The sequence below is a fragment of the Fundulus heteroclitus genome, chromosome 19 (assembly GCF_011125445.2).
Source record: "Fundulus heteroclitus isolate FHET01 chromosome 19, MU-UCD_Fhet_4.1, whole genome shotgun sequence".
In the NCBI taxonomy this organism is placed as follows: domain Eukaryota; kingdom Metazoa; phylum Chordata; class Actinopteri; order Cyprinodontiformes; family Fundulidae; genus Fundulus; species Fundulus heteroclitus.
This window is the reverse complement of record NC_046379.1, coordinates 2,219,574-2,356,146: the sequence shown is the minus strand read 5'-3', so window position 1 is coordinate 2,356,146 and position 136,573 is coordinate 2,219,574. Positions and strand designations below refer to the sequence as shown.

Below are 136,573 nucleotides of genomic sequence, written 5' to 3'. Positions count from 1 at the left end.
AGGCATTGAGTCCCCTGCTCAGGGACTACAGAGGGAAACTAATTAAATCTATCTAAATCTGGTGTAAAACATTTCATATTAAGATTTGTTTGTCCTGTCTGTTAAATAAACTATTAAACCAAACTGGAAGGGGAACCATCTTGACTCCACTGCATCTTTGATCACATTGAAAATAGTGTTGGTGTGTGAGCAGAGACATGGCGGCGCAGTTTTCTGTCAGGAGTGTCTATTTTTTATTTATCAAATGTGCCTCGGAGCAGATTTGAACCCACAACTCGCTCGGCCATGACCGGGTTCTTGGTTTTAACGCGCGGTTCCGGTGTCACCAAACACCATTTCCACACAACATCACCGCTTCTAACATTTGCGCATGTTTTATGAAGAGGAACAACAGCATGACGTAAGAAGGGCGTCACACATGATTCATGTGCAGAAACTCCAACACCAGGTTCAGGGTCAGGGTTTTATTTTTTATATATATATATGCAGATCTTGGTGCCTGCATCAGCTGGAAATGGAGCAGGTTTGTAAACAACAACACTAATAATGTAATAAATTAACACGGTGATTGATTACGTCACAGATCCCAACCTGAGTTGCAGTCAGTTTTTGTGTATTTGGTTTCTAAGCAGTGAAAAAAAAATTATGACAGTGTAGGAAATACAAATCACTGCACAATTTAAAAGTGTTAAAGTGTTTTTTCCCGCAAAGAATTAACAGGACATGACAACATCCATAATAAACGCAAAATAATGACTACACTATGATTAATCTGTCTGCTTTTGAATAAATTAGGTAGTTTGTACACAGACTGACTTTATTAACAGGCGCTTCTCCTCTGCATTGTCAAACAGCTCCATCTAGTGGTCAGAGATAGATACTGACATGATAGTTGGAAAGTATGTTTTTTCTTAAATATGCTTAAATTCTTCCTTTAAGATTTTTTTATTGAATGCAGTTTTTTTTAAAACATCTTTGTTTACAATAATTTAGCTATGGTTGTTTTGAAGAAGCGGTATCTGCGCTCAGCTGAAGTGACCAGCAGAGGGCAGCACATACCTACCAGACAGGAAGCAGCTGCTCCACCATAGCCGCAATGTTGTACTTTTTTCTTCTGTCATAAAAAAATGTCTGAACGTTTTGAGCATTTAAAGCTGAAGCTAAAGTTGTTGTTGGTTTTTTATACAAATAAATTACAACACTTTTCCAGGTAGACGTGAATAGATTCTTATTTCCATCTTCAGTACCTGAGGTCAACAAAGTAATACACAAAGGCAATAAATTAAACGAGAGATAAAATGATGATTCAAATGAGAAGATCACAAAACACGTGAGATATGTAGATTTAAAAACAATATAATATAGAAAACAAACAAATTAAATTGTAAACGCTTCTTGCAAACAGTTCTGCTGATTTAAAATCCATTTCCAGCTTATAAAGATCACATTATTCATGAATGTTTTTTCTTATTTCTCCCTGCTACTTCCGTCAAGCACATTCAGACAACCCTGCGACAGATCCTCAGCTTGATTCAGGTCTGGACTTTGACTAGGCCACTCTAACCTATGAATCTGCTTTGCTCTAAACCAGCTTATAATAAATCTAGCTGCATGTTCAGGGTGGTTCTCCAGATGGAAGGTGAACCTCCACCTCAGACTTCTGCAGCCTCTAGCAGGTTTTCTTCCAGGATTAATTTGCATTTATCTCTATCCATCGACCCATCAACCCTGACCAGCTTCCCTTGTCCTGCTAAAGAAAAGCATCCCCACAGCATGATGCTGCCACTACCATGTTTTTCTGAGGTTCCTTGGTCTCCATGATGCTCGTTGTTCTCAAAGGTTCTCTAAAGAACCTCTAAAGGCCAGAAGCAGAACAGTTGCAGTTATTCCTTTATGTGAATTCCTTTTAAAGGATTACATTTGTGCTCGTTTAATATTTTCAGAAAACCCCCAAACCATTTATATCTGGTGTGTCTGAATGACTCAGCTGTTTTATTCTGAGGAGATTAAATATTTACCAAGTAGGAGCATCAGAAACGTTGTTGAGGCTGCCTGTCAGATTTCATCCACCTTCAAGGAAAGGCTTCAAGTTTTTTTAAATAAAAATAAACTTATCGGAGAACATAAAACTTAAATGTGTGGAACGCTGCACTGGCAGCAAAAAACATTTTATTAACTAAAGAGGATGTGAGATAAAACAGCTTTATTATGTAGCCCTGTGCCGTTATTGTTCTGTGTAATTATGTGAAGGATCTCTCGAGGCTTCTTGCTGAACAGACTGGATCACGACACCGCTCTCCTGAAAGCCTCACCGTGCACTTTATATCCCGCAGCTCTTCCACAGCCACCATTAATTATTCATAGGTGCACATATAGAGGAAGAGCGTGGCATCGGGCCTGGATTCATCGTATTCATGTCTCTCTGTTGTTCTGAGCCACTTTTCCTTCTCAAAGGTTTCTAATTAAACCGTCCCTGACGAGGAGAGACTGAGCTCGTTAAGCTGAGGTCAGAATGGCAACCCAGGTCCTTTCTCACAGAGAAGAACCTCAGGGGGTCCGAAAGTCTTCCCTGATCTATTTAAAGAATATAAAAGCGTGAGACGGGTTAGTTCATTCATCCTGACGACAGTTTAGCCAATCTGTGATCATCTTTGCATTCAGTCCTGCTTTCCCTCTTCCAGAACTCCTCCTTATCAAAGTGTCCACAAACAAAGCTGGACGGCATAAAGCTGATGCTACACTGAAAAAACGGATCTAAAAATAACTAAAATGTTCTTAAAATTTGTGTTTCTGTCCTAGATTTGAGCAGGTAAATAATATTATGTGCCAATGGAATGAGCATTTTGACCCCTAAAATAAGATAATTAGATATACTGCACTTGAAATAAGATGATGGAGATGAGTTGTTCCTATTTTAAGTGCAAAATTCTTATTCCATTGGCAGATAATCTTATTTAACTGCTCAAATCAAGGACAGATACACTCATTTTAAGAAAATGTTACTTATTTTTAGTTCAGGTTTTGCAGTGCACAAGCTCCTTATTCAGTGTTTTGCTCCTCTGGGGACAAACGTCTCGTCTGTTTATGGACAGAAAAGGAAGCATCCTTGTGTTTCAGGGTCAGGCTGGAAGGACCTTCTGGAAATAGAACCGGTCCTCAGAGAGAGACGGACTGTTTATTTACCGCCGCGGTCCTCTGTGTGCGAAGCTCATGTTCTTGTTCTTGTCCCCTCCTCTCCTCTGTTCTCCTTTGGGTCAGCAGCGCCTGCAGACACAGATGGCTCGCTCAGTTAGCAGAGAGCAAGGCGACCTCATGGTTCTGCTGGCCAGGGAGATCTTGGTTCTGGAGGACCCAGACCTGCTCCTCCTAACAAAAACAATATAAGGTGTGAAGCAAAGGAACGTCAAATGTTACACTTAAAACCCTATTTCCTTCACCAAGAGTCTGTCATAGCTGCTGCAGCTGGTGACGAATGTTCTGACCCACAGGCAGGTAATCACCACAGAAATAAGAAAGATGAAGTTCTTGGTTGTTTGAGAAAGGTACCGGAGCAGGTATCTGTGCTGGTCTAAGAACATCCACCGGTCTGTGAGGAACTTAGATCAGAAAATGTATAAAGTTCTGTCTCACAATGTCCAGAATGCTGTCTGCAATGCAAAAAGGGAACCAAAAGTAAGTAAAAATGTATTGAAATTAGTGTATTTTTCCTTGATTTAAGCAGGTAAATAAAACTATTTGCCAATGGGATAAGATTTTTGGCACTAAAAATAGGAACAATTAATATCCATTATCTTATTTCAGGTGCAAGGTATCTAACTATGTTATTTTAGGGGTAAATATACAAATTCCATTGGCAAATAGAGTTATTTAACCGCTCAAATCAAGGTAAAATACACTAATTTCAAGAAAATGTTACTTACTTTTAGTTCTTTTTTGCAGTGTGGAAAGTGGTGAGTGGTTGATTACAGCACATCTCTCACATTCAGTGCATCCAATAAACATTTTCAGCACGCGGATTTAAATCAGCTTGATAAATCATCTAATTGGTAACATGAGGGAGAGACGTATTCAGAACATCAATGACGCTAATAACATGACATTTACACCAGATGATGGTAACAACCCACATAATGTACAAACACAAACACATCAACCTAAACAAGTCCGTAAATGAGGTTGTGTGAACACAAGTGGGAAGACACGGGGAACAAGTATTAAACACAGGAAGAAAAAAGCTGCAATTTGGCAGGAAACTATGCTCCACATGGTTGTTTGTGTTTTGGTTTTGTTTAGATAATTTCCTCATTGTTTATTATGCTCTAAAGGTCTTGCCAGAAACAGTTGTTATTTTTGCTATCAGGGGCCTGTTTCAGAAAGGAGGTTAAGTGAAAACTCTGAGTATGTTAACCCTGAAATGAGGGAAACTCTGGGTTTTCTGTTTCAGAAAGGGAGGTAAGCTAAACCTGAGAAAGCAGAGTAAGTCAAGCCCGTTTCTGAAAGAGAGGTAACTTATACTCAGAGTCAGTTACCATGGCAATTTACTCTGTGAACCTAACCTGGTCGGGAGCAGGTTTTCTTCAGAAAACCCAGAGTTTATTTTGGTCTCCTCTACTTTTTTAAAGAGGAAGTGGTGTTTAAACACCTCATTGATTCTTTGGGGACATATTCATTGTGCACATTTCAGTCACGCAGAGTGCATCAAAGGGAATGAAATGACATGACCTTTTATGAATGATCCTGCTGACGAAGAGGTTGTATTACTTCGTAGGGAGTTACATTTACGTCGGGAAAGGATTTTGAGGCCCAGAGTGGATTTTTTGTCATATCCCTATCCTATCACAGCAATTTATATCGTGTTTTTCATTTGCTAAAAAGAAAAAAAGAAAACAAAAAAAAGATTTTAAAATAGTTTCAATACTTCCTAGAATTCACCTGTGACCATACACTCACCTCTAGCTTTAGTTTCAGAATGTGGATTTAAAGATCTGCCTTTTGGATCTGGCGGTCCAAGTATACAAGTTCTTTGCTGTTTTTTTCTATCTTTTTAATAAGAAGAAGTCTATATAACTCCTTAACTAGCAACTGAAAATACATTAGATTAGAGTTACATCATGAATGTAGTCTAAAATTCAGAATGAAACTGTGGCATTTACTGTAAATCACTGAACTGTGTCCATCTGTGCACCAAAAGTTGATGGACATTCCTCCTGCTGTTCTTCCACACTCTAAGGGGTAGAGATATCCAAGTTTATAGATATAAACTTGGATTCTATAGGATACTCCACATATAAATGTGAATGTGTAGATTGTTTGATGTGTAGACATATAATATTAAAATTACCTCTGTAGGCCTGTCTGTGGCAGCAGAAACGGTTTCTTCATCCCCATCATCCTGTGAAGATGAGCATTTCATAGAGTACACTTTATAATACTATTTGTCATAATTGATGGTGTATGGAGTAGGCTACTGACAACTGTATGGGGTACTGTTGGGACAGGAGGTTCCAAGAGGCAGGTATTACCATCCGAATCTGTTGGGACCAACAAAAAACCCAACCCAAAGTAATATAAATGGAAATATCACATTTAGTCTATATAAAAAATACAACACTGTAGGTAGACCTCTTACACTTGACTGGCCATCTCTTCTGCATTTGTCAGGAGTGGTGGTGCAGGTCCTCCTCCTGTTTTATGAGCCTCTGCCTTCTTTCTGTTGGCTGAGTTGAAGTCAAATGAGAATGAACATTTAGACCTATGTCAAAAATGCTGCTGCACTGCTAGACACTGAATGCCATTTAGTCATTTAATATGTCAAATGTTTGTAAAGCCAGGTAGCTACTCTACTCCTATGATGTGCTCAAGGCTTACCTGCTTGAAGTATGTTTTTATATTTCATTTTCAGCTGCTGCCATGTTCTTTTGATGCCTGCAGGATTGCACCTATCCATGAAAATTAAATTAGGTTTAATAAAATACTGTTCTTCCAGTTTCACCTCTGATATTATAACAGCTGGGTAAGTTACTTTAAAATAGTTCTTAATTACTAACTACAAATTTTATCTTCAACAAGTCTAATTAGATTAATGTAATAATTACTGTAACTAGAAAGTATTGGTCTACTTACTAATTTGTTTTACTTACTTATTAATTACTTTATAAAACCCAAATCAACCTCAACCACTTGAACAATACAAGGAGAGACAAGAAACTGCACTTCTAACGCTTTCAAATAAACAATATTGAATTGCATGAATTAATCTTAAATTGACCAAAGTGTGTAACTAGAAGGAGGAAGTTAAATTAAAAATATACCTTTTAAAATTTGATATCAAATCCACTATTGTTTTATAGTCTTTAATTTAATTACAGTATTTAGATGACTTAGTAACTTAATTCATTACACCCAACACTGTATAAAAGTAATTAAAATGTAAACTTACGCATTGACTCGAGCAGCTATTTTCACCCAAGCTAACTCTCTCTCCTTTGCCACTGCAGCCGTGTTTTTTTTTTTTTAATACGTGTTCAAATTCTGCATATGCTTGCATAAGCACATCCAGTTCTGCTGGTGAGAAATATGCATACCTTTTTTTGTCTGACGCTGTTGCCATGGTGACTTGTAATATCTGCGCTCCATTGATAATGGCTTTTTATAGTTGTGGTGCACGCACTTAACTCAGAGTCAGTGAACTCAGAGTTGATTGAACTAACTCATTTCAGCTGTTCTGAAACCCAAAACTCAAAGTTTCCCATCTCAGGCTAAGTCAACTCAGAGTTCAAGTTTTAACTCAAAGTTGGTTGAACCTCCTTATTGAAACAGGCCCCAGGGTTTTGCCATATTCATATCTTTGTGTTTACTTTCTTCAGGTCTTTTTCCCTTGGTCTGTAGTTTCTTTGTGTCTTAGTTCAGCTCCATTTGTGTCTTTTAGTCTCTCTTCCTAAGTCCCCCTGCTTTCCTTCGGCCTAAGCTACTCCACATCATCCCCCCTGATTAACACACCTGCATTCAACGTCATTCTCCACTCCTCCCTCAGCATATAAGCTTGGTGGTTGTCATTGTTTTTTTGTCATCATACTAACCATTCCATTGTCTGTGCGTCAGGTCCTGTTGTTCCTGTTTGTGTAGGCTTTCTGTTTCATTTTTTAATGAAACGAAACAGTCTGCATTCTTTGGTCCTGCTCAAAACTGACAAAACAGGACAGAAAGCAGCCGAACTCTGTCAGTGTTTGGAAAGCAATCCTGTACCCTGTCAGAGGAAGTTAATATCGGCGGGTTAATCCTAACTGAAGGTCATGGTGTAAACTTGAGGTATCTCATGATTAGTCTCTCTTAAACCTTGTCAACTTTACTGTTGCCTAACTTAATGATGGGTTTGGCTGCATATATCGAATACATTCCTGAATGTTCCCTTGAGCAAGAGCCACGATTCAAAAATGAAAAGAGCATTGCCGGTAGCATCACCCAGGTGCTCAACCAGATTTCTGACAGAGGAGTTAAAAGAGAAATCGGAGGAGCTGTCTAAAAGTCATGGGGGACCCGAAACACCCAGAACCAGCTGTTTCTGATAAAACAAACAAATGCACTCATCTGCGATGGTCTCTGTGCATACTTACTGCACAAGACTCCACTGCTGAAGAAAAAACAAGTTAAAGTTTGTTGCAGAACATTTAGACAATTCAAATAATTGCTTGAAGAAAAAAAATTGACATTAGAGTCAATATCCAACCAGGAAGAAGTTGTCTTTCTCAGTGTGAAACAGCCAATCAGACGTCAGGGTCTCCCTGATCATCAGTTTGATGGGTGAAAGTGACAGTTTACATGATTTCATGATGAGTCCGCCATCAAATAAATAAATACAGAGTGAAATAATGTTATGTACATTCAAATGAATTTATGTAGCAAAAGACATATTTAAATTTTAATAGCACATTTAAACATGTAATTTTATATTTCATGATTTAATGGTAAGTGTAATTGTTTAATGATCTATCAAGTTAAGAAATTGTACATTTAATTATTTAATGGAACATTTAATTGTAAAAAATAATTAATTTAATTTAACTTTTTATTATTTCATGGCACATTTATTTATTTCATGCTACATTTAATGATAAATTTAATTATTCAATGAGGAATTTAATGGTGCATTTATTTGTTTCATTTTACATTTCCTTATTTCATGGTAAATGTATTTATTTCATTGTATATTTATTTAATATTGTCTCCATTAACCCTTCCTAAAATGGAACTATTTAGTGGTCATTGCATCCATCAGGTTTGAGAAAGGTTCCTTATTGTAATCCAAAAGCACTGTGCCAAAGGTCAAGTTTGGAGGCAAGAGCAGTATAGCGTTCTTCATCATAGCAACTAAACGCCCTCATTAAAAATAAATTTGAAAAAAAGGTTAAATGTAATAAATGCATTGAGCGATGAATACTCACTGAAAATCTGTGGGGAGAACTGAAGATCAGAGGAGGAACAAAGAATCTTAAATATATGAAGCCTGGGGCCAAAATCACAGTTTCCTCATACAGAGGATGTCTAGAAGTTGCTGAAGACAGCTTATAACTGCCTTATTCCCTGGTTTATTCCACTTTATCACACACAACTTAACTCATGGAATTTATATTATTATTTTATTTTACAGTGTCTGTGGATAACTGGAGTTATTAGCAACATCTGGAGCGAATTTTGTGTCAACAGACTGATAAAACATTGACGTGTTCAGTATTTATTTTCCCTACTGTACATTAAAAAATCTATTATGTTTGGAAATAAAAGGTTGTTTTTTTAATATGAATAGCAAAATATTGAAATAAATGTAACATTATAACTTTGGAAACTTCGTGTAAAGCTAATGTAGCTCGATGCAACTCCGGTAAACCTGAGACCAAGATTTATTCAGCTTATTCAGAAACATCCTTCTTTATTCTTTAGAAACCTTTTAGTTAAACATCTGCAGTGTGCAAAATCAGTGTTAGCCTTGTTAGTCTTGAAATAGACCTTAGTTTCATCAAATATAAATAGAACCCTTGATTATAAGTATAACATATAAATAAATCTAAAATTAAAGGTTGATAGACGTACATTCAGCACATAAAACAGGAGAGTTATGAACAAACCAAACCAACACTCTGCTGAGGAACATGCGTCCATCTGGGCATCTAGAAACCAGGAGATCAGATCTGTAGCCACCATCTGACATCAGCAGGAGAAACACAAGCTTCCTCAGCTCTTTGTTTCATTTTCTGCCCAGCGTGGGGCGGTTGCTTCCTTTCTCCTCACCTACTGTCTGACTCTGGGAGTCCTTCAAATAGATTCAATTTCCAACACTCCCATCCTCCTCTAAGCATAACAAAGACATTGAAAAGGGAGAAATGTTGCCAAGAAAGAAGGTCATACAACAAGATAAATTCACACAATCCTGAGCGGAGGAAAGATTAGCAACTAAATAACAGCTAAAAATATATTTCGCTTGCGTTTTTCATCCTCCAGAACTTAACATTGGATGCAGGAACACCTGAGGGTAACACTCAGTTCCAGATGATTTAATCCTCGTCACAACAGATGAGTTTAGCAGTAAAGCATGAACCACTGCAGCGTGCAGACTGCATCCAGTCGTCACCGGAGAGGAGGAGTGGGAGCGTCCTGGCAGGGATCCAAGGTGCTGTTTAAGGAGAGCTGGAATCCTTTATATTCCTGGAATCGTACTCAGTTTTTATCTGGAGATTTATTTGGTTGATTCTGTTAGTTTCTTTTTGTATCTTGTTTCTGTTAGATTTCTGTTTCCTCCCTGTCTCTCTCAGCTCTCTGCCTTCAGTGCTCTCACCTGTGTCCCGTAATGATTTGATTGGCTCCACCTCCCTCTCCTCCCCAGTATTTAAGCGTTCTGGTTTTCTTTTCACATCGCTGCTTTCTCCTGTTTGCGACCTCAAGGTTGTTTTCCCTGCTTGTGCTCCAGGCTGTAAGCTGAGATATTTTCCATTAAAATATCTACTTCACCTCAACCACCGTCAGCATTTGGGTTCTTCTTCAACCGCCCATGACAATACTTTGCTTTTCATGCAAACATTTGGCTTATTATTCTTCACAAATTAGCTCAACTTGCGTCTATACAGTTAAATGCTCACGTTTTATTTCTTGGATCCAGGTAGACTTTGACCAGGCAATCCTAACTCACAAATTTGATCTGAACCTTTCCATCATATCACTTTAGCTTCGATGTTTAGGTTATTTTGTGTCACATTCTGGGTTTTTATTTTTTATTTTTTTTTTGTTTATGTTTTAAATAATTCCTTCTCTATTTATGGTCATCTAACGTGTTGCCATATTGGTTTAATAATTATATCAGGGTCCCTGCGTGTTCCAGTTTATGTTTAGTCTATTCCCATTGGTGTGTTTCCTTGTGTTAATTAGTCTCTCTTCCTCAGCTTTCCTGTGCTCCTTCTGCTCCAGCTGCTTCACGTGATTTCCTGATTTTCTGACCTTCTCATGATCATAACAGAAGGACCCAGTGTTCAACCAGACAAACAGAAAGTATGATAAAAAAGGTTTATTTACAGACAAGTAGTGTGCTGACCCACGCATTACAAGAATAGCAAAAAAAAAATACCATAGGAAAAAAGAATCCTTTCCATGTTATTTTTAAAATGCTTTTAAGACAAAGTCATTTTCTCCCTGCTTTCTGTTTTCCTATCAGAATAAAATATCTTTATTCAGTGACACCTTTGAAATGGACTGTCTTATATTAGCTGTAGAGGGAAGATGATGAGGCTGATTTGCAAAGCAAGCATTAAAACTTCTGCATGTCTCATATTTCCCATAACATGATTTAATATGAAATAGTAATTCTGTGGAAAGCTTGGGGACATGTAGCAAAGGCTGCTCTGGAATTAAATAAATAAAATCTAAAGTTTAATGGGAACATTTGACAGTAAAACCGCTAAGCAGAGAAGTGATTAATCACCGAGAATCTAATTTCAGTCTATTAGATTAATTGTGTTGCTGATTTGATCAAATAAAAACAAAAATGTAACAGCCAAATTGTAATTCATGGTAAAGGTCAAACACGAAGCTCTGTATTTGTCTCGTTATATCTCCATTCAGTCAGAAAGATGGATGGACTGCATGCGTTTCTGCAGCCGCTGACTTTCATGGACTGGACTCTTTCCACTGTTTTAGTATTCCCACAAAGTCCCTGAACACACTTTCGTTTTTTTCTGCTTTATTGCTGAGTCCCGCTGCTCGCTGAGACTCTTTATTCTCTGCTGCATCTGCAGCTTCTTTACACGAGGATCCGGAAAAGAATCAGTTAACTGCAGCTTGAAGAGACGAATGAAAAGTCCCCTGGGGAGCACCGCTGTCGCTAGCTGTTCGCTGAGGCCTCTTGAAATACCTCAGACCCCCCCCTCATCTGTTAAGGCATCCGAAGAAATTCAGTGCGGTCTGGGAATGTTCATCATGACGGCAGCAGCTCACCTTGGGAACCAAACAGGCAGCTTTGGATTCCTGGGGATGCAGAGTTGCCTCCGCCGTTAACGGGCTGCTGAACGGACCTAACAAGCTCAGGTTTAAGAGGCAAAATTTTGCAAAACTAACCCAGAGGTGATTAAACAAAGGGACAAAAATAGCCCCACTAAAAAAGTACTTTATCTCACTTTACAACAACAAACATTTCTGTAGTGCATAACTGTGGAAGGAAAGGATTTCACCATTTCCCAGATCCAGATCAATTTCTGGAAAGTGTGGCATGCATTTGTATTCAACCTCTTTACTCTAATACTCTTAAATAAAATCCACCAGGCCACAGAGTCGAACTATTAGACAATCTATTGACAGGACAGCCGTAGTGTACTTTCCACTAATTTGGCATCTTAGGAGACAAGAAGAAAGCCAAAAGAAGTCATGTTTGCAGTTTGGAAGAAGATGCTCTGCTCTCATGAGACCAAGATCAACCAACAGGATGGTTCAACTGAAAGCATAACACAATTAGGATGGCCTAGTCAAAGTCTAGATTTGAATTTTACTGAGAATCTAAAGTAAGAAGTGTTTTAAAACCACTTAGCATTTCTCTTCCGCTTCACAATTATATTATTTTATGTTGGCAATTCCATAAAATCCTAAGTAAACACATTTAAATTAAATTTTATTTACATAACGATAATTCATGATACATCAAGGCTCTTTCCAAAGTCAGACTCCATCAGATCCTCCTGGTTGGTCAGAAAGTTTCCTCTCTAAGGAAACCCAGCAGGTTGCATCAAGTCTCTCCAAGCAGCATTCACTCCTCCTGAAAGAGCGTAGAGCCACAGTGGACAGTCGTCTGCATTGTTGATGGCTTTGCAGCAATCCCTCATACTGAGCATGCATGAAGCGACAGTGGAGAGGAAAACTCCCCTTTAACAGGGAGGAGAACCTCCAGCAGAACCAGCAGAACCAGAACCAGGCTCAGTGTGAACGCTCATCTGCCTCCACCCACTGGGGCTTAGAGAAGACAGAGCAGAGACACAGAAAGCACAGAAGCTCACATTGACCCAGGAGTACTTTCTATGTTAGAGAAGACAGAGCAGAGACACAGAAAGCACAGAAGCTCACATTGACCCAGGAGTACTTTCTATGTTAGAGAAGACAGAGCAGAGACACAGAAAGCTCAGAAGCTCACATTGACCCAGGAGTACTTTCTATGTTAGAGAAGACAGAGCAGAGACACAGAAAGCACAGAAGCTCACATTGACCCAGGAGTACTTTCTATGGTAGATGGTAATAGTGAATGATCTGCCTCCCCTGATGATGTCACAGCTAACAGAACACCAGACCAGGTGTACCTTCTATGAAGAGAAAAATGACAGAGAACAAAAGGTTAAAATCTGAAATAACAACAAAAAATGGAGAGCAGTAGGAGAACTCAGCAGAGAGAAATAGACCCTGATGTCCTCCAGCAGCCTAAGCCTATAGCAGCATAACTATAGAGGTAGCTCAGGGTAACATGAGCCACTCTAACTATAAGCTTTGTCAGAAAGGAAAGTTTTAAGATTAGTCTTAAAAGTAGACAAGGTGTCTGCCTCACGGACCAAAACTGGGAGTTGGCTCCACAGGAGAGGAGCCTGATAGCTAAAGGATCTGCCTCCCATTCTACTTTTAGAGACTCTAGGAACCACCAGCAGACCTGCAGTCTGAGAGCGAAGTGCTCTGTTAGGAACATACGGGGTAATCAGAGCTCTGATATATGATGTAAAGTAGTAAAGTTTTAGGAGTGTGAATAGTTTTGCAGAAATATTTGTAAAAATATAAAGAAAGTGCAGCTCACTGAACTTTTAAGCTACAAAAAAAGATGCTTGAAGAGAAATGATAGAAGAATATAAATATAGAGGAAGACAAGAGCAGCTCTGGTTTGTAGGAGTTAGAGAAACCGATATAGGGGGCGCTCAAGAGTCTGATGTTCACACAAGGGCCAATTTTACTACTTTCAACTGGTCCCAGTGCAGGAAAAGGAATGAGAGGAAAGTAATGGACTTTAAGAGCATTAAACGTTGGGAAATGACACACTTTTTCAAGTTTTGTTTCACAGCAAACAGTGAGCTCATTGTGTTCAGAGAAGAGTAATACATTGAATTTAATTTGGATAATAAAGATATGTTCTCAACACAGTTTGGGGATCAGTATGTTTGGAAAGGAAACACATGAATTCTGTGGATAATTTCTGTTCATTTCTGTTTGTCAGCTAATATCCTATTTATGTGGCAGTGCTCTGGGAAATACACAAAGAACAGCAACACAAGCAGCCTCCATCGCTAATAAAGAAAGATTTTTGCTGCAGAATGTAACACAAAGACTGCTCTCCATAAGAGACACGATGGATGGGGCTGCTCAAGTGGGAACGTGGAAATAATTTTTAGCATCTCAGGTTAAAGCAGCCGTGGAGGAGCGTCAGGGTGGGACAAAGCGACATGCAACCTGTCGGGATTTAATGAAGTAGAGCAACAGCGCCGGACATGCTCGGGTTCACACAGAACCAATCCCAGGATGGCTCATAATTACTCTAAAAGCCGCTCGAGTCCAGCAGCAGCTCATCGTTCACATAATTAAAAATGGGACGCTTTTGCTTTACAGAACATTTTATTCTTGGCTGTCCTTCAAAAGTGTCAGATTGATGCCAGTGCATAGTCTTTTAGGATTACCAAAAACTATTTTTATTTCCTAAAAACCAGAATAAAGAAGTGCTGACTTGGCGAGTCACTGCTTCCCGATTCCATTTCTTGTGAACAAACTACATTTGTCAGCTTCTGCAGGTTAAAGGTTCATATAAACAGCCTGAGCCGCTGAGACGTTTTTACAACCAGAGTTCCTTTAGACCAGAGGTGTCCAAACTTTTCATCACGTGGGCCAAAATCATCAAGGCAGAAGTACTAAAGGGCCAAAAAAGAATTTTTGAAACAGAAACAATTTCCCAAAACAGGTACTGCAAATTGCTTTTTGTCTGCTCCACAAAATATGAGTGTGCGGTATTTTAATTAAACAAATGAATCAGATTTCCTGTTGAAATTTTAAAAGACAGTCATCTAGTTTAATTCTTTTGGACTCTATTGAAAAAAAATTTTAACAACATTCTTGGCTGTTCTTAGCAAGAAGAAGAAGAAAGTTTCCTTGAAAACAGTTGTTTTATTTTACCCAATTTTTAAAAATGAATTTAAAGCAGGTTTTAGTGCGCCAACATTTGCATTTGAGTAAAAGTTATTGGATAAATGTGGTCCTAATTGCTATGAAACTAAAGGGAATGTACAAATTGCAGACATTAGAAAACAAATGCTTAGTGTTGTACCTGACATTTTTGACAAGTATAGATTTCAACTTGTCTTTAATAATTTAGCCTTAATTAAAAATGAAAAGTCTCGATCTGCATCAACCACCTGTACTGGTTGTGGGCTAAATGATCCTGAAATTGCAGTCGGGGGGGCCACAAAAAATCTGTCCAGGGGCCACAAATTGCCCCCGGGCCACACTTTGGACACCCCTGCTTTAGACGGTAGAGGGCAGCTTTGGTCCTGGACCCTCTATGGCCGGATGTCTGCTGCAGCCTTCACCTTATCTGGACTTCTACTAAATGAAAACATCACTAGTCATCTGCTGCTGTGAGATATTAATCACATAACACTTTGATAGAACCTCAGTGCTCCAGAAAATCTTGAACTATTAGACAAATGCAACGATCAAAATACTACTGCTACAAAAATACGTATTGTTCTTTTCAGAAGCTTCACAGCATGCTATTTGTCAGCATAAAATGGGAAAATGTATAGGGAAATATTAGTAACTGTTACTTCTAACTGCCACTTTGATTTTGATTTTTTTTTCTTTAATGACAGTAGGACTCTAAAGTCTCAAGTGTTTAGGGGTAGGAGTTTATAAGTTCTCACTTCTTCCTACCCCATTTTGAGCATGATATGTTAACTGAAACAAAAAAAATCTGTATTTTCTCTTCTTTCTTATGCACTTCTTGTTACTGTGCACTATTTTACTTTTATATTTGTATCATGTTTGAATAAATTTAAAATTTCAAATTTCAATTTCAAATTTCTATGATCCTTGGTGTTTGGTTTTTAGTTTTCATTTGTGTTCATGTTTTGATCACTTTCTTTTTGTTCAAAAGGTTTTATTTCTCTGTGTTCATTGTTGTTAGAAAGTGTTGCAAAATGAGACCACTCCTTTAGGTTTAGTTTCTTACTCCTTGTGTTTTGTTTTATGCATTTTAAGTTAATTCTCTTAGATCAGGTGTTTTTTTTTTTTTTTAGTTAGTTTGGTTCCCTCTCAGTTAATTAGTCTCTTTTCCTCCCAGTTAGCTCTCTGCCTCAGCACAGATACCACTTTCCCCTGATTCGCTCGCTTGGATACAAAGTCATTCTCCACTCTTCCCTCAGTAAACAAGTTTACTGGTTTTCATTGCTGGTTCCTCTCATTGCTCTGCTACATGCTTCCTGTCCTGTTTTTATTGTACAACACCTGTAGGTCTTCTATTTTAATTATTTAACCTTTGCTGTGTGCATCCCAAGTTCCTCTCTACATGTTGGTCCTAATCACAACGTAGCACACATGACATTTTACAAAACCAAGTCTATGGCAATTATGTCATTTACCTTTGTTTTATGGTTGGTGCAGGTTTATAACAACCATAAAAATGTTGTTAGTGCAAATCTGTACCAGAACCTCTCCATTACAGGTGAGCTTGTTCTTGGTCCTGGTGCTGGAAGCTGCAGGGAATACAATTAAGAAAAAGCAAGGAAACTGTTGTATGTGCAAAAATAGTTTTGATCTGCAAACATTTACTAGGGTACACAGCAGTGAGGCTATGAGTGGCATTGCATGTAAAATAATTTAAAGTTTATCTGATAACTGACCAGGAGGCAGTTAACTGAGGTTAGTGCATGATAAACCCAAAAAAGAGTCAGTTGTGGTAGTCAGTGTGTGATGGTACCACAATGTGTACTTTTGGGTTTGAGAGCAGATGGAGGCGATAAATATTTAGAAGAGATGCTAATAATATGAAATTCATACAGAGAAACTGGATTTGGAACAATGGGGAGAATATTTGTTTCATACCAAGAAACGGTTTGAGAACCATGGTTGTAGTTCTTGAAGAGAATCAGAGAGTAAAGTAGAGTGGAGCTGGGTTTGGTGGAAAGGCAGAACTGGGTCTCATCTAAATAGCGGCGAAAAATTACAGAAGAATGGATGGAAAATTGGAACAAGAGGAAGGAGATAAAAGTATAAAAAAGAGACCTTAGAGCAGAACCTTGAGGAACACCAGAAGACACGGCAGGTGAGATAGACTTTGAGGATTTCAGTTTAATTCAGAAAGGTTAACGGTCCTGGTGCTGGGTCCCAGGTATTAAATGTTCACTTATATACAGAAAGGCTATAATTTATTTATTTATTTTCTTTTACTTTCTTTTTAAGGTATCACATTACACATGTCAGCTTAAATAATAATACATATGATTTAGCAATGGTATCAAGGTGTTACTCGATTGTATCTGTTGCTTTATGTCTGTTGGTTGTGCTGTTCTTTTTGTGTCTCTTTCCAGGTGATGGAGCAGACAGAGGAAGTTTTATCATTCTCTTCCTTTTATCTCTTCTTTCTTTCACCTCTTCTCTTTCTTTCTTTTTCTCTTCTTGTTCTTCCTTTACTCTCCTACCTTCCCATTGTAGTGTCCATATAATTTGAAATTCTCCCTGCAGGAATCACAATAAAGCTATTTACATGCACAAATCAAGCGCAGCACTATCGCGAAAGCTGTTTGCTCCACTTGTGAAAGCAAAATCTGTCGAGCTCTATCTGGCATTAAGACATCAATTCTTATTGCCACATTGCTAGACAGGACACTGGAAAAAAAAAAAAAAAAAAAAAGAAAGGTTAACGGACTTAATTAGCAGTGAGCCCCAGAATTAAACTCTGTGTAAGTCCTCTTGTAATCTGGGGCCGTCTCTCCGCCCTCCTCCTAAACTATTGTTCGCTCTCTTTAGGTCGCCCCGTTCCCGTGAGGAATCTCAATATTCTCAGCTACTGCTCCGGCTCATTATGCGCCGCTTGCCAGCTTCCTGTCTACAACCAGCCGCCTCATTTGGGTGACAAGCTATTGTTTAAACTTGTCTTACAGCAGTGAAGAGTCTGTAATATACAAGAGGAGTTTCTCACACCACACCATCTAATTAGGGCCTGGCTTGGCTTAAAATGTGTCCTTTCAACAAACTGCAAATTATTTTAAACAAAAACGTCATTTGCTCCGCTTATTCGAAGCATTATGAGCTGAAAGCTGAAGGATTTTCCCACCTGTTACACAACTATGATGTCATGCCTTTTAGGAAAAAGCGACTCCCACTCACACGTCAGCGCCGTTTGTTGCATTGACATGTTCCTGCAGACACTAAAATGGCAATGCAGTAAAACTGTGTTGGACGTTTGAGGCTTATTTTTGCAGGGAACGGCTGTGCCGACACGCCCTGCCTTCCCCAGCTGCAGTATCTTCTCTGTTTGGGCCATTGTTCCGTCTGCAGCTGTGCACTTCGGTGTTGTTTAACAAATCAGTTCTGATTTTCCAGGAAACTGACAAATTCCCAAACAGACCAGCGATTAAGGTGGAGGTTTTCGGTTTCACTAAATCATTTGGGGATGTTAAAACGCGGCAGCCGTGACCAAAGCCCTTCCAAACAACCGCATGCCTGTCCTGCTGCAGGAGGCCACATGTAGCTTGCATGCAAACAAAGTGTATATTGAGGATGGCCTGTGCAGCTGAATGAGGCTTCTGTTCTGTTCAATGAGGCAGCTGACAGCTTTGGCTTTTTTTTTTAAAGCAACCTGCAACAAACTTGCATGGTTGTAAGATACTAGAAATGAGGGTTGTGCTTTTTTTTCACAGTCCCCTGGAATATTTTGCCATTTTGTTTGCAATTTTCCAAATATTTAACTTCTGAATGATGCAGCTACAGAATTTGCAGGATGAAATGTAACAAACTTTTGATCCTAAATCCACAATCAGGGTTGGAGTTCGTTGCTGAATTCAATAACGAAGCTTCTCTGTCTGCACTGAAATAGGAAATTGAGGATCTGTTGGTTCTACTTGAGCATCTTTAGTTATTTTAACACTATTGTTTCATGTTTTACAGAGAACATAATAATATTGTGTAGATGCTGTGACTGTAGACAAAAAACACTTGAATTTATTGCCTCTATCTAAGCATATTGTGTTGATTTAACACTATTATTTCCAGATGTGGGTAGGAACTAGTTATATTTACTCAGTTACAGTTACTTTAGTAACTTTTTGAACACAATGTACTTCTAGGAATAGCTTTACTTCACTGTACTTATACTTTTACTTGGGTAAATATCATGAAAAAGTATTGCTACTCTTACTTGAGTAAAATGTCTGTCTACTATGTCCACTGAGTAACTTCACTGAATAAAGAACCAACTTGTTTCAACTAAAAATGCACCAGAGACACATTTACAGTTTATATTGAGGTAAGACTTGTTTTGTTTGTACCAAAGTTTTGTTGTTTTAATGCTATTTTCCATCTAAAGACCATTTACAGGTCAACCAACCATACAGCAAACACTATATATTGTTATTGCAAAGTTAAGTACTTTGCACTGTCCTAACTTACTGTATCTACATTAACTGCTTGGATTCATAAGTTTTATGTTTAGAAATTCTTCTGCCTGAATTTGGTACTTTGTAATTACTGTTGTTTGTAAATGTTATATCTTAGTCGTTAAATTACCAGAATTTGCACATCATTTAATATTTTTGCCTGACCAATTACATACTTTTAAAATATTAAATCACTTGTTATAGATATTTACTCAGTACTTGAGTAACCTTTAACTATTTTACGCTTACATGAATAATTTCTTCGTTGGCTACATTTTACTTTGACTTAAATAAAAATATATTGAAGTAGTGCTGCTCTTGCTTGACTAAAGCTTCTGGCTGCTCTACCCTCCTCTGATTGTTTCAGGTACTTAGAGAAAGTAAGAATACTGTGTAGATACTACATAATAAGTTAATGCAATACCAGAAATTGATTTTCCTGAAATAATCTGGTACCCTGGTTGCACAGAACGCACTGTTGGTTCACGTGAATTGTCGGCCTGTTGCACACAAGCGTATTCTCCTCACCCGTCTGCTATCCGCTAAACTTAACACCACAATATGTAAACCTAAAGAAGTCAGGGGAATTCATGAGAAATAAATGTCACACAACAGCCGTAATTCAGATTCTAAATCCAAAGGTGACTTTTCCAGTACACTGATCAGATAGCTGACGGTACGGAGACACCTTTAGTAATCCACAGGTTGCAGGATTAAAACCGGTGAGGTTTCCTATTACTTAAAACACGCCCCACAGTTTTAATTGATTATACAGTTTTGAAGGGGAGTGACTGAGTTGTGTTGGAGTAAAGTGACCCAATTAACATTGAATTAACACATTATAAACTGCTGCAAAGGCAAAAGGTTTGTATGCAAGAAAAGTCCACAGTTGAATTAAGTGGATTCAAAGCATTTTCTCTTTCCAGTGTGGATGGCTGATGCCCACAGAGAGGCTGTTTATTCATTTTCCTGAGGTAGTGGAAGCCTACCAGCCTGTCAGGGTCAGCCTGGCTCTTCATTTAGCAGCTTGCCAGGAGACTCTGCAGAGCTGAAAGAATGTGTGAACGCTGCCCAGTTTCTCATTTCAAGGGTTGCCCAGGGCTGAGCATCGACTGCTGCCGCCGATGCACGACTTGTTCCCCCTTTTGCTGTTCTGCTCGGGTTCATTTGAGCGTGGAGACATCAGAAGATTTTACATTTAAACAATGTTAAAAGGTATGAAGAAGAGTTTTATTTCTCAAAATAGGAAGGGATAGAAAATAGGAAGTTTATGTTGTGATTTTGCTGTTTTTTTCCCTAATAATCTGTTTAAAAAAACGTATAAATACAAATATATCCAATTACAGTTTATCTACATATTCAGTGACGCCCCATTTGAGCGTTTGTATTCATCACTAATGTGCTTCTGTAATTATTCTTACTTTGTCAACTCTCCCCTGGTTACCCTAAATAAAATAATAAGCAATAAACAGTAAAGTTTACAGAGAGTTCCGGCTGCTGTATTACACTGAAACACTGGACCACCTTCACAAACCTTCCTGCTTCACCCTTCTCCACCTTAGAAACGAAGCGGCCACCGACTGTGAAGTCAGCGTGCTGCCTTTAGGTGCTGTAGGAAAAGTCTAAATCCTGGCTTACCAGACACGAAGTGATGAACTGAGGGAAATAGATGCTTTGTAAAAAAAATGTGTTGTTGTGTTTTAGTTAGCAGAGTTTTCTTAGCGTCGTAGAACAACAATGATCCATGTATTTCAAAGCCTCCCTTGACTTCTGTTGAGGTGGATATACAGCTTTTATCTATAAAGCGATTCTCAGGTGGGCCTTTGGTTTCTCCCTGTGGGCAGGTGCACAATTCAGTCCAGCTTGCTGGTACTGATTTATTTATTTATTTTTTAACAAATTTGTTTTTTAATAAATTGCTTTTTTTTTTTTTTTTTTTTAGGTTGGCATCCTCTAAATTCATGTTGATGTTAAATGTGCTCCACCGTGGACAACGACACTGGCAGCATCTTCCAGTTTGTCCCTCTGGGTTCCCGGGCTATTCTTGAACATCCTGCTTAATTGATCCAGTTTTGAGTCAAATGGTTGAAACTTTTGACACAACTGGAGAACACTGGCTCATGGTTGTATGGGGCAATAAGCTAAATTTGGTATGGGACCCTTCTTCCCATTAAACGTCAGCACCACTGGCAGCGTTCCAACGTCGATCTGGTGAATTCTGGGAGAAGGGGGCCAAATTTAACTGGCTGAGCCTAAAAAACAAACAGGGATAAGTTATTTATAAGAGTTCTAACATTAAGAAAAGGTTGAACTTGTAGCATTAGATTGTAACTCTGTCTAAACAATATTCAAAGTATTAAGATTATTGTCAGAAACTGTCAAATCAGATTTAATAGTATTCTCATTCTCAATTAAAAAACTTTTTTTTTTTTAATCTGTAGTCTGTGTTAAAATTCAAGCATTTATGGGAGATAGTTTTGGGGCCCTAAGCAGCGGCTTACCATAGTTTGCTTATTTCTTGGGCCGGGTCTGCAGCTGGATCAGCAGGACAATGATTCCTAACAAACACGAATTCAAACTGGTTTTTGAAAAGTTAAAGCTTCTGGAATGGCCCCAAGTTCAGTCCTTTTGGAAAACTGTGAACAATGCTTGTTTTTTCTTTTAGCTGTAAGCAGAAAATTCATCATAACTAACAGAAATAAAGAGGTGAAAACATCAATCTATGTGTAATTAATATGTATGATGTGGTTCACTTTTATAAAAGAGTTTCTGAAATGAACCAATTTGAACTCTGTCTAGATTTATGACTTGTTCATCCTTTTGTTGCTGTACTTTCAGTACAACCTGAAAACAGAAGCCGAAATGCATCCCTACAAAATGATGAGCTCATTTCTATCTATCGTTAATAACTTACATCTCACTCTTATAACTGACGTCTCTGCCACATTTATTAATTTATTAATTATTCATGCACAGTTGCATATTTACCCTCGTTTGTTTCTGTTAATAACTTTCTCTACTCTTCACTTTCTCACCTACAACTTGTCTATAACTGTCCATGCCAATATAGATGCTAACTCTTCAGCGCCTCTTATCTTGCTTTGTTGTTATTCTAATTTTTTTGTTGTTTAATCTTATTAGTTAATTCATTTTATGTATTTATTTAATTACTTGTCTTGCTTTATTAATACTTTCTTCTGTTTTTCTGGTTCTGGCATCAATACAATCTTGTTTTAATGCTGACAACAATTAATGCTTTAATGTGCAATGACAAACTTCTGGTCTTAAATAAACCTTAACTTTTTGCAGGGAAGAGCCTCACCATTTGGCTCCAAAGAAATCATAAGAATAGTATTTTTATGACATTTTTGATGGGGTAAATTACACACACAACAATATGCGAGGTAAGTTCACTATTATGTGGTTTATTGCATTACATTTGATCATTTAATAATGTTAAAATGTGGATTTTGCTATATGGTAATGCTGTACCATTAAGATTACAATTGTACTGCTAGCCCAGCATGTTGATGGCATCCACTGACTAGAGTTTGCTATAATAAAGCATTTTGTGAGTCCTTTCCAGATTGCATATGAATATATTTGAAACTCTTTTCTTCCATTTACTGAAAGAATGCAACATTGTTTTCTAGTTTCTTACAGAAGAAAACCAAACAAGCCCTTCCTGTAGATAGTACTAAGCACTGATCACTGGCCTGCAGCCATGGCAAAAAGGAGCAAATACAGAAATGTTTTATGGGTGTTATCAGAGTGCAATGCACAAAGTGTGAGACCTACCTGTGCCTCACACCTGAGAGAAACTGCTTCATCAGTTTACGTGAGCAGTAAGGCAAAGACAGCAGCATAAATCAAACGAAAACAAATATTCAAATGAAAAATTACACTGAAACGTTGAAGAATATATTTTTTTAGTTGTTTTTAATTATTGGATGATTTGCATTGTTAACTATTAATGCTACTGGGATCTTTTTAGACTATAACCTGAGTTGGAAAATAAATGTTTTTACATTAATAAACTGAACTCTCTTGTTTTCATTAATTTCATACAGTGTTGCCAAAAGGCAACTTCACCAAACAATAACTAAAAAATATATATATTTTTAAATTTCTCTTGATTACGTTTACTCGGTCTATGTAATATCTTAAAAAAAACATCCCAAGCATTTCTTCCCCCAACTGGCATCGTTATGCATACAGTAGAGGGTTAAATATTTTTTCTTTTATGTATACGTTTTATTTAAAAAAATATATACCAGGTTTTGTTTAATGTTAATTAGCGTGACGTTGAAACAAACTAAAGAAAGCGTTTAATTTTGTTGTTTTAAACGATATTTCTCAACTAATATTCGGCATTACTATGTAACGATAATTTACGGACCGTACATGAAAGCATCATTTTCCATGGATTCTGATTGGCTCTCCGTGTCCAGCTCCTGCTTCCCATTGGCTGCTGCGGCTTCGCCCGGGGTCCTCCTCTACCTTTTGTGAGCGGGTTGCGCTCCCGTTGAATCGCCTGCTCGTTGTTTCCCGGAGTCCGGCGGAAGAAGAAGTTGTCCCCCCGCTCCGTGGCGCCTCCAGCTCCGAGTCCAGCTATCTACCGTCGTGTCGGTGGATTTTCTTTTCCCCCAGCGAGCCCCGGGGATGAGCCGGTGAACCGGACGGGGAAGGAGTCGCCTGCTGCTCGGCTCCGGGTTGCGTTGGGAACAAACAGCCGAGAGGGAGGGGAGGAAGGACGTAAATAAGCCCGGAGATGGTTCACTTTCCGCGGGCACCTTCGGCGACTTTACTGCGGCTTTAACATCCGGCTGAAAACGGACGAGGAGAGACTGGAAGACGGGTTTGATTAAAGCGCTTCTCGGAGACCAGCCATGCCGGACCAGATCACGGTTTCGGAGTTTGTCGCAGAGACGAATGAGGATTATAAATCTCCCACCGCGTCCTACTTCACCACCAGGATGTCCCACTGCAGGAACACGGTGGCTGCCCTGGAGGAGGTGAGTGCTTCTGGCTCCGTGGAGCCCTTAAAAACATTGAGTCCACCGGAGTGGGCAGGGAGAACATTCAAATTTTATTTATACAGCCATCTGTCATCTCAAGGCTCTTTTCAAAGTCAAATTGGTGAGAAAGTTTCCTCTCTAAGGAAACCCAGCAGGTTGCATCAAGTCTCTCCAAGCAGCATTCACTCCTCCTGAAAGAGCGTAGAGCCACAGTGGACAGTCGTCTGCATTGTTGATGGCTTTGCAGCAATCCCTCATACTGAGCATGCATGAAGCGACAGTGGAGAGGAAAACTCCCCTTTAACAGGGAGGAGAACCTCCAGCAGAACCAGAACCAGGCTCAGTGTGAACGCTCATCTGCCTCCACCCACTGGGGCTTAGAGAAGACAGAGCAGAGACACAGAAAGCACAGAAGCTCACATTGACCCAGGAGTACTTTCTATGGTAGAGAAGACAGAGCAGAGACACAGAAAGCACAGAAGCTCACATTGACCCAGGAGTACTTTCTATGTTAGAGAAGACAGAGAAGAGACACAGAAAGCACAGAAGCTCACATTGACCCAGGAGTACTTTCTATGTTAGATGGTAATAGAGGATGATCTGCCTCCCCTGATGATGTCACAGCTAACAGAACACCAGACCAGGTGTACCTTCTATGAAGAGAAGAATGACAGAGAACAAAAAGATAAAAGTTGAAATAACAACAAACAATGCAAATTGGAGAGCAGTAGGAGAACTCAGCAGAGTGAGAGACATAGACCCTGATGTCCTCCAGCAGCCTAAGCCTATAGCAGCATAACTATAGAGGTAGCTCAGGGTAACATGAGCCACTCTGACTAGAAGCTTTGACACAAAGGAAAGTTTTAACATTAGTCTTAAAAGTAGACGGGGTGTCTGCCTCACGGACCAAAACTGGGAGTTGGTTACACAGGAGAGGAGCCTGATAGCTAAAGGATCTGCCTCCCATTCTACTTTTAGAGACTCTAGGAACCACCAGCAGACCTGCAGTCTGAGAGCGAAATTGCTCTGTTAGGAAGTGAAGCAGGCCACATGTCCGTGGTTACTCTGGAGGAGCAGTAAAGATCACTAGCTCAGGTGGGAGAATAGGTTTGTGCTCTACACAAATCTGGCATCTGCGGAAAGGCGTGGGAAGAAAAAATAAACTAAAATAAGTCTTCTTGTCAAACGTGGAAGAAGGTTCTCTGGTCAGACTGAACCTGCACGGCAACACCCAGAGACATTATGGCTAATTCAGGTGTTAGGATGGCCTAGTCAAAGCCCGGAGACGAATTCAGCTGAGAATCTGTGGCATGACTTGGACATGGGTGATTGCATATTGCTCTCCATCCAGTCTGTGTGAGTCTGAGCTGCACCGGCAGCAGAGACCTGCAGCTGTAACCACGGCAGGTTCTACGGAGTAGGAACCCAGAGGAGCCGGGTCCAAATGCACTACGCACCGTTCAGATCGCTGTCACACGAGATATCCGTAAAAAAGGCGCTGGAAGAATACATGAGTAGTTCTGCAAAGGATCTACGTACTAGTGCATAAAAATCCATACAAAGATTAATATTGATGTTTTTAAAAACGATATTCTGGCTTTCAATGTCTGTGCACCTCCCAACCCCTAGGGGGCGTTATCACAGCCATTACTGTTAACAGCGAGGAAGTGAGACGAATTTGCGGAACGGCCGACAGGATTTTAGAAGCACCTTCGTCCCTAAAATCAGACGTTTGGGCACATTTTTGATTTCTGTGATACATTTAATGCATTGAACCAAATGCTGTTAGTATATCAGTGTTCAATAAATTTAACATAAATATAATATTTGGCTGTTTTTTTTGTTGATTGAATGACTCTGAGCATTAATTTGACTGTAATAAATATCGATAATGGAGTCAAATCGATAATCGTATGGAGTCGTTCAGATCACTGTCCCACCTGGCAGTTACGCAATGCCTTGCCATAAAAAAGGCGCTGGAAGAATACATGAGTAGTTCTGCAAAGGATCTACGTACTAGTGCATAAAAATCCATACAAAGATTAATATCGATGTTTTTAAAAACGATTTAATATCCATATTCTGGCTTTCAATATCTGTGCACCTCCCAGCCCCTAGGGGGCGGTATTACAGCGCACCATTACTGTTAACAGCGAGGAAGTGAGATGAATTTGCAGAACGGCCGACAGGATTTTAGAAACGCCTTCGTCCCTAAAATCAGACGTTTGGGCACATTTTTGGTTCCTGTGATACGTTTAATGCATTGAACCAAATGCTGTTAGTATATCAGTGTTCAATAAATTTAACATAAATATAATATTTTGCTGTTTTTTTTTTTTTTTTTTTGTTTTTTTTGTTGATTGAATGACTGTGAGCATTAATTTGACAGTAATAAATATCGATATTGGAGTCAAATCGATAATCGTATGGAGTCGGCTGCTCCTGGATGACAGCCGGCCCTACGGACCGTGATGAATGCGTAACTTTCTGTTCAGACGGGACAGAAACTGGGAGGCGAGCCGGGAGCGTTCCTCCTCCTGGATGTGGAGACATGCAGCTGAATTCACAGCAGATTAATCATCAGACTTCTTATTCCTGCAGAGACGGCGAGAGGAAGAGCCGCCCTTGCTCCACTTTTACAGCCTCCACTCTGTCCCTCCTCTAAACTGGCAGGTCGTCAGGAGGAAGGACACTTCCGCTTTTGTTCCCCCCGTCAACCCCCCCTCCCCACAGTTTCCCTGCTCTGTGTCGTACAGCAGAGCCTCGCCCTGCTGCACGGTAAAAATAGATTTCTCCCAGATGAGCGGCTCAGAGAGAGATGTGTGTTAGTGGATGTTGGGGACGGTGCGCCGTTCAGTCCCTGGTTTCATTAATTAGGACTGAACAGTCCACAAAACGAGGCCGTTGAGGACAGTTTTATTATTTTTTCAGTAGATTTGTCGCCTGGAAGTGAGAGAAATGAATCCACATCTGCACAGCATCCCCCCCTCTGTCTGCCAGGCTGACAGGTTTCCACCTGCTCCCCATGGCAGGTGTCACCGTGCGGGCGTCCCTTGTGCTGCCTGCTTTAAAATATTCCTTTTTCTCGCCAGAGGAAAGCGTTTTGTCCCTGGAACAGAGCATGCGGGAGTAGGGCAGAACGATTTTGGAAAATAATCTAATTGCGATTTTTTTTCTTAATATTGCGATTTAATGCGATTTTTTCCCCCAATTTAATTTATCATGTGTTTTTAAACATATACAAACAACAAATCATTTTGTTTCCTCGCTGTGCAGATTAGTTGCTAAAAGACCCACAGCATCTAAACTCAGAGCAGAAATGATTGCGTTCTGCCTACAATATATTTCAATCAAAATTGCAATTTTGACTTTTCTCTGCATTAACCACAAGCAACAAAAATGGCCTCTAAATAAAGATTTTTGTAAACAAGGACTATTTTAAATATGAACTTTTAATGTTTCTATTAATCAGAATATTATTCAAGAGAACAGCTTTTAATTTAATTGGACATCAATCCTTGTTGAACATAAAGTGCAACCAACAAGCAAGTCTATGTATTAAACTGATTGACCTGTACTTAATAATATGTATGATTATATAAACTCTAAAACAAGTAATAAAATTAGATTATCTCACTGCTGCAACTGTCTTCCCTTCCATGTGGAGGCAAACCCACTTTAAACATTTTACTGACCTAAAGGACGTGTTTAATTCCCTAATTGTTACATAGCCAAAAATTGCAGACCTCTGCGATTTGAAAATTGTGTTTTTTTTAAATCACGATTATATTGAAAATGCGATTAATTGTTCAGCCCTATGCGGGCAGCGCGGACATCTCTGAACAGCAGGCCAGCAGTAATTGCCGGCTTGTGTGGCTGAATTGTCGGGTTGGGAATCTAATTCTGCAGCTTTTGTTTTCAAGCGTCGCCGCGGTTGAGGCTGCAGAGCATGCTGGGAGAGAGGTGCAGCGGCGGCTTGTTGTTTCAGGCTCAGGGAGCACAAGGCTCTATTGTTGGGACGGCAAACTTTGCTCTGTTGGACTAATTAAGCGGCGCAGCGGACGGCGACACTTTCCGCTGATTGTCTGCGGTGCCGAGGCTCAGTTAATCCCAAACAGAGGTTGAAGATGAATCTCCTCTTGTCTTTTCACTCATGCGTGACTCTAAACTCAGCCCAGAAATAGAGAGTTTCCTCCATTGTGCCGATTCTGAGGGGAATCGGTCTCGCCTTCACCTGAGGAAGCTGCAGGAACGCCGCAGACTCTTTCAGGAACCGCCTTTTTACACTAGAACACAAGGAACCCACGTATGATGTAGAGCTGCACCGGGCAGCAAGTCAGTACGGCTGTGTGAAATATCCCGATGGCAAAGGAGTGTTTGGGTGCAATATTTGGTGGGTTTTAGTATTTTATCTGTCATGCAGAACATAACTACATAACACAGCTATAATATATTTAGGGTAGCGACGCAGCGATGTGAAAGTTCGGGCCATAATTGTCATTTTACCGATGGTAAAATGACTGTTTTGGTCGATTTTTACCAATATTAAATGCATTTTTCTACCCTTTTGACATTGTGGAAAAAAAAAAAAAAAACACATCTCTGCTTCAGATCACTGTCACATGACCAACCCCCTCCCACCCTGAAGCAGAAATGGCATCAGCATGTTTACAAATAAAATCCTAACATCGACCGATACCGATGCTATAATGCCGATATATCGTGGATCAAGTTGACTTCCTGAATGTGAACAACAGTACTCCTAGAGCTCATGATGCTAAAGAAAGAAAAGTGTCCATAATAATTAGGGATAATTATTATCAATGTCGTTATCGCCGTTTTTCTGCAAGAGTCTTGCAATGAGATATTTTTCTGAAATCATGGAGCTCTGGTATAATCAGTGGTGGGCACAGACCAAAAAGTTAAAATATTAGCTTTGCTACTGTTAAACTGGTGATAAATAAGGACATTTGAGGAAGCTAATGCTAGCCGCTAACCAGCTCTGCCACAAGTCTTCAGATAAAAGATGCTGCGTTGACACACAGCACATGGCGAACATGCATGTTTGAGGGGATTGCTGTTTTAGTTCAGGATAAATGACTTTAAATTAAAATTTTATACAGCAGTTGAAGCATTTGAGAAGAATATTCTGTCCTTCTGTACCCAGACTGCTGCATTTTAGAAAAACAGAGCAACCAGCTCTATTACCTCCACCTTGTAAACAGCAGGGTTTCCCCCACCGTATTATAAGCCTGGCAGGCTAAGCGTCATTTATTTATTTTAAATGCCTCAATGTTTGAGAGCAACATAAAACAGTCAGTAAAGTTCCTGTCTGGGAGAACACCTACTGATCTAGATAAGCTAACATGCTAGCTGTTATTAGCTCGGCACACACATCCATGTTGCGCCCCCCCACCCCTTCGAGCTGCATATGATGCAATACTTCTGCTTCCTCGCTCAGAAAACACCCCGATTCCCCCCCCCCCCCCACCCGCATTCACCTCCCATAACCCATCATGACAGCTACTGCCAGGATCACCCCATTTTCTGGGAGAGACCCTGAAACGGTGTAAATGAAAGTCACTGATGATATGCAGGCCTGGCAACACTGCTGGAAGCCTGGAACACAACGCTGAGTCTTTCTGGAGGTCCTTTTCCCCTCTATCAACAGACTCTAACAAACATGTAATAAATCATGACATTTTGGGTTACTTGTTGTTGTGACATCAATAAAATCAATATCGTTATATGTGGTGTGCACTATTTATGAATGAACAAGGAATAAATAAAAATCTCTTATGTTTTCCTACCCTGGACATACTGGTTAAATGGCCAAAGGGCAGGCAGTAAGCCGGTCGGTGTTCTGTAGGGACGGGTCTGAGTCCAGTCTCCTTCCGCCTCACGCCGTGCCGGTAACCAACCCAGAAAGCTCTGTTTGCTGTTAAATTAAAGGGTTAGGTTGACACACTAAAGGCCCATTCATACCTCACGTAAAAGACGGATACGTGTCAATCAATCAATCAATCAATCAATCAATTTTATTAGTTTATTATTAGTGTGAAGTGTTTCATACGTTCTAACCGTCGATTTCGTCCGTATTTTGACACGAAAATTGGGAGCTTACGATTACGGACGAAACGGATCAATACGGAGCAATACTACCGGAAACGGTGGGGGCGCTATTGAGTTTGTAGTACAAAATGTCAACAAAATCACGAAGAAGGTTGTAATTCTGGGCTTTAAACAATGCCGGGATTCGAGGAACGACTTGCGGAGCTTGTCCGCAACTACCCACACATATGATGTGTCGTGTCCGGGGCACAGGGACAAACAAGAAGTTTACTTACGGAGCAAATACAACAAAATCACGTCTTGGACCGTCGCCATGTTTGATCAATGACCAATCATTGGCGCCCAGCACTGCCACCTAGAGGACATATTGGTTATTGCGCACCTCAACGGACGGAGGTATGAAGGAGTCAACGGATAGAACGTACGGACAGAAATACGGACGTGTAGGCCAAACGTAGGGTATGAATGGGCCTTAAGGCACTGCTTAGAGAAGAAAACCAGTGTATACCGGATGTTTTCATTCAGTTTCAGCTCTCCAGTCATTCTTGGTAGTTCTTTATCAAACTTCTCTGCCTTGCAGATCTTCTCCAGGCCTTTCAGATTGGTAGGATATCCGTCATCTCTTACTGAGATTTAGTTCTGTACAGTGATGCTGAAAAATGTAACTTCTCTTCATCTTCATTTTTCTTTTCTTTTTTTTCCCATTATTTCCAAATCCAGCTTGACAGAAACTCCATTTCCTTCTGAACAAATGTAACCCCAGAGCATGATGCTGCCACCACCGTGTTTCACTGTTAGTGGCGCACAGTGTTGTCATGATGCCGCTAAACCTTTTGGGATTGTGTCCAAAAGTTCAAGAGTAGTTTTGTCGGACTGTAGCTCGTTCTTCACGAGGTTTTTGGAGACGTTAGCCAGGCCTGGATGCTTTAATTAGACGTAGAGGTCTGTGTTCATTTTGTACCACGATGTCATTGAGACTCTGAAACTGTTGAGTTCAACCTGGAAGAGACGCACAAATCCACAAACTGGTCTGCCCGGTCCAGAATATCGGACATGAACCCCTTTTAGGTAGATCGTGTCACTAAGTGGAGCTCCCACGTCCACAGGAAGGTCTGCTTGGTGTCCAGATCTGCTTTGATCATTAAGCTGAAGGATAAAAGATTAGCAGAGGTGGGAAGGATAAACGTGGTCAGTATTACCTTTATCCTTATTGTCTTAAACACTTTAAATATCTGGTTAACTTCGTGCACCTCTGATGCCTTTTTGATCAAACGTTCCAGCGCTCTGTTTCCTGCTGCGTTTGCAACCCCGCTGAGGTATCACCAGGGATGTGTGTTGAGACACGTTCACCGTTTGTCTGCAGGAACCTGCCGACGCTCAGGGTTTAATTAGTGGCAGAGGGCGGTGTGATTGTTTGGTCGCAAATCTGCCGTTCCAGATGGTTTGTTTGGGACAAATCTGCTCCCTAATCCGGGTGCCAAGGCGAGCCGAGCCAGAACCTGAGAGGAGGAAAGTTTCTGGGTTCCACGAGTAAACAATGTCACCAGTGATGGTCAGAAGTTTACATACACTCATCTGGGGCTCATATGAATATATTATGAAACGTGCATTAATCGTGATAAGCTCCATTACCATGGATGGATGGATGGATGGATGGATGCTGCAAAGAAAAGTGACCAAAGTCCGTCCAGAACTGGTCCCAGAACAAGAGTCACTAATAGGGCTGGGCGATAAATCGATTTAATCGATTAATTCATATTTACAATTCTTTAAGATTTCATTTTTGGAAAATCTGGATTTTATTTTGCCAATACACTCATTGGGTTTCCATGAAGAGAACAGCATGTGATGCTGAATATATGTTTAGGCAAATATATTGTCAAAATATTGTTAAGTTGAAACTTTTTTTTACCATAATACGAGGTACATTTACTTATTTACTTTTTTTAACTTAGTTTGAAGTTCAAAAGTGTAGTGAAGCCTGTTCTTAGCTCAATGTGTAATACCACTAGCAGCAAATGTTTTGTTATATTTTCATTGTTTATAATGGCATGGCTGCCATCTTGTTTTACATGTTTCACAGCTTGTTTTTAGTTGCACTTTGATTTCAGGTCAACTCCCTGACGAAATGCTTGACATAAAAAGCAAGGTTTTAAAATAATTTCTTTAATTTCTTTTTATGAAACAAAAAGGAGGAAAAAAATCGATTAATCGGATTTGGTATGATAAAATCGGAGATTTATTTTTTAATCCATATCGCCCAGCCCTAGTCACTAAGTGACATTTATTCACAGATCAGTGTTTGTATGTTTGAGCCAGTCTGTATGATTTGGACTCAAATCTACTCACGGTGATGCATTCAGAGGCTCTACTCCTCTACCAGGAGTCGTCGCAGCTTTAATGGGCTGTGCAGTTTTTTCCTCCTCTAAAACCTAATTGCCTCGCTTAATTAGGCTGGTAGTTTCAAAGCGCCTGCTATCTGGAGGCCATTCAGACACTTTGTGTGGACGTGTGTGCCAAAACCACAGCCGTGAAAACCAGTTTATCCAGTAAGAGGATATTGAGCTTTGTGTCAGGACCCCCCCCCACAAAGTGTTTTTTTTTTTCTGCTTGTGGAAAACACTTGAACCGACTTTCTTCTGCCCACGCTCAGAAACTGGAGCTTCTGGATTGTGTTTCTACCTTCAGACCTTTTTCAAAGCTTGCAGTTGTAACGCATGTTTGTGTTTTCTTTTTTTTTTTTAAACTTGTTACAACTTGTCGCCGAGGTCATCAGAGGCAGTTAGTAGGCTTTGTTTTCAGAAACACACAAAATTTGCCTTCAGATAATAGAAAGATCACATGACAGTAGCTATGTTTACACGGACAAAAGCAATTAGAGTAACCGGCCGATCGGAGTAAAAAAGGCGCCATGTAAACACGGGAACCGGATTAAGCTCAATCGGAATGAAATTGTAATCCGAATGAGAGAGGTGGTTTATGATGATTGATAATCTGGTCAACAAGCATATAAATAAGCGCTTATCAGGCTTAAGTTATTCTGAATGTGGCAATCTGACCTGTGCGCATGTTAGCCCGACGTAAACCTGATGCATTTCCGATTTGGTGAGAGGCGCTCCTGATAAAACCTTTCTCTTTTCTTTTTGAAAAAATAATAAAGCTCAAAATTGTTTCTTATTCAGTAACGTTTCAACCGTAATTAGAACATCGTGCAAGTCCAGCCTGGGCGCTCAAACAAACAAACTTGTATAAAACTATTTTTTTGGTTTATCAAAAACGGAAGTACTTCTTCTTCTGTTCTGAATAAAGCCAGATGCATATAAACACACATGGCCAGATTAATTGATTGTGCGCCCAATGCGATTATTTAATCTGAATACATTTTAATCCAATCGTGACATTTTGTACATGTAAGTACATAGCCAATGTCTTGATCTAAGTTTTTACTTATTTTGAAAGAGCTTAGGCTGAACTTCTTCAAGGAAACTAGTTTTAGTAATCAGAGGCTTTCTCCCTGTAGCCTGAGATGACGTTACCCCCCCCCCCCCCCCCCCCCCTCCAAACACAAGGCATGTCTGGTCAAATAGCCAGTAAAACATCAGTCATGTTTGCATGTAAATAAACAACTGTGTCATCAGCGTAAAGATGGAGAGAAATATTACTTTTTGTCGACTCTTAGATGAATTGACAGCAAATTTTCCTCCAAAAACCTGTTCTGTTATAACACTAACCCTTTGCATAACACAAAAATGAGACTTGTTTTAGTAATAAAATCCTCCTCCTGCCTTACAACTATAAATGATCTATTATCTCTGTATTTACACGTGTGAAGGTTTGCAGCATGTCAGGTGGACGCTGAACTGAATCCGCCACAAAGCCGAATTTGGGAGCTTGTGTGAAGTGGGGGGGGGGGGCAGGACTCTCAGATTATTCCTGGATGTCGGTTTGAAGCCGTACACATGGCTGCTGCCTAATCTGCCTCAGGATTTCCTGTAGGGGCAGCAGCAATGGCTTATGGGAATTTGGAGATTTCTGGATGTCTGTGTGAAACATAGGAGGAGGGCAACACATTAATCCTCATCGCTGTTCATCCTCTCATCTCAAACTAGTAAATGTTAAAGCACCCTGCTACAACTTTAATCTGTTCTGTAGACACAAAAGAAATCTGACTTTAATTTCCATACAACCAGTACAACACAGGCCTGACTTTGCATAACCTGTTTTGTTTTCCTTTATAATTGCGTCTATTATTTAAAGTGCAACGATTTGTGCCTGGACGTGTTGACATTGAGGCCAAATGTGCTCCTGTAACGATCTCCCAGGTGTCGGTGTGTGATGACACCGCAGTGCAGGTCCTGCCTTTGGTCCTTCCCCCCGTGACCGGGTCAGGAAGAGCAGCTGCTCGGCGTGGAGCAGGTGGCCTGGAGGAAAAGTTTTTACAAGCATTCAGACAGTAGGATTAACAGTGCAGAGACAATCCTCATCTATTAGCTTCAGAGACGCAGTGAGGGATCAACGGGCGCATGGCCTTAATGTGCTGTTTGGCCCAAGTGAGCAACTTAAACCCTACAGCCACCGTCTAAAGGAGCTTAATGCCTCCTATAATTGAAGTAGGATTAATGACAGGATCTGGTCTTCCTGCATATTCGCTCTGGATTCACCGTCCTGTTAACCTGACTCCGCCAGATGGATTTGCTCCGCATATCCATCTGGAAACCTTCCGTTGAAGTAATTTTGGGAAGGGGCGAAAATACTGGTTAGCTGATTGGCCTATGTTGGTGATAGACGGGCCAAATAAACCAATCAGATCAACGAAGCGTATGACGTGCTAACAGCGACAAGAGGAGCCAATTGATAGATCAAACTCTTGCCGAAACCTGTCGGGAGAAGAGCAAAAACATCTTTTCCTCTGAGAAAAGTCTCCAGAGCAGTGTTTTGCTCTTCTTTTAGTGAAGAAATACTCTGTAATTCCGATAAAACTTGCTCTATAGCCACGCTAACGCTAGTTTCATCGGCTGAAGCCGCCATGTTCTTTAGACTGAACTGTCGCGCTTCCCGTTGCGTCACACCTCAACCCGCCTCAAAGCCAACGCTGATTGGACGTTCGTTTGGTGAACGGCTCCAAATTTTCTTTAACGGAGAGTAGCCAGACTGATCTGCGAGTGAAACCTTGAAAGCTCACGAGATCAGGATGGTCTCACGAGGCTACCGTCCTGTGGCTCTGCCGGGCTGATTACCTGGAGGACAGGTTGTTGGACTGTTGATGTCACATTTGCTAACAAAGCACATTTATAAAAACAAGAGTTGAAGTGCTTCACAGTTGCACCAAAAACCATGAAGTAGCAAATAATAAACTGTCATAAAAATAAGTAAAACAATGAAAAGTTAGGATTTCTAAAGGCTAATTAGCATCTGAACAGAGCAGGCATGTAGACGCAGGGTTTTCCTCTTAGAGCCTCCGCAGCAAATACTCGATCATCTCAATGTTTTAACTTTGATCTCATAAAGTCTTTAAGGAAGCGGCTGGTTGACTGTAGAGCATTTAAGCGGTTTTGCCCAGTTGGGCTTTCTTTGAACTCTTTGGGCAGGTTACTAAAATTTGGGCTCCTTTTCACAACTTTTGGTGTATTTTTAGGAAGCATTCATTGGAAAATTCTGTTAAAATAATTGGCATTATGTGGCATTGAAGTAAAACGCTTGTACATTGTAATGGCCTTTTCTTTTAGTTCATTATTTTTGAAATTTCTAGAATCTTTTGCACTTGACATCACCAATGATGGATAATGATTGGTTAATCCAGGGTCAGTATGAATTGCCATTGGACGATGTTAATTATAAACGCTCTTAATGGGGTTAAGACTTCAAATGGTCAACTTATAAATGTTTCATGGCTATGTAAGAGAGAAATGATCTACTATGTGAAAGAGAAATGTTACATTTACACAGGCAAAATAAACTTTTGTGAGCTTTTATCTATCTTATGGTACTATTCTTTCATTGAGCCAATGAAGTGACTCAGACAGGTCTGCTGCACACAGACACTGAAGACAAGTCTGCAAAAGACTGAAGCACTTTATAAACGCTATACTTTTTACAATCTCTTGTTCTTTACATAATAGGCTATATAGGCTTTTTTTTTAAAGCATTTTGTATAATGCATGTTACCTGTTAATTGTTTTTCCAATTCCACACATGTCATACATTTTGAACACCACAATGAATTGAATTAATAATAATTCTGTGCACCAACAGTTTTTCACATTTTGTTCATATTTCTTCTTATTCAGCTGAACAAACATCTTTAAACCACTAAAAATTGTACTGTAAATGAGAATATACCAGTGTACACGGTAGTAATTTATTGATATGTCCTCCTTTTTGGTGTTATGCAGATGGTCACCCTATAACGGAGAAATACGGTGATATTTTCTCTAGTTTATCGGAATAAATCAAAGCAAGAGATTTCGTACGTTTTGAGTTTTAGCAAGAGGGCTCAAGGTATTCTCCCGTTTGAATAAATGTTTGAATGGGCGATGTTTTATCACAGACCCACGAGCCTTATTAATACCAGGCTTCCTTATGGTTCTGGTTCTATGGATCATGGTCGAGTTCTAATCGATTTAAAGCCTCAGTTGTTGGTTTTTTTCCATCCTTCCACTATCAGGATGCTATTTTTTAATATTGTTGATGCTAGTTTGCTCAGTTCTCAGCTTCTGTTGGTTTTATTGTATGTTTCTGCAGTCCTTGTCAGGCTGGGTCCGTTTTGTCGTCTACCACGACCCGGCCGAGGGAAAAGGCCTCCTTGCCTACCCAGAGGTTAGAGGTTGAGCGGGGGAGCCATTGGGGGGGGGGGTGAAGATCTAAAGCTGATCTCGTCTGTCATTGTACCACCGGTCAAGATCATTTGAGTCGGCTGGTGTTGAAGGCTATTGTGTCCTGAAGGGTCAGGCCTCTTCATTAATGGACTCCTGCTCTGGATCTGCAGTCTGCGCCGCCCCGTGCAGCCCGGGCTGGGCGGGCGGGGCGGGCGGGGCGGGATGGGTCCTCACAGCTGTGTTGTCCGGCTGTCACTCTCACTCAGGGAAGGTACCGCGACTAGTCCGTGTGTCGGAGGAACTCCTGAGAGCCTCTCAGGGGGATTCAGACTCAAAAAAGGTCAGTTTGATGATGCTTGGGTTTGGCAGGTGTAACGACGCGCCCGGCTCACCAGACGAGACGCATGATGCATGAGGACGGGTCCACAGAACAAGGCCAGAGCAGATTTTAGCCGTAAATCAGATTTCTGTGACATGGAATGAAATCCAGCGTATAATTCAGGATATTTAAGGGTTAGTGAGTTTGGTCCAATGACTCCAGACGTTCTCCAACATAGCTAAGTGACTTCAACCTTCACTCTCCTGCTCAGAGCCAAAGTCACATCCTGTTGGCTGCTGCTGCTGCTCAGCCGACACATTCGACCGACCGAAGTGAGCGTCCTGAACGCAGCGGTGCAAAAACATCGGTCACCAAGTATCAGAAGCGAAGCCTTTGTTCTATAAAGCCGGAGAACAACTAACAACTGCATTAGATGTGTCTGCACAGGAGTAACCGCAGAGAACTGGACATGAGTTTCAATAAGTCCAGGAACGTCTCCACATGTGCAAATATCCTGATGCACGTTCACCGTTTTCAGCTTTTTTAGATGTTTTCAGCTCTGGATACAGCTACATAGTATCCTCAGTCAGAGGTTTGTACAGACTGACCTCTACGGGAGATCTTTCCTGTTCCTTAAGCCGTCAGCATCTAGAACATCTCTGATGAAACCTGCAAAATACCAGCTTAGACATTTAATGTCCATCTATCTATCTATCCGTCCATCTAGGGCTGGACGATAAAGATAAAAAAGCATATCGATTAAATAAAAATCATATTTATCGATATCAATAATTATCAACAAAGTCAACACATGTATTTTACGTACAGCCCCAGCCATTTTATGCTGTTGCTTAGCAACCTATTTTTAGGTACAGAACACACAAACACTGAATTCAAACTCAAACCTTTATTCAACCAACTTTGTACCAAAACTGCAAGATTTTTAAAAAAGAACGTGTGCTCTCTGAACTCTCTGAAGGGGGTGGAGCTTGGTTCCTGGGTCTGCGTTGTGATTGGTTGGGAGGATGTAATGACTGTAGTATTAACCTACATGATTGGCTAGAATGCATAAGGAAGGAAAACTGTTATTCTATTGAACTTTTTAGTGACCCTTTTTTCTATCGTCGATATACGTCTATCGATCAATATATATTATTGAATTATCGTCCAGCCCTAGTCCATCCGTCCGTCTATTTATTGTGTAGAAACCCAGCTGACGAAATTTGGTTCTGTACGCACACAAAATGACAAATAAAGCTATCTATGTCTATGTCTGACCAATGTGGGAGCAGATGTGGTTCTACAGCAGTGTTCTGATCATTATTACTAAGTTCAGTGGAAGATAATCTAAATGTTCTGTAAACTTTAAAATACCCATCGGTTTTAGTGTGAAGCTATAATCGGCAGCAGACACTTTTATTTCTGTTAGTTAAATTTAAAAGGTGTTAATAGCTGTGCTGCTTTATTCTTAGCTAACTTCATCTCGCTATGACGCCGTCCTCATATTGTCAGCTCCGATTGGGCAATACCTTTTTAATAATGACAAGGACAGACGGCAGCCGGTATCCGTGGGTTTTTTATTAATTTTTTATTAATTTTTTTAACAAAAGCTTTTTTACATTCACCGTTACTTCTATAAATAGCGTGGTGCTGTGTGACGTCTTCTGTTATCTGCACATGTGGGTCGCTTTGCCTTTTTTGAACCGTTCAGACCGTTTAAAAGTGATATGAACAGTCGCCTTAAAAAAAGAATAATATTTCAGTCTGTTACTGCAAAGCTTTTTTATTTTACTTTCTGTATTTTTCTGTTTAATTTAAGGGTTAGAAACTAGAAGCTTCAGGTTTGTTTTGTAAAACTATTTAATCAACAGGTAAACTCGAGGTTGAGCATGTTCTGCAGATTTCTAATTATACTGAAGTTGAATGATTTTGAAGCGTTTGCAGCTTAGAGCCTTAGCTGTGAATGCGTACAAAAAACAGTTATTTAACTTTTATATCTTCCTTGAGTTTATTTGATCAACTAAGCTGTATAAACGTCTCGATGCTGAGGTTACTGCAGAGGGATCAGCTTTTTATCTGAACGCATAGACTGGGCTGTATGATTAACACTGATCAGTGGTCAAAAGTTTACATACACACTCAATATCTGCACCGATCCTGCTTAGTTTGGCTTTCTAAGGGTTAATTTGAACATTTTTCAAGGTGCAAAGACAACGCAGCTTAAAACTACAATGATTTTTAAAGTTGAGAATCAGAGGCTCAGACTTGAGATCATGGTGGATTTTCACAGATCCACAAAGGATCGCAGTTATACATAAAGTCTCACATATATACATACAACCTGCCTGCTATTGGTATAAATGTTCCAGAATAAGTGACAGAAGAGCCACACAGCTATTTAAGCCATCAAGAAGCTTCTGACTGAATTTAAATATGTGGGTTTCCTGCCACAGAGCTTTGAGATATAGTCTGTTCCTGTCTTACGGGGTTACGGTTCCGGGTATTAGAGAAGCTTAATGTTCAAAACCAGGTTGAATGTGTGTTTTAAGGGCATCGTTTGAACTGGCAGTGAAACAAACCCATGCAATCATACTGCCACCACCATGCTCCACAGTTGGTGCTGTTCTTTAGCTTTAAACATACTTCCTGTCATCGTGGCCAAGCAGCTCAATTTTTGTCTCGTCTAACCATCAAATGTTTCTCCACAAGTGGTTTGTCGAGCTTTAAGGCTAAGGTTTCTCTTTCTTCATTGGTACCCCTTCATTACGTGTGGATATAAAACTGGCTTCACACTGACAGTGAATCTTCAATCTTATGATGTATCTGTACTTTGGTTTTTCTTGACCCCCTTGACTGGAGGTGGACCAAGCAATCATCTGTTGACCAGAATCAGCCAATTTGACACTTGATTGGCTAGTTGGAAACACGGTGAACGCACCATGCCAAGTGACTTCAGGTCACGATGACAACAACACTCTTCAGTGTGGAAGTTGTTATTGCAGGAAGAAGCTAGTCAGTGTTTGAAATTCTTTGCTTGTCACTCTGGGGGGAAAATTAGGTTTTCCTTGACTTACAGCTGGAATAGTTTCAATTAAATTTTATTTATATAGCACCAATTCATGAAACATATCATCTTCAAGGCTCTTTCCAAAGTCAGATTCCATCAGATCCTCCAGGTTGGTGACAAAAGTTTCCTCTCTAAGGAAACCCAGCAGGTTGCATCAAGTCTCTCCAAGCAGCATTCACTCCTCCTGAAAGAGCGTAGAGCCACAGTGGACAGTCGTCTGCATTGTTGATGGCTTTGCAGCAATCCCTCATACTCAGCATGCATGAAGCGACAGTGGAGAGGAAAACTCCCCTTTAACAGGGAGGAGAACCTCCAGCAGAACCAGAACCAGGCTCAGTGTGAACGCTCATCTGCCTCCACCCACTGGGGCTTAGAGAAGACAGAGCAGAGACACAGAAAGCACAGAAGCTCACATTGACCCAGGAGTACTTTCTATGTTAGAGAAGACAGAGCAGAGACACAGGAAGCTCAGAAGCTCACATTGACCCAGGAGTACTTTCTATGTTAGAGAAGACAGAGCAGAGACACAGAAAGCACAGAAGCTCACATTGACCCAGGATTACTTTCTATGTTAGATGGTAATAGAGGATGATCTGCCTCCCCTGATGATGTCACAGCTAACAGAACGCCAGACCAGGTGTACCTTCTATGAAGAGAAAAATGACAGAGAACAAAAAGTTGAAATAACAACAAACGGTAAAAAACGGTAACATGAGCCACTCTGACTAGAAGCTTTGTCACAAAGGAAAGTTTTAAGATTAGCCGTAAAAGTAGACGGGGTGTCTGCCTCACAGACCAAAACTGGGAGTTGGTTCCATCTTCTTTCATTGGAGCTCAACTTGGAGCAGAAATAAAAATGAAATGCAGCCCTGCTTTCATTAATGAGCTGACATTAGCTGTCTTCATCATGAGTATCAGAGGATTCCTGCAGCAAAAACCAAACACACAAAGCGGTGTTTTACATCGTTATTAGATTTAAACATTAACAGAGTAAAATGTGTTCCTTTAACACTGAATCTGAAACGCCTAGAGCAGACTCTCCCATGTCCCACTGTGGCGGAGTTCATATTCATCCTCATGATACAAATTTAGGTCTAGATGGGCTTTTGGATGTTTTCCATTAAGGAAGAATGTGCAGAGAAAAACGAGTCTCCATCAAAGAAGCCTTTTCTGCTCGTTGCTAAAGGCTCTGATGTTCTCTGCATGGCAGGTTTGATCTTTAGACGCTTCGTCTTGGTTTGTGAAGGATCTTGATTCATGTCAGTTGAAGCTTTTTTTTTTACTTCCCAGTGGAGATCAGAGAGGTTTGTAAGAAATGCAGACCTTTTTGTTGTTCCTCTGAAGTTTGGCTTCAATCACACGAACATGTGGCCACCTTTGTTCAGCTCATTTTGTCTTCACTGAACTCCTCTGTCATTTATTTTTACATTTTTTTAGCCGGCAGAGCTGTTGCTCAAACACAAACGTTGTTTTCTACTCAGAGAGCAGGTCTCCTTCAGCCCTTATTCAGCAGCGCCGCGGCTAAAAAGAAGCGACCTCTTTCCAGGACCTGTGGAGGACAGAAAGCAGTTTTCTCACCATGTGGCGCTGCAGCTGGGAAGCAAATCTCTGGCCCACTCTCTCACCTTGTAAACTTTTAATAGACCTCAGCAGTAAACATGCAGGTTGGTTTCCTCTGACGCTTGGTGTTGTCGCCCTGTGGGACTCCTGGCAGCTGCTAGCCAACACTTTGGTCCTGCTGAGAGCCTCAGAGGCGCCTTAGCTGCCTCGCAGGTGGAGAACATGTTCCTCGCTGCTTCCAGAAGAGTCTGCTTCCACTCAGGAGAAGGCAAGGCAAGGCAAGGCAAATTTATTTATATAGCACAATTCAGTACAGAGACAATGCAAAGTGCTTTACATGATTAAAATATAGGAATAAAAGCAAGTAGGGATAGAATGTAGAAACAAAAAAGAACATTGAAAACAGTAAAACAGTTTAACTAGAACATTCAAAGGCAATTTCAAACAAATGTGTTTTTAATCTTGATTTAAAGGAACTCAGGCTTTCAGCACTTTTACGGTTTTCTGGGAGTTTGTTCCAGATCAGTGGAGCATAGGAACTAAATGCTGCTTCTCCATGTCTGGTTCTGGTTCTGGTTCTGGTTCTGCAGAGCAGGCTGGAGCCAGAAGACCTGAGTGGTCTGGAGGGTTGATGCCCTGATAACAAGTCTGTGATGGATTTAGGTGCTAATTCAGGGATTTATAGACTAACAGAAGGATTTTAAAGTCTGTTCTCTGAGATCCAGGGAGCCATGGAAGGACTTCAGAACCGGGTCCATGTTCTCTACGTTCTTAGTCTTAGTGGAAGGACTTCAGAACCGGGTCCATGTTCTCTACGTTCTTAGTCTTAGTGGAAGGACTTCAGAACCGGGTCCATGTTCTCTACGTTCTTAGTCTTAGTGGAAGGACTTCAGAACCGGGTCCATGTTCTCTACGTTCTTAGTCTTAGTGAGGACTTCAGAACCGGGTCCATGTTCTCTACTTTCTTAGTCTTAGTGGAAGGACTTCAGAACCGGGTCCATGTTCTCTACATTCTTAGTCTTAGTGAGGACTTCAGAACCGGGTCCATGTTCTCTACATTCTTAGTCTTAGTGAGGACTTCAGAACCGGGTCCATGTTCTCTACATTCTTAGTCTTAGTGAGGACTTCAGAACCGGGTCCATGTTCTCTACGTTCTTAGTCTTAGTGGAAGGACTTCAGAACCGGGTCCATGTTCTCTATGTTCTTAGTCTTAGTGGAAGGACTTCAGAACCGGGTCCATGTTCTCTACTTTCTTAGTCTTAGTGGAAGGACTTCAGAACCGGGTCCATGTTCTCTACGTTCTTAGTCTTAGTGAGGACTTCAGAACCGGGTCCATGTTCTCTACGTTCTTATTCTTAGTGAGGACTTCAGAACCGGGTCCATGTTCTCTACGTTCTTAGTCTTAGTGGAAGGACTTCAGAACCGGGTCCATGTTCTCTACGTTCTTAGTCTTAGTGAGGACTTCAGAACCGGGTCCATGTTCTCTACGTTCTTAGTCTTAGTGGAAGGACTTCAGAACCGGGTCCATGTTCTCTACGTTCTTAGTCTTAGTGAGGACTTCAGAACCGGGTCCATGTTCTCTACGTTCTTAGTCTTAGTGAGGACTTCAGAACCGGGTCCATGTTCTCTACGTTCTTAGTCTTAGTGAGGACTTCAGAACCGGGTCCATGTTCTCTACGTTCTTAGTCTTAGTGAGGACTTCAGAACCGGGTCCATGTTCTCTACGTTCTTAGTCTTAGTGAGGACTTCAGAACCGGGTCTATGTTCTCTACGTTCTTAGTCTTAGTGAGGACTTCAGAACCGGGTCCATGTTCTCTACGTTCTTAGTCTTAGTGGAAGGACTTCAGAACCGGGTCCATGTTCTCTACGTTCTTAGTCTTAGTGAGGACTTCAGAACCGGGTCCATGTTCTCTACGTTCTTAGTCTTAGTGAGGACTTCAGAACCGGGTCTATGTTCTCTACGTTCTTAGTCTTAGTGAGGACTTCAGAACCGGGTCCATGTTCTCTACGTTCTTAGTCTTAGTGGAAGGACTTCAGAACCGGGTCCATGTTCTCTACGTTCTTAGTCTTAGTGAGGACTTTAGAACCGGGTCCATGTTCTCTACGTTCTTAGTATTAGTGAGGACGCGGGCAGCAGGTTCTGGATCAGCTGCAGCGTTCTGATCCACTTTTTAGGCAGACCTGTGAAAACACCGTTGCAGTGATCAGTTCTACTAAAGATAAACATGGATTAGTTTCTCCAGATCCTTCTGAGTCATCAGTCCTTTAATCCTAGAAATGTTCCTCAGGTGGTAGAAAGCCGACCTTGTAATTGTCTTTAGATGCTTTTGAAGGTTCAGGTTCAGAAGTGGCCGTAGTTTGGGGAGCTTCTCGATTCGGGGGCTTTACTGGTGTGCGTGCTGTCCCGCGCTGACTGCTATCAGCCGGCTCTTTTCCAGCTGGCTGCTGGAGGAAAGCTGCAAGCTCGGCCCCCGCCGGACCACTTCTGTCCAAATATTGACTTTTCACACTCGGCACGGAGACAAGTTGTGAATGAAGCTGTTGAGAGTGCACACTCGGATACGTTTGTCAGCACTCGATGTGTAAAAAGCCTAAAATAAACGCAGGTTTAGTGGCTGCCGCATAATAATGGCCGCCTTTGTTTTATAGCATTCTTAATAAGTGCTGAGGAAAAAATGTCAGGAAGCCTACAGAATGACGGGCGGCACCGTTGTTGGCACCTCTAATGATCCCTTTGGATAAATGAAGCCTTCTTGATGTTTGCTTGACTTTCTGGAAGCTGGTCAGAGTTTCTACTCCTGCTTCCTGTGGTAGAAATACAACGCTCAGCTGGACCAGGACCTAAGCAAGAAACTCTGCATGCCACGGCAGCAAAAGGCCTTTTCTGTCCTAACACCGCCGACTAAAACGTGCAGCAGGGTCGCCATTTGTTGCAGTTCAGATACAAACAGTTATTTCCTTACAATTAACCAAATAAATGTGCTTAAACTAAAGGTAAATGTGCATTTTGGAGAGAATTTTAGTGCCCTAATTGGGCTCCTTATCGGCAGCTATCTCTGCTCGGGTTCCTTATGAACGTTTGCTTTCGGTTTGACGTTTGTAGGGTGAAATATTTGACATATTTTCGGTGAGTCGCAGGACAAGGTGCTGAGAAAGGGGAATTTCGTTTAAGCTGACAGCTGCTGACGGCTCCAAACCGCGTCGTTGGTGAAAAACATCCCAATGTAATTCATTTTCCGTCCTGATGTTCTGTCTGGTGCTGGCAGGTGTTTTTTTATCTTATTTATTTTTATTTAATTCAGCAAACTCACAGAAATATAATCTCAGGTCACCTCAGAAAACATTTTATTGGCAGTTGTCAGTAATCAGACCATAAAAGCAGATAACAGTCCAGTTTACAATCCCAACGGGTAAAAGGTTTACCATCTGAGGAAGCTGGGCATGCATGTGGCCACAGTGGAAAGGAACAACTTCCCTTTAACAGGAAGAACCAGAACCACTCCATGTGTCGTCTGCAGCATCTGGCAGGATTCCAGATGTCTTACTAGATTTATTCTCAGTTTTATTCAGGCTGAATCTAATTAAATCTGATCAGAAAACGTCAGTAACTCATGTCGTAACTTTTAAATCCTCATCAGCTTTTGGGCTGCTGGAGATATCTTACAGCTTAAACACGGTTAAACCTTTGCTCGATAAAATCTTTGGCAGGAAAAAAGCCGATTTAGAAATGGCCCAACAGGTTTTCCTATACTTTAACTCTAAGGATTATCACGTCCTGCAGGATTTACACCAGCAACAGGCAAAGCAGTGAAGCATGGTGGTGGCAGCATCATGCTGGGGGGATGCCCTCCGTTAGCGTCAGAGTAAAAGGGGGAGGAACATAAATGCACACCGCACTGTTCAGGTTTGGAGTAAAACATGCCTTCTTTTTCATTCATTTTACAATAAAGTCACATAAAAGCTGTTTGGCTGGACAAAATAGAACTAAACAAAGCACATCCATAAAATAAAAATCATATTGATTGATATCAATAATTATCAACAAATTCAAAACATGTATTTTAAGTGCAGCCCTGAACATTTTTATGCTGTTGCTTAATTATCTATTTTTAGATACAGACATGAACACTTACTCAACCCTTTATTCAACCAACTTTTTACCAAAACTTGCAGTTTTGGTAAAAATAAACAAGAACGCGTGCTCTCAGAACTCTATGAAGGGGGCGGGGCTTGGTTCCTGGGTCTGCGTTGTGATTGGTTGGGAGGATGTAATATTAACCTACATGGTAGAATGCAAAAGGAAAGAAAACTTTTATTATATTGAACTTTTTATTGACCTTTTTTTCTATCGTCGATATACATCTATTGATCGATATATATTATTGAATTATTGTCCGTCTGTCCATCCATCCATCCATCCATCCATCCATCAATCCGTCCGTCTATTTATTGTGTAGAAACCCAGCTGACCCAATGTGGGAACAGATGTGGTTTTCCAGCAGTATTCTGATCATTATTACTAAGTTCAGTGGAAGATAATATAAATGTTCGGTAAACTTTAAAATACCGAAGGTACTGAAGGGGGCGGCGCTTGGTTCCTGGGTCTGCGTTGTGATTGGTTGGGAGGATGTAATGATGTAATATTAACCTACGTGATAGAATGCTAAAGGAAGGAAAACTTTTATTCTATTGAACATTTTATTGACCCCTGTTCTCTATCATCGATATAAATTGTTAGTGAATTATCATCCAGTCCTAGTCTGACTGCGCAACAGAGGTAAAACCTGCATGGAATAACGTCTCCTTCCTGTCTGTTTCCTCTCATGACAGTCGCTGGGGGGGGGCTTACGCGGTGATCCAAGGTTGTTTCAGATGGGATGACCCCAGCAGAGCCAGGAGTGGGCCTGATGGTGGCAGGGATGCTGCAGCAGACGGGGGTCGTTGCCTGGGATGTGTTCAGCGTGTTAGAAACGGACCTGTGGGTTTTATAGACGCCATGATGCCTCTGGCAGGGCAGACATGCTGTCATCAGCAGAACAATGGGGCTGGACCTCCATCCTGTCTGTCAGTCCGGGCGACGTGCAATCACCCAGGAATGTCTTCGTTCTTCCTCGTCTCTGTAGAAACAGGCTGAAACTGTGAGGATAAAACAGCGCTCTGCTCGCCGTCCCGTTTTCTTCACACAACCTTCTTCTGGAAGCTATTCGCTTTTTAGCTCATGTTGTTCTGGGTTGTTAAAATGGCCACTTTGCCCTTTTTATTCTCATTATTTTCAAAATACTAGCTGATGAGATAAAGATAGAGGGAGACTTTAGATTGAAGGGTTCGTCCAGAGAAGCAGCGAACAGAGCTGATCTCTGATGTCTCTTCAAGGAACATAAATACCATCCGTCGGTCCTTTCCATCAGCAGATACGCCACATTCAGCTGCAGGAATTATAAACTTTAAGAAGACGAATCACTGGAGCGTTGAAAACAGTTTTCAGGATCCCTGCAAAACGCTCGTAAACATCAGTAAGCAGCTTTGTCAGCAGACCTTCAGACCTCTTGTGAAATGGAAATATTTTGAAAATCGGATCTAAAAGATTTATTACATGTAGTTTGAGTTTATAAATATCAAAATTATGTTTTCTTAATTGTACGTAATTTACAGAAAATGCCTTTTTTGTTATTTAATGAATCTCATAATTGTTTGTTTTCTATTTTGCTAACTTTTTATAGTCACATATATTTTTAATAGGGCTGGGCGATATGGCTTAAAAATAAAATTTCAGATTTTATTGCACCAAATTCGATTAATTAATTTTTTTCCCTCCTTTTCGTTTCTCAAAAAGAAGTTAAATAAGTTATTTTAAAAGCTTTCTTTTATGTCAAGCATTTCGTCTGGGAGTTAAACCTGAATTCAAAGTGCAACTAAATCAAAGCTGTGAAACAAAATGGCCGCCCTGCCGTAGTAAACCATGAAAATAAACTAAAGGCTTCATTTAACTTGTTTAACTTCAAACTAACGTACATTTTCTTTACGGTAAATTGATCTTAGTATCTGGTAAATGTCTTTATAAGGGTGGCCATCGCTTATGGAGGCTGCTGCAAGCGTTTACACATTAACTGAGTCCTAATGGCGACTCTGCTTCTTTTTTTTTTAAAAGTCTTCATCTTTACTCTGTCTTGACTCATTTCATTTTATTTTAAGAAGCAGTTAAAAACCCACTTATTCCAACTGATTTTTAACCAGTTTTTAACTAGTTTTATACCATCATGTTGCATTTATGCTTTTTTTTTTTTTTGGATTGTTCATCTAGCTAATCGCTAATTTGATACATTAAACTCAGTCCCTAATGGTGACTCTGTTTTTTTTATTTAAATAAGATAAAGGAGCCACTTTACTGTAACTCTGATACCAGAAAACTCTCCAAGTTCAAAGTTGTCCAGTGTTTCAGGCAGGATTGAAATTTGGTGTTAATCTCTCTTGTTAATCGTATGAATTATGCATTTAGTGAGTAGAGAAAAAAAAAACAGATAATACAGTATTTAACGTGCCGATCATGGACTGGAGGTGTTGAAGGGGAAACCGTGCATCTCTGCAGGGATCCTGACCTCCCTCCTAGCGCGTCGCTCCGTGTCGGACTCGCCGTGATCCCGGCACATCGTGAACGAGCGGATCTCCACGGCAACGACCTCCGTGACCCCGCAGAGTCCTGGCCGTGTGTGTAATCCCACCGATGAAGCTCGATAATTTAGCTCACTCCTCCTCCTCCTCCTCCTCCTCCTCCTCCTCCTCCTCCTCAGGCTGGAACAGAAATGCTGACGATGGCTGAAATGTTGCATTAGGTGGAGCAGCTCCTCGCTCAGAGGCAGCCCACGTCTCTTTGTCCCCCCCCCCTGTAGCAAGGATGCACAGCAGGGGAAATTCCCTCCTCCTCCAAACGGGGTTTTGTCCTGAAAAGAGCATTGTGCTGATAAAACGTCAGCGGCTATGCAGCGGCTGGCTGCAGAGCTCTTCACAGCTGAAAGGTGCAGCGGTGATGGATGGAGAGGCCGGCCCTGATTTAGGGGAGTGTTTGCTGTGTTCAGCTGGTTTATTACCCTGCTTATCCACTTCAGACCACTCTGCCGGGATTAAAGCGTCTGCTGAAGCCCCAGACTGTGTGAGAACTCGTGTTAGAGCGAGGGAAGCCTCGGTTGACGGAGGCCGCCCCAAAAAGGCTAATTTAAAGGAATCAGGCGTGTTGAATCAGGGGGACGCATCAAGGTGTCCCCCTGATTCAACACCCCTGATTCCCATCTGTGGTTCAGCAGCAGCCGGCCTGCAGAGTGAGGGGACATGTGAATCAGACGCGTCTAAAACCTGCAGGACACGGACCCCCGGGGGCCACAGCTGGACTGAATGTGATTCACAGACTGGTTAGTTAGACTGGGAAGGAATCTAACTACCAACCTGCCAGTCAGGAGGACACACGGACAGTTCAGTGGTTTGTGACCAAGTTCATAATCAATAATAATAATTATATTATTATATTATTAAGAGAAATTTAGCGTTTTAGCATTTGTTTCTTTTCTATACTCTTTGAAGTAGAAATGGTTTTGTGTTTTACATGTTTTCTTTTTCTTCTGTGTAAAGCACTTTGAGTTGATATAATGTTTTTTGAATACTGTAAAATGTAGTTACAGCAAATATGGATAACTGAGACAAGATGGATGTAAATACTGTAAAAAAGATGAAGTAACAGAACTGATGTACAATTATTGTAAGATAAAGGGTAGATAGATTTGCTAGTGTTATGTCTATGAATTTTAAAGTTATTCTTGAATGAAATAAATAAATAAATAAATAATAAGGACAACAAAAGCTTAATAGAACAGATAGAAACATAGTAATGGGAAAAGCGGCTAATTAGGAAGCTCCGCCCCTTTTAAAGAGTTCAGAGAGGACACATTCTTTTTTTTTTTTTTTTGTGGTTTTGGTAAGAAGTAATTTGAATCAAGTTTGAATTCAGTGTTTGTGTGTTCTGTATCTAAAAATAAGTTGCTAAGCAACATCATAAAATGGTCAGGGCTGCATTAAAATATATGTTTTGAATTTGTTGATAATTATCGATATCGATCAAAATTATTTAAATTTTATCGACATGCCTTTTTTCTATATCATCCAGCCCTAATACGACCTGAAAGCAGAGGAACATAAAGTCTCCAGCCAAATTATGAAAGACACGACTTATTTGGAGCAAACATTTATTCACCATGTGGCAGCTAGCTCTCTGAAATTTACTCGCCAAAGGGAAAATTTAGTCGCATTTGGCGTCTGGCGAGTGTTAAATTCTTCAACTTTAATATTTTTCTTCAGTATATTAACAAGTTTTCAGCCTAAAATCTCTCGCTGCCTCTCAGGGTGTAAATTTGAAGTTCTCTTTCTGGTGTCTCCAATGTTCCCTGAGGCTGAAAGCTGGTTTTCTGGAGCAGATGCAGCTCATGGGGCCGGGCTGTGAGCTGAGAAGATGCTCTCAGCATGAAGTCACCTCCGTGGTTGAGTTGTCTGGCAGAAGTGAAGCTTTAGTTTCCACCAGCCGTACCTGCTGCAGCTAAACGGCGGCTGTCTGAAATAACGAGAAATAACGAGGCGTCTGCTGCGGATGAGTCATTTACCAGGAGCCGAAGGAAGTAAAACCGCAGCTTCGTAAATCTCGCTTTTACTCAGTGTCTCTGATTAAAAAGCAGCAGCTTGTCTTTATTCTGTCAGAAACTGTGAGCTGAAGAATTTTATTGAAAGATGTAGACTCTGTTTGAGTTTGACAGGAGCAGATTATAAAACTTCCTGACTTGTGAACAAAGTACACGAGAGCCGAGTGATGTTTAAGTAACAAATCTGTTGGAGCCAAGATTTGATTTTAACACATTTGTCTTTCAGCGCAGCTATAATTTCAGTTACTGCTGTCCAATAAAGTTTCAAAGTGTGGCTTTAACTTAAAAGCAGGGAATGTAAAATCATCTGGGCTTCTGTCTCTCTAGAGCATACTTATAGTTGTATCTGATATATTGGGTTAGTTTAGACAAGAAATTATTTTATTTTCCCACAGTGGGGACGATAAAGGGCGTGACGGTCTGTTCCGTTATAATTATTTGTAATGGAAAAACAAGCTAATCTGATCTAAAGATGATTCTAATCCAACAGAGGATGAGCTTTTATCAGAAACAAGAGTAAATATGGGAAAAATTTTCCATAATGTGACATACTCTGGTAAAGAGGAAATATTGAAGTTAAACAGTGGAAAAACGGGGGCTGGATGATAATTCAATAACAATATATATCGATAGATGCGTGGTGCGATCTATAAAAAGTTCAATAAAAGAACAGTTTTTTTAAGACTCACAGTTTGGGTAAAAAGTCGGTTGAATAAAGGGTTGTGTTGAATTCAGTGTTCTTTATTTAGAAAAAGGGCATCAAGCACCAGGATAAAACGGCCAGGGCTGCTTAGAATATGTCTTTTGAATTTTTTGACAATTATCTATATCAATCAATATTTATATTTTATCTAAATGCTTTTTTTCTATGGTTATCTGCACCACACCATGTGACTTCATGCTGGTTTATAATTGGTTACATAAAGATTCTCCACGTGGCCGTAGCCAATCGGTGCCAATTGAATTTGCAACGCAAAGTCAACAGTAAGGACTTTTCTATTAAACTGACTGTAAAGTTGCAATAATTAACGAACTTCACGAGAGTTTAATGTCACGTTGTTAACATTCAGTTCCCTGCTTGTAAAACCTGTTTCCTGGACTCATTTTCCAAGAATGTGTTTAATGTTCGATGAATATATCAGTTCTGATTAGTTTGTGGATATTTTCTTGCAAATGGACAAATACTAATATCCTTGTATCATATTCAACTTTTTCTTTTACAAAACTGAGTTTTTGAACCATTGAGGTACATTATATAAAATAATGAAAGTAATGCCTTTATGCACTTTTTTGTTAATTGAGTATAGATCTCTTGCTCGGTGCATTTTTCTTTGGTTTCAGCTATTTGAAATACAAACGTAACTTCATTGTTCAAAGGAAACAATGACTTAATATATTAGTAAAAGGCATCAAATGTAAATTTTGTTTATTCCACTAAAATAGGCATGGTCTGTTTCCTTGTTTGCTGCTTTTATTATTTATTTATTATTCCTTTTACTTTAACTGGCCTTTACTACAGCTAAAGACAGGAAATTCAGGTTTAATGTATTGCCAGAAAACGCAATAAAGACAACAAGAGTGGGAGTGAAAGTGATTTACCAGGTTTGGGATTGGGACGGGACACACATTTTTTCCGTGGGAGTGGGAAGGGACAGGAGTGAAAATCCACTCCCGTGTCACCATCTACTCCACGCACCATCTGGGGAATCATGCTGTTTAGATCAGAGCAGGATCATTTGTTAGGGTGGCCTAGTCAAAGTCCAAAGCTAAATCAATTTCATGCTCTCCATCCAGTCTGATAATGTCCAAAGAAGAGTTGTGTAATAATGTCTGCAGACGTGCAGAAGGCGTTTCTACAGAAAACCACAGGCCACACTTTTCAGATCTTTACTCGTTTAGGAATCCATGCATTGTGGTCCGTCTTCAGCTTTCCTCTGCTGATGTTCTGCTGATGTTCTGCTGATGTTCTGCTGATGCTCTGCTGATGTTCTGCTGATGTTCTGCTGATCCCTGTAACCCCCGCTGGTTCCTGCCTGCACCCCTGAGTCTCCCTGTGCTTTGTGTCTCCGTCCAGGCTCTGGATGTGGATCGCAGTGTCCTCTACAAGATGAAGAAGTCGGTGAAGGCCATCTACGCGTCTGGTCTGGGTGAGTCGGCGATTTTCATTTCCTTATCTCCTCGTTTCGGAGTTTAGACACCAGACTGACGTGTTTTCAGGTTTTTTCAAAAGCCAAAAAAAAAGAAAAGTCCCGAAACGTTTCCCTAAATGAATAAAGTAGATGTGTCAGCTTAGACGTGACTCCTTCTGGTTGAAGCAGCTTCTCTGATGGGTTCTGACGCCGAGTCTGGACCCGGACCCCTGGGTGTTTGGGCTGCGGTGTTTTCACTGTCCTTTGTTCTGGTTGCCCGACAGAACCCTGCGGAGGGAGAGACGGCGAACAATGTGCTGAGCGGGTTCTTTCTGCCAGGACAGAGCGCGCTCTGTTCAGGCCGCAGGGACAGCTGTCTGATTCAGACCCTGAAAGGAGCAGCTGGACGGGGGGGGTTGCCCCGTGTGGGTGCTGAAGCATGATGTTCTCACTCTGCCGTGCCTTTAAGCAGGAGTTTACGCCGGTTTGTTGTGAGCCAGAAAATCCAGCGTTTATCTGTGTTGACGGTAGAAACTGCCCACATGAACCAAGGTCACCTTCTGGTAGGTTTATAAAGACGAATAAGTAGTGGCGGCTGGCCCATAGGGGGCGCTGCCCTCCATAGATGTAGAGGGGAAAAGTCAAAATATATATAGATTTTAAAAGTATTATTAATGTCAGTTTTTACTTAATAGTACGTGGCTACATGTAATAAGAATTATTAAACACCTCTACTGATTGACTCCATCATTTATCAGTGCATTTCCACCAACAGAATGTATAATTTCTCTTCTTCTACACTTGTGGGGCTGTGACTCAAGGAGCCCCACAAGTGTAGCGAAATAACCAATCGTATGCTGTTGCTAGGGAAGATTTATGAATATTTGGCCAATCAGCATCGCCAAAATGAAGTAGCGCATACTTTTAGTTAATTTTTGGAATGTAAACAATGCCTACGACTTGTTGTGCTGCCGGTTGCACACAGAGGCATTCCAAATCGTCGGATGTACGTTTCTGTCGTTTACCGAAGGACGAAAAAGAAGAAAGAAATGGATAATTTAAATGAAAATAAAAAATAAAAAGGATGCAGGCAGACACTCCCAATCGACTGGGGCAGCCATCATACCACGACAGAATTTGCAGTCTACACTTCATCTCCGGTAAATACAACTTAATTTAGCACTGGTCATTGTTCTACTTAAATCATTATATAAATAAAAAATTAGGATATATATTTAAGTCAGGATGTAAACGTTCGTTTCGTAATAATATACGTACATGTACAATGTATGCAAACTAGGCATGAGTCTGTGAAAAGGATTAATAAGACAAAACCACCAAAATAATTCTTTGTGAACAATGTTTTTTTTATTAATTAAATGCTTATTGTGGAATCGAACTAATTTTCCGACTTTTAATTTATGTACTGCATGTACTGGATTAGGCAGGGAAATCTATTGTCCAGCCCCACCAAGATTTATTTTTCACCAGCCGCCACTGGGAATAAGATCGTTTTCTGGTGCCGTCAGTGGGATTCACTCACTAAACATGACATTGGGCTATCCTGGCTGAATATCGCAGTAATGAGTGCTGAGGTGGAAGCCGCCCTTAGTAAAAGCTGTGATCCTCTCAGAGCTGCTACATCAGGCAGATTACGACGGAGCCTTCAAAATAATCGCAAATTAAAAAAAAACACAATTTCCAAATCGCAGAGGTCTGCAATTTTTGGCTATGTAACAATTAGGGAATTAGACGCGTCCATTAGGTGTCAGTAAAATGTTTGAAGTGGTTTTGCCTCCAAATGGAAGGGAAGACAGTTGCAGCAGTGAGATAATCTAACTTTATTACTTGTTTTAGAGTTTATATAATCATACATAGCATTAAGTACAGGTCAATCAGTTTAATACATAGACTTGTTTGTTGGTTGCACTTTATGTTCAACAAGGATTGATGTCCATATCAACTAAAAGCTGTTCTCTTGAATAATATTCTGATTAATAGAAACATTAAAAGTTCTTGTTTTAAATAGTCCTTGTTTACAAGCATCTTCATCTAGAGGCCAATTGAACAAAAAAATTGTTGCTTTTGGTTAATGCAGAAAAAAGTCAAAATTGCAATTTTGGTTGAAATATATTTTCAACCAAACGCAGAACGTAATCATTTCTGCTCCGAGTTTAGAGGCTGTTGGTCTTTTAGTAACTAATCTGCACGGAGAGGAAACAAATTGATTTGTTGTTTTGTATATGTTTAAAAAGACATGATAAATTAAACTGGGGGGGGGGGGGATCACATTAAATCGCAATATTAAGATAAAAAATCGCAGATAGATTATTTTCCAAAATCGTTCAGCCCAAGCTTGAATCGGGGCGAGGGATCCCCAGACGGTACATTTCTGCGTCCATCATCAGGTTTTTTTGGTCCATCGCTCTCAGCAGGTGTAAGAAATTTCAAATGACTGCGTCCAACCCCTGCAGCGTCTTTCTTTTAAATTTTTACTATACTACTTTATACTACTTTATAGGAAACAAGATGAAACACAGGTTTATGAGCAGGTTTAACCAGCATGATTAAGTTTAAATGCCGTTTTCAGACTGACGCTGGGTGTTTATCGCCTGGTTCTGATCCAGCAGCAGGAGAGATTTCCTCCCTGATGTATTGCTGCTGTAAACAAGGGATCGATGACGTTCCCCCACACACACGTTCCCACTCTCTGGCCCGTACAAATGGTTCAGAAAGGTTGAAGTTTCACGCAAACACAAGTTCCCATTTTGTTAATCCAACCCTGATCTAATAAAGCCATCTGCAGACATCCTGTTTGGAGAGCAAAGCTGCCCTGGACATGTGAGCAACCAGCTTCAACGTGTGGTTTGCCTGAAATGCAGCAAAGAAAACAAAAATCAGCCCAAAAAAATATTTTAAAAATAACTAAATCACGGTTCCTTTAAACAGGAACAACAACTGCGACTGTCCTTTCTCGCTTTCTGTCCGTCTTCACGTCTCCAGCATACGATTAAAATCATTTCAAGCTGTTTGCTTTTTAAAGGCTGTGCAGCTTTTTGTTTTTTTGTTTTTAATACAAATATTCTCAGAAATCTGTCCACAGGTCAAACATAGATGTGGGGGAAAAACAGCATTTTCTTACACGGCGTGGGAGAAAAGGGAGGAGCTGCATAAATCTGCTTTTAGCTGTTAATCAGATTTATCTGGCAGATGATGCACAGATATGAGCCTGGTGTCAGTTTCCAGTGAAGGGTGTGAAAATTTCAGCTATGGGAAAAATTAAGTCCTCCCCCTGATCACTGAAGCTGACTCTTACTGCATCAATCTGTCATTTTACTGTTTGTAAAATAGTTTTTGTTGCTGTTTAGATGTTTAGAAGATGAGATCTCAGTGAGAATACCTGGAAAAAATAAAGATTGAATAAAAACAGAAACCTAGAAACACGGCTTCTGTTAAGAACCCAACCCAGAAATACATCCAGGTCTACGTCTGGACTTTGACTAGGCCACTTTGATGCCTGAATTCTTCTCTTTTTCAGCCACACTGTTGCAGGTTATTTGTGACGCTTTAGATCTTCAAACTTGGAGGGATCTGGTGTGCAGAATTTACCGGAACAAACAAGATCAGGAGCTAAAAGACTGTAAGGTTTAAAAGCATATTTAAGAGTAATGTGATATGCTTTTAAACCTTACAGTCTTTTAGCTCCTGATCTAGTTATTATTATTTAAGAATAATGTGATTACATATTATGAATGTAATCAATAGCAGTAAGATATTGGGTGCATTAAATTTTTTTCAAAATGTTATTGTAGAATAACTTATTTCCTAAAATCATATTTTTTATGTATTATAAAATGTAACCATCTTTTCTTTTTTTTTCTTTTTTTCTTTTTTTCTTTTGTTGTTTTTTTCTTTTCCTTTTTTTTCCTTCTATCTTTTTTCTTTTGTAGTCCAATGTGAATTGGTTTTGGAGGGCGGGCATTATAAGCTTATTGCTCCTGTCAATACACCCTTTTTCAGACTGTTTTTTTAAATGTATGTTTACAAGGACATATACTGTCATTTATTGCATGCTTGTGTGTCTGAAATAAAGTAAATAAAGTAAAATAATAAATAAATTTACGGTCCACTCAGTGGTGAAAGTGGCTGCAAACAAAAGGCCTGAATCATCACCCCCCCCTGCTGTATTAGCAGACAGCCAATAATGCTGCTTTTATAGATATCCTCACTGCCCATACTTGATAAAGATGAATGAAGCGTGCAGATAATGTCTGAAATGTGGGACAGCTGTGCAGAATCTGACAGATAGAAACTGTCTAAGTTCAGTCTCTGCCTGCTGTATGTGTGCAAAAACTGTGAAAGCATCAGGTTTGTGTTGCATGGCGACTAGGCGGGTAAAAAAAAAGCCCCAGGTGAGGCACCACTGGGAGCCTGAATGTTCAGCACACGGTTGTCAAATCTAAAAACCTGTCAGCAATGAGGAGGGATGCTAGAAAAACAATCTGCAGAGTCAGCAATAAGAGTTTCTGCACCAGCAGCCTCTCAGAGACGCGCAGGAAAACCGGCAGCTGCAGAGATTTATGTGCACGGGTTGTTTTTAAGAGCCGAGCGTCGTTCTCCTCTCGCTTCACCTTCATGCGCTGCTTTGTGAAATCCCGATAGAATGCATTCAGGTTTGCAGCTGCAGCAGAAAAGACTCTTATGATTACGTTCCTGCTGCGGACATTTACTGTAAATGTGTTTGAGTGAACGTAGGGCTGGGCGATAAATCGATTTAATCGATTAATTCGAATTTACAATAATTTAAGATTTCATTTTTGGAAAATCTGGATTTTATTTTGCCAATACACTCATTGGGTTTCCATGAAGAGAACAGCATGTGATGCTGAATATATGTTAAGGCAAATTATTGTCAAAATATTGTTAAGTGGAAACTTTTTTTTTACCATAATACGAGGTACTTCATTTACTTATTTACTTTTTTTTTTTACTTAGTTTGAAGTTCACAAGTGCAGTGAAGCCTGTTCTTAGCTCAATGTGTAAAACCACTAGCAGCAAATGTTTTGTTATATTTTCATTGTTTATAATGGCACGGCTGCCATCTTGTTTTACATGTTTCACAGCTTGTTTTTAGTTGCACTTTGAATTAAGGTCAACTCCCTGATGAAATGCTTGACATAAAAAGCAAGGTTTTAAAATAATTTCTTTAATTTCTTTTTATGAAACAAAAAGGAGGGGAAAAAAATCGATTAATCAGATTTGGTATGATAAAATCCGAGATTTATTTTTTAATCCATATTGCCCAGCCCTAAGTGAACGTCAACGTATCAAATTACATGAAATGATCAAACAAACAAGACAACTGCTCACAGAAATACTATTTTTTTCTTCTTAAAAGCTTCATGTGCAAATTAAATGTGCTCCTTTTCTCAGATGCTCACATCTGGACTAATTTCTCATCATGCTGACCGGACCTCTAAATTCTAGCAACGTTTAATTTGAAGTCATGATGATAAAAATAAGCTTTTTTTTTTAGCTTTTCTTTCTCATGTCCTGTAATTCTCTCTGTTTTCCTCCTCTCCAACGTGGCGTCCGGTGTTGTTTCTGCCCCTCTGTGCATTAATCTGAGCTCACACATTGTTCTGTGTGCGTCAGCGGACCGGGCCTCGCAGAGCCGGGCCGGAGGAGGAAGCAGAAGCCGGCCTGCGGTCCCACGATTAAACCCCGCGTGCAAATGTGGAGTTAAGGATCTGCAAAGCAAACTTTTGGGGACGTTGGATAATCCTCTGCAGATGCCTCAAAGCTCTGCTCTGTTTATCTTTGCAGACGGATGAGATGCAACCTGCGCGTCGGTAAAAGCTGCGCGTTGGCCCAGCGGTGCAGTTCTGTACAGCTCAGAGGGATATTTACTTCTTTAAATAACTTTAATGTCTATAACTCAACCAGGCTCAGAAAGCTTTCGTCTGGGTTACACACCCAGGCTGTAATCAGGGGGGATTTCTGTTAATTCTTTAGGATATTTATTTGTTTATCCATAAGTTGAATAGAAACTCAAACAGAAATTACCTTTTTCGAGACAAATAAACCTTCTTCCAAGCAATTTCTATCCATAAAGCTGGTTAAAGACCCTGAAATCCATCAGAGCTGTTAAAGTCTCAGGTTTCCAGGTTGTTTTGAGCTCCATCTCTCTGACTGAGCAGTGACTGTACAATGATTGTGGATTGTTCTAACTAACTTAAGGAAGTAAAGTAATTAATCGTCATGATTTAGTGGCGTAAAAATGAAGTCCAGCAGAGCTGAAGGCGTTTTTATATAAACAGAACAATTCAACAGCTTCAATATAAACTGCATTATTATGGAGACGATGAGAACCCGGCCCTTAACACAAACTGAATTATATTTATATGTAGAGTTTTTACTCGTTTTTAACTCTGTACAGAAATTTGATTAACAGTAGTTGTTTTAAAGCTCTTTAGAAATATAATTTGATTGATTGATTGATTGATTGATTGATTGATTGATTGATTGAGCTGCTTCTGCCTAAAGTAGCAATAACCAGCAGGTGAAAGTGTCCTAGTTAAAGGTATATTTCCTTCTCGATTATAACTCTACATTAATGTTATTAACGACCTATGCATTGCTGCATTCTTTGAGGAAGTGATGTCCGGTTGTGGTCTGACGTCCGTTACGTGTTCAGAAGCCGTAGCAGAGGCGTGCCTGCCTAGATTTAATCAGCTAACACCACGTAGCATCTGTTAATTAGAGGAGCCACCGGCCCAGGTGTGTTTTATTAGGGTTCAGTGTGATAAACTAACGTTGAGTGTAGATCAGCAGCAAACATCGATTTTAACTCTTGCTACAAATTATTATTTGAGCTTAGGTCGTTACTTTGACTAGGCCATTCTAACTCACTTCAAAAACGGAAGTAGAAATAAGTAAAATGTTCTTTAAAATTTGTGTATGTGTCCTTGAATTGAGCAGGTAAATAAAATGATTTGCCAATGGAATAAGATTTTGCACTTAAAATAGGAAGAACTCATCTCCATCAACTTATTTCAAGTGCAGGATGTCTAATTATCTTATTTTAGGGGTAAAGATACTCATTCCATTGGCAGATAATCTTATTCACCTGCTCAAATCAAGGACAAATACACTAACTTTAAGAACATTTTACTTATTTTTAGATCCGTTTTTGCAGTGCTCATAAGCCTGCTCCGATCTAAACCATCTACTTTCCTCTACAGCAGCCGGTCTGCACTGCAGAAAGTCACATTTTCTTGAATTGAGTGTGTTTGTCCTCGATTTAAGCCGGTAAATAAGATTATCTGCCAGTGGAATAAGATTTTTGCACTTAAAATAGGAGCAACTCATCTCCATCATCTTATTTTTGGGGTAAAAATACTCATTCCACTGGCAGATAATCTCATTTACCAGCTCAAATCAAGAACAAATGCACTCATTTCAAGAACATTCTACCTCCTTTAAGTTCCTTTTTTAAGTGCAGGCCGACTGCTGCACTGCAAAAAGGGAACTAAAAGTAGGTAAAATCCTCTTGAAATGAATGTATTTTTCTTTGATTTGAGCTGGTAAATTATTCTTTCTGCCAATGGAATAAGATTTTTTTACTTAAAATAAAAACAATTCATCTCTATCATCTTATTTCAAGTGCAGGATATCTAATTATCCTATTTTAGTAGTAGAAATTCTCAATCCGTTGGCAAATGGTCTTATTTAGCTGCTCAAATCAAGGAAAAATATACTAATTTTAAGAAAATTTTACCTCCTTTTAGTTCCTTTTTGCAGTGCATGCCGGCTGCTGTAGAGGAAACTTATTGTCTGACGCCTGCAGGGAGCGACTGGGGGGGGGGGGGGATTCCTGCCTTTTCCTCTCATGTTAATAACACGATGGATGTCTCTGAGGCCGTGACCTGAGCCACATGTATGAACCTGTTGCTCTGATCTCTGTGTCTGGGTTTGTTTGATGACTTTAAACCTGGGAAAAGTCATTTAACCTCATCCCTCCTTTAAAATATACTTGTTGTTACTCCCACAGCAGCCCACGGTTTGTGTTATTGCTGTTGTCGTAGCAGCAATCCCCCGTGGTGTCCCTCCACTTTATCCACCGTCCCAGAGGCACCAGCCGGCATCAACAGCCCGGTCCGACCGGGGCGACCCGCCTCGGCCTCGCCTCCGTGCTCCAGCTGATTTAGGCTCAGCGAACGTGAAGGTGTATCGGGTCAAGCCAGATTAGAAGAGATAAAACATAAACGGCAGATGTTTTACCACAGGAATTAGAACCTAGACCAGGGATGGGCAACTTCCATGATAAAGAGGGCCACATTTTTTTTCAGCACGACCATTGGAGGGCCACATGACCACGCACTTCAAATAATTGGATATGAAAGACGCTCCAAATTATTCTCAATAAGAACAAATTTTAGATGAATTTATATCTGTATGTTTACTGCACCAACATATAACTATTTTCTGCATATAAATGCATTTTAATATGTCCTTAAGCAAAAGACAAACCGTTTGCTTTAAAAAAAAATTGCAAAAAAGGAATTTAAACTCCATATCAATGCATTCAGGAGCATGGGTCATTTCAAATTTACAAGGAAAGAGGCATAAAACGGAACAGAACTTAACTCAAACAATAATGTGTTTATCCAGAAACTGTGTGGGCTTTCTTACAATACTGAATGCTCTGTAATTGTATTTCTGTTACTTTTTGATTATGCACATCTGTTAGCTTTTTATTCTGAAAAATCTAATGTTCCATGCTCCTGAATGCACCATAGCTTTCTGACGCTCACGAATGCATCACACTGGTCTGTGAACGCTGTGCTGCACGTCTGATCTTCTGCTTAAGACAAAGCTTTGCAGTTTCAAAACTCACGTCGGCTCTCATGGTTTATGTTGTGTATGAATGACAAGAGACCAAAAAAAAAAAAAAAATTCCCCATGTCCATACTTCTTCCCATTTTGTCTGAAAAATGTGACTTTTTCGTCAAGTATTCCCTTTATTCCACTGCTAGTGGCCAGGGCTCTTGACTTTCTTCCTCGCTGTTGCAAAGCGGCCCATGCCCACTATTGTTTGGGTACGGCCCCCCTATCGGTCAAAAGTATAATTACATTTTTATTTTTTTTTAATCACTATTAAATTATTATTGATCTATTCGCGGGCCGCACTAAGTGATGACGAGGGCCGTGTGCGGCCCCCGGGCCGCCAGTTGCCCATCCCTGACCTAGACCCTTCCCCAGTCTGTGAAGCATGGCGGTGGCGGAGTCATGCTGCGGGGAGACTTCCCTTCAGCAGAGACCAGGAAGCTGGTTGGAGGTGATGGGCTGTATGGAGCTGAATAGAGGACGGCCTAGTCAAAGCCTGGTGGTAGACTCAGTGGAGAATCTGCGGCCTGAAGGCTGGAGCATGTCTCTGTTCTGGCAGCGCTCTGTGGAGGAAGGACACATGGACAGAGTCTGGGTCGTGATCTTAACCTCGGAGTAGATGGAGCTGTTTCATGAAGCTCTTTGTAGGATAATTTCAGGGACCAGCAGCAGTGTTCAGCATCTGCAGCCTGAAGCGTGTTTATTTCAGTGAAACCGTGCTTTTGGGATTAGGGCTGAACAATTAATCGCATTTTCTATATAATCGCGATTTTAAAAAACGCAATTTCCAAATCGCAGAGTCTGCAATTTTTGGCTATGTATCAATTAGGGAATTAGACGCGTCCTTTAGGTGTTGGTAAAATGTTTAAAGTGGGTTTGCCTCCACATGGAAGGGAAGACAGTTGCAGCAGTGAGATAATCTAATTTTATTACTTGTTTTAGAGTTTATATAATCATACATAGCATTAAGTACTGGTCAATCAGTTTAATACATAGACTTGCTTGTTGGTTGGACTTTATCTTCAACAAGGATTGATGTCCAAATCAACTAAAAGCTGTTCTATTGAATAATATTCTGATTAATAGAAACATTAAAAGTTCTTGTTTTAAATAGTCCTTGTTTACAAACGTCTTTATTTAGACGCCATTTTTGTTGCTTGTGGTTAATGCAGAGAAAAGTCAAAATTGCAATTTTGGTTGAAATATATTGTAAGCAGAACGCAATCATTTCTGCTCTGAGTTTAGATGCTGCGGGTCTTTTAGTAACTAATCTGCACAGCGAGGAAACAAAATGATTTGTTGTTTGTATATGTTTAAAAAGACATGATAAATTCAACTGGAAAAAAAATCACATTAAATCGCAATATTAAGAAAAAAAATCGCAATTAGATTATTTTCCAAAATCGTTCAGCCCTAGTTGGGATGGAAATAATGATGTTTTCTGTAGCTGCACATGTGGCTGACATTGTTGCTGAGACTCTCCTGGAGTAGATCATTGTGCCGTCATTACTGACCTCTGCCTGCGTGTGTGTGTGTGTGTGTGTGTGTGTGTGTGTGTGTGTGTGTGTGTGTGTGTGTGTGTGTGTGTGTGTGTGTGTGTGTGTGTCCTCCAGCCCACGTTGAGAACGAGGAGCAGTACACCCAGGCTCTGGAGAAGTTCGGGGAAAACTGCGTGTGCAGAGACGACCCTGACCTGGGTTCAGCCTTCCTCAAGTTCTCCGTCTTCACCAAGGAGCTCACCGCACTTTTCAAAAACCTTGTGAGTATGTAAACGCCTCGGAGGCAACGCAGCACGTCTCAGGTGAAAACGGTCCAGCTCTTCTATATTTGGCCTCTCTTCTCCCTCCTCCAGTTCCAGAACATGAACAACATCATCACCTTCCCCCTGGACAGCCTGCTGAAGGGAGACCTGAAGGGCGTCAAAGGGGTAAGGCTTCAGCAGCGCTCGTTATGAAAGGTAGAAGCTCGTTTCACACCTTCGGAAATAAGGCTGTGCATAAAAATCCATACAAAGATCAATATTGATGTTTTTAAAAAATTATTTAATATCGATATTCTGGCTTTCAATGTTGATGTACCTCCCAGCCCCTAGGGGGCGTTATCACAGCCATTACTGTTCACAGCGAGGAAGTGAGACGAATTTGCGGAACGGCTGACAGGATTTTAGAAGCGCCTTCGCCCCCTAAAATCAGACGTTTGGCACATTTTTGGTTTCTGTGATACGTTAAAAGCATTAAACCAAATGCTGTTAATATATCAGTGTTCAATAAGTTTAACATAAATATAATATTTGGCTGGTTTTGTTGATTGAATGAGTTTGAGCATTAATTTGAAAGTAATAAATATCAATATTGGAGTCAAATCAAGTTAAACTGTGTATTGAGAATCGTATAAAATCCTCGATGAAACCACCAGGGGTTTGCAAAGATTTAAGTTCTGGAAATCAACCAGGTGCTGTTTTCTATTTAAAAAAAGTTCTGAAGTGAGAATTTGATCAAAACACAGCCATCCATAAATATTTCTAAAGGAGGGCTGAAAGTATGGAGGGCCAACACTGACAGAATTAAAAAATAAAGTGAAAATATGTGAGTGACTCAATAAGTAAATCAATACAATTAAAATGTACCAATTAATTTGAAAAAAATTAGCAATGATTTAATGTGATTTCATATGATTGTAAAAAAAATATGCAATATATTTACCACATTGACCTTCATGTGTTTATTATCTATTTTCAACATTTTTATTAAAGCACTTTTAAATCACTAACCTTGACTTTAACAGATTTGTGAGCGCAGTTTACCACATATAATCGGTCAGTAAGCACAACTTTAATCATATATAAGGCGCACCCTCAATTTTTACGATTTAAGGATTTTAAGTGCGCCTTATATTCCGAAAAATACGGTAAGCCCTTCTAAATCACAAAGTGCAACCTAGATCCATTTCTTATGTTTTTAATTATTTCAGTTTCAATCCTGCATAGAATGGTCCCCCTACTTTTTAGCATTAATCAAGAAACTTAAAGTTAAGTTTGTTATTTGTAAAAAATAAAAAAAATTTTGCTCTTAACCATGACCACCGCTGTGCCTCGCTAAGATGTTGCCGCAGTATAGAAAATGGTATCAAGTATTTTTCTTAGTATCAAAATTGAGTTTTAAATTTTGTATCGTGACAACCCTAATAATAAATAATCATCCATTTTGTTTTTATTCTTTAAAAATTCAGTGCTCAGGCAACTAAAACTTATAGAATAAATACATGTAAATTAACATACCTTGCATCCAGAAATTATTCCTAAAACTAAATATTGTGTAAAAATATTTGGACATCTGCTAAGAACGCAGCAGAAAATGTCCATAAAGCACTGCAAAAACAGAACTAAAAATAAGTGAATTCTTCTTGAAATGAGTGTATTTGTCCTGGATTTGAGCAGGTAAAAAAGATGATTTGCCAATGGAATAAGATTTTTCCACTTAAAATAGGAACAGTTCATCTCCATCATCTTATTTCAAGAGCAGGATGTCTAATTTTCTAATTTTAGGGGCAAAGATACTCATTCCATTGGCAGATAATCTTATTTTCTGGCTCAAATCAAGGACGAATACACTAACTTCAAGAACATTTTACTTGTTTTTAGATCCGTTTTTGCAGTGAGACAAATAAAGGGCCTGTTTTACCTGTGGGGGTTTGGTTAAAGGCAGCTTTCCGGTTCATTCTCCTGCTTTTTGTCCGGTTTATCCTATTTTTCAGCTTTATCTCCACTAACTGTGTCACATATCCTGCTGTAAGGAAATCCTCTGTGACTCCAGTAAATGACGTTTATCTGCGGGAAGTCAGTTAGCTCTGAGATCGGGAATCACCATCTGTTACGTTTCACTAGAAACCATCGGCTGAGTGTTTGGTACCACGGACCCAGATTACGGTCCAATAAAGACAAATAATCAGAGACGGAGGGACAGCTGAACGTGTCCACCAGCCGGGCTAAGACCCGTCAGCGGCGTCTGCAGCTCTCTAATCCAATCAGAGCTCGTTAGAGTCCCTGACGAACGCTGACCTTTCCCTTTGGAGCCCCCTGATTGGCTGTGGCTCCTGTGAAGCTTGATGAGATTAAAGTGAGCGGTCTAACGAGGCGGGTTGCCCTGGAGTCGTCCTCGTGACCCTCGGCCACTCGGCTGCTCTTTGCCCCCAGAGGACCGCTGTCCCGCGGGTTTTTTCCTCCTCGTCTCTGTTTTAACTCCACAACTGCAGGAAGAGGAGGGAGGAAGGACGGTTTGATTAAGCCATGCTTGAAGTGCCTGTCGTGAAGCATTGAGGAAGTCTGTAGAGACAAATTAAGTTAAGAGTGAGATAAGGCAGCACATTCTGGAGGCGATACTCTCTCTGACTCGAGATTAAATAGATTTGTGATAAATAGTAAAACCCCGCTGGGCCCTCTGGATGTAAAAATGTCCGATTTATGGTAAGAGCTTCAGATTAGCATGTAGCAGTTAGTCAATGGAGCTCAGGTAATGAGGAATTTAATCTTTTAATACGAATTTAAACCACGCTGCCTTCACTGAAGTCACAGTCCTCACCATCAGCTATTGAATTACTTTAAAAGATGCACACAAAAAACTACTAACAGCAGTTTTAGTTCTTATGATGAAGAATTTTAAAGCTTTTTCTCCAAAAAATTAAAAATGTTGGCTTGACAGTGTTCAGTTTAACAGAAGAACAGAGTCGGCTTTAAGAACAGTAAGAAATAAAAAGATGGAATAACAAGCTGCAAACCCACAAACCGGAGCTTTTTCTTGAAGCAGCTTGTGATGAACTTCCAGCGCTTTATGCTCCTTAGTGACATCAGTCATCATCTCACATCTGCTGCCGCGGCAGAAGTCCTGCAAATGTCCCAGATTGTGAGGACGTCTGCTGTCTGCAGGACTCTGCATGCGACTCCAGAGTTTTCTGACCAGTTTATTATTGGACGTTGGCTCAGCCTTCCATGAACTAATTCTTCTGGTCATTTAGTTGGACGCTTGGACTCTTGGCAGTCCTGAAAAATAAAAAAAGGAAGTTTCATCTGAAGAAAGTTAACATAGAGTTTTACGCAGATCGCTGTTGTTACCTTTGGAGGAAATAAGGGGAAAGACCTGACAATACGGCATCAGCCGTCTGGCACGGTGGTGGCAGAGTCATGTTCTGGGACCATTTAACTGAGGGAGGGATTGCTGCATCATGAGCAAAGAACAGTTTATGGCAAATATTGAAGCAACATCGCAAGACATCAGCCAGGAAGGAAAAAACTGAAGAGAAGCTCGGCTCAGTGAGGAACGAGGAACGCACCAAGCTGCTTAAATATTCTCTGCTGGTCAGTTTAATTCAATTCAATTTAATGTTATTTATATAGCCCCAATTCATGAAACACATCATCTCAAGGTTCTTTCCAAAGTCAGCTTCCATCAGATCCTCCAGGTTGGTGAGAAAGTTTCCTCTCTAAGGAAACCCAGCAGGTTGCATCAAGTCTCTCCAAGCAGCATTCACTCCTCCTGAAAGAGCGTAGAGCCACAGTGGACAGTCGTCTGCATTGTTGATGGCTTTGCAGCAATCCCTCATACTGAGCATGCATGAAGCGACAGTGGAGAGGAAAACTCCCCTTTAACAGGGAGGAGAACCTCCAGCAGAACCAGAACCAGGCTCAGTGTGAACGCTCATCTGCCTCCACCCACTGGGGCTTAGAGAAGACAGAGCAGAGACACAGAAAGCACAGAAGCTCACGTTGACCCAGGAGTACTTTCTATGGTAGAGAAGACAGAGCAGAGACACAGAAAGCTCAGAAGCTCACATTGACCCAGGAGTACTTTCTATGTTAGAGAAGACAGAGCAGAGACACAGAAAGCACAGAAGCTCACATTGACCCAGGAGTACTTTCTATGTTAGAGAAGACAGAGCAGAGACACAGAAAGCACAGAAGCTCACATTGACCCAGGAGTACTTTCTATGGTAGATGGTAATAGAGGATGATCTGCCTCCCCTGATGATGTCACAGCTAACAGAACGCCAGACCAGGTGTACCTTCTATGAAGAGAAAAATGACAGAGAACAAAAAATTAAAGCTGAAATAACAACAAACAATGCAGATTGGAGAACAGTAGGAGAACTCAGCAGAGTGAGAGAAACAGACCCTAAATTTAATCCCACAGAGCTAAAATGGATCTAATCTGGAAGGCTGTCAGGTTGTTGGTGAAAAATCCTCCCTTTCGTGTTGCTCTGCTCCACTTTGTCCTTCCCAGAAATATCGGGGGAGTATTTTTAGCCATTGTTGCCATTTTCCTCTCCCTGCCTTGGACATTTCCTTCCTCTAACCCTTTCTCTGCTCTCTCTTTACATGGCCGCCTGTCTTTCACCGCTTCCTTCTCAGCCCTGTTCTTCTGAGTCGGATGTGGGGGGGTGGGGGGGTCCTTTCTGCAGACGGTGAAGGTCACCGGGGGGGGTCAGAGGCTCCAACAGAGGCACTAAGATGTGAATTTCTCCTTATTGAGCAGGAAAATGAGACATGAACTGTGGAAATGAAGCTCCGCCCACACCTGTCAGCGATTATTTGTTTACTGTTTCAAATTAAAAGCCTCCGAGTTAATTAGTGATATTAATTGGTGCTGCTGCTCTGTGGGGGGTTTTCTGCAGCAACGACGACTCAGCAGATATTCTGCTGCATTTCAGCCAAAGTCTCCGCAGCTCCTTGAACTTTTTGCACATTTTTGTTGCTTTTTATGGCATTTTATGGGGATTATTTGTGCAATGGCCAGAAAGTCATGCGTGGCTTTTCAAATGATTCTGTTCCCCATTTAAAAATCTTAAAAGTGCGGCCACCTTTCTCTGCAGGTACAGGTGCAATGGTCTTACGGGTTTTTACTCCGCCAGCTTTGCACATCTGCACAATAATATTTTTTGCTCATTCCTATCTGCAAAAATAGCTCTAGCTGGATTTAGAGCGTCTGTGAACTTCAGTTTTTAAAATCTTCCTACAGATTCTCCATAGAATTTAGGACCTTACTTTGACTAGGCCATTCTAACAGAGCCTGCTGACGCTTGTCCTGGTTTTATTCTGTTGCTGTCACAGAAACGTACAGCACGCTGTTTAAGAGCTGGATCTGTAAAGGATTTAAACGCCTTGCATCTTTTATCTTTAGCTGTTTCTCTTTGGTCATAGAGCTCCAATGAGCTGCAGGGAGTGGCTGTAACCTGAAGACAACACGTGAAAAAGATCAAGAGATATTAAAACACGTGAAAAGCGCCGGATGTAATTATGTCTATTCAGTTTATTCAGATTTCTCTCCTGTTTTCTTATTGCAGGATCTGAAAAAGCCTTTTGACAAAGCCTGGAAAGACTACGAGACCAAAGTGTAAGAAAACCTTTTTTTTATGCATTTGATGAACAGGCATGTAGATATTTTGTCTATTTTTTTTTCCAATTAATTAATTTAATCCTGGAAATGCTGCCCAAGTGGTGGATGGTTCAGATCTGAGTCCATCAGTACAGCCGGAGCTTCACTCCCTGGTTTCTAGCTGATATAAATGATGCTGTTTGCTTTCACCAATTACTTTGGTTCTGTTTTTATCCAACTGACAAAAAAAGTTATAGTTCTGGGTAAAAAAAAGCATTAAAATGACATTCATGTCTGTGATGAATGAGGGTCAAACCTTCTGCTCTGACCTGCGGGTTGGTTACACTGCAGAGAGGAAACTAAAAGCAAATACAATGTTCTTGACATTTGTGTGTTTGTCCTAGATTTTAGTTGGCAAGTGTTAATGATCTGCCAAAGGAATAGGATTTTTGCACTTAAAATAGGACATTATCAACTCCATCGTCGCATTTCAAGTGCAGTTTATCCAATTATCTTATTTTAAGGGTCAGAATACTCATTCCATTGTCAGATAATCTTATTTATCTGCTCAAATTAAGGACAAATACACTCGTTTCAAGAATATTTTACTTGCTTTTAGTTCCCTTCTTGCAGTGTAATGGGTGTAAAGTGATTTAAAACTGTAATTGCACTGCAAAAACGGAACTATAAGTAAGTAATATTTCCTAAAAATGAGTGTATCTGTCCTTGATTTGAGCAGGTAAAAAAAGATGATCTGCCAGTGGAATAAGACTTTTGCACTTAAAATAGGAACAATTCATCTCCATCACCTTATTTCAAGGGCAGGATGTCTAACTGTCTTATTTTAGGGGTCAAAATATTCATTCCATTGGCAGATAATATTATTTACCTGCTCAAATCTAGGACAAAAACACAAATTTTAAGAACATTTTACTTATTTTTAGATCCATTTTTGCAGTGTGTAACATTTTTACTCCCTTGTTTGTTGAGATGCACGCGTTAGAAACTAGAGAAAATGCAGATTATTGGCTTTTTTTGGCGTATTTTCTTGGTGATTTGCATTAAGCTCTCAGGGATCCTCACCACGTCCCACCAGCAGCCCGTAGTGACTGAATAAGTCTCGCCTCCAGCTGCTGGGCTCATTGATTTGTAGTTTTTACACCATATCAGACCCTTTTTTTCTCCCTGTTGCTCCCCGACAGGACCAAGATCGAGAAGGAAAAGAAGGAGCACGCCCGGCAGCACGGCATGATCCGCACGGAGATCAGCGGGGCCGAAATAGCCGAAGAGATGGAGAAGGAGCGCCGGTTCTTCCAGCTGCAGATGTGTGAGGTCTGGATCAGAACACCTTTTTCTCTCCTCTGCTGCCTCGCTGCTTTTCCTGCTCAATCTTTTGCCAGATGAAAGTGACGCGATTCGGTCTGTTTACAGTATCTCCTCAAAGTCAACGAGATCAAGATCAAGAAGGGCGTGGACCTGCTGCAGAACCTCATCAAGTACTTCCACGCGCAGTGCAAGTAAGATTCTGCAAACCGAAGCCGTAGGTGCAGCCCAGCGGCGTTTTAGCTCGTTCGCCAACGCTTTCCTGCTGTTCAGTTTCTTCCAGGACGGCCTGAAAGCCGTGGAGAACCTGAAACCCTCCATAGAGAAACTGGCTACAGACCTGCACACGGTACGAGCGCCGCTCCTCACCTCCCAACGTTTTCCTCTCTGCTCGTCGCGTCACTTTTTCCTTTTTCCCCTCTCTGCGTCAGATCAAGCAGGCCCAGGATGAGGAGAGGAAGCAGTTAACTCAGCTGAGAGATGTCCTGAAAACGGCTCTGCAGGTGGAGCAGAAGGAGGTAAGGCGCGCGTTCACCCTACGACGAGTCGGCGATTTGCAAACGTGTTTGAACTTTGTCACATTACAGCCATAAACTTCAGTGGATGGCTAAATGCATTATCATTATAAAAAAAATATATATATATTAAATTTTTTTTCAGTGTCCTGTCTTACAATGTGGCAATAAGAATTGTTGTCTTAATTCCAAAAAGAGCTCATCAGATTTGACTTTCACAAGTGGAGCAGTACGGCTTTAGCCATAGTGCTCCGCTTGATTTATGAATGTGAATAGTTTTATTATGATTCATGCAGGGAATATCTCAAATGATATGGACACTACAATGGGAAAGTAGGAGAGGAAGGGCAAAACAAGAAGAAAAAAAGAAAAGGTGAAAGAAAGAGGAGATAAAAGGAAGAGAATGATAAAACAATTATTGAAAAAAAACATGTACTTTGTTTAATTGAAAATCTACAGTTCCTATATTGTCCACGAGGGGCGCTGTGTTTTAATTAGCAGATTAAGCTTCAGGTGTGAAAAATTTTAATAATTTCTTAATTTTTATCAGTTTGACGTATTTTCATGTAGGACAGTGTTTTTAAGCTCCAAAAAATGTGAATAAATGTTTTTCAACATTGTATAATCACTGTGATCAGTTCTTATGCATAATGCACAAGTAAATGTTTAACTGAGTAAAAGTATTGTTGAAATTGCACATACTTTTCTTAAAAACGCTGAGGTTATTCATAATATATTGTGTAAAAGTTAAGTTTATTTAATATAAAAATCAACAATAAGTCCACATTTATTAGTTCTATTTAATCTTGCAATGAGTTTACTCGTGTGGCCCTCTTGAGATCAGATTAAGCTGAATGCGGCCCCTCAACCAAAATGAGTTTGACACCCCTGGTTTAGACCAAAGGATAATCATGTGTTAGAATGGCCTAGTCAAAGTAAGGACCTAAATCCAACTGAGAATATGTGGAAACTGATGTTCCAAGATTCTCTCCATCCAGAACTTTCTACACGTTCAGCCTGTAAACGAGCAGATCAATTAGAGACGAACCCCAAAATACCAGCTGCTGTAATCTTTGGTTTTATTGTAGATTTATTCGTAAAATATATTTTCCTTCCACATGTGACTTACATTCGACTTTATGATGGTTTATTACACACACAAAAAAACAAAACTCATTAATGTTTTTGGCTGTAATGTGACCACGTGTGAAAAAGTAGAAAACATTTGCAATAATAGAGATTAGCTTTTAGTTGTTTTTTTTCCCTAAAAATGTTCCTCTTCTCTCCTTCTGCTGCCGTGGCGGTTTGTAAAACAAGGCGCGGAGAGTAAGTGGGTTTGTTTTCTTCCAGTGGTCGATCTGCCTTTATCCTGTAGCTCTGTTTGCTTTTAGCATTTTCACATTTTAAGATCAACTTTATCTTTAGCTTTCTGTCTTTTACCATAAAGTTACAGGAATGTCCCGTTTTATGTGCTTGATGCAGACTTTAGTTAGTTTAGGGTCTTTTTCAGTTTGTTTGTTTTCTATTTCTCATTAAGGAAATGACCCAATTCTTACATAAATGTTGTTGTTTTGTCCACCTTTATTAATGGTTTTCATGGTTTTTGTTAAAATTAAAGAGGAATAAGCTTGTTTGTTCCCAGCTTTTCAGGGACTGACACATTTTCTCTTTTTTTAAATTTTTTTTTGTCTGTAAACTTGAATTTCCAACAAATAAAATCAGCGCTGAATCAAAACACATGAAGAGATTTAAGCCCTCGTAAGGTTTCATAATAAACCTTGTCCAGACGGATACCTTTAGGAAGTCGTGCAGTTCTGTTGCACATATTTAAATCATTAAAGTGAATATTTGGATGAAATATCTGTCATATTTCATCCATGTGTTGCAGCCTCTGGCATGAAGAACATTTCCTTTTTTCCGGGAAGGAATAACTTTAATTAAATCTTCCCGAATTCTTTACTGAGTCCTTTAATTAAAACCTTTGCTTTGACCCTTTTTATTGTTAATGTTTAAAATTAATAATGGAAAAAGTCATAAATTTAGTTTTTGATGAGCTGTGGGGAACAAAATAGACGGTAAAACCAAACCAGGTGACTTTTTGTTACTCAGATATCCATAATGTCTAAAAAGTAGTGAGTTTATAGATGGAGAACTTGGTCATCTCTGGAAATAAACGCCAGAATCTGACCCGCTGATCACCAGTTTGTGCTGATTGAAGGAAAATTGGTGAAATCCTGTCTCTGGCTGATCAATTAGTGCCTTTTTAGATGTTCACTCCCAGCTAACTTGTGGTTTCTGCCGGCTGTCTATCCGACCAGGACTCCCAGGTGCGGCAGAGCACGACCTACAGCCTGCACCAGCCGCAGGGCAACAAGGAGCACGGCACCGAGCGCAGCGGCTTCCTGTTCAAGAAAAGCGACGGGTGAGCTTTTCAAACGGGCCTCAGAGGACAGATCTGGGCCAGTGGCTGCACACGGTTCTGTTTGCTGGGCGGCACACAGCTCAGAAAAATAAGACTTTTTAATCAGAGGGTAACATCAACACGGCAAAAATGGAACTTAAAGTAGGTAAAATGTTCTTAAAATTTGTATATTTTCCTTGATTTGAGCAGCTAAATAAGACTGTTTGCCAATGGAACCCATAAAATAAGATAATTAGAGATACTGCACTTGAAATAAGATGATGGAGATGAATTGTTGCTATTTTAAGTGCAAAAATCTTATTCCATTGGCAAATAGTGTTATTTACCTGTTTAAATCAAGGAAAAAATACTAATTTCAAGAAAATTTGCTTACTTTTATTTCCCTTTTTGCAGTGAATACTGCAACACTGCAGTGAACACTGCAAAAAGTAAAAGTTTCTTGAAATTAGTGTATTTTTCCTTGATTTGAGGAGCTAAATAAGACTATTTGCCAATGGAATGAGTATTTTTACCCCTAAAATAAGATAATTAGGTATCCTACACTTGAAATAAGATGATGGAGATGAAATGTTCCTATTTTAAGTGCAAAAAATCTTTTTCCATTGGCAAATAGTCTTATTTACCTGCTATAATTAAGGAAAAGTACATTGATTTCAAGAAAATTTCACTTAGTTTTATTTCCCTTTTTGCAGTAAAGTCTATTAAAGGCGTAGTAGCCAAGTCGCTTTTAGAATAACTGCACCGGACCGTCTTACCTGCTACCACTGGTACCACTGGGCCTGGTTGGCTAATGAACCGACTCGGTCCAAAACCGCACAGACAACCTTGTTCATTGCTGTGAAGAATAAGATGAAACACCACACTGCAAAAACTGATCTAAAAATAAGTAAAATGTTCTTAAAGTTAGTGTATTTATCCTTGATTTGAGCAGATTATCTTTCAATGGAATGAGTATTTTGACCCCTAAATTAAGATAATTAGACATCATGCACTTGAAATAAGGTGATGGAGATGAGTTGTTCCTATTTTAAGTGCAAAAATCTTATTCCATTGGCAAATCATCTTATTTACCTGCTCAAATCAAGGACAAATACACTCATTTTAAGAAAATTGTACTTATTTCTAGTTCTGTTTTTGCAGTGCAGAACCAACAGTGCAGACGAGCTGAAAGCCGCTAATAAAGCAACTCTGGCTTCCAGAACTCCTCAGTAGAACCACAGGCGGATCGCCTCCAGATCACTCCACATTGATGCAGTGCCGTAATTCTTTGACCTTAAGGCGCACCGTCAATTTTTTAGAAGATTTAAGGATTTTAAGTGCGCATTATAGTCTGAAAAAAATACGGTAATTCATGCAAAAGGAGCCCAGACCAAGTCCTCACTACAAGAACTCCGCTTATTTACTTGAAGTGTTGAAATAAATAAACCTTCTGCTGCTCTAATTTATTCAAATTTCACGTTTTTTGGCGCCTAACGGGTTAATGGCCTTCTGTATGTGTGCAGGTTGAGGAAAGTCTGGCAGAAGAGGAAATGCACGGCCAGAAACGGATACCTGACCATCTCACACGGAACCGTAAGTTTCTCTGCAGGCAGATCTGAGCAGCCTGCAGTGACCTCTGACCCCTCAGTGAGGGGAGGCTCCACATTCCTGCTGACGCGGCTTGTTTCTCCTTGTGACTGTTGTCTCTGGTAGGCTAACAGACCGCCTGCTAAGCTCAACCTGCTGACCTGCCAGGTGAAACACAACCCTGAGGAGAAGAGGAGCTTCGACCTCATATCGCGTGGGTTCAGCATCCTTTTGTTTCACGTTGTCTGCTCTGGGTTTTCAGCATTTTTCCCCCACAGACTTTGGTCACTGGGGGAAGAGTGGAGGGGTTTTAGTCCGGTGGAGATCCACGCTCGTGATGGGAAACTATATCAGGAATGATGATGATGATGATGATGATGATGATGATGATGATGATGATGAGCTAGATTACAGATTCACTCGTTGTGCAGGAGGTGGTAGATTTGCACGTTTGCGCTGCCCTGCAAACAATTTAGTCACATCTGCAAACTTCAGTTAATATTACCGGGCTTCATGCGAAATAAAATAATAAAAGTCTATAAATGTGATGTGCTTTTGTGTTCAGGCTCCCGGCGTGAATGCTAGAAGCTCTTTTTTTCACCGCAGGTCCTTTAGGGATGTCTCTGCCAGCTGGATGGAGAGCATCTGTGAACATCAGCTTTCTCACTGCAAAAACGGATCTAAAAACAAGTAAAATCTTCTTAAAATTTGTGTTTTTGTCCTAGATTTGAGCAGGTAAATAAGATTATCTGCCAATGGAAGGAGTATTCAACCCCTAAAATAAGATAATTAGACATTCTGCACTTGAAATAAGATGATGGAGATGAATTGTTCCTATCTTAAGTGGAAAAATCCTACTCCATTGGCAGATCATCTTATTTACCTGCTCAAATCAAGGACAGATACACTAATTTTAAGAAAATATTACTTATTTTTAGTTCTGTTTTTGCAGTGCTAGTCTTGCCTCAGATTGTCAGTTGGATTCGGATCCTTACTTTGACTAGGCCGCTCTAACGCACGGATATGCCCTTCCTGGCTATGTGTGACGTTTTGTTGATATATTACAAAAAAAATCTTACTCCCTTTGGTTAGTAATGTATATGCAGGGTTGTGTTAAATAGAGAAGCATCTAAACCAGGGGGTGTTTTATTTAGACTTAGACTTAGACAACTTTATTTGTCATTTTGCATGCCCAATGTGCGTACAGAATGAAATTTTGTTTGCATACAGCTTAAAAAAATCACAGTAAATTGCAGTAAATTCAGGATAAAGATTTCCTAAAAAGGTCTAAATTAAACGCGTCCTTTTTTTTTTCTCCTCCTAGATGACAGAACGTATCATTTTCAAGCTGAAGACGACCAGGACTGCCAGATGTAAGTGGCTGTTTACCTTCTTACCATCTAAACTTCCTTCCTAACCCTTTCTGTTGACATCTTTACCTCTTTTTTCCTCCATTCCTTCTCTCCCTCTCCTTCTTTTTCAGTGTGACTCAAGCCACTGTTTTCTGCCACTGAACTCATGTCTGCTTTATTTTCTCCTCTTCCTCCTCCTCCTCCTCCTCCCCATGCTACCAGCTGGATCTCAGTCCTGCAGAACAGTAAGGAGGAGGCGCTGAATCAGGCGTTTAAGGGGGACCACCATGTTGGCGAGAACAACATCGTGCAGGAGCTGACGAAGGCCATCCTGGGGGAAGTGAAGAGGATGACGGGGAACGACGTGTGCTGCGACTGCGGCGCCCCCAGTGAGTGGCAGACGTGAGCGGCAGAACCCTGCCGGCGCAGAGGTTCTGCAGAGGTTCTGCACCCCTAACACAACCTGTGCGCGTCAACAGATGGTCATTTAAGCAATGCCGAGTTAGAACACTGCAAAAACTGAACTAAAAGTAAGTAAAATGTTCTTAAAATGAGTGCATTTGTCCTTGATTTGACCAGGTAAATAAGATGATTTGGCAATGGAATAAGATTTTTGCACTTAAAATAGGAACAACTCATCTCCATCATCTTTTTTTTTTTTTTATTATCTTATTTTAGGTGTCAAAATACTCATTCCATTGGCAGATAATCTTATTTACCTGCTCAAATCAAGGACAAATGCACTAACTTTAAGAACACTTTACTCATTTTTAGATCCGTTTTTGCAGTAAATGCACATCATAATAATAAAAACTGCTGAAAAGATCTCCTAATATTCATGCAAAATCTGAGGAACACAATTTCTAATGAGCAATACATGAGGACACCTCCATATTTATTCCCAATTTAAAATGTTTGCACCTCAGACATCGAGCCTGGCGCTCCTAACTGTTGCAGGAAAAGTGAACATCACAGTCCGATCCAAAAAAAAAGCTGTTTGAGGCCTTCATTGAGAAGATTGTTGAGGATTATAGGATTTAAAGAGGCCTCCAGAAATCTGAAATCAGAGAAAATAGACTACGTGTGGAGAAGTTTCTGAAAGAAAATCTGCAAATATGTCCGTTTCAGACGGTAAGACGGTAAAATAATTCTCCAAAAACCTTAAAATGCCACCACTGGACCTCCTTTCTCGTCCCATGATGTCCACACTGACGTTTGGTGAAGACAAAGAGCAGGTCTTTTTAATGTATTTTGTTAATTAGCTGCGTTTATTAATAATTAAATCACTTTGATCAGAGATAGTGTTAGGAAATTATTAGCAAAGTATTCTGTATTTAATCTGGCTTCCTAGTTGCTTTACATGGCTACATATTTACATGTAAACAATTATTTACTTCTTTGCCACCTGTGTAATGCAAATGTATTATTTTTATCATCTTCCTCTTGCTCCACATACAGGATTTTTACACTGATCGGTTACAATTATTAACATTTCCAGCCATTTAAGAGGATGATAAGTTAAAACTGAATCTGAATGTTAAAATTTTACATTACAGAAAAAACAACAAATACCTTAAAACATCTTAAGCTTTTTTAAATGTGACTATGAACACGGTGCTTAAAACCCATAGTCAGTTTAAAATGCCATACATTTATAAGTAGACGCCATGTGTTGGCTATTGCTTATTAAAAAGTTTCTCAGACATTGGTAAGATTGCTCCGTTAGTGAAAAATGTGTTTAGTTCACATTTAAAACGATGGAATAAAGAAGTAAATTACAGTGTCATCAGCATAGAAGTGAATTTTCCAATGCTCTGCCTAAGATTGTTTATACTGTATATAGAGGCAAGTTTATTTATGAAGCACTTTTCAGTAACAAGACGATTCAAAGTGCTTTACATGAACAGAAAAACAGTACAGAGGGAAATATTAATAAAAACAAACATTGTATTAACCAATGAATAAGCTAAGTAAAGAGTTCTTTAGTTTCACTGGAACTAGTGTCATCACTATCATTCCAAGCTTAATTGTTTCTATTCATTCATTAACAAACATACAGAAAGCATAAAAGCGAGGTGGAGGTTTTGGTCTAAAGTAATGTTATCCAACTTTTCTAAAGCTACAACTAGAATAACGTCTTTTGTTTCAGTGTAATAAGAATAAGATAAATAAATCCTTGAGTTCTTTAGTTTAGAACGAGCTTCATCACTAATTGTTTCTATTAATAAACTAAGTGAAAATAATTATGGGCCGAGAACAGAACCTGTGGGAACTCTCTGTCTGAAGTGGAACCGTCTATCCTGGGTTCTACATGTAAAACAATTAGCAAGCCGTTGAACTGCTGGCTTAGAAAAATCAGTGCGAGACGTTAGCTTAGGATTTAAGGAACCGTCAGAATCGAAGGCTGCAGAGAGGATCGCAGAAAGATGGTCCTGCTTTTCTCACGTCTGTCACTTCCAAAGCCTTTTTTTTTTTTTAAAGGAAAACATCAAAGCTAGCTCAGGATTTGCAGATAATAAAGTATATTTAGATCATGTTGTTCTCTGCTGCTTCTGCTTCCAGATCCGACGTGGCTGTCCACCAACCTGGGCATCCTCACCTGCATTGAATGTTCAGGCATCCACAGGGAGCTGGGCGTCCACTACTCGCGGATCCAGTCTCTCACGCTGGATGTTCTCAGCACCTCGGAGCTCTTGGTAGAACCTTTCTCCTTTTATTAGACCATATGCATGTATGCTTGTTATGAGGGATTGCTGCAAAGTCAATGACTCTATGCAATCTCTATGCGTTGCCTTAGATGTTGAATCTGGTTGCAGTTTTCGTAAATTAAGAGTTGAAACGACGACGTCAACAAGCGGCTGCAGCATCCTCGGCTTTACTCTTCCTCTCTTGCATGTTTTTTTTTTTTTGGTTTGTTTTTTTAAATCAGGGTTTCTTTGCAGAGATTTACAGCCTGTGGGACATCTGGGATTAAACGCTTCCAGCCATGATTGCTTTGAGACGCCACAGTCAGACACGGCTGGCTCCTCTCTCACAGCTCGGGACAGGACGGGGGCGTTAGCTGCACCGACGCAGGAAAACCACTCCTAACTAGTCGGGAGTTATTTATCTGCCTTTCTCTCTCTCTCTCTGTTCTCCACAGCTGGCCAAGAACGTGGGGAATGCAGGCTTTAATGAGATCATGGAAGCTTGTTTAAATGCTGAAAATGTGGTGAAGCCGAACCCAGCGAGTGACATGTGAGTCCTCTCCTCTGGAAGCTAAATATGAAATATGTGCATGCTAACACCGCTGCCTCCCTTTTTATCAGCCATTAAGTTCTTCTATTGCTCTTTACAGCTTAATCTGCCTCCTCTTCACCTGTTTAAGGGTGTATTTGCCTGGACTTCTCACCCAGAATCAGATTTCTATTACTCTTAACGCCACATGTGCAGCTTTTACTAGTATCAAATGGTTTCCGTGGCAACTGTCTATATTCCAGGTCAAGTTAAAATCCACCACAGTACTTCTTACAGTCTGTATGCAATGCCTACCGTAGTTTTTCGGACCATAAGGCTCATTAAATATTCTTCCCAAGTGTGTAACTGCCCTGTTTCTAACATAAGGCCAAAATAAACTTTTATATTGAATTAACTTAATAGGTTTATTGCTGCTAGCGCGTACTCCAGGCTGCCTTACACGAATGCACTTCTAGTTTAGACATTACAGTCAGGCAGTCTGGTAGACAGCCCAGGGGTCCTCAGGTAGTGTACCGTAATGCTCCTAATATTCACTGAGTGGAGCAGCTTCATTGCTAACCAGTCGTACTTACACATTTTAACAGATTTTTGAGCACATTGTACCACATAAAATCACCCAGTAAGCACAACAGTGATTATAGATAAGGCGCCCCATCAATTTGTGAGAAAATTTAAGAAAAATAAGATACATGCAGAGCAATCCTTGCACATAACTTTATTTGTTGGACTTTTTCAAGTTTTTGCACTGCAAAAAAGGAACTAAAAGTAAGTAAAATTTTCTTGAAATTTATATATTTTTCCTTGATTTGAGCAGGAAATAAGAGTGGAATAAGAGTTTTGCACTTAAAATAAGAAAAATGAATCTCCATCATCTTATTTCAAGTGCAGGATATCTAATTATCTTATTTTAGGGGTAAATATACTCATCCCATTGGCGAATAGTCTTATTTAGCTGCTCAAATAAAGGAAAAATATATCAATTTCAAGAAAATTTTACTTACTTTTAGTTCTCTTTTTGCAGTGTGTTACATTACAACCAAAAAAAGAAGGGGATCTGGTCCAAAATTAAACTCTTTGGCTGTCTTGCTGTGAGTGGAAAAAAAGTTAACACTCCTTCATGGTGAAACATGGTGGTGGCAGCATTATGATGTGGTGATGCTTGTTTGTTTTTGTTTTTGTATGTGTGTGTCCTTTCTGGCAGAGTAGCACTAAGAATTGTCTTAATGCCAAAGAGAGCCTAACAGATTTACCTTCACAAGTGGAGCATTACCGCTTTGGCCATAGTGCTCCCTTTTGATTGGATATTATTTTGGGATTAGTTCAAGTTAAATGGACACATAAACAAAAAAGTTAAAAGAGAAACAAAATGCTAAAAGGAAGAAAAGGTGACAAAAATAGAGTGAAGGAAAAAGAGAGTACAAGACAACATCCTCACCAGGAAATAATCTAAACCATGTTTTTTCTCTTATTTATACGTCGTGTTGCTCTGTCACATAAAACCCGACGAAAAAGCTTAAAGTTTGTGGTGTTAATGTCACTAAATGTGAAAAGGTCCAATAAAAAAGGTGTGAATATTTAAGGGCAGCGAACTTATTTGTGTCATTGTGTCGCTTCAACAGGCAGACGAGGAAAGACTTCATCACGTCCAAATACATTGAGAAGCGGTTTGCCAAGAGGAAGTGTCCCGACGCGGCGCCGCGGCTCCACACGCTGTGCGAGGCGGTGAAGGCGCGCGACATCTTCTCCCTCATCCAGGTCTACGCTGAGGGCGTGGACCTCATGGAGCCCATCCCGCTGGCTAACGGACACGTGAGAACGCCAACGTCTTTTCTTCAGCAGCTAGGAAGCCCTGAGCTGGTGTGGATAACCTGGTGGTGTGTGCGTTCTCTTCAGGAACAAGGGGAGACGGCCCTCCATCTGGCTGTCAGGCTGGTGGACAGAACCTCTCTGCACATCGTCGACTTCCTCACTCAGAACAGGTAAACGACGCAGGGAGCGTTCAAAAGTCCGCGCCTTGTTACGGCGGTGCTAAAAATCTGGAAGAGCGGCGGGAGAATCCAAACGGCGCCTCTTTAGAGGCTTCCTTGCTCGTAGACAGGCTTCAGTTTCAATCAGTCCCTTTGTTATGTAGTTTAAAGCTTTTTGCATAAAGATTAGATCCTTTCTGTAACTGTTAGTGGAACTGCTTTCCCGTCCTGTAATCAAGTTTTGTCCTACACTGCAAAAAGGGAACTAAAAGCAAGTAAAAAAATTTCTTGAAATTGGTGTATTTTTATTTTATTTGAGCTGGTAAATAAGACTTAAAATAGGAACAATTCATCTCCATCATCTTTTTTCAAGTGCAGGTTATCTAATTATCTTATTTTAGGGGAAAAAATATTAATTCCATTGGCAAATAATCTTATTTAGCTGCTCAAATCAAGGACAAATACACTAATTTCAAGAAAATTAACTTTTTAGTCTTTGCAATGCAAAGGTTTTTATACCCCTTGAACTCTCATTTAGCACAGAGTTGATGTATTTTACTTTGTAATATAACATAACCAAGCAGAGTAGTGCATAAATCACTAGTTTTAACTAATATAAATCTGAAAGGTGCGGCATGCATTTATTATGACTTAAATCAGCTTTTACTGCAGGTATTTTTGGATGATGCCTCTATCAGATTTGAAATTTTGCCCATTCTTAAAAATTATCTCTAAACCTCGATATTTCGACCCATCGCTTAGCTCCCCACCAGACAAAACAGACTGCAATATATTCACGTCATTTGTCAGCGGAGAAATGTTGATGAAAAGGACCTAAAAATCGAAGCGAGAGCTCAGCGTTCATATTGCAAGACTCAGCCACGCCACATCTTGATAATTCACATACCAAACAAACGTATAAAGGAACAACAATGTTCTTGCATCACAGGCTAAGGAAATATATTATTTTATTATAATCCAACTCTCCGGTTTCAGCCAGAAAGCTATAAAATAGATTTCGGTATCTGTTACGCTAGCCGGCTGCTTAATGTGTTTTTTTTTTTTTTATAGCACTCCAGGATATTGTTTGCACATTGTGAAGTTGTTCAATACGCAGGGCATATCTACCTTATTTAATGTTAAAAAAAGATAAATAAATTTTAACTGATTATCTACAACTGTCTTGTAGGCAACAACCGTGTGCTAGTTAGCGTTAGCATGTACCTTGAAACAAGGTCCCATACACACACCGGCTCTGCATTTTTAGAAGGAAGTGAATGTATGCCAGCCCCCCCCCCCCCCCCCCCCCCCCCCCCCCATTTGTTACGGTTACTAACGTTGGATTGGTCAGGAGCGGGACACAACGAAGGGTTAATTGGATCTAGGTCTTGACTTTGACTAGGCCATGCTGATAAATGGATGCGGTTTGAGCTTTATCAACGGGTTTTCCTTCAGGATTGTCCTGGATTTATCTCCTTCTATCTTTGTGTAAACTCTGACCAGCTTCCCTGCTCTTGCTGTAGAAAGTTATAATAATAATAATAATAATAATAATAATAATACATTTAATTTATACTGCACTTTCTATCAAACGATCTCCAAGTGCTATCATCAGAACATTGTTGGAGATGGTAGACGACCCACAGCATGATGCTGCCACCACCATGTTTCAGAATATAAATGTGTGTTTAAGGCAAACAAATACCCAGTAGCTTGTATTTCGGTCCTTCGGAGAAAATACCAATAAAGTTAATTGAAGTTTGTAGTTATAATGTGACAAATTCTAGGGGTATAAATACTTTAATGTAACGAATGCATGTTTTTGGAGGTTCTTAGCTGTGAACTAGAGAGTAAAGCTGGTTGATTTTTCTTGTTTCTGTCTGTTTTTTTTTTTTAGTTTGAATTTGGATAAGCAGACGGCCAAAGGCAGCACAGCGCTGCACTACTGCTGCCTGACCGACAACAGTGAATGTCTGAAGCTGCTGCTGCGTGGAAAGGCCTCCATAGATATCGGTGAGAAGACGCATTGGCAGAAAAGGTTCTGAATGTTGGATTTATTTGATGAATTAAGAGTTTTCCTGCTTTACACTGCAAAAAGAGAACTAAAAATAAGTAGAATTTTCTTGAAATGAATGTATTTGCCCTTGATTTGAGCAGGTAAATAAGATTATCTGTCAATGGAATGAGCATTTTTACCCCTAAAATAAGATAAGTAGATATACAGCACTTGAAATAAGATGATGGAGATGAATTGTCCCTATTTAAGTGCAAAAATCTTATTCCATTGGCAAATAGTGTTATTTACCTGCTTAATTCAAGGAAAAAATACAAATTTTAAGAAATTTTACTTACTTTGCCTTTTTGTAGTAAAGTCAGTTAAAGGTGTAGTAGCCAAGTCGCTTTTTGAATACCTGCGCCGGACCGTCTTACCTGCTACCCTGGTACCACTGGGCCTGGTTGGCCAATGAACCGGCTCGGTCCAAAACCGCACAGACAACCTTGTTCATTGCTGTGAAAAATAAGATGAGACACCACACTGCAAACACTGATCTAAAAATAAGTAAAATGTTATTGTTATTGTATTTATCCTTGATTTGAGCAGATCACCTGCCAATGGAATGAGTATTTTGACCCCTAAATTAAGATAATTAGACATCATGCACTTGAAATAAGGTGATGGAGATGAATTGTTCCTATTTTAAGTGCAAAAATCTTATTCCATTGGCAAATCATCTTATTTACATGCTCAAATCAAGGAAAAATACACTCATTTCAAGAAGATTTTTTTTATTTTTAGTTCTATTTTTGCAGTGTAAGCCTCAGTTCCTCCAAGCTGCTGTACAATGCAAAAAGGGAATTAAAATTAAGTAAATTTTTCTTGAAATTAGTGCATCTTTTCTTGATTTGAGCAGGTAAATATGATTATTTGCCAATGGAATAAGATTTTTGCACTTGAAGTAGGAAAAATTCATCTCCATCATCATTTTTCAAGTGCAGAATATCTAATTATCTTATTTTAGGGGTAGAACTACTAATCCCATTGGCAAATAGTCTTATTTACCTGCTCAAATCAATGAAAAATACACAAATTTCTAGAAAGTTTTATTTACTTTTAGTTCCCTTTTTGCAGTGTATTTTAGAGGAAAGATATCACCTCCTCTCCTCATCCTCACATTCACTTTAGGGCCTAAGTTCCCACACACGCCGCTATAGAAAACAAACGATAGCGGGCTTTTTCTCTCACAACAGTAATATTTGTGCTCTGGAGTCAACAGAACAAGCAGATAACAGAATCAGAGAAAAGGAGGTCAGCGTGGGAAACAGCTTAATCACACACTGCTCCTGTTGCAGTGGTAATAAGAGGGAAAATGGGCCGTATGTGTGTCCTCATCTGCAGGGGGAATTAAAGGGCAATCACACTTCCCTACTGTTTTCTTTTCCACTTTAAGCCAACGAAGCCGGGGAGACGCCGCTGGATATCGCTCGCAGGCTCAAACACACCCAGTGCGAGGAGCTGGTGAGCTTATTGCATTAAATCTCCCTGAGTCTCCGTCACTCCTGCGATCCACAGGAGCTGCCGGTCAGCTGTGTGTCGGTCTGTGTGTGTTTACAGCTCAGCCAAGCTCTGGCAGGAAAATTTAACGCGCATGTCCACGTCGAGTATGAGTGGCGCCTGAGACACGAGGACCTGGACGAGAGCGACGAGGATCTGGATGAGAAGGTGAGCGACTGCTCTGGGTTGGTGCCGGATGCAACGTTTTCACAGCGTTTAAGCACATATGATAGAAGAAGAACGCAGAACATTAACAAATTCAATCTGAAAGCAGCACCATGTAAGGTTTGTCACAAGTATTAGCTTAATTTAAAATATTAAATGATTTGTCACGTCAAAATTCAGCGCTTGGCGCGCAGCTTTGTGCAGCCTGCGCTTCTCATTAACTCGCCTATTTTTCGGACTATAAGTTAAAGTCACACAGTTTGGCTGATCCTGCGATTTACAATGCAAAAAGGGAACCAAAAGTCAGTAAAATTTTCTTGAAATTAATGTATTTTTCCTTGATTTAAGCAGATAAATAAGATGATTTGCCAATGGAATAAGATTTTTGCACTTAAAATAGGAACATTTCATCTCTGTCATCTTATTTCAAGGGCAGGAGGTCTAACTATCTTATTGTAGGGGTAAAAACACTCACTCCATTGGTAAAAAGTCTTATTTAACTGCTTAAATAATGGACAACTACGTTAATTTCAAGACAATTTTACTTACTTTTATTTCTCTTTTTGCAGTGTGAATATCAATTTTAAATGGTAATTTATATTGACCATGAACCAACAAGTAAACATTACCGTCTGTAGCCACAAGAGGGCGCTCTAGGCTTGTGAAAACTCTATGCTGCTCTAATTGAAACATTAACTTATAAACAACAAAGACAGAACACATGTTTGTATGTTGTTTCACTGTTTCAGTCTGCATTCATGCAGCAGAGCGTTGCGTGGTGCAGCTCTAAGGACCCAGACCGCAACAGAACCCCGTTTATTGGGCTTTCCATGAAGCTAATAGCAGCTAGCGCTAGCTTACAGCTCTGCTGTCTCGGCAGGTTACAACTTCTCTGATGCACGTGAGCTTTATGTTTCTCTGAAACATCCGTGTCGTACTGTTAGCTTAGCACGTAGCACCGCTACGCTCACGGTCTAATTTAGGCGTAATTTTAACAACTTTCAGCGTAAAGGTCCGTTATGCAGAAACGCGCTGGATAAAACCTGCTGGTTAGAGTTGCTAATTTACTCCATTCATCCTCCCAGGTATGTTTCACGTTATTCAGCTGTGTAGTTTAATAAGTTGCCTTACCAGATTAAATGTCAGTTTTTAGTCTTGGATTGTGTGAAATAAATGTTTAAATAAATGCGTATAGTCCAATGCAACTTTTTTTTTTTTTCATCTTTATGACGCATTTTTTGACTGATGAGACTTGTAGTCCAAAATATACGGTAACTTGAGAGGGTAGGATGAATGGATCATGTGACCCATTCTAGGTTATGGGATGCTGAATAACAACAAAACAAAACAGATATGACCTGATCAGACATGGTTTTGGTCATGTGATGTAGGATTTAATCTAGATGGGTGAATATAACCTCGTCTTTCCAAGTAACTCCATGACGTCTCAGTCTGCTGCGCCAAACGTGTCTGCTGTCAGATTCCAAAACACGGAGGGAGACTGTTTCATTTTGCAACGGTGCAGTTCTGCCGGCGGCCTTCGGGGGCGCTAAACCTGAAGGTTACAGGTCTAGTGCCCCTAGTGGCTAAAAGTTACACGGTTTATGCTTTAAAATTATTACTTCAAATTATGACTTTGAAAGTCAAGATTTTGAATCGTGAGACGTACCATCTGTCGTCTTTTTCAAGACGTAGAAATGGGCTTCCATTGTTTTTTTTTTTGCATAAACTGTAACAAGAAGGACAAATACAATTTCCTGCAGGAACATCTGCAGATATTTATGCACACGTAACGTTAAAAACACTGGTCCTAACATTCTCCCACCCTCTGACCCGTGAACTTCTTCCAGCCGAGCCCTCATCGGAGAGACGACCGACCCGTCAGCTGTTACACCCCCAGCAGTAACTCCCACCTACAGTCCGGACTGGGGCCTGCGGGCCGGGATGGTGTGGGTCTCAGTAAGGACAAGCACCGTGTCTTCATGCCCAGCCTGGTTAACAACGAGACGTATGGCACCATCCTGAACACCGGCTCCCCTCAGTCCACCTCCTCCTCTGCTCCGCCGCTGCCCCCAAGGAACCTGGGTAAGATCGCACGTTAGCTAAAACACTCAAGTTTGGAAGGAGTATACGGATTTTAATGTAATCATATCAACTCAAGACAGCCCTAATGTCCTTTTATCAGAGGTCATTTTAAGTAAACATAGTTTTTAAAAGTGACAGTGTAGAGCGCTGTGAACCAAGAGCCATTCCTCCTTTCCTGTCTCCTACAGCCCAGCTCTCCTCCCTCGGAGGAACCAGTCAGTCCTCTACCTCCAGCGCCTGGAAACCAGGATCTTTAGACCTGGTCGGGCGACAGCGATCATCCTCAGACCCACCCAACATGCACCCCCCTGTCCCCCCAATGAGGCTCACTTCTAATGCAGGTAATCATCTGTTTGACTGAACAAATCATCATTTGTTGTCCCAGTTGGAAAACTCAGTTTGCAGCAGGTCCTGCAGAAAAAGAAAGGATTCAAATCGCACACATGTACAAAACTATATTGATCATCACTCGTCCTGTTATTTTACTGGACACATCCATCCATTATCTATACCTGTTTATCCGTGCAGCGTCACTGGGGATCTGGTGCTTATCTCCAGCGGTCATTGGGCCAGAGGCGGAGTCCACCCTGGACAGGTCGGCAGTCCATCGCAGGGCAACATAGACACACAGGACAAACAACCAGGCACACACACTCACACCTAGGAGCAATTTAGAGAGACCAGTTAACACAACAGTCATGTTTTTGGACTGTGGGAGGAAGCTGGAGTACCCGGAGAGAACCCACACATGCACAGGGAGAACATGCAGACTCCATGCACAACAATTTGACCTTCTGGCTGCAAGACCACAGGGCTACCAACTGCGCCGCTGTGCAACCTCCGGCCACTCTTGACATCCTAAGTAAATGCGTAGAATATGCCTGATATGTGCAAAAAAGGCAATAATAGAAGATGTTAAACGTTTTTCAATAAAAAGGCTTTTTTTTTCTATCAAAATTAACAAAACTGCAACTTCCTAAGAAAGTACAGCCATTCTTAAGGACTACATATTCCCTAACTTTAGCATACTACATGCTGTCTGAACAACGAGCTGATCGTAGCATTTTTGCTAATGCTTGTCACTTAGATTTGGTTAGCATAGCAGATGGCCTTAGCTAACATGCTGTTATTAGCAGTTAGCAAATGCTAGTATGCTGCATAACTTTAAATGGAGGATAGCGTTTGCTTTTGATATATAATTTGCTCATTTTAGCATACTAGCTAATGTTAGCATTTTTGCTAATGGCTGTCACTTAGATTTGGTTAGCATAGCAGATGGTCTTAGCTAACATGCTATTAGCTAACATGCTAGCTAACATACTAGCATTTAGCAAATGCTAGTATGCTGCATAACTTTAAATAGAGGATAGCATTTACTTTTAATAGATAATATGGTCATTTTAGCATTTTTGCTAGTGTTAGCATTTTGCTAATGGCAGTGTAAAGTTTCCTGCTTGCTAACTTGCTTATTAGCACCTAGATAATATTATTTGCTATAAGTAGCAGTATGCTAATGTTAGAATTAATGCTAAATAAAATCCTTTTTTTCGTTCTTTAATTACTATTACGATAGTTTACATGGACTTTAAAGCCCAAACCTGATGTGTTTTAAGGCTAACTCGGTAGCAAAAACTTTAACATAGTGGTCGGTGGCAGGAAACATGAGATTTCCTTGAAGGATTTTTTTTTTAGTTTTCTCTTCAAAATTGTAAGGAGAATGTAACCTCACTTTATCAATTTCCAGTGTTTTTTGTTGTTTTTTTTTGCACATTTCTTTGGTTTACAGTACAGGACCTTGGCATCCAAATGAAACCATTCAAGTGACAATACAAGATAGATGTAGATTTATGTATGATTGTTTTATTTCCGCTAAATAATCATTGGTTTACATAGCATAAAAAGGCGTTACAGAGAGTCCAGTATTGAGGAGTTTATACTTCTAAACTCTTGTGTTAATGTGTGTTACAGGTCTGGGTCTCGGCCCTGTAGCCAAGATGGAAGCCATACAGTCCAAGTCGGGTCTGGGTCCGATGGGGACCCGGTCGGGGCCACCAAAATCTCCTGCTGGGTAGGAACACAAAGGGACGCTCCAGAGCCGATTTTACAGCGATGAGCTCAACATCTACATTTATTCTGTGTTTTATCTTCAGCAGCGATAAAAGCTTCAGCCGAGGATTCCTTAATCGAAGTGAATCTATAGAAAGAGCAAGTGAGTAAATAAATAAGGCGACCAGTTTACAGGAAGAAGCCTGTTGTAGCTGCTATTCATCTTTTTTTCCAACCATCCTTTTGAAAAATATGGAAAGTGTTGTTGCTGTGATGTCATTTCCTGTTTCCTGTTCCAGTTAAGGAAGTGCCAGGATGCCCCCAGAACTCGGTGCCTCCGGCTTTCGCGTCAAGGAAGACATTCCCAGTGAGTCTTTCATTCGTTTATTATAATCCAGATTATATTTTGGTTGTTTATTTTGCTGTAGACCTTCATTATCTTTTCATTTTCTAGTCTTGTTTTTGTGTTCTGCAGCCTCCCTTCTTGTTGTTCCAGTATTTCTGTTGGCTTCCTGTCCATTAAATTCCCTTCCTGTGATCCACATTTGGCCTTTGACTAAGACCCTCCTTTCTCACTTCTCAGTTTCTGGAAATATTAACATGCAAACATGAAACGTCTTCGGATTTGTGTTTTTCTTCGGTTTTTAGGCTTGAACCAGTTCAGATTCAGATGTTGATATCTTAAAATGTCCCAAGATCAAAAATTATGGATATATGAACACATTTGCACAGATTTTAATAGATATGTGGTTGTTTTAAAACATCTATTCCTAGCATTTGCAGCTGGTATTCTGCAAAGATTGAACCGAATCAAAAATAACCTTAAAATGTAAAAAAAAAAGAAACAAAATTATGTTGTAAAGTTATTTAAATGCCTGAACAGGAGATTTTTCCATTGCTTATCGACGACGGTATGAATAATTTTTTACATGATGTTTACAAACACTTTTGTCTAAAACAATGCCACTCACTTCACACTTTAGCTTTTGAGGGACACCAGACTATTTTCCATTCATAAACAAACTTTTTGGTCAAATTAAAATAATGTTAAATCCTCCAGAGGGTTCAAAGGTCGCCGTTCCTGTTGGGTTTAAAGCAGCTGAGCTCCTTAGGGACGTTTTGCTTTTGGATAAAACTCACATGATGGCAAAAACATAAAAGCAGTTTTCTTTGAAGAGATGTTTGCGGACTTCATTTTAAAGGTAAATAGCCACATTATATGCTTATTTAAAAAAAGACCAAAAACCGTTTGATTATGATAAATTAAAGTTATATACACCACGCCTCCATCTGACAATGTTTTGATGGTCTTTTGTGAGCCTAAAAATAACAACTCCATTGGGCGCTATTAGCGACAGTATCACAGAACTATCATAATGCCGGTTTGCTTAATTAATAAATTAAATAATACCGGACGGAGCCTGATCCTCTGCAAAGCCTGACAGAAAAGCAGCAGCTCAGGGTGATGAAGACCAACCGTTATTAATTAAATAAACCGATCTACAGCAACTTTAAGAGCCTCACATCAGAACATTTACTCACGTCAGTCTACTCTGCGTCACATCTGAGCCTCGGCAGGTTTAGCTTCAGTGAACACCAACGTTCTGACTGGATTCCCAGAGACATTCCAGGCTTTTCCCTCTTGGAATCATATTTCTCTTGCTTTTTCCCACTGGATCTTGGACGTTTCTTCATTGTTTCGCTGGGAGATGCTAATAGCTGTTAGCTGCTTCTTTGTTTTAACCCCTGCACTGCAAAAAGTGTAGTAAAAGTGAGTAAAATTATCTTGAAATAAGTGCATTTGTTCTTGATTTAAGCTGCAAGTTTAAATGATCTGCCAGTGGAATAAGATTTTTGCACTTAAGACAGGAACAACTCATCTCTATCATCTTATTATAAGTGCATTATATCTAATTATCTTATTTTAGGGGTCAAAATACTCATTCCATTGGCAGATAATCCCATCTATCTGCTAAATTAAGGACAAATACAGTCATTTCAAGAACATTTTACTTACTTTTAGTTTCCTTTTTGCAGTGTGCTGTGCATGCGCAGTACGTACTTCCGTTAATATCCTAAATAAACATGAAATGCTTTACTTACTAACAAATTGAGCAAAAACAAAGCATAAAACACCAAAAATAACAACTAATATGCCAGCAGGACGTCATAATCTTTCATAAAAACTTTGTATGCAACCAGAGTGAGTTGCTGACGTAGAAATAAAAAAAGAAGTAAAAAAACGCGGCTATGCACCTTTTAAAGAAAATGCTCACTTTCCAGCACATGGGATTTGTAACATGTTATATTATTTGTCTCAGAAGCAGAGACCAAAGCGGGTGAAAGCCGTCTACAACTGCGTAGCCGACAACCCGGACGAGCTGACGTTCTCTGAGGGCGACGTGATCGTGGTGGACGGAGAGGAGGACCAGGAGTGGTGGGTCAGTATCGCTCCCAGTCTCTGCACCGTGCTCCGACCTCTGCTTCAAACCATATTGGCTCAAATCAGAAATCTGACCTCATTTTAGCCAACAACACCCCCCCCCCTCCTTTTTTTCCGCCTGCTGCTGCTTCCTCTGTGGAGCCTCTTGTTTGAGCGCCAACCAGCTGCAGCTTGTTGTCCTCTGTGCCACCCCTGCAGATACGACCGTATTTAGTCTCCCTTTCTGTCCCCGCATGAAGCCCAGGTCCCCAGACGTCCCCCGTCTCTGTCCCGCACCCCGCAGATCTAGCATCACTTTTTACTAGGGCTGAACAATTAATTGCATATTCAATATAATCGTGATTTAAAATAACGCAATTTCCACATCGCAGAGGTCTGCAATTTCTGGCTATGTAACAATTAGTGAATCAGACAGTAATTATGTTTAAAGTGGGTTTGCCTCCACATGGAAGGGAAGACAGTTGCAGCAGTGAGATAATCTAATTTTATTACTTGTTTTAGAGTTTATATAATCATACATAGCATTAAGTTCTGGTCAATCAGTTTAATACATAGACTTGTTTGTTGGTTGCACTTTATGTTCAACAAGGATTGATGTCCAACTCAATTAAAAGCTGTTCTGTTGAATCATATTCTGATTAATAGAAAAATTAAAAGTTCTTGTTTTAAATAGTCCTTGTTTACAAACATCTTTATTTAGAGGCCATTTTTGTTGCTTGTGGTTAATGCGGAGAAAAGTCAAAATTGCAATTTTGGTTGAAATATATTGTAGGCAGAACGCAATCATTTCTGCTCTGAGTTTAGATGCTGTGGGTCTTTTAGCACCTGATCTGCACGGCGAGGAAACAAAATGATTTGTTGTTTGTATATGTTTAAAAAGACATGATAAATTAAACTTTGGTCGCATTAAATCGCAATATTATGATAAAAAATTGCAATTAGATTATTTTCCAAAATCGTTCAGCCCTACTTTTTACTTCAGGAATATTGTGAGGACCTGCTTAGACAAGACATTAGCGGGGTTTTTTTTACCGGGGAGCAGAGGAGGCAGACTTTGCTTTGCTGTCGTTTTTATTTCATGTCGCATTCATTTGTCAACATTACCGAAGCAGAACATGTCCCAGCTTTTCATTTCCAGGTCTAGACGGCGGTTAAAATGACTTACGCGGACATATTAAGTACATTCTCACCCCAGGTAATATGAACGAGGAACCTCGTTTTGAATTCAGTAGTGGGAGGTCTGTGGTGATGTAGACTCTTTTTAAGCTGTTTCTGCCGTTTAGATGTAGGTGGGTGTTATCAGTGATTCAATTTTGGTTCAGAAAATCCTAAAATTAGGTCATTAAGATGTGATTAATTTAAGAACTTTGTCACGTTCAGTGCCGTTAAAAGACACAAATCCTGCCGATTCTTCATAAAACAGCTCAAACGTCTGTGAAAATCAGTACCTCACCACTTATGTTCACTTAGATGGAGGTCTGGACTTGGACTAGGCCATTTCAACATGCTTTAACCTAAAGCACAGAATCATAGCTCTGGCTACAGGCTGTTTTTTTGTCTACCTGTCATCCCCACACCATGATGCAGCAACCACCGTGTTAAATAGCAGATGTTGTATTTAGGGCGTCGGTTTTCCTCCATACAGCGTTTTGCATGATGTGGAGGAAACGGATCGTCCTTCTGCCACGTTTGAACCAAACAGGGATTTTTTTAATGGCTTTGTTTCAGAAAGATTTTCCCCAAAGGCCAGATTTGTTGAGCTGTCGGTTGTCCTGACGCTCCCACCTGAGCTGTGGATCTCTGCAGCTCCTCCAGAGCCACCATGGTCCTCCTGGCTGCCGCTCTGATTAACGCTGTCATGTCTCGGCCTGTTTGTGTCGGTGGACGTCCATTAAAGATGTCTGAAAACCACAAAGACTGACTTTATGGTCAGAATTGTTACTTTTACTCTTTTCTCCACTGTTGGTTTCATAAGAGCATCCGCTATATAAACACTGCAAAAACCAAACTAAAAATAAGTAACATTTTCTTAAAATTTGTGTATTTGTCCTTGATTTGAGCAGGTAAATAAGATGAACTGCCAATGGAATATGGATTTTTTTTAATTTACTTAAAAACATCTCCATCATCTTATTTCAAGTGCAGGATGTCTAATTATTTTATTTTAGGGGTCAAAATACTCATTCCATTGGCAGATGATCTTATTTACCTGCTCAAATCTAGGACAAAAACACAAATTTTTAAGAACATTTTACTTATTTTTATATCCTGTTTTTGCAGTGAATACATTTGGAAATATAATTAAATACAGTTGGAGGGGAAATCTACTGCAGGTAGAAACAGCATCTGCGGTCAGACTGAGAGTAAATTAGAATATTATTTATTTTTCATTGTTTGCACAGTGAAAATTGCAAAGCAAAGATTAGCAGCAGTCGGGATATTTGCTGCAGTCTGACCAGAAGCTGCTAATGGGGGTGATTTCATTGGAACGCTGGAGGATTAAAACGGCTTTTGACTCTCGGATCCACTTTTTAAAGCCGTGAAACTTTTTTCTAGATGGAGGTGCAGGAAAAACAGAGTCCAGGGTGAGTGGAGCCTGTTGCAATGGAGCCTGCTGGGATCAGTAACGTTGTTCTGCTGCAGGTTCTCCCTGTTCTGCTGGGTCTGAGGGAACCGAACCGGAAGAATTAAAGACAAAATAGAGGAACTGGCAACGAAAATGGTTCATTAGTTGTAGTTTTAACTAAAATGCTTGATGCAAAAACTACAGATGACTTGTTTCTGTGTCTGGAAACTTTAAGATCTACGAAACTTTTGGATTTTTTTCCATCCAGCATATTTGTCACAGTTTGTTCGGCTGGTTTGGGATTAAATGAATCAGTATTGGATCATCTGGTTATTTATGTGTATTAAGCCTTAAAATAAATGTTTGACTGCAACAGCATGAAATTATGAACTATGATTCCCTTTAATTTGAGTACATTTGGTCTGGATTACTCCTGGAACAGGACCAGAATAACTCAATCCATTAATGTCCAAACCGCCGGCAGCAAAGTGAGGGGTGTGCTTACTTTTCTCAGCTACTGTCCACCTGCAGCGTTTGGTGCTGAAAAGCCAAATCTTGAACTTTTCTGCTCAGTTTAATCCCCAGAGGAGCTTAGAAACCTCCACGTTTGCTTTTCTGATGGCAGGAAGAAAAATATTATGTTTCCTTCGGCGTCTAACGGTTGCCTGGTGGCTCTTCATTTCTGCGTCGCCTCATATTTTAGTAGTTATTCCTTAAAATTAGACCTGAACCCACAATTAAATGTACTCAAATTAAAATGATCTTTTTTTTTATGTGAGATCATGCTGCTGCAGTGAGAAAATTCATCTATTTTAGCTTTTTCACTGTTAACTGTGTTTGACACTAGAGAGTGCGTGTTTTTTAGAAGGCTTAATTTAATAAAAACAGTGTTTCTGTTTCCTCCGTCTGACCTGCGGCTCTTTCTTCTTCTTCTAATTCTTCTTTCTTCTTCTTCTTCTTCTTCTTCTTCTTCTTCAGCTGGGCCACATCGAAGGAGAGCCGATGAGAAGAGGCGCCTTCCCCGTCACGTTCGTCCACTTCATCGCTGACTGACTGACGGACGGCTCCTCTTCATCAGGGGATGCTGCGTCACACGGCGGCCATCGCCCCCCCCCCCCTGCACAGACTCCCTGCCTTCCACCGAGGACCCAACTGTGTTTGGCTCCTAACCCAGAATCTGTAGAAAACAAGGATTTTTTGGCACCAAATAGATTTTCCTCGTTGGGAACCGTGTTGCCGCGTAATGAAGGTCACGTAAACAGTGTTTATCTCCTTAGATCCGGCGTATTTTAACGAGCTCTAAGACGACGTGCTCAAATTCCACGTCTGTGCATGAACCGTTTTTTTGTAGATTCGGTCTTTGTAGATCTGTAGGGGCCCTCGTGTGTGGAGGATAAGCCCAGCGGTGCTAAATTAACCTCCCGGTGTTCGCCACACTGCAGCCGGCGGAGCCTCCATCTCAACACAGCTGGAAGAAAAAAAAAACTATTTCTCTGGGTTTTGCAACAAATTTATGCATTTTCTCTAAATGCTTTTACTCCCACAGTCCCTGCCGAGTGCAGTTAGGTTCTGAATACAGGTCAGGGTTTGTTTTTAAATACATAGCCTTTCATTTGTCACATAAAAACAGCATCATTAGCCAGCCACAGCTGCCCACTGGAGGGATGGCACCCTGGGAGGAGAGCCACAGCCTCCGTTGGCCCGTTAATCCGTCATTATGCGCCACACAGGTGGAGCCGCTTTCCCCGGCTTCTCTGTGAAAAGCAGGAACACCGTGGAGGAAATAAAGCTGTTGAAACCTGGGTACTGGTACCCAGCCCGTCTCCCCCTCCTGTAACAGGTCCATATTTTATTTTATTTTTTTAGGTCAGACTATTAGTCCAGCTGGTTGTTACATTCACGATAAACGATGAAGCTCTTTTGTTCTCGTCTTTCTCGTGAAAAGAGTGAGGTGATGCGTCATCTGCACAGAATAAGCTGCCTGTGAAAAGAAGAGATTTAAAGCAAACGTGGGAATGTGAAGTAAAGCCTGTTGCCTTCAGAGGAGCCAGCAGGCTGCTGACCTTGATGTGCATCACAACCAAGTCCTCAGTCTGGGCTCCTCAGATGTAGAAAGATGCTTTTAAAAATACCGCGTAATTAACTTCCTCGTAGCTGCACAGAAAGTTCGTGTTCATGTTGCTGATTTTTCTGTGTTTAACCTGAAATCGGAGCCTTCCGCGGGTTTGTGAACGACGAGAAGAGAAGCTGCCTCTTCATCCATCACTGGAAACAGGATGAAGTCGCCCGTTTGTGTGTAAATAGATTTGGCTTTTGTTTGTGTGTATTTAATAAAAAATAAAAAAAAGCTGAGCTGCAGTGATGAGCAGCTAGAAAGGCGGGCTGTCAGGAACCGGGCCTGAGCATCACTAACCTGAATCATAACACCTGCAAGGCAATGGGAACGTACGACTGGAAAAATAAATTATGGAATAATGTTCACATGTGTGCGTTGTTATTAACTAGCTCACCGTGTAAAGAGCCACAACCAATTTTATCAGCAATACATGCAGGAGAAAAGAAAAAGTTTAAAAGCATTAAAATTAATGCATCAAGAGCTCCCTCTACTGGCGAGGAGTCAGAAATGCACCCAGAACAAAATCTATATTTCAGACAAATCTTGATTGGGCTGAAGTGTCGAGTACCTTTGAAGGACGGCACTCTGGATAAATGCATCAACAGTGATCTAAAGTATTCACACCCCTACAACCACAACCCTACATGTGTTATTTGGATTTTACGGTGTTTAGATCAACACAGCGTGGTGAGAAAGTGTGGAGTAGACGGGTTGTTTTACATGCCGTGATATATTTTTTTAATCAGATGTCACCTAATTAGTGAATACAGTCCTTCTCTGTTGTAATTTAACATCAATATAAAGTCCATCTGCTCTGGTTCTGGTCTTCTTTGAGGACATTGGTGAACAAACAGCAACATAAAGACCAAAGGATCCCAGCAGACGGGCCAGGAAGCGCTCAGCTAGAAGACTAACATTTAAACTTCACTTTGAAGACATTTTTAGTGATAAAAACTTTTAAAAATTGTCACTGTACTAAAGTAATGGTCATTTTTTCAGCTTTTTCAGAAAACACAAAATATGGCAAAAAGATGACGACCATTATTTTAAGAAGGTGACGAAATTATGAATTGGTTACGAAGATATTTGCTAACTCCATTAAAAACATAAAGACAATTACTCAAAGTCCAACATATAAGGCATCACATCAAATGATTTATTATTTTCCTCACATTTTGAACAGAACCAAAGTAGATCAGACAAACTCGGGTTTCTCGTACATCGAGTCCAGAACTGTAAACAAGAGTCCAGCCAGCATGCTCCACATGCACATAAAAGCAAAGACTTAAACATATCACTGCAATAAAACATAAAAAAAACAAGGATTTGGTACCAAAGGCTTAACCAGATAATTACATCAAAGCTGGATTATTTTTTTAAACGTACAAAATAAGAGGTTTTTTAACAGACTGTGAAAAAGTGACTTATTGTACCAATACTGTCATGAGCTCCTGACAAAGACAAGCGTCCGTCTAAAGTACCGCGTCTAGGAGCCGATTAAAGTCTCCCAGGAAGTAAAACCTGCCGACATGAAGACGTACAGGCGGGCCGGACCATTTTGTACCACTTAGCATCTTAATCTCTAAGAAATATGGATTTAATCACTGTTTGCCCTCCTTTTGGTGGTTAAAATAAAATAAAATAAAATGAGTAGCTCCGCCCCCTGCTGGAAGCCGCCGGTACCGCAGACCACCTATTGGTTAAAATATGTAAAAACACTGAAAGGCACAAACATGAGATGTTCTGGTCCGCTGTGGGTGACTGATGTGGAGCCGGCAGCCTCACGCCGAGGCGACGCAGCGTCTGTAAACGAGGTTTCAGGGTTTGTTGGACGACAGAGCGCAGTCGAAGGAGGCGGACAGCACCTTGCAGATGGACTGAGCTTGCTCCTGCTCAGACACACAGAGGAGGCGGATCAGGTGACGGCGAACACCAGCCGGTCGTCTGGATCTCATTTTCAATATTTAACGCCTCGTTTTTTTGAAGACTTACCGAGCTGCTGCACTGGTACACCCAGATGCTGCACTCCTCCTGCTGCGTGTCGGTGGTTTTCAGGGCCAGCAGGTTCTTCCCGGCTCCCAGGCCGTCGTCGTAGCACAGCATGCGCACGATCAAGTAGAGAGGGTGCCGGTGCAGCACGTCCTGTCCACAGGAGACGAGACATCCCAGAATGCAACCTTCTGCCGGCACCGTGCAACGTTAGAAAGGGTCAGCCAACTCACGCATTGGTCCACTGAGGCCACTTTGACGCCGTACTTGGACACGCCCAGGACCATCTCCTCATCGCCGGGAACAAACGGCAGTTTTCCGTCTTGCTGTGAAGAAATTAAGGATTTTTAGAGCCAAACGGAGCTAAAATATTAACTATTATACAGAACGTTACACACACAGGTCCATCTGTGTCAAGCGTCTGTTTCTCTTTATTTTTGCTTACAGTTGAAGAAAACACAAACTTCAGATTATCGGGAAATTAGAATATGAAATCTACTCTGATTGGGTTTTTGTCCGGTGCACCATATAGGCCATAAAGACCAATGTCCCTCACTCTGCTACGTTCTCCTACTACTCTCCAATTTTCAGGTGACTCGTTCCATGAACACAAAAGGTGAGATTTTAAGTTTTTAAGATGCTGGAAGCCCTTTATCAGGTGTTCCTCTGCTGAAATGTTTGAGAACATTTTGTGTTTAGAATATGGATCTTTGATCTTTTTAAATAAATAATAAAGCACCAAATTTTGCTGGTAGTAAAACAAAAAGGTTTCTCTTTTTGCAGGAAAATTTGCAAATTTGGATTAGTGGAAGCCCCGATTTTTCACTCACACTTTTTCCTTCCACTAAACTTTACATTTAAGTGCTTGTGCAGAACTCCAAAGAGCTTTAAAGTCATATTTTGTGGCTTTTTCTCTTTTTGGAGGGATATATATTTTGATGAATTTAAGGTCTGGATATGCTGTAAGCCATAACCGTCACAGGGTTCCTACAGCATAAGGCAAGTTAAATTCAAGACTTTTTAAGACTTTTTAATGCCACTTGAAATAAAAAGTTAAGACCAACTTCATGATAAACAAGATAAACCTGGTTGCGACAACTTCACCCAAATGTTTATTTTAACATAAACCATTACTTTCTGGCCCAGTAGACATGTTTAAAATTTTGAAAAACATTCCATATAGAAAGAAAGCTAAAAACACAAATTACAGATATATTTTTAACAACTACTGAACTGAATGCACAAACTTTGTTTTGTTCCCTACTAAAATAAACTATAAATCAGTTTTAAAAACCACAACATAACCAGTGCCAACTCTTTTTCGCAGCTATGGTCCGGCTGCAACAGTTTTTATTGGTTCCGCTATCGGGACGGAACCAACAATGGTTACATTGAGCCGTTTGGTAAATTAAAAAATGTATAATTGTGTCAATTATTTTACTGTTTGGTAAGGATTACAAAAATAAAATCCTATTTATGACCTGGTAACAATTTTAAGACCTAAGAAAGATTGATTTAAGACATTTTAATGCCAATTAAGGCCTTAGTTTTATATTACAGAATTCAATGCCTTTTAAGACTTTTTAAGGATCCGCGGGAACCCTGCATCAATATAGAATTAAATAAGATTTATACAACTTTATGAAATATATGAAATGTTCAGATTAATTTAGCAGCACCTGTGGGACGTTCCCGTCTCACCTGAGCAGCATCAATGTAACTGATGAGGTCCAGAGGTTCCTGGAGGGTCCTGCTCATCTCAAACTGCAGGTTCTTGATGGACCCGACGTATTTAACCCGGAACTCGGCGCACGTGTCGGACGCGGCGTTTCCTGCGGGGAGCCACACCTTCTGTTAGCAAAGGGACCGCGCTGAGTTTCAGAGAACTTCACCGGCGCACGCCTCTCACCTGAGCTCTTGTTGGAGTCGGTGTCAAGGCTGGCGACGGTGCTGGACCGGGACAGGCCGCCCACGCTGGAGTCGACCGACTGGAAAGGAAGAGAAGGCGGGTTTAAACGCCGCGGGGAGCTACGGTTGCCTGATAACTCGGAGAGCTCTCTGCGTGCCTTGCTCTTGGTGCTGATCTCGCTGCTCTGCGAGCTGCTGCTGCTGTGCCGCTTCTTGACTTTCCGAAACATCCTTCACCATGACGGCCGCATCCGGAGCCTCGGGCCCGCCGACCTGGATCGCCACAGCGCCAACAGTTAGTAATAGTAATAATAAAGTGATTACATAAAGTTAAATCGCAGGGAAAGATGGAGAGCACCCAGAACGACGCTGTGCTTTGGCACTAAAACCGCTCAGGTAGCAGAATCTGTCAGCAGGACTACTTTTAGGTCAAATCTGTTCCTTAAGGCTAACAGGTACAGAATGCTGAAAGCAGGCCGGAAGATGTTCTGTTAGTTTGGACCCAAACCACTGACCTATATAATACACTGGAGAGCTGATTTAGCCGAAAAACTGGCCGCCATCTTGCTACTCCCTACTCTCACAGAATTCCATAGGATTTGGTTGCAACAACAAGCAGTTTTCTGGCTGTGGGAAAAAGTTTCACAGGTAATTCTACAGTCAGTGGATGTACTAACACTATCAACTACTAGGAAATTAGGTGCTGAAATATTTTACATGTTTTTTTATATTTTATATATATATATATATATATATATATATATATATATATATATATATGTGTGTGTGTGTGTGTAAATATGTTTTTGTATATTGTTATTTATGTATTTATAAATATTAAACATATATTTAAAAGAATAAAATGCAAAATATTTCAGCACATAACTTTCTAAGTACTTGATAGTTTTGCAACATAACATAAAAGTATATGGCATTTGACATTTTAAAAGTCTTAAGCCCCCCCTGAACATGAGAAAATCCTCGTTATTCGATGCTGTAGCGCACATATTCCCTAGTTACTGGGGGAAATAGGGAGTACCAATATGGCGGCTGGTGGCTTCAAAGCGACTCGTTCAAACAGACGGTGATTAGCACTCCAGTGTATAATATAGCTCAGTGACCCAAACCCACACAGGGGACACCGGTGTCACCTGGAGGAAGGCGCTCTGCTCAGATGAGACCAAATTGGACTTTCTGACCTGCTTGCTAAAAATTATCTGTGTGGAAAAACATGGCAGTGGCAGCATCATAATGTGGGATTACTTTTCCACCGCCGGGTTAATGAAACTGGACTGTCCTGGAAGAAAAAAAACTGTTAATAAGATGTACAAAATGAACAGTTTTTTCTTCCAGCAAGAAATGATCCTAAACCTAGAGCTATGGTGGAGATGCTTTTGATCACGTGTGTCAAACTCAAGGCCCGCGGGCCGAATCCAGCCCATCAAGGCAATTTATCCGGCCCTCCAGAGCCAAAAAAGGCATATCGTGTCAGAAAGTAGAGGCATATATACTTTTAAATTGTATAAAGTGGCTAAAACTGTGCCTCCTGTAGTGTATATAAAACAAACTGTAGTAACAGCATCCTGCCACTAGGTGTCAGTTTCCCCACAACACATTAAAACAACCCAGAAATGTCCAATAAGAGAAGAAGAGATGCAGAATGATGAGTTTAAAGTGTAACTCACCCCAATATCAACTTTTTTTGCAGGTAAACTGGGTCTAAGGTGCTACTTTTATGTTACTGTGCATTTTTTTTTTACATCATGTAGGTCTGAGCGACTATGACTTCCACCTTATCTTGTGTCAATAGTTTGTTTTACTGATGGCATGACGTTGACTTTGTTGTAGGATATACATTCTTGATTGTTACAGCACCACATGACGCCACAGTCAAAGTAACACTCAACATAAAACTCAATGTAACAGCAAGACAGCAAAACAAAGACAAAGTCATATAAGTCATATAAGATGTAAACATTCCTCGCTGGCCTCCAACTCAAAGCAGCCCCTCTGGCTATAACCTGTGTTGCTCACGCTTCACCTATCACAGGTGTCCCAGCAGAACCAACATGCCCTAATGAAGTTTCCTCCTTAGACTTTCGAAATAAGTGTCCCAAAGAAATCTGCATAATGCAAAGGAAAATACATTAACTAAAATGATTAGGGCTGTGCATAAAAATCGATTCAAAGATTAATATCGATGTTTTTAATAATGATTTAACATCGATATTCTGACTTTCAATATTGATATACCTCCCAACCCCTAGGGGGCGTTATTACAGCACGCCATTACTGTTCACAGCGAGGAAGAGCAGGCTTTTAGAAGCACCTTCGTCCCTAAAATCAGACGTTTGGGAACATTTTTTGGTTTCTGTGATACGTTAAATGCTTTGAACCAAATGCTGTTAATATATCAGTATTCAATAAATTTAACATAAATATAATATTTGGCTGGTTTTGTTAACTGAATGACTTTGAGCATTAATTTGAAAGTAATAAATATCGATATTGGAGTCAAATCAAGCTGAGCAATAGAGAATTGTATTGAATCGGCTCTTTCTAGATGATAGCCAGCCCTGACAATAAAGGCAGTAAAATGATATGTGAACTGAAAAGAAATTATGAAATCAAAAGTATCACCTCTACAGGTGCAGCCGGCCCTTTAAATGACTTCATGGTGCCTAAAGTGGCCCCATATAAAAGTGAGTTTGACGCCCCTGCCTTGGAGCAAAGCAGATTCATGTGTGGGTGTCTGGTCTGCTGTTCTGGATGCTTCAGCAGACCCAGAGCTGCTGGACAGCTTCCTGCTCCTAACCTTCATGGAGCAGTTAGAAGATCTTCCTCATCCATCATGACTGAGCAGCAGCTGCAGAAGGTCCATAAACATCTGGAGGAGAGAGTTTGGGGTCAAGGACCCGGATTGGTCTGACCTCAACCCAACAGAACACCTGGAGGTGAATTACAGCCTTCTTGTCCAACATCAATGTCTGACCTCACACATGCATTAAAAAACACTCCGGAACCGAAGAGCTGAGGCTCTTCTAGCTGCAGAGGATGGACCAAAGTCACTTTGCGTCTTTTAGGTTCCTCTGGTGGCTGGACCCACAAGAAACGGATGCTTTCTGCAAAACGTAAACTCTCTGAAACCGACAGAGGAGATTAAACATTCAGCAGAACCCTGACAGAACCCCCGCCTGAATGAGCACCCAGAACCAGAAGTCTGCAGAGCCGCTCTGGGCTGCAGCTTCCTGCCGGTCCCGTTAAACGTGAGCCTCCCTCCGGGTGAAACTCTTCCCGCAGAGCCGTAAACTCACGGAGACTTTGCGGATCCTCGGACCTAAAACCGGGCTGGAGGCGGCTTACCTGTCGGTACCGTGAAACTTCAGATGTTTGGACTCTTCGGTTCCTCTTTGAGCCGACACCCAAACCGCCTTAAAGGGGACGCACCCACACGCTCGCTTAAAAAAACAATAACACAAATGAAAAAACATTTAAACAATAAAAGTACTACTTTAAAGCATCGCGATATCTAGACACCTAAAAATCTTCTTTATTAAATATATAACTTAATTTTATGCGTATAAACATGAAGCCGACTTCCTACGGAACTGTTTTTAGACAAAGTGTTGTTTCCAGACGGACCCTCGCGCACCTTCTTCATTTATTATGTCAGTATGAGCGATTTTATTGTATTTTCTGGTATAATTTCAGGTATTTACCGCGGATAATTTAAGTATGGCAATGAAACGGAAAGTCGAGCTGGTGGTTCCGGCCGAGGAGAGCGACCAGCTCCTGATTCGTCCTCTGTGAGTTAATATCTTGATTTTCCATTTAAGCTGGCACATATTTTATTCTATTTTTTTATTATTAAAATAAAATCTGGTCAGACAAATTAACCTTTCGGTTATTTTTGGTAAATGTCTGCAGTGGAGCTGGCCAGGAGGTCGGGAGATCTTGTATCATCCTGGAATTCAAAGGGAGGAAGATAATGGTGAGGATGAGCAGCTGCAGGTTTCCCTCTGACGTCATAATAACGAGCATGCAAAAAAATAATGAAAACATGCAAATAAATCACAAGATGAATTACGCTGATCCTTTATATCTTTTATCAGAGCTGCTCTGTAAACATAACGTACATGTCGCTATTTTCCCCTTGGTGCTGCCCTCTAGTGGTCAGTGGTCCTCAGGACCCACTGCCCTGCAGGCTGAAGGTGTTTCCTACCTGCAGCACACCTGTCTTAATGAACTCCTTTAAGCATCAGCTCAATCTATTATCTGTCAATAGATTAACCAGTTTGGCTCAACTGCAGACCTACCAGAACAAGGCCGTCCACCTAAACCAGGGGTCTGCAACCTGTGGCTCAGGAGCCGCAGTTTGCTCTCTGGACCGTCCACAATGGCTCTTCATAACGTTGCCTCAAAATCTTAAAGCACCAGCTAATGCAGTTAAATATTTAGAATAAAAACATGCAGGATTTAGCAGTTCGGTGTGTTCGTGGAATAACTGCATTGAGTTTTCACAACAGAATGAAACCAAAAACATCTGCGATTTTTTTATTTATTTTTTTTTTTTGTAGATCTGCTTTTCTTGTCATATGTTGGAAACTGTCTGCTTTTCATAAATATTAACCTCCCACTGAAGAAAATGTTTCAACCCTTTTGTTGCAAATATATTATTTTCTTTACTTTCATCTCTAAAAGTAGAAATAAGGAGATGGTTCTTCGATTGGAGTTTAATTAAAAAACTAGAAGTTGTCATTTTGGCTCCAAATGGGTTTTATTTAGCTGGACAGAGGACAAATGCGGCCCTTTGGACTGTAAAGGTTGCTCACCCCTGACCTAAACGGACAGACCGAGCAAGCAGAGCATCGGTCCGAGAAGCAGCCCAGAGGTCCAGAGCTGGTCCTGCCCAATATAGCACCTTAGGAGAGAATTTATTTGGTGCCACCCCCACTCCATCTGAGATTTACCTAAGCATACAGAAGAAACTGAATGGTGTTGTTTCTAAAACTGTATGTAATTTATAAGATAACGTGTCACGTAATGTAAATAACACAGGTTGCACATGATAACTCTATACATAAGCCACATTTATGCTATGCAATAGCTAAATAAAAAGCCACACATACATAAAACTATGTGCAAAAAGGCATTTTACTGACCTCTAGTGGTGCTTTTTATTACTGCGTCCACTACAGGGACAAACTACCTACTCAACCTCACCTGTCCTGCTACACCTGTAATTTAGATTTTGTCCCACCAGTCATCTATGACTTCATCATGACAACACAGTAGTAATACTGGGCCTTGCTTTACAGTTTTGTTTATGATAGTAATAAGTTAATGGCAATAGCTAGATCTAGTTTAACGACTTTGCTGATTCTGTGGCGCACATTGCATTTGCCTTTATCACCTAATGGACCATCTGGCACTGCTCTGGAGGAGCCGCAGAGATCCACGGCTCAGGTGGGAGAGTCTGCTGAGAGAACAGCTAGTGGTCCAGGAAGGAACTCAGCAAACATGTTTAAAAAAAAAAAACTCATGGCCAGAGGTTTAGTGAAATGGTTTAAATCAAAGCTTATTCATGAGTTAGAATGGCCTAGTCAAAGCCCAGACCTACATCCAACAGGGTATCTGTGATTAGAGAACAGAACGGCTGGTTTACAGCGGTCTCAAACTCAAAGGCTGCTGTTTTGGACCTTTTAGATTTGTCTCTGCTTAAACACACCCAAACTTTTAAAAAATTGGGTCACTGGCAGGATTCTGCAGAATCAGCGTTTTATTTAGGCGTGTTGGACCTGAGACACATCGAGAGTTGCAGGACAGCGGATGTCTTGAGTTTTGGGCTCCTGGTGGAGACATGAAAGGATATTCATGTGACAAAGAGATTATTATATTATTATTATAGGCTACTGGAGGACATCCGGATCTGTTTTTCTCACTCTATAGAGTTCTACTGTTCTTCAATTATGCATTGCTTGTCATCATTTCAGCTTTTAACTTTTTGCTCTCTCTCTTTTTCTTCATAGTAGGTACACCTGGTCTGGCGTTCTGTTAACTGTGACATCATCCAGAGAAGACGGCTCACCCGCTACTACCATCTAATGTAGAACAGATTACTAGATCAATGTGAGCTTCTGTGCTTTTTGTCTCTCTTGTTGTGTCTCTGTTCTGTCTTCTGTAACCCCAGTCGGTCGAGGCAGATGACCGTTCATACTGAGCCCGGTTCTGCTGGAGGTTTTCATTCCCGTTAATGGGTGGTTTTTCTTCCCACTGTCGCTTCATGCTTGCTCAGTATGAGGGATTGCAGCAAAGCCATGTACAATGCAGACGACTCTCCCTGTGGCTCTACGGTTCCCCAGGAGTGAATGCTGCTTGTCGGGACTTTGATGCAATCAACTGGTTTCCTTATATAGGAAATGTTTGACCAATCTGTATAATCTGATTGAACGTGATTTTGTAAAGTGTCTCGAGATGACATGTTTCATGAATTGGCGCTATATAAATAAAATTGAATTGAATTGAATTCAATTATTTATACAAGACACGTCTTTATTTTTCACCACTGGTAAAATCCCAGTTCATCCAGGTGCAGTAAGAAGGTAAAGTACTAATTAACGAGGACAAATCTGCAAACTCAAACTGAACATGAAAAGATAGACGTGCTCCAAGCCTTCCCTTGATTGAATCTGGGTGTTTAGATAAATAATAAACTGAGAACTTTGTATCCATCAGCTGGACTGTGGCATCCATCCAGGTTTAGAGGGAATGGACGCGCTTCCCTACATCGACCTGATCGACCCGGCTGAGATCGACCTCCTCCTCATCAGCCAGTGAGCCTTCCCTCCACTTTGCTTTTAGCTGTGATAAACTCTCAGGACTAATATCCAAGCTGTTCTCCTGTTGTCAGTTTTCACCTGGATCACTGCGGCGCTCTGCCCTGGTTCCTCCAGAAGACCAGCTTTAAGGGCCGGACCTTCATGACCCACGCCACCAAGGCCATCTACCGCTGGCTGCTGTCAGACTACGTCAAAGTCAGGTTGGCACAGTCTGCTACTGCTACAGGTCCTTGCAAAAACACCCACTACCCCTCCCACCCACCCAGGATGGTTAGGTTAGAGGAGAGAGGCACATTTCATCTCATGCAGCTCTTTCTGACTCAACCACATTCCTCTGCAGGTCTATGTCTTCGTCAAACTCTTCGTCTGGAGACGGAAATTTTACCCGTTCTTCTTTGCAAGAGTTCAAGCAGATTGGATGGAGAGCGTCTGTGAACATTGCCTTTCAAGTCTTGTCACATATTCTCAGTTAGAATGAGGTCCTTACTTTGACTAGACCATTCTAACACACCACTCTGCTTTCATCTAAACCACATGTGTCAAACTCAAGGTCCGTGGGCCGATTCCGGCCCCTTGAGATAATTTATCCGGCCCTCCAGAGCCAAAAAAGGCACATCATGTCATAAAGTAGAGGAATATATCCTTTTTAATTGTATAAAGTCCTGTGTAGTAACATCATCCTGCCACTAGATGTCAGTTTTCCCACAACCCATTAAAACAACCCAGAAATGTCCAACAAGAGAAAAAGTGATGCAGAATGATGAGTGTAACTAGTTAAAGTGTAACTCACCCCAATATCAACTTATTTTGCAGATAAACTGTATAAAATGGGCCTAAGGTGCTACTTTAATGTTACAATGCATTTTTTATATTTCTATGTGAGCTGGAATGAACTCCTGAAATCAAAAGTATCATCTATACAGGGGCAACCGGCCCTTTAAATGACTTCATGATGCCAAAGTGACCCCATACAGAAATGAGTTTAACTCCCCTGATTTAAACCATCCCATAATATCTCTGCAGGACGGTGAACCTCCGCCCCAGCTTCAGGTCTCCAACAGGTTTTCCTCCAGGATTGTCCTTATTTAGCTCCATCCATCTTCCCATGAAAAGCTGAAAAAAGCTTTTCCCCACAGCATGACACCGCCACCACCGTGTGCAGGGCTACATCTCTGCTACTCTTAGCATTTTGCTTGTGGGCCTAAATCTTTTATCCCATCAGATTAATTGAATATATAGCACCCACCAAACATATAAATGTATATATTTAGTAAACAAGAGTTAAATTAGGAACAATCAGACACCCGCTTCTGTTTTTCCTCTGTTTAACTTGAATATTTAATTTTAACCTGAATATGTCGTATTATCAATCATTATGCAGTACTTTGGCCTTTCTGATAAATTAACCTTCTGTTGCTTTAGAAATAACTCTAGATTAGCTCGTTTTTCTTTACTGATTTAATCCATAAATGTGTTTTTGCGTCTACCGCCCCCGAGTTTCCCCATTGTGGGACAACAAAGGGACGTCTTAGCTTAACATCATAGACAATTGATTTACTGTATTTTATTTAGGGATAAGAAGGTAAAGGGGACTTCATGCAACACCCTTTAGCTTTTAATTTGCACAAAAAAAAACAATTGAAGCCAATTATGTCTTTTTTCCAGCAACATCTCTGCAGATGACATGCTGTACACTGAGACGGACCTGGAGGACAGCATGGACAAGATTGAGACCATCAACTTCCATGAGGTTAAGGAGGTGGCTGGGATCAAGTTTTGGTGCTACCATGCTGGTCACGTGCTGGGGGCGGCCATGTTTATGATCGAAATCGCTGGAGTTAAGGTAAATTAGATCGATTTTTACACTCTGCTGCCACAGAAAAGATAATTGATTAATTGTGATTTCTCCTGTCAAAGCTGCTGTACACAGGAGACTTCTCCAGACAGGAAGACAGACATCTGATGGCAGCTGAGATCCCCAGCGTCAAACCGGACATCTTAATTATAGTATGACGTCATTACCTTATAATAATACTCCAGATTTATAACAAGTTTAAAGTTATTTCACAGTGCTGTGCTACGTATTTACTCTCTATGGGTTTGTTCTGTTTTGTTTTTCTGACATCAGACAAAGAGAGCCTATATAAATACAAAAATCAGTTTCGTCATTTAGGGGAAACAGAAATCCAAACCTTCCCGGCCCTACAAGAAAAAGTAATCACACCCCTTTGTTAAATCATGAAATTACTGCGTTTTTTTGTTTTCGCTTTTGTTTGTTTTTTATTTAAACCCGACCCGTAGAATCAAGAAATTAAAGAGGACCCATCTGACGACATGAAGCAGGTTCAAAGATCTGAAGAAGAGATGAGAAGCAAAGTCGCTGACATCCTTCGGTCTGGACAGGGTTCCCGCGCCATTGCTAAGACCCCAGAGAACCACAGTGAGAACCATGATCCACAGACGGAGAACCTTCCCAGCAGGAACCGAGCTGCCATAATGACTCCCAGAGCTCCTCATAAACCCAGAATCCTGAGACAGAAAGCAGGACGCAGCAGAAGGATGAGCCGAAGACCAACAGAGAGTCCACATCCTAAAAGCTCAGAAACGCTAAATGAAGGTCTGGGGAGTGGCCTAGTCAAAGTCTTGACTTAAATCTGATTTAGCCGCTGTAGCACGACCTCTAAAACTCTCCAATGTGGCTGAAGTGAAACAGTCCTGTAAATATCTCAAGAGGGATGAAAGCAACTGTTACTAATTCTTAGGTTTAAGAGGTTGTTCCTTTTTCACATACGACCAGGTCGGTTTTAGTAAATCTAATTTAAAAACAGCATCTTGTATTTTCTCCTGTTGTTTGTTGGAGAGGAATGAACTTTAAAAAAGACGAGACAAAGCCGCGTTTTCTTTAAATCAGGGGGATTTTATTCCAAGATTTAGGTCTTCACGTCTTCATTCAGCAGAATCCCAACTAACACAACTTCACCGTCACCTTTTATAGGGCGTGGCCGTCTAAGTGGCGTGTTCCAGTCACGTATATCACACCCGATGTCTCCCATCATTCCTGGAAAGAATGCTTTTACAACTGTTCCACCGTATAAAACAGGAAATATTAATCACTAATGATGTCATTAGGAGGGTCTCCAGTCAGGTTTAAATTAACCCAGTTCAGCAAAAGTCCTTAAAGGTATACTATGCAACCAGGGTTGATTTTCCAGCGAGGCTCCCCCCAGAGGGCGAAAGTAAAAGTGCACTGTCATAAAGATGCTCAGCTGTTCTGGTTTCTCCGTCAAGTCAGGCGCGGTTGTTTTGAGCTTAGCAGACAGGCGAATGCAACGAAAAGTGGAAAAAACGGCAGTACAAACAATGACTAACAGTGAAAGTATGAACATCAAGCTTCCCGCAGCGCTATCTTGGCAAGGCGGCCGCCTCGCCAAAATCACACTACCGCCTCGCCAACATTCATAAAAAAAAAAAATAATAATAATAATAAAACTCAATATGCTTGCATGTTTATTTGACGTTAACACGCGGTTCTTTGTTGTTGCTTTCGCGCGTGCATATAGTGAATGGCAGGGCAAAAACACATGGAGTTCTCGCCATAAAGCAAGACTTCTGTGGGTGCGGGCCGAGAGCTCTTGCTATTGCAAGAACGGTATTTCCCCCACAGACCACCAGGGCGGCCGAGAAAACCTTTGTTCAACCTGAAATGACTCATTTAATCATCCAAAACGGTATGGAACACATTAATTAACTGAAAAATGTTGCATAGTATGCCTTTAACTTGTCCTCGTGTTGCCTTCACTGACACTCTGGAACTTTCCAATCTGCCATATTATCTCTGCTCGGTGATCAGAAACATCTGAGTGTCACAGAAGCAGAACAAATGCAGCTGTTTGCGTCTCTGCAGGAGTCGACCTACGGCACCCACATCCACGAGAAGAGGGAGGAGCGCGAGGCTCGCTTCTGCAACACCGTCCACGACATCGTGAACCGGGAGGGCCGCTGTCTGATCCCCGTGTTCGCCCTGGGACGGGCCCAGGAACTGCTGCTCATCCTGGGTCAGAAACCCCTCTGGTTAAGGCCTCCATCCGGTCGCTGCGTTGCAGAGCGAATCATTTACATTTAAATAAAGTTTAGACTTAAAATGTATTGTCATTTTGTATGTACAGAGTGCATACAATACTAAATTTTGTTGCATACAGCTTATGACAATGTAATGAGGTTGCAACTGAAATAAAATAACATTACAATATAAAGTGCAGCAGTGATAAGAATGTAACAGGAGAAAAACAGTTTTTTAAAAAGTGTGCAGAAGAATGTTCCACCATGTTTATAGTGCAAAAATAATGGTGCAAAAAAGGCATTAATTTGAAAAGTTCAATGTTGGCAGTGCAAAAATAATAACGGTGCAAAAATAATAACAGTGCAAAAATAATAACGGTGCAAAAATAATAACAGTGCAAAAATGCAGTAAACGTTCAGTTGTGTGCTTTTAAATCTAGATGGATTATAAAAGTTCATCACAGTTGGCAGTGCCAAATAATGATGGCATAAAGTTAATTGTCTGAGGTTTGCCTCTGTCAACCCTCTGAAGTGTTTGTGTTGCCTCCTAGACGAGTACTGGCAGAACCACCCAGAACTCCACGACATCCCCATCTACTACGCCTCGTCTCTGGCCAAGAAGTGCATGGCCGTCTACCAGACCTACGTGAACGCCATGAACGACAAGATCCGCAAGGCCATCAACATCAACAACCCCTTCGTGTTCAAGCACATCAGCAACCTGAAGGTAGAGTTCTGACATGAACCCGGTTCTGAAGTCCTCACTAAGACTAAGAACGTAGAGAACATGGACCCGGTTCTGAAGTCCTTCCACTAAGACTAAGAACGTAGAGAACATGGACCCGGTTCTGAAGTCCTTCCACTAAGACTAAGAACGTAGAGAACATGGACCCGGTTCTGAAGTCCTTCCACTAAGACTAAGAACGTAGAGAACATGGACCCGGTTCTGAAGTCCTCACTAAGACTAAGAACGTAGAGAACATGGACCCGGTTCTGAAGTCCTCACTAAGACTAAGAACGTAGAGAACATGGACCCGGTTCTGAAGTCCTCACTAAGACTAAGAACGTAGAGAACATGGACCCGGTTCTGAAGTCCTCACTAAGACTAAGAACGTAGAGAACATGGACCCGGTTCTGAAGTCCTCACTAAGACTAAGAACGTAGAGAACATGGACCCGGTTCTGAAGTCCTCACTAAGACTAAGAACGTAGAGAACATGGACCCGGTTCTGAAGTCCTCACTAAGACTAAGAACGTAGAGAACATGGACCCGGTTCTGAAGTCCTCACTAAGACTAAGAACGTAGAGAACATGGACCCGGTTCTGAAATCCTCACTAAGACTAAGAACGTAGAGAACATGGACCCGGTTCTGAAGTCCTTCCACTAAGACTAAGAACGTAGAGAACATGGACCCGGTTCTGAAGTCCTCACTAAGACTAAGAACGTAGAGAACATGGACCCGGTTCTGAAGTCCTTCCTCTAAGACTAAGAACGCAGAGAACATGGACCCAGTTCTGAAGTCCTCACTAAGACTAAGAACATAGAGAACATGGACCCAGTTCTGAAGTCCTTCCATGGCTCCCTGTATCTCAGAGAATAGACTTTAAAATCCTTCTGTTAGTCTATAAATCCCTGAATTAGCACCTAAATCCATCACAGACTTGTTATCAGGGCATCAACCCTCCAGACCACTCAGGTCTTCTGGCTCCAGCCTGCTCTGCAGAACCAGAACCAGAACTAAACACGGAGAAGAAGCATTTAGTTCCTATGCTCCACTGATCTGGAACAAACTCCCAGAAAACTGTAAAAGTGCTGAAAGCCTGAGTTCCTTTAAATCAAAATTAAAAACACATTTATTTAGGATTTTAACTGTTCTAGTTAAACTGTTTTACTGAAACACCATTAGTTAAAGCTTGTAGTCCAACTGTTTTTAATGTTTGCTTTTAGTTTCTATTTTCCTACGTTTTATTTTGTTTCTACATTTTATTACAACTGTTTTTATTTCCCAATGTTTTAATCATGTAAAACACTTTACATTGTCTGAAATGTACTTTATAAATAAATGTACCCTGCCTTACCCAGAGCATGGACCACTTCGACGACATCGGCCCCAGCGTGGTGATGGCGTCTCCGGGGATGATGCAGAGCGGTCTCTCCAGGGAGCTCTTTGAGAGCTGGTGCACCGATAAGAGGAACGGAGTAATCATCGCCGGGTACTGCGTGGAGGGCACGCTGGCTAAGGTCAGAGCATGGAGCGTGCTTTCATTCCTCACCTCTAGAGGCCGCCACCTCATCTTCAGATGGGCCTACAGGGCCCAAGTACCCCTGACTGCAGACAGCAGATCGGGTCGTGGCTCAACGTTGAGCCCAGTTTGACTCCATTTCGGGCGCCAAACCAGAAGTTTCCACATGCTACTGTAAATTTGCGCAGATTTTTTTGTTTTTTTTAGTCATCTCGGTCTATTTGCTGCGCACTGGTGGCAGCTGGCTTGTTCAAGCTGGTAGTCTCATATTAGTCCGTCAGCCTACCGTGAAAATGCTCGATATACCAGATTACCAGTCCAGTGGTAAGATAACAGAAACCGTAGCACATTTTAAAATAAAATAATGTTACTTTCTTCATTGTCTGTCACAGAATAGCACCTGCAAACATGCAAAAATCTTGCTTGCTTCCATTTTGCGAAATGTTATCTTCATAGAGTTTCAATAGAGCGCCACTCTTCTTCTTCTTTTTCTTCTTCTTTCCTTTAACTGGCGGATTGCAAACAATTTACAGGTGCATACTGCCACAAGGGTGTGTAGCTTAAAAGTTCCACTTACTATATTCTTTCTTTTGTGTAATGTAAAAATAAAAACAATGATTAATTAATGTCCCTAATTTCCTCCCCATCTCCATCTGTCCCTTCCTGTAATATGAGCCACTCGTCTGCAGTCAGGGGCTTCTCAAAGGGCCGGGCAAAAGTAACCTCTCTATGGATTTTACTGGGATTTTATGCGACCGACATAAAACGAAGTGGTGGTTTTTATCTTGCCTAGAGAACAATCTAAATTTGTAGAATTTCCCTGCAGTTCCAGGTTTCTACCAGCTTTGCACATCTAGAGACAAACACTTTTACCCTCTATGGAGAACAGCTCAAGCTCAGTCAGATTGGATAGAGGGCGTCCGTCGCCGTCAGTTTCCAAAGGTTGCCACGGATTCTCAGTTAGATTTAGGTCTGGACTTTGACTAGGCCGTTTAAACATATATATCTGCTTTGATCTAAACCATCCCATAGTGATCCTCCACCCAGTCTCAGGTCTCTGGCAGGTTTTCTTCCAGGATTTCCCTGGATTTAGCTCTCCTTTCTGCTTCTTTGCTAAACAGAATTTGGATCTAGGCTAAAAAGTTATAGTTTCTCTACAGTTTATTGTACAGAAATGTACGTAGAGCTATGAGAGGAAAGTGGGCCGAATAAAAATGCATGCCACACTTTTCAGATTTTAATTTGTAAAAAGGAAAAATGTAAAAAATAAAAACATGAATAATTTTTCTTCCGTTTAGTTGTTTCTCACAAAAATCTAAATTAACAAAGGTTTGTGTTCATAACGTGACAAAATTTGAAGAATTTCAAGCCTCATGAATACTTTTGTAAGGCACCGTGCAGGGTTATTTTTTATTTTATATTAAATAATTCAGTTGTTTAACACGTTGAATGGGTTTTATTAATACGCAACAGGCTCAGTGAACGCTCGTCTGAACTGTCTGCTCTGCAGCACATCATGTCCGAGCCAGAGGAGATCACCACCATGTCCGGACAGAAGCTGCCGCTGAAGATGTCCGTGGACTACATCTCCTTCTCCGCCCACACCGACTACCAGCAGACCAGCGAGTTCATCCGGGCCCTCAAACCGCCACACGTGGTAGGGGTTTGCGTCGCGGGGCGTCTGCGCTCGTCGCTCTCCGACGCCGCTGACCGCTGCGTGTCTGTCCGCAGATCCTGGTTCACGGGGAGCAGAACGAGATGGCCCGGCTGAAGGCGGCGCTCATCAGGGAGTACGAGGACAACGACCAGGTTCACATCGAAGTGCACAACCCGCGCAACACGGAGGCTGTCACTCTGAACTTCAGAGGAGAGAAGCTGGCTAAGGTCCTGGGTTTGCGTTTAGCTGCCTCTGGGCGACATTCTTATTAAATTTCCTAAAACTAAAAGGCGTGTCCTCACAGGTGATGGGTTCCCTGGCCGATAGGAAATGTGCTCAGGGTCAGAGAGTGTCCGGCATACTGGTGAAGAAGAACTTCAATTACCACATCCTGAATCCTTCTGACCTGTCAAGTAAGGAAGCGACGCGTCTATAACAGACGCATCTCAATAAATAAAACAGATAATTTCAAAAAAATTTATTATAAACATTTATTGCACACAGAACAACATATTAAATGTTTGTGTAAGTTCTGCTGACGGTTAGTAGAATTTTACATAAACCTAAGCTAGTAGAAGTAATTGTGCACCATGGTTTAGCAGTTTTTCCTTCCACTTAACTTTCCATTAATATCCTTGCATGCAGTCAGCTTCTTTAGCAGGAGCCTGTGGACGACGTCAACGACTGCCAGAAGTCCTCTCGCTGATTGCATCGCCCATGAAATAACATTTCTGTCACATTTAACCGATAAAAACATTATTACACCCAGGGCTGGGGGGGAAAGTTCTGGCCTAGTCAAAGCCCAGTTCTTGATCTCATTGAGATGCTGATGGAGGACCTGAACCCAACGTCAGAGACGGTAGAAGAACCTCCCTGAAGTTCTTACATCCAGAGGGTGAAACCAGCAATCAGGGCTTAGCGGGGTGTCCTAACTTTTCCCCCAGCCAGAAATCTACATTTTAATGAGTAACATACGGTTAATTATCTTGACTTAATCACTTTATTATCCAGAGACATTAAAACAGAGCTGAATATTTGTCCTGATGTCGCTTTTTGAACTGAATCCCTGAAACAAACGACCATCATGATGATTTCTCTGACTTATTGCGACACACCTGAAGACGCTGGGATGCTCTATTCGCTGGCTTTGAATCAAACGTACGTCCAAAGCAATGGCGGTTCTAGACCAAATTTACCAGGGGGGCCAAGGTGGGGCCAGTGTTTTTTCACAGGGACACAGAACAAAAAAAAAAATTAAAAACAATAAATGGCAATATTTAACTGTGTAATAATATTAAGTGAGCCACTTGTGGCTCTGGAACTGCAGGTTTCAGACCCCTGATCTAGCAGTTGAAAACTTTGCCCCCTGCTCAATACGGCTAAAGCTAAACTTGAAATATCTTAAGTTTTAAATTCTTTTTAGAGTTAAGCTGTATAGGTAAAAATATATATATTGGTCAAAGTGACCAATACGTTATGGTTTCTTTAGCCATTGCAAATAATTATGAGAAGTTTATTTAACATCATACTTTTAGTACAGGGGCCATAACAGGGGCCAGGGCCATTTCTACAGGGGCATGGGCCCCTGTTGGCCCCTGTCTAGAACCGCCCCTGGTCCAAAGTGTGGTGACCCGGTGGGTCTGCTCTGTCCACAGCGTACACGGAGCTGGCCATGAGCACGGTGAAGCAGACCCAGGCCATCCCCTTCACCGGGCCGTACTCGCTGCTCGTCTGCCACCTGAGGAACCTCACAGGTGAGCCCCCCCCCCCCCCCCCCCCCCCCGGCTGACTCCGCCTCCCTTCACCTGCAGCGCCGTTGTTTCTGTGTGCCTGCTGGCTTTGGGTTCACCCTGTCTCCGCCGCCTGTCCCAGGAGACGTGGAGGAGCTGGACGGGACCGAGAAGAAAACCCTAAAGGTCTTTAAAAACATCACTCTGATCCATGAGGTCGGCATGGTGGTGCTGGAGGTGAGAGTCGTGGGTCACGGTCCGGAGCTTCCTGGTTCACGCTGTGAGATATTCTGATCATCTTTGAAGCTTTTTATTCACGGTTTGTTTACGTTCTCCTTCAGTGGGCAGCCAACCCTCTGAATGACATGTATGCTGACGCCGTCACCACGGTGGTGCTGGAGGTCCAGTCCAACCCAAAAGCTCAGAAAGGTGAGTCAAACCGTAGCAGAATAGAGCCAGAGCTCAGGTAGAGAATCAGCTGCTAGCAGGGGCGGTTCTAGACAGGGGCCAACAGGGGCCAGGGCCCCTGTAGAACTGTTCCTGGCCCCTGTACTAAAAACATGATATTAAATTTCTTAGGATGATAAATGCTGAAAAAGATACCATGACTGACTGGTCATTTGGATCAGTTGTATTTTTATGTATGTATTTCATTGTATGTTTATAGTTTTGCCCAATAATAAAATAACAAAATAAATATAAAAAATAACAATAATTAAAAAATGTAGCTGTTTCACATTAAGCTCCTGCCGTACTGAGAAAATATCAGGGGTCTGCAACCTGCAGTTCCAGAGCCACAAGTGGCTCTTTGGCTTACTTAATATATTAAACGATGAAATGTTCCCTGTGAAAAAACACTGGCCCCACCCTGGCCCCCCTGCTAAATCTTGTCTAGAACCACCACTGGCTGCTAGGATCACTATTAGTGCCTGGCGAGAAGAGCACGGGGTGGAAAATTAGCCCTGAACATCCCCCACGGTGAAACATGGAGGTGGCAGCATCATGCTGTGGGACAGGGAGGCGGGTCAGAGCTGATGGGAGGACGGATGGAGCTAAATCAGGACCATCCTGCAGAAGACCTGAGGCTGGGGTGGAGGGTCACCCTCCAGCAGGAGAACCGCCATAAACCTGCAACCAGAGATATTATGGGATGGTTTATATTGTTTTGGAATGGCCTAGTCAAAGTCCAGACGTAAACCCAGTTTAAAATATGTAACTGTGAACTGGTGTCCACAGATGTTCTCCATCTAATCTTACTGAGCTGGAGATGTTTTACAGAGAAGAACAGGTAAAAATGTCCAGCTTCCAGCAGGAGAACTACCATAAACCTGCAGCCAGAGGTATTATGGGTAAGGATGGCCTAGTCAAAGTAAGGCCCTAAATCCAACTACAAACCTGAGGCGAGACTTGGAGGCTGATGTTCACAGATGTTCTCCATCCAGTCTGACTGAGGTCAAACTGTTTTTGGCCAAATATATTTTCTTACTGCTCATCTTTAGTGGCTTAGATACTGAGCTCACAGCAAACGGTGGGAACGTTGCTAATTAGCCATTTTCTGTAAATAAATCGAGGTGAGCGGCAGATTTTCAGTAATAGCGACACAAGAAAAACCACAAACCCTCTTCTCTCCACTTCCGTCACATGAAGTCCAATAAAAAGTCGTTAAAGTTTGTTATAAAGTGACGAAAATCACTGACGCTCTGAAATCACCGATCCTTTCTGTGTCTGATGAGCAGTCATGGAGACGCAGGGCGCCATCATGGACATGGACGTCTTCCAGGCCCGGTTAGAGGTCATGCTGCAGTGAGTGAGACGTTCGCCTCCTCTGCTGGAAACCTGTGGCTCCTGCATCATTCCTGTCCTCTCTCTGTGTCCAGCGACATGTTTGGAGAGGAGTGTGTGGACTTCAGCGACGGGAAACTCATTTCTGTGACGGTGGACGGGCAGACGGTCCACGTCAGCTTGGAGACGCGGGTGAGAAGCTCTCAGCTGGTTGGTTAAAGACGCACGAAACGGAGGACGGGCTGCGGGTTTAGCTAGCGTCTGTTTTCCCCCCCCCCGCAGTCGGTTTACCCCGAGGACGACGCCACAGACGACGACTCCCTGAGAGAGATGGTGGAGCTGGCGGTGCAGCGGCTCTACGACGCCCTCAACCCAGTGATCTGACCATCGGGCCAGAAAACTACAACTCCCATCTGCTCTCCCAGAGCGGCTTTACACGAGGGAAATAAGCTATTTGAGTAGTTCTCATATTTTTAATCTTCAAGCACTTTAGGTTTGAAAATCTTCCAGCACTGATTTTACCCATTTGTTTGACTGTGAGTATTTACCTGTTCTAAATTTGTTGCATGTTTTTGTATTTTTTACCTCGGAGGTTAATTTAAAATAGCATTTATGCAGCGTGAAGAAGTTAAACACCTGTTGGGAGGAAGAACAAACAGCAACTGCAACAAACGCCAATCAGCCTCATCCGTCCAGGCGAGGAAGACCGTCTACTTGCATCTTTTTTAAATTTGTTGTGCAATCAAGCCACGAGGAATAAAATCAGACTAAAGTTTAAAGCTAGTGAAATGTGAGACTTTTCAGGGGACTGGTCTCACAGCAGGGGGCCCCTGTACAAACCCCCCCTGGCAGTTACAATCGCTCGCTGTTCCTCAACAGCAGCAATGGAGCCCACGAACATTTGCAGTGTCTGTTTTCTGGAAAACCAGCATGGGAACTGAACAGCCGACTGCCCTGCAGACGGTCTGCTTGTAACGTTTCTCAGCTGTTACAGGAAAGCTGATCTGAAGTCAGATAGAAACTACAGAACGTGTATTTTTACAGTGTAAAAAGTATCAGAGTGAGAGGAACAGGATGAAAATAAAACTAGATCTCATTGAGTTGTTTCAGAAAGATTCTAGGAATAAAAGCTATCAGACCATATTTAATTTTTTTTTTATTTAAATATTTTATATTTGTTACCTTTTTAAAAAAATGTTGAGTCATTTATTTGATAGGACGTGGCGGGGTTTCCCAAACGACGGCTGTTTTCCGTTTTCTGGCTAGCCGCCTGCTCACTGCTCAGATAACCAGCGTTTACCTTGGAGTAATTCACTGCAACCAGACGCACCGTCACCACGACCAGAGACATAAATAGGGAAAGTTTAGAATGGTTTGATGTGTTTTTACTGTTTTGTTTTAAGGTTTGACTCAGTGAAAAAGTCCGGGAGCTTTTAGGCTAGCTTCCACTAGCATTCTGGAAACCATGTTTCCTGATGTAGTTCGAGTGTATATTGACGGTTATAACAAACATTATTTCCATAAGAGAAATACACCAACTGGATTTTAGTGTTTATGTTGTCCGGTCCACTCATTACAACCAAACTGCGCTGAAAAGTATTTCTAAATTAGCGCCAAATGTCAGCTAGCATTGCGCTATTAGCTTCATGGATAGCATTAGTGCTACCACCGAGTCAACGCAACTATGGTTAGTTTTAAACATAATGCTTTTTTTAGTTACACTCCGCCACCATTCAATAGTGTTATGAGCGTTATTAGTATTACATCATTAATAGGGAAGATTAATGTCAATTTAATGGGGTTTTGTGTAATTTTAGGATTAACCAATCAAGCGACCAATCGCTACAGCTAGCTTACCTGAAGAATAATTACATTAATAAAATCAAGCATCCTAAAGGTTACTGATTTTTACTGAGCAAATCATTGTTTAAAATGTTGTTTTCTCGAATAATGTTTTCGACCCATTGTGAATGGGTTGTAACGCAAATGTTCTGAATTAGTTAAACTAATTTGATCTCATTCCACGTTATTTAAGAGGAACTTTGGTGCTCTGACGTGGATCTGCAGTGAACCAGGATTCACTGAATTATTGTGTTTTTCAACCATTGTATTTGTCCTTTTGTGTGTACATAGTTCCTATGCTTATTTAATCTTAATTAATCTTAGTAGTTTAGTTGAGTTTCACTAGCCTAGTAGAGAGGATTTATTGATTGAAATATAGTGTTAATTCAGATAAACAGCTATAGTGATGTTCTCTGGATGTTCATTTAATTTCTCTAAATAAATTCTTGAACTTGAAGAGAAGTTGTCACTCATTTATTCTATATTTGTGCAGGGTTTGCTGTTAAAAGAGCGTCATTGCTCAAATCATCCCTTTCAACTACTGGACAAACATAAAACAACAAAATAACTTAAAATTATGCGTAATGGAACACTTTAAAAACAGACATTTCGTCTTTTTGCAAACTAATTTCCTGCATCTGGTCAGACAACAGTGGGATCTTTGAAGACGGAGGAGAAATGTGGTTTATTGAAGGTATCTGAAAATACTGACGCACATTTTCAGAATGTTATCTTTGTGTGAAATGCCTGACATACGCAGCGAGTTTTCCGTCTCCTTGGACTTTTCTACATTTCACCGCATTACACCCACAGGCTGCAGTGCGTCAGCTGGGGCTTTATATGACAAATAAACACAAAGTTGTGCTTAATTTTAAGTTGGAATGAAAATATTACATTCTGAAAAGTGTGGCATGTATTTCTAGTGGCAGTACTGGTTAATACTCTGTACCAGCGCACTTAAAGCACTGGGTATGAATGATTTTTCAACCAAATTTATATCAGTGAACATGATTTCCTGAACCTTCTGCTCTATTTGGGGCCTCAGTTGTTGCCTGCTTAGTTTGCTTCTGCCTCAGGCTGGCTGCGCCCAGACTCCTCCTTGTGTATTAAACAGAGCTTGGCAATATGGCTTAAAAATAAAATATCAGATTTTACAAGACCAAATCTGATTAATCGATTTTTTTCGAGCTAAAAACAGGCTTCACTTGACTTGTGTAACTTAAAACTACTCTAGAAAATAATTAAAAGAATAAAGTGCCTCATATTATGATAAATGTTTCCTCTTTACAATATTTTGACAACATATTTTCCTAAACACATATTCAGCATTGCTGCTATTCTCCTCATGGAAGCCCGATGAGTGCATTGCCAAAATTATATCCTGATTTTTCAAAAATTCAATCTTAAAAAAACAGTAAAGTTGAATTAAATCAATTAACTAAATTCATCGCCCAGCCCTAATTAAACAAAGCAGAGAAATATGCAGCAGGGTCTGCTAATGAAACAACCTCCTGCAGCATTTTAGGTTTTATTCAGCCACTCATTAAACCAAAGAAAAAAGCAGAGCTAACGAGGCCCGTCAGACCGATGATGCAATCTGTGTTTGTGTTGGTTATTGGTTAAAAGGAACGAGGTCACAGACACAATCACTGCTTGGAGGTAATTTTTTATTATCTGGAACAATTTAACCTTTACAGTAAAACATGAAAGGCACATTCCTTAGAATAACAATCTGATCACAGCGGACCCGTTTAAAAGACCTTTCTAGTTCCATAACAATGCTGCATCCATTTAATAAATACTAAGAAACTGAATCAAATTAAATTTGCCAGCCCAAAAGAAATAGTAAAATGTACAACGTCACATGACTTTATGAAAGCCACAGTTGCAACGATCTATCCAGCCCCGAGGACAGAAATCAAGAATCCCGATCACCAAACTTCCCAAAGTTAATTACGTTTAAACATCAAAATGAAAGCGGTTCCTGAGCAGTTTACACACAGTGTGCAGAGAAACAACCGATTAATCTCATTACAGCTAAATAAAGCCCCCGTCCCACCACCACCACGGAGGAAATGAGGTGAGAGGATAAATTCATCTCTGTTCTTATACATCTCAATGTCATCCTTCTTCCATTTTGCACCAACAAACGTTTATTTTTCTGTTTAGTTTTGGATTTTTCATGGAGTTCGGTTCTCCGTTTAGTTGTGGTTGTTTTTCTGCGATCAGCTCAACATCTGGTGAGCGGAAATCTGGCTCTGTGAGATCAGGACCTGAATAAAAAAATATTTTGGATATGTGAGGATAGATCTTTTTTTACATCTAAAGTGCCTAAATGGTGGTAATTAATAACATGTAGGAGTGAAATGGGTGTATAAAGGGAACCACTGTGACCTCTGGTCTACCCAAAGTACCTCCAGCTCACCTCTGAGGCTAGATGTTATGTTCTGGACTCATAAGTCCATTTCTTTATGAACAGAACCTTTGGTTGTCTGAGTGAGTGTGAAAGCTGACATTATGGTGGCTACAAAACACCCAGAAGGAGATTAATCCTATATTGTTGGAGCCAGATCTGCTTGTTTAAAATGTCCTGCCCCGGCGTCTGGCTCTGGGTCATTTCCTGCCGGTGCCATAAAGCACAAAAAACGAGCAGCAGCCTGTTTGAGGTCGTCCCTCCACCAAACTTTCCTCACTACCTCAAGCTCAGTATAATCCCAGCAGCAGACACCAGCAGCATCCCGACGCCGATCTCCATCATCCTGCCCAGCTTCTTTTCTCCCGCTCTCTCCTGCTTCTTCTTCAGCATCTCCTCCTTCCGGTACCGGATCTCCCTCTGTCTCTGCAGCTGTCCGCTGTAGTGGGCCTTGTAGAACTCGTCAAAGTCGAAGACTCTCTCGCGTAAGGCTGCGCCCGCCGCCGACCGGCTGCTCCCGGCCTGCTGCTCGCCTGAGACCCCGGAGGAGGCCCCGCCGGCGGGCTTGGCTCTGGCGACCAGGTCGGACAGGCTCAGGAGCCCCGTGTCGTATTTCTTGCGGAGGCTCTTGTTGCCCAGCACCATGTAGGCCTCGCTGATCTCCGAGAAGCGCACCGTGGCCTCCTCGCTGCCCGAGTTGCGGTCCGGGTGGAAGGCGAAGGACTGCTTGTAGTAGGCGGTTTTGATCTGGGCCTGGGTGGCGGAGGGGGACACCTCCAGGACGTCATAGTAGCCGGTTCTGGTTCTGTGCAGGGGCTCGGATCTGGACGTGTCCCCGCCGTAGTACCGGGTGAAAACGAACTGAGGAGAGCCGGGATCCAGATGAAGTGGGAAAGTCCTCCAGAACTTATTGCAGCTCCGGTACCGGGGAGCGTTCCGGTTAGTGAGTTCTGTCAGAGTCCCGTTCGAACATAACCGTCCCGTAGGTCCAACATAGCAGCGTTTTTTACGCCTGTTTACCTTCTCCGCACCGGCTTCAGCTCCACTCGGCAGCTGGCTCACCTTCGCGTAACCGTCCCGACGGCTTCCCGGTGCCGCTTCCTCTCGGTTCCGCTCGCAGCTTTTAATGTCACCCAGCAGAAACCCGGCCGATAGAGACCCAGCGCGCACTGACTTTGTTCCGCGCTGGGTTCGGTTCTCCAGAAGGTAGCATTTTAACATTTTAACCCCGGTTTCCCTCCCCGCGCACCGCCTGACCTCCGCCATGTTTCGGCTGTTGCGTAACAGCGGTGCGCTGGACGCGCTCAGCCCACAGCGCCCCCAGCGGTCAGCTGGAGAACACACCAGCCGAGCAGGCAAAACATTATGACCACTGGCAGCTTCAACTGGGAGACACTTTGCTTTTATTTATTGGTCCTAATTTCTGTTATATTGTGAATGTGTGTGTGTGGAGGAGATATTAATAATTTCTTATAATTACAGATCGCTCATCGGCAGTGGCGGTTCTACACCAAATTTAATGTTTTTACATGGGTTCACAGAACAAAGAAATTGTGTAAAATAAATAAATAAAACAGGTCAACATTTCATCGTTTAATATATTAAGTGAGCTAAAGAGCCAATTGTGCCTCTGGATCTGCAGGTTGCTGACTCCTGATCCTATCTTAATACCACTGGAGCTAAACTAAATTATAGTTAGGGTAAAAATGTAAAGGTAAAAAATACAATTGGTCCAAGTGACCAATCAGTTATGGTATCTTTGTCAGCATATATCATCGTAAGAAATTTATTTGATATCAACCGCCCCTGCTCATTGGTCCTATTTTGCACTCATCCACACAAAAACAATGAAATTCCTCATCATTTCCTTCATTCTTACTGACTTCAGTATTATTGCTTACTATAGCCTTCCATTATTTTTGTCTTATATTTTGGGTTTTATATTCGTCACCCTTGTGTTAATCTACAGGCTTCCATTCATGCTTCACTTTGCAGCTGCTACGCCTAAATTTCCCAACTGAGACACAATAAAGGATATTTCTATTCTGAAATATAAAGGCCCCAATATCAAAGCGCCTCAGCAGGATTTAGCCTCTGATATATAGACACAAATGTTTATAACAGAATTTTATTGGTAAGGAAATCAGTCTTTTTTATAATATTACTCTTTAAACAACGATCCTGTCCCGCTGATTGTTGTGAATATTGAGCTCCACAGCGACACCTGGTGGACCCAACTGGCCCCACATGCAGAGACGCCACCTACAAAGAGTGAACCCCTGTTTTATAAAACTTCATACACTTAATTTATTCACATAAAACTAGTAAAGACTTTTAAAAGCCTGCAGCTTTGAGGGTGTACATACTTTTATCTGTTTATAGTAACGGATGATGATGCGTCCGCATTTTCTGCTAAAATAGTGAGCTTTTATTGTGAAGGAGCGACCGTTTTATTTTATTTTATTTCTAAACCGGAAGTCTGTTGCTCTGCAGCGATCGGGGCTCAGCCCAAAACAACCCAGTCAGTTCGGGGAAGGGTTCTGCTAATTGATGCGTGCTTTAATTGGACCGCAGCCTGCCCCGTCGTCATGGTGAACCTCTGCTGTCTCTGCTGCGGTCAACTTCCGGCCGAACCCCGCCCCCCTCCGCCCCGCCAGCCGGGAGCACCGCGGGACCCCCGCCCCGCACAGCTGCAGCAGCCGCAGCCTGCCGGACCAGAGCCTCACGGGGGACGGAGGGGGACTCTGAGGGGGGGTGCAAACGGAGGATCCCCGCAGGATGCATGAGTTCCCGACTTCCGCCTGACATGCGAGACGCGCAGCATGCTCTCCTCCGACCAGGACTCCACGGCGCCCAGCGGCCCCAGCGCTGCTGAGGAGGAAGAGGAGGAGGAGGAGGAGGACTCCACGGAGAGCGATGCTCCGGAGGTGGTAGGTTCTATTTGGAGATTGCAGTTATTTTATTTTCATTTTATTTTTTGTAGGTCAGTTAAACTCCAGAGTCCGTCCCTGGAGCCAGTTTCTATTGGCTGCAGCCATCTGCAGATCAAGTTCTGGCCCTTAACCCAGGATTCATTCACTCCAGAAAATGTTCCACAACTGGCTAAACGTTGAAAAAGAAAACAGGTTATAGAAGAAAGGAAAACGCATTTCAGTTTTAAAGTTCTTCTTCTTCTTTTCTGTCTGTGTTTTTAAACTGATTCCACGTTTGAAGTCTGTATAATTGTCTTCCATAAATCCACAAAGTAACTTATTTTCTGTAAAGTTAAGCCCAAAACAATCCATCCCTGCCTCCAGATTTCGGTTTAAAGTGCTATTTCATTCGCATCAACGTGTTTCCTCTGACCGGACGTGTAATATTGCAGATTCCGGTCTTAAATCTGGCAGATTAGGGGGATGTAGAGTAGGAGGCCTACTGGGACAAAATCATCAGAAGAGCAGAGATGCACAAAGCGTCTGATCTCTGTTACGCTCACAAGGACAACGAGCTATTTTTAATCAAATGTAGTTGTCTTATGTTAAAAAAATCAAATTTATACATTGAATAGAAAGTATCAGATAAGATGCTCAAAGATTATCCAATTGATTATTGAGAAAACAGCCTAATTTTTTTATAAAATGTAGATTTATTATCTTTTGAAAGATTTGTGTCTCATCTTTGATCGCAAACAATATGGAAATAGTCCGTCCGTCCGTCCGTCCGTCCGTTGTCTTCCGCTTATCCGGGGTCGGGTCGCGGGGGTAGCAGCTTCAGTAGGGAGGCCCAGACGTCCCTCTCCCCAGCCACTTGGGCCAGCTCCTCAGGAGGAATCCCAAGGCGTTCCCAGGCCAGCCGGGAGACATAGTCCCTCCAGCGTGTCCTGGGTCTTCCCCTGGGTCTCCTCCCGGTGGGACGTGCCCGGAACACCTCTCCAGGGAGGCGTCCAGGAGGCATCCTGACCAGATGCCCGAGCCACCTCAACTGGCTCCTCTCGACGTGGAGGAGCAGCGGCTCTACTCTGAGTCCTCCCCGGATGACTGAGCTCCTCACCCTATCTCTAAGGGAGAGCCCAGACACACTACGGAGAAAACTCATTTCAGCCGCTTGTATCCGGGATCTCGTTCTTTCGGTCACGACCCAAAGCTCGTGACCATAGATGAGGGTAGGAACGTAGATCGACCGGTAAATCGAGAGCTTCGCCTTTTGGCTCAGCTCTCTCCTCACCACAACGGATCGGTACAGCGCCCGCTTCACAGCAGACGCTGCACCAATCCGCCTGTCGATCTCCCGCTCCATCTTCCCCTCATTCGTGAACAAGACCCCAAGATACTTGAACTCCTCCACTAGGGGCAGGACATCCTCCCCAACCCGGAGAAGGCACTCTACCCTTTTCCGGTTCAAGACCATGGTCTCGGATTTGGAGGCACTGATTTTCATCCCGGCCGCTTCGCACTCGGCTGCGAACCGCTCCAGTGAGAGCTGTAGATCACGCCCTGATGAAGCCAATAGGACCACGTCATCCGCGAATAGCAGAGACGCAATCCTAAGGCCACCAAAACGGATCCCCTCAACACCTTGGCTGCGCCTAGAAATTCTGTCCATAAAAGTTATGAACAGAATCGGTGACAAAGGGCAGCCTTGGCGGAGTCCAACTCTCACCGGAAACGAGTCCGACTTACTGCCGGCAATGCGGACCAGACTCTGACACCGGTCGTACAGAGACCTGACAGCCCTTATTAAAGGGTCCGGTACTCCATACTCCCGGAGTACCCCCCACAGGATCCCCCGGGGGACACGGTCGAATGCCTTCTCCAGATCCACAAAGCACATGTAGACTGGTTGGGCAAACTCCCATGCCCCCTCAAGAATCCTGCTGAGGGTGTAGAGCTGGTCCAGTGTTCCACGGCCAGGACGAAAACCACACTGCTCTTCCTGAATCCGAGATTCGACTATCCGACGGACCCTCCTTTCCAGAACCCCTGAATAGACCTTACCAGGGAGGCTTAAGAGTGTGATCCCTCTGTAATTGGAACACACCCTCCGGTCCCCCTTTTTAAATAGGGGGACCACCACCCCAGTCTGCCAATCCAGGGGAACTGCCCCCGATGTCCACGCAATGTTGCAGAGCCGCGTTAACCAACACAGCCCCACAACATCCAGAGCCTTAAGGTACTCAGGGCGAATCTCATCCACCCCCGGAGCCTTGCCACCGAGGAGCTTTTTAACAACCTCGGCAACCTCAGCACCAGAGATGGGAGAACCCGACCCAGAGTCCTCAGGCTCTGCTTCCTCAATGGAAGACGTGTTGGTGGGATTAAGGAGGTCTTCGAAGTATTCCGCCCACCGACGCACGACGTCCCGAGTCGAGGTCAGCAGCACACCACCCCCACTGTAAACAGTGTTGGTACTGCACTGCTTCCCCCTCCTGAGACGCCGGATGGTGGACCAGAATCGCTTCGAAGCCGTACGGAAGTCTTTCTCCATGGCCTCTCCGAACTCTTCCCACGCCCGAGTTTTTGCCTCGGCGACCAGCCGAGCCGCCTGCCGCTTCGACTGCCGGTACACATCAGCTGCTTCCGGAGTCCCACAGGCCAAAAAAGCCCGGTAGGACTCCTTCTTCAGCTTGACGGCTTCCCTCACCGCTGGTGTCCACCAGCGGGTTCGAGGGTTGCCGCCACGACATGCACCGACAACCTTGCGGCCACAGCTCCGACTAGCCGCCTCAGCAATAGAGGCGTGGAACATGGTCCATTCAGACTCAATGTCCCCCGCCTCCCTCGGGACGTGTTTAAAGTTCTCCCGGAGGTGGGAGTTAAAGCTCCGCCTCACAGGGGGACTCCGCCAGACGTTCCCAGCAAACCCTCACAGTACGTTTGGGCCTGCCCGGTCGGACCGGCTTCCTCCCCCGCCATCGGAGCCAACTCACCACCAGGTAGTGGTCGGTGGAGAGCTCCGCCCCTCTCTTCACCCGAGTGTCCAAGACATGCGGCCGCAGGTCAGATGAAACGACAACAAAGTCGATCATTGAACTGCGACCTAGGGTGTCCTGGTGCCAAGAGCACATATGGACACCCTTATGCTTGAACATGGTGTTTGTGATGGACAATCCATGACGAGCACAGAAGTCCAACAACAAAACACCACTCGGGTTCAGATCAGGTGGGCCATTCCTCCCAACCACGCCCCTCCAGGTCCCACTGTCATTGCCCACGTGAGCGTTGAAGTCCCCCAGCAAAACGAGGGAGTCCCCAGGAGGGGCACTCTCCAGTACCCCTTCCAAGGACTCCAAAAAGGGTGGGTAATCTGAACTGCTGTTTGGCGCATAAGCGCAAACAACAGTCAGAACCCGTCCCCCCACACGGATGCGGAGGGAGGCCACCCTCTCGTTCACCGGGGAAAACCCCAACGTGCAGGCACCGAGATGGGGGGCAACAAGTATGCCAACCCCAGCTCGGCGCCTCTCACCATGGGCAACTCCAGAGTGGAAGAATGTCCAGCCCCTCTCAAGGAGACTGGTTCCGGAGCCAGAGCGGTGCGTCGAGGTGAGTCCGACTATCTCTAGTCGGAACCTCTCAACCTCGCGCACAAGCTCAGGCTCCTTCCCCACCAGAGAGGTGACATTCCACGTCCCAAGAGCCAGCTTCTATGGAAATAGTTTGAAGTCTAAATCTGCCAGGGAGTGGGGGTAATTTTGGGCTTAAATGTGCGTTTAAAATGGATAGAAGTGCAGAACGTTGGCATGAGAACGGTGTGGGAACCGTTCCTGTTCTCTCAGCTGCACCACAGAACCTTAGCTTCAACGAGTCTTCAGTATTTCTGCCCTTCTTCTCATTGTTTGCACGGCCCTTGGACGTGTGGGGCATTAAAATTAATTTAATTTCCAGTTTAGAACATCAGCACCACTAACGAGGAATCTGGGAGGGAGGCCCGCTTAATTAGTTGAGCTTAAGAGTGATGGTGGATATATGTTTATTATTTATTACATTAAACTTGTCACATCAGCTCATAAATATGTCTACACAGCAATCAAACATCGACGATTATTGTTTGAACTCTTATAGAATGAATTATTTTAATTCTCATATTTTCCAAATGATATATATTATCATTCACAATAAGCAAATATAAAAATGTTAGATCTGTGTTGTAATTTATTGGAGGCCCCTGATGTTTTGGGGGTTCTAGTGACACGTTACTGTCCCGTAAATCTCTTTTTTTTTATGTTTCACGTCGGATTGATGTTTTTTTTTTTTTTTACATCCAAACACATTTGATCTCCTGCGGCTCCTGGACTGTCCTTAGACGTGGGAGCTGCAGCCCCGGCGCTCCCTGAGTGCTGATTGTCACCATCAATCCTCTCACTCCATCACACACCAGAGGCAGACAACAACTAGAGGGACGACGTGGACGAACGTCTCCACAGGAGGCACGCAGGACAGTACAGTGGTACTGACAGCTCGAAATGTTGGCAGCAAACGCCGCTTTCTTCAGCTTGGCTCAGTTACTGCTGCTGATTAAAAAGCCTGCTGCCATGGCAGGCTTTGCTGAATGGGACCATTTCATTGCGCACCATTTTTGCTAATGTGGCACTTTGTGCTCCTGGTGGTCCGACTAAAGGGGGGCGCTCTGCAGATAAACCAGAGAGACGTGAGGCAGCAGCAGAGAGGGCGTCCAGCACAAAACCCTTTGACAGTGCCTTGCTCAGGGATCCACACCAACACACACCTCAACGTAGAAGGTAGAGTGCTGCCCCCCAAAAAGACCTGCAGCTGGAACCACAGCTGGTTCTACAAAGTACTGATTTGGATAAGGATATAAATGCACATTAAACACTTTCAGATTTTTATTTATACAAAAAAACTAGCATAGTTTTTTATCGGTCAATCACAATAAAAACAAAATAAGACTGAGACCCTCTGACGTTTTCACCATTAATCTGGTTCTTGCCACGTTTACTGGAACATATTTAACACTTCTCTGGATATATGGTTAATAGGGGAGTTTTCCACTCCACTGTCGCTTCATGCATGCTCAGTATGAGGGATTGCTGCAAAGCCATCAACAATGCAGACGACTGTCCACTGTGGCTCTACGCTCTTTCAGGAGGAGTGAATGCTGCTTGGAGAGACTTGATGCAACCTGCTGGGTTTCCTTAGAGAGGAAACTTTCTCACCAACCTGGAGGATCTGATGGAGTCTGACTTTGGAAAAAGCCTTGAGATGATGTGATGTTAATTGGAGCTATATAAATAAAATTCAATTGAGTTGAATCTTTTCATATTATCTCCGATGGACAGCAGGAGCTTGAATTAAATCCTGCTGAACCTCCGTCAGTCAGATTTATGTAGTGCTGGGTTATGGAGCTGGAGCTGTAATTTATAGCTCTGCATTTCTGCTGCATGCCCTGAATCCACTGGCATGTTTACAGGCTTCATCGCTTTGAGTGCTTTCCCCCCTCATCCCTCCTGTGTGTCTCTGCTCGTCTCTGCAGCAGCGTCCTGTGCACCAGTCGCTGGGCTCCTGCGTCTGCCGGGACTCCCACTGGCGCTGCCTGCTGCTCTCCGTCCTCATGTACAGCTGCCTGGCCGCGGTGGCCTGGTGTCAGCTGACCCGGGTCACCAAGATCAGCTTCAACTCGGCCCTCACCGCCTCTCTGCGCGGCCCCTCTGGAGTGGGCGTGGGCGGGCACGCCATGATCTACCACGACAGCCCGTGCGCTGACGGGTACGTCTACGCGCCCCTGGCCCTCCTGCTCCTGCTCTACGCGCTCTACCTGGTGGAGTGCTGGCACTGCCTGGCCCGGAGCGAGGTGCAGGCCAAAGCGGACGTGCACAGCGTGTACGAGCGCGTCTTGCGCATGCAGCAGGCCCAGCCGTGCATCTGGTGGAAGGCCATCAGCTACCACTTCGTCAGGCGGACTCGGCAGGTGACGCGCTACCGCAACGGGGACGCCTACACCTCCACGCAGGTGTACCACGAGCGGGTCAACACCCACGTGGCCGAGGGCCAGTTTGACTACGGCCGCTGTGGGATGAAGGACGTCTCCCGGGAACTGGCGGGCCTGGAGGGACACCCGGCGACGCGCCTGCGCTTCACCAAGTGCTTCAGCTTCACGGAGGCGGGCCCGGAAAACGACTACCTGAGCCAGAGGTCCAGGTTCTTCTCGGAAATAGAAGGTCTGGACGACTACATGGAGGCCCGCGAGGGGATGCTGCTGAGGAACGTGGACTTCAGGGAGAACGTGCTGGCCTGCGTGGACCCGGACACCATGCCGTGGTACACCTCCCAGGCGGCCTTCTGGCTGGCCGCCCTGCTCATGCTCTCCTGGCCGCTGCGGGTCTTCACCGAGTACCGCACGGCGTGCGTGCATTACCGCGTGGAGAAGCTGTTCGGCCTGGAGTACGTCTGCGGCAGCCCGTCCCCCGCGGCGGGGGGCAACGCGTGCTGCGCCGTTCCCCGGGCGGACACCCTGGACAGCACCGAGCTGGAGTGGCACATCCGCTGCAACCGGCAGCTCATCCCCAGCTACTCGGAGGCCATGCTCATAAGCGCCGGCGCGGAGACCTCCACCTCCTTACGCAATGCGTCCTCCTCCACCTGCGTCCCGTTGGAGAGCAGCCGCCACGGCGCGCTCCAGGACGCATGCGCTCAGTGCGCGGAGCTGAACGCACGGGCAGCGGCAGGAGGCAGGAGGAGGACCATCGCCAGCTCCAGCTGCTCCTCGGGCTTCTCCTGCCGCGGAGCGCTGCTGCTGTCCCGCCTTTCCTCCGACACCTCTCACGTCTCCCTGTGCCGCATGTACGGCTCCCGGCGCACCGTGGCTCCGTGGAGGAGCCAGAGCGGCAGCCTGTCAGACCCCTGCTGCCTGGAGGAGCAGCGCTGCGGGTCCGACTCCAGCCAGCTGGCGCTCAGCGACAGTCCTCCCACTTACAGAGACGCCCGCTTCTTCCCCGCTCTCATCGTGCACTGGACCGAGTCCGGGGAGGACAGGAGGCGTTATTATATACGGAGGGGGTCGTCGTGCGTGGAGACAGCCTTGTAATGAAACCCAAGACCCTGGTTGGCCAACATGCATGACTTTCTCCCAAATAAAGACCTGAAATCTGTGGCTCACATTTCTACTCAGACCCATTTACTCTGGTGCCCCTAAAAATAAAACGTGTCTCCTAACAAGTGAAACAACTGTGTGTAATTTAATCCGATTATAAATGCGGCTCTTCTGTTCCTGGCCTCAGAGGTTCTCCAGAGAACATCCAGCCTCATGGAGACCAAGGAACCCAGCAGACAGGTCAGGGAGGAAGTTCTGGTCCATTTTACAGCAGGGTCAGGTTCTACAGCAACATCCCAGAGTTCTGATCATCATCTGGACCTGGAGAGAGTGACAAGCAGTGGCAGCATCAGGCTTTTCTTCAGCAGGGACAGGGAAGCAGGTCAGAGACGATGAGGAAATTGGTGGAGCTGAACCAGGACCATCCTGGAATAGAACCTGAGACTGAGGTGGAGGTTCTCCTTCCGGCAGGAGAACCAGCCGGAACATGCAGCCTGAGATATTATGCAAGGGTTAGAGTGGCCTAGTCAAAGTAATGAGCTAAATCTGAGGCTGAACCTGAAAACCAAAGATCTCCATCCAGTGTGTCTGAGCTTGAGTTGTTTTACCAATAAACGGGTGAACTTTTCATTCTGCAGTTGTGCAGATCTGGTGGAAACTTTCCCTAAAAGACCTGCAGCTGCAGAGGAAGACGAGTTCTACAGAGTTCTGGTAATAAATGCATGAAAAATGTTACATACTGCTTTGTGTTAGCCACATAAAAATACATTGTGTGCGTGTGAATACATCTGTAGGTGACTGGCTGCACACCGGACCGCGGCGCTTTTTTCTGCATGATCCTGTTTTCTCCAAGCCTCGGTTCATTTTAACGGTTTGTAACTTAAAGTGTTCTCCAGCCAAACTGAAGGGAAACATTAAACTATCTCCTGCTGATCTTAGGCACCTTGTTCTTGACTTGTGATGGACGATGAAACTTCTTCATTCCTTTTAGATGTTAGTTCTAGGATGTCGTTCCTGCCTCTGAAGCAAACTCTAGTGGATTAGATTATGTTTGGACAGAAAATAAGATTTAACGGCAGCATTTCTGCAGACAAATATCACAAATATTACAAATATCACAGTTTCAGTCTAAAGGACCCAAAGGCAGGCGACGTTGCGTGGATTTCTAACACCAGAACCAAGAATGCAGCGCTCACAGAGTTCATTAACAAAGGGAGTCCAGCAACAGGGCCATGCCAGCGATGTGGCCTTGGTAACTCTGGGGGAGCTGCAGAGATCCACGGCTCAGGTGGAGGAGTCTGTCAACGTAAAGCTGTTAATCCAACCCGACCATTTTAAAGGTTTTCAAAGCAAGAACGTTTGAGTTTAAATGCTTCCCACCGTTGAATATTGAGAATAGTTCACAACTATTTTTTCCCCCCCAGAGAATAAAACTAATGCACAGAAGTATCTCAGATTAAAACACATAAAAGTTTTATTTTTTTTATTTTTTTCCAAATGTCAAACTCAGATTTAATGTTGATTCCTCACACACAGATGGAAATCTTCCAGGTCTTTTCTTAAGGTTTTGATTCATTATTTCTCAGGAAATTATGATATCGAGTCAGAAAGGCCAGAAAAATGATTTTAAATCCAGAAATATGGACCTACTGAACAGTGTGTCCACATTTAGTGGAACAGCCACACTTACTATTCGGTGGGTATCCTGCAATTTGCTTCACAGACGTCTCGAGGCTGTGGTTGCCCTTCTTGCTTGTCCATGTTTTTCTGCCACACTTTTTCCTTCCACTCAACTTTCCATTAATACGTGTGAACAGTCATGCTCCCTAGTAATGACCTTTTGTAGCCTAGCCTCTATGTGAAGGTCGTTGTGTTTTCTTTCACCCGTTTCACTTTGACCAAGACCCCTGCAGAAGGCCTCCATCGTGACAGCAGACTGAAATAAGGTTTCCCACCCATGATGTTCCTGAGGAGGTTTATTATCTGATCAGGGTTTGTTCTGGACTGCTAAACTCTTTTAAATCAGCCGTGGTAAAATAAATTCAGATCATGCATTTAAATTGCTCAGAGAACCAGAGACTGATGAACTTTTGTTAAAGTTTTGTTAATCTGCCAAAGATGCTGAATTCATTTTTTAAATTCTAAGAAGAATCACAGTGTAATTTTTTTTACTTGAGATATTAAAAATATTTAGACATTAAAAATATACTTGTATTATCACAATATTATTTCTCCACTCTGTTAGTGACCAGTTCCAATATTTATCCAACTTCTAATTGAGGAGTTGATACTGAGTCTATAAATAAATATTTTATTATAATTATATTTATCTCCTTGTTTGCTTTAAGTATCCCTGGTTTGCCTGTCAGGTAGATTTCTAGATAATTGGACAGTTTCATGAGACAAATGAAAATTTTTTATTACATAAATCAAATAAAAAATGGTTAAGTCAGATGTCTTCCTCATAAATGTGCAGAGATTAACTTTTCTATTTCAAAAATCCCTGCAGGTGCTGCTGCCGACCATCTTTTACATGTTTATCTGTTTGTTTTTTTAAGATTTTTTGCACTGATCCGTATATTTATGGATTTCTTTCACGTTGGAGTTTAAATACAAAGTATACAGTTAATCAAGAGGATATTATTTGATCAAATACAGTAGATATACTTTACATTCCAGGGAAATTTGAATTCTTTGCAGCATTTTAATATCCATTCAGACATAAAGACAGCGATAAAAGCAGAAGGCGAAAGGTGACGGAGGCTTATTAAAGGAAAGACGCAGCATGTGCTGCAGTGCAGCCAGAAATAAAGCCAAAAAGCCATAACAGTTAGCTATGAGATAAATATAATGCTCTTCCATTATCCATCCTTATCCTCTGTGATTGTTACATGTCAGATTATATCCCCTTCTGTCGCATCTGATCAGCAGAAGGGAAGTGATGGCTCCCGGCCACCAGGGGGAGCCAGAGTCTCTGTTTTAACCCTGACTTTGCGCATGATGGGAACGTTTTGATCCAGGCTGCGTGGAGAGGCCTCCTGAGTGAACTGCGTGAACCACCACTCTCCCTGCCTCCCCCTCCTGTGGTGAACGTTTAATTCCAGCTTCCATGAACAAGTTCACGAAGCAGCACATCCTCCACTCCCTGGTGCCACAGTATAATTCCTGGATTAAGGTTAACGAGCCTCCCCAGCCTTATTGCTGTTATTATGGCTTGGCAGTGGAACATGACAGCAGAGCCTTTTTGGTGGTTGTGTGCCCTGCGCGGCTGCCAGAAAGCCTGCAGGGTGTACAGGCTTGCACTGTGACTTTTTTCTTTCTTTCACATGCAACCGATGGTTTGGGTGTGGATTTGAGGCATTCCTCTATAAGTTGCAGAGATTTGTCTTGGTCATGAAATAGAGAGTAGCTAATGTGAGCTGTGGTTTGGTGGAGAGCTGTGCGTTGGCTATGTGTTGCTCCTGAGCGTCATGTATACATCAGCCTGCGTGGGCAGCTCGCTGCTCCAGCTGCCTTCAGGGGCTAACTGGGCCAACTATGAATCTGGAGATGATTTTCACCGCATGTGGTTAAAAGCGCCTTAAAATTGTGTGCGAATTTTATGCAACAGACCAATACTAAGTAGGCAACGGTTGAGAAGTGAAAACTTTTTTTTTCTTTTTTTTTACTAATA

The 136,573-nt window shown here is 41.7% G+C and overlaps 5 protein-coding genes and 1 long non-coding RNA gene across 13 annotated transcripts; 3 read left to right on the top strand and 3 right to left on the bottom strand.

Annotated features, from left to right (window-relative positions):
- Positions 1 to 23,633: 23,633 nt before the first annotated feature.
- asap2a (ArfGAP with SH3 domain, ankyrin repeat and PH domain 2a) lies at positions 23,634 to 96,775 on the top strand. 7 transcript variants are annotated; one of them, XR_004933436.1, is made up of 29 exons: positions 23,634 to 24,160; positions 52,749 to 52,821; positions 63,306 to 63,451; positions 63,545 to 63,619; positions 69,025 to 69,074; positions 70,259 to 70,388; positions 70,488 to 70,573; positions 70,653 to 70,728; positions 70,811 to 70,897; positions 72,212 to 72,220; positions 73,213 to 73,316; positions 74,819 to 74,888; positions 75,009 to 75,096; positions 76,207 to 76,255; positions 76,457 to 76,623; positions 78,797 to 78,930; positions 79,377 to 79,471; positions 81,091 to 81,450; positions 83,336 to 83,451; positions 84,888 to 84,955; positions 85,052 to 85,159; positions 87,007 to 87,241; positions 87,430 to 87,582; positions 89,210 to 89,309; positions 89,392 to 89,450; positions 89,587 to 89,654; positions 91,609 to 91,728; positions 92,869 to 92,925; positions 95,275 to 95,364. XR_004933436.1 is itself a non-coding variant. In XM_021319132.2 (29 exons), the coding sequence occupies exons 1-29, from the start codon at positions 24,035 to 24,037 to the stop codon at positions 95,347 to 95,349; spliced, it is 2,943 nt and encodes a 980-aa protein (XP_021174807.2). In that variant the 5' UTR covers positions 23,636 to 24,034; the 3' UTR covers positions 95,350 to 96,775. The 7 variants fall into 7 exon arrangements, 6 of the variants coding, with proteins under 6 accessions (XP_036006907.1, XP_036006906.1, XP_036006905.1 ...); XM_021319132.2 differs by lacking the exon at positions 92,869 to 92,925 and having other exon boundaries at positions 23,636 to 24,160; positions 81,091 to 81,280; positions 81,365 to 81,450; positions 95,275 to 96,775; XM_036151014.1 differs by lacking the exon at positions 92,869 to 92,925 and having other exon boundaries at positions 89,395 to 89,450; positions 95,275 to 96,775.
- On the bottom strand, positions 41,871 to 42,252 carry LOC118567038. Its single transcript, XR_004933438.1, has 2 exons — positions 42,062 to 42,252; positions 41,871 to 41,985 (listed from the first exon to the last, which is right to left on the bottom strand). It is a non-coding gene; the product is annotated as an uncharacterized LOC118567038 (long non-coding RNA).
- A 772-nt stretch (positions 96,776 to 97,547) lies between the features above and the next one.
- Positions 97,548 to 103,767, bottom strand: itgb1bp1 (integrin beta 1 binding protein 1). The gene is made up of 7 exons (XM_012867795.3): positions 103,673 to 103,767; positions 100,468 to 100,582; positions 100,311 to 100,389; positions 100,103 to 100,233; positions 98,635 to 98,727; positions 98,405 to 98,554; positions 97,548 to 98,301 (listed from the first exon to the last, which is right to left on the bottom strand). Exons 2-7 carry the CDS (start codon positions 100,537 to 100,539, stop codon positions 98,230 to 98,232), a joined length of 597 nt encoding a protein of 198 aa, XP_012723249.1. The 5' UTR covers positions 100,540 to 100,582; positions 103,673 to 103,767; the 3' UTR covers positions 97,548 to 98,229.
- Positions 103,768 to 103,919: 152 nt separating this feature from the next.
- On the top strand, positions 103,920 to 119,799 carry LOC105929855 (cleavage and polyadenylation specificity factor subunit 3). 2 transcript variants are annotated; one of them, XR_004933437.1, is made up of 19 exons: positions 103,920 to 104,115; positions 104,237 to 104,300; positions 107,045 to 107,142; positions 107,220 to 107,348; positions 108,814 to 108,991; positions 109,066 to 109,155; positions 111,053 to 111,203; positions 111,759 to 111,934; positions 113,290 to 113,448; positions 114,961 to 115,107; positions 115,182 to 115,334; positions 115,412 to 115,520; positions 116,763 to 116,861; positions 116,980 to 117,074; positions 117,179 to 117,266; positions 118,574 to 118,640; positions 118,715 to 118,811; positions 118,902 to 119,155; positions 119,238 to 119,799. XR_004933437.1 is itself a non-coding variant. In XM_036151016.1 (18 exons), the coding sequence occupies exons 1-18, from the start codon at positions 104,045 to 104,047 to the stop codon at positions 119,001 to 119,003; spliced, it is 2,073 nt and encodes a 690-aa protein (XP_036006909.1). In that variant the 5' UTR covers positions 103,920 to 104,044; the 3' UTR covers positions 119,004 to 119,287. The 2 variants fall into 2 exon arrangements, 1 of the variants encoding a protein (XP_036006909.1); XM_036151016.1 differs by having other exon boundaries at positions 118,902 to 119,287.
- A 2,308-nt stretch (positions 119,800 to 122,107) lies between these two features.
- Positions 122,108 to 124,174, bottom strand: LOC105929847. Its single transcript, XM_012867765.3, has one exon. The coding sequence runs from the start codon at positions 124,138 to 124,140 to the stop codon at positions 123,154 to 123,156; it is 987 nt and encodes a 328-aa protein (XP_012723219.2). The 5' UTR covers positions 124,141 to 124,174; the 3' UTR covers positions 122,108 to 123,153.
- Positions 124,175 to 125,335: 1,161 nt separating this feature from the next.
- LOC105929867 (transmembrane protein 151B) lies at positions 125,336 to 133,123 on the top strand. The gene is made up of 2 exons (XM_012867787.3): positions 125,336 to 125,804; positions 131,344 to 133,123. The coding sequence occupies exons 1-2, from the start codon at positions 125,697 to 125,699 to the stop codon at positions 132,892 to 132,894; spliced, it is 1,659 nt and encodes a 552-aa protein (XP_012723241.2). The 5' UTR covers positions 125,336 to 125,696; the 3' UTR covers positions 132,895 to 133,123.
- Positions 133,124 to 136,573: the final 3,450 nt, after the last annotated feature.

Coding starts and splice junctions, on each gene's coding strand:
- asap2a (XM_036151012.1), top strand. CDS start 24,035: ATGCCGGACCAGATCACGGTTTCGGAGTTTGTCGCAGAGACGAATGAG. Junction 24,161..52,748: donor CGGTGGCTGCCCTGGAGGAG/GTGAGTGCTTCT, acceptor GTCTCCGTCCAG/GCTCTGGATGTGGATCGCAG. Junction 79,472..81,090: donor CCGAACCCAGCGAGTGACAT/GTGAGTCCTCTC, acceptor TCGCTTCAACAG/GCAGACGAGGAAAGACTTCA.
- LOC105929847 (XM_012867765.3), bottom strand. CDS start 124,140: ATGGCGGAGGTCAGGCGGTGCGCGGGGAGGGAAACCGGGGTTAAAATG.
- itgb1bp1 (XM_012867795.3), bottom strand. CDS start 100,539: ATGTTTCGGAAAGTCAAGAAGCGGCACAGCAGCAGCAGCTCGCAGAGC. Junction 100,390..100,467: donor AGATCAGCACCAAGAGCAAG/GCACGCAGAGAG, acceptor CTTCCTTTCCAG/TCGGTCGACTCCAGCGTGGG. Junction 100,234..100,310: donor CGACTCCAACAAGAGCTCAG/GTGAGAGGCGTG, acceptor GGCTCCCCGCAG/GAAACGCCGCGTCCGACACG.
- LOC105929867 (XM_012867787.3), top strand. CDS start 125,697: ATGCTCTCCTCCGACCAGGACTCCACGGCGCCCAGCGGCCCCAGCGCT. Junction 125,805..131,343: donor AGAGCGATGCTCCGGAGGTG/GTAGGTTCTATT, acceptor TCGTCTCTGCAG/CAGCGTCCTGTGCACCAGTC.
- LOC105929855 (XM_036151016.1), top strand. CDS start 104,045: ATGGCAATGAAACGGAAAGTCGAGCTGGTGGTTCCGGCCGAGGAGAGC. Junction 108,992..109,065: donor TCGAAATCGCTGGAGTTAAG/GTAAATTAGATC, acceptor CTCCTGTCAAAG/CTGCTGTACACAGGAGACTT. Junction 118,812..118,901: donor ACGTCAGCTTGGAGACGCGG/GTGAGAAGCTCT, acceptor CCCCCCCCGCAG/TCGGTTTACCCCGAGGACGA.